The sequence below is a fragment of the Tasmannia lanceolata genome, unplaced genomic scaffold, assembly GCF_043159265.1.
Source record: "Tasmannia lanceolata isolate RefF3 unplaced genomic scaffold, GAP_Taslan_0.1 ptg000013l, whole genome shotgun sequence".
Lineage (NCBI taxonomy): Eukaryota > Viridiplantae > Streptophyta > Magnoliopsida > Canellales > Winteraceae > Tasmannia > Tasmannia lanceolata.
In genome coordinates this window covers 16,993,423-17,137,384 of record NW_027518690.1, presented here as the reverse complement: position 1 = coordinate 17,137,384, position 143,962 = coordinate 16,993,423, and the positions used below count along the sequence as shown (strand labels likewise).

The 143,962-nt window shown below is 39.4% G+C and overlaps 6 protein-coding genes across 8 annotated transcripts; 2 read left to right on the top strand and 4 right to left on the bottom strand.

Annotated features, from left to right (window-relative positions):
* Nucleotides 1-23,245: 23,245 nt before the first annotated feature.
* On the top strand, nt 23,246-52,041 carry LOC143890874 (protein MICRORCHIDIA 4-like). Its single transcript, XM_077395560.1, has 17 exons — nt 23,246-23,291; nt 25,816-25,908; nt 26,015-26,099; nt 29,639-29,714; nt 30,107-30,235; nt 32,279-32,377; nt 32,533-32,634; nt 36,315-36,476; nt 36,583-36,678; nt 37,694-37,745; nt 37,835-37,946; nt 38,045-38,118; nt 38,493-38,815; nt 39,489-39,589; nt 39,691-39,766; nt 51,508-51,630; nt 51,725-52,041. Exons 1-17 carry the CDS (start codon nt 23,246-23,248, stop codon nt 51,797-51,799), a joined length of 1,824 nt encoding a protein of 607 aa, XP_077251675.1. The 3' UTR covers nt 51,800-52,041.
* A 3,722-nt stretch (nt 52,042-55,763) lies between these two features.
* LOC143889906 (glutamate-1-semialdehyde 2,1-aminomutase, chloroplastic-like) lies at nt 55,764-63,513 on the top strand. The gene is made up of 3 exons (XM_077394303.1): nt 55,764-55,987; nt 59,564-59,737; nt 62,274-63,513. The coding sequence occupies exons 1-3, from the start codon at nt 55,811-55,813 to the stop codon at nt 63,339-63,341; spliced, it is 1,419 nt and encodes a 472-aa protein (XP_077250418.1). The 5' UTR covers nt 55,764-55,810; the 3' UTR covers nt 63,342-63,513.
* Nucleotides 63,514-64,168: 655 nt separating this feature from the next.
* LOC143891024 (uncharacterized) lies at nt 64,169-65,291 on the bottom strand. The gene is made up of 2 exons (XM_077395682.1): nt 65,129-65,291; nt 64,169-64,845 (listed from the first exon to the last, which is right to left on the bottom strand). The coding sequence occupies exons 1-2, from the start codon at nt 65,289-65,291 to the stop codon at nt 64,169-64,171; spliced, it is 840 nt and encodes a 279-aa protein (XP_077251797.1).
* Nucleotides 65,292-68,308: 3,017 nt separating this feature from the next.
* Nucleotides 68,309-74,440, bottom strand: LOC143889903 (GRAS family protein RAM1-like). Of its 2 annotated transcripts, none has more exons than XM_077394298.1 (3): nt 74,312-74,440; nt 70,360-71,218; nt 68,309-69,544 (listed from the first exon to the last, which is right to left on the bottom strand). In XM_077394298.1, the coding sequence occupies exons 1-3, from the start codon at nt 74,374-74,376 to the stop codon at nt 68,423-68,425; spliced, it is 2,046 nt and encodes a 681-aa protein (XP_077250413.1). In that variant the 5' UTR covers nt 74,377-74,440; the 3' UTR covers nt 68,309-68,422. The 2 variants fall into 2 exon arrangements, with proteins under 2 accessions (XP_077250413.1, XP_077250414.1); XM_077394299.1 differs by having other exon boundaries at nt 68,309-69,538.
* On the bottom strand, nt 74,432-81,772 carry MUB4 (membrane-anchored ubiquitin-fold protein 4 precursor). Its single transcript, XM_077394302.1, has 3 exons — nt 80,919-81,772; nt 76,758-76,928; nt 74,432-74,836 (listed from the first exon to the last, which is right to left on the bottom strand). The coding sequence occupies exons 1-3, from the start codon at nt 81,046-81,048 to the stop codon at nt 74,781-74,783; spliced, it is 357 nt and encodes a 118-aa protein (XP_077250417.1). The 5' UTR covers nt 81,049-81,772; the 3' UTR covers nt 74,432-74,780.
* Nucleotides 81,773-84,221: 2,449 nt separating this feature from the next.
* On the bottom strand, nt 84,222-142,311 carry LOC143889904 (ENTH/VHS family protein). Of its 2 annotated transcripts, XM_077394300.1 has the most exons (9): nt 142,102-142,311; nt 126,115-126,232; nt 118,588-118,835; nt 109,762-109,881; nt 109,501-109,657; nt 109,357-109,395; nt 96,885-97,018; nt 96,463-96,498; nt 84,222-85,380 (listed from the first exon to the last, which is right to left on the bottom strand). In XM_077394300.1, exons 2-9 carry the CDS (start codon nt 126,188-126,190, stop codon nt 84,556-84,558), a joined length of 1,635 nt encoding a protein of 544 aa, XP_077250415.1. In that variant the 5' UTR covers nt 126,191-126,232; nt 142,102-142,311; the 3' UTR covers nt 84,222-84,555. The 2 variants fall into 2 exon arrangements, with proteins under 2 accessions (XP_077250415.1, XP_077250416.1); XM_077394301.1 differs by lacking the exon at nt 109,357-109,395.
* Nucleotides 142,312-143,962: the final 1,651 nt, after the last annotated feature.

The following is a 143,962-nucleotide window of genomic DNA, read 5'->3' as shown; positions in this document are numbered from 1 at the left end:
CTCGTGCTCGCTTTTGAAAGCTTTTGATCTCCAATATTTATATGGGAAAAGTCACCAACTTTCAAAACGATACTTTCATATAGACCTGGCAAACGGGTGGGCCCGGCCGGGTCAACCCGTGGGTGATGAGGGTGCGGGTCACACGGGTTGGGTCAGGAAATGACCCGCATTTTTGCGGGTCAGAATTTACGTGACCTGCGCGGCCCGCGGGTCACCCGCAAATTCAAACAGTGGTTAAATTCAAATGATTTTTTTAATTTAGGAAAATTTTTAAACTTAAAAGTAGGGTATGGCCGGCACCGTGGGATGATCCAAACCGTCCATTAGATGGCCCACAGCCTAATTAGGATGTGCCCCAAAAATCATTTCAATAGGTTGATCCCAACCCTCCGATCTATAGAAATTCCAGAAGCTCCAACAGGAACTCCAACAGAAAATAAATTCCAATGGAGCAGAGCAAAATCTCGGAAGAAAAAAGAAAAAAGAAAATGTAAAATCTCTGTTTCCAATATGTCTAGATCTTTTGGAAATAAGAATGTATTGATGGAAAAGAATAATATCCTGAATTCTGCTCTCTGCAACACTTTACTCTCCAATTTGTCATGCAAAAGACAATTTAAAACCTCGATTTTCATTCCACCAAGATTTCTAAGAAATTAATGGAGTTTGATGATGATGAAGATCTTAAATGCCACACTTTTCATAAATCTCTTAATATAACTTTAACAGAGGATCTTACACCTTTTTCAGATTCAAAAGTAGAAAGATAACAAGATAATCGAACATAAACGCTATTCTAACATAAACAGAGGAAAAAATCGAATCTCTATTGAGAGGATTTTCATTTTAAAAAAATAAAGAAGCAAAAATATCGAAGACAAAGAGAGAGTACCTGTGCTTCGGCAGAGAGGCTGAGAGAGGGCGATGACTCGGCCGTAACTCGTGAGGGAGTGAGTTTGGGAATGGGGTGGCGTCCCCTTCTCTGTCTTTGAGTTTGGGAAAATAACGAAGGAAGAAAGAAACCCAAATAAGTGGTTAAGTTAGGGCATAAAAGACAAAAAAAAAGTTTGAGTCTTTTTTAGGGTTTTTAAAGAAAAATTTAAAACTAAAAAAAGCATAAAACCCGCGGGTTGACCCAGCCCAACCCATGTTTTTGCGGGTTGGGTGGCCCGCGGGTCACTAAAACCCGGACCCGTGCCCGCAAATTTGCGGGTGGGTCGGGTCGACCCGCTGGCACGGGTCGGTTTTGCCAGGTCTCAGGTGTACCCATAATGAAGAAAATTCAGACAAATTGCACCCAAAATGCAATTGGGTTGCACACCTCAATGGTCTCTAGAGCTTATAAACTGATTATCTTTGTTCATACATGACATCTCATTGCATCCTGGATGGATGAGAAAAGACTGCTAATGGCTCTCTTTTGCAGTCTTGGGGTTTTGAACAACTATCATTCATCGAAGGAAAAGCTATTCTGATTTCCTATACTCAATTGTGAGGGCGATGCTTGAGCCATCATAACCAATGACCTTACCTGATTGAGACTCTACCTTAACCACCTTTTGGCCGGACCGGACTATCACTTGATGAGCCCATATTAGATCTCTGTTTGGACACTGAAAACTCAAAAACAGAACCCATGGAAGATGGAGATGTTGATAGATGCACCACTTTCAAAACTCTGTATTCATGTGTAGTGCTCAAACCCATGTGTTGCAGTTCTATCTTTTATCCCCTCATTATTAAGATCCAAATGCACTTTAAGCAAAAGTAATATTGGAAAAGAAGGGGTAATCGTTTTAAAGCTGAAGTAGAGAAGCCAGAGTCTTCGGCCTAGTTACATGGACAAGATGCTATAACAGAAGCTTAGGTCTTTCTCTTCTTCTTTCCTTGTGTTTTAAAAAATATAAGGACTTAGTTGGGTCATGAGTTGAACAATATCCTTTTATTATTGGTTTTAACTTTTTAGTTTGAATAAACCTCTTCGTCTGCATTTTCTTTTGTCAGACGTCTCCTTGGAAGTCGGTGTGAAATTTGTTTAGATCTAATATAAATCCTTAGACCAGCAAATGAATTGGTGTTGAAACAGAGATTTGATTCTACAACCGAGTTTAAATTTTTGATAATTTTTAATCATATTTAAAGTTTATTTAGATCTGTTAGACCAGATTTGGTGACCAACCCGTGTTGAAGTGCATTAGAAATGGATTCTTTAACAGCCCATGTGTTGCAGTTCTATCTTTCATGAAACTGGTATGTGCAGCTAGTCAAAATGGAAACTTAGTTTTGGTCACCACATGCATTTTTAAACGAGAATACTATTTCTGAGCTCGAGCTCAAATAGCTTATCTGAGCTCGAGAGCATCAAAAACTCATGTGGGGCCACATTTTTTGGATGATCCAAAGCATTCATTTGAAAGGCCCTTAAATAGATAGGGTGTGTAAAAAAAATCAGGTCCATATGATCATCCTAACCCATTGAAAAATGGAGGGAAAATTGGGCAGATACTGTTTCTCCAGAAATCCGCGCATTTTTTCCCTCCACAAATGGAAGGGTTAGGATGATCCAATGGAGTTGATTTGTGGACAACCTAACCATGACAGGGGCTTCCAAATAAATGCTTTGGATCCCGGAAACAATATTCTATTTTTAAATACCAGTTTCATGAAATTTGGAAGCTTTAAAGTTCTTTCCCGCTTAATATCAATGTCCATCAATGCAATTCCAAATATCCCTCATGTTGCAAAAATTTACAATTAAAAACCTTCTAGTTTTTCTTTTCTCCATCTACACCCTCATTTGATATATGAATTTTTTTCATGGCTATTTGTTAGTATTGAACTTTCAAAATCAATTTGAAAAACTTCCTTTTGCAAACAATAATTATAAAATACATAATACATGTTAAAAATATTTGAGAAAATATTTTTATCAAATCCTACTAGGCTCACATTCGATGTCCAAATACCTTTTATAAATCCCCAATTTGATTTTTCTCTCCTTCTGGAGTGGAGCATCCCTTATAGGGTACCCCTATGGCCTAAGTGCCTCATATATGACCCAAGGTTTCTATTACAATCCTCAATTGGACCAATTAGATTATCAAAGTCATACATTTAAACGTAAATCAAGTGGGCCCCTTCAGGTTTAGGGTCCAATTGCATATGCAGACTAAATAAAGTGGTTTTTTCTATTGCATGTTCCATTTCTGTGAGTCTGTGACTCTGTTCAATTTGTGAACTTTCGCTCGCACGAATGCTTAGGGTCTCCATAGAGATATGTCACTCTATAATTCATAGGTTTTTAAGGATTTGAAATACCACATCTCCTGTGAAAGACTCCTTTCTCAAGCATGATGCTCCTTCAATTTACCTGAGGAATTTAATTATAGTAAATCCCACAAATCTTGATAAAATCCCACAAATCATGTAAAATTCCTTAGGTAAATGATAAAATCCCACAAATCATTCCTTGAAAAGGGGTGCATATAATGATATGGTAACCGATTTGGGGACCTAGAGTGGAACCGAACAAATAGCTTCTTAATACTTCGGAAATCTTTTCCTTGATTTTTGGCTTTTTTTCCATGAAAAGGGCAAAACTACCCTCCCATGCCATGTGGCATGTGGGGATTTGTTAGGTTATATTGTCGGTTGCACTCTCGGTCTCCATAGCAGCACTCTTTATAGAAACCTCAAGGTCTTTTAACTTCAACCCCTACTGCAAAACCGAGTACAAAATTCTGGGTATTAGAGCTTTGCATATTCATATCTTCAACAGAGGAGATGCCACCCTAAATCCCTAGCCTTCCCATCAGAGATCCTCAATAGATACCAACACTTAAGATGCTTCCACGGCGAATAAAAACAAGATAAAACAAGTAACTTTGAGTTGGATAGGATCTTTTAACCTCGATCATAAACCGGATAAATTTTGGTTAAGATGATTACGAAAGGCTCAAACATGAAATTTGATGTTGTCCAATTTAACGATAATAGCAATTTTAGCATATGGCAATAAAGAGTTCAAGACTTGGTTGGTTCAACAAGGATTATCAAGGCATTGTTAGTAAAAAGCAAGTTGGAAAAAAAAAAATGAAAGATGAAGACTGGGATGAACTTGAAATGAAAGCAATAAGTGCTATTTGTCTGTCTCGTAGAATTGCCAATGGGGACATCAAAATACGAGAATTGCCAATGGGGCATACACTTTTGAAAAATTGTTAGAGAGGGACGAAATGGGGTTATCAAGTCTCTAAAAGGGGGTTATCAACCCTCTAAATGGGGGGTTATCAAACTCTCAAAAGGGGTTATCAACCCTCTCTAACAATTTTTCAAAAGTGTGTCCTCCGTTAGCAATTCTCGTATTTTGAAGTCCCCCATTGGCAATTTTTCCATCTTTGAAAAACTGTTTCTTAATAGACAATTGTATGGAAAGGTACACAAAGCATGATATTGCCACCTCACAAGTCATGTGCCTTGCCTACATTGTAGTAAAGCTCTTAACCTTGGGGCTTGGGGCAAGTAGGCATGCAAAGGTTCACAAAGAAACCATGCTAATTTTATGTTAATCAAACCTTGGGGTGTAAGGAGATACATGACGCAGGAGCATCCCCTGACGCTTCACATCAGCCACGGATTGCTTAGTAGTCTGACTAATGAAAGAAACTAGCTAATCCTAGACTAATGATCAATCTAGGGCTATGTGAAGTGTCCAGGGATGCTCCTTCAGCACTACACCACTAGGCAATGATTGAAGTTAAGGTCATCTTCCCTATTGATGTCTCTTGATGTAATGTGTAGGGGAAATCTTAGCCAATAGATAAGAGAGGCCCTTGAATACTTGGTAGAGAGATTGCCACCTCACTTTGGACAAGAATATCTTTTAATAAGTACTCTTTAAAATTTGACAATTTTCATCCTCAAGAACACATACTAACACACTTCTATTTCCACAATCTTCACTCCCTCCTCTTACACATATCCTCTGGGGTCCGTTTGGACGCCTAAAGCAGAACAGAAAAGAATATAAAAGGGAAATATTGACATGACAGGCATGGAAAGGGAAAGGAAATATTTCCCATTCTAATCACTGTCTGGTAGTTCCAGAAGTAGCAGAGAAGAGGAAAACCCAATTTTCTGGGCATTTACGAAAGGAAAGGGTTATTGTGGAAGGAAAATCTAGGAAGTTTATAGAGAATTTTATGTTTTAAGTGTTCAAAATCTCGACAGCAAAAGCAAAGGGTTCTAAAAATTTGCCATTTGCAGATAATTGTAAATACGAGAGAATGGAGAATTTTCCATTTTGGCACTGGACGTGCACTATAAGAATATGGGAGATTGGAAAATCTCTCCATACGGCAACGAGCATTGAAATAGAAACCAGCCTTTTAGTTGTATTCACCAAAGTTAGAACTATTCCTTCTTTGTATTTACCATAGGCTTTTTCCTAACCTGGCTAGTGGATGATTGCTATTCTGCTAATGCCTTATATAGCTATGCCCGTAAATATATCTCCCATACCTTATACGGTAATGAGGAGCTTTCTTCTTTTGCAAAATATCCTTTGTGTTTTCTTGGTATCAGAGCTCACGGTTTGAGGTTTTCGTCTTGCTCGGAGACTTTAACCCTCTAAATTGCCTTGCCACCTTCATCTCCAATTCATGACTTTGGCTGGTTTGTCTTCCACGTTTGACTCAATGAATAGCTCCTCGTATTCTTCTTCTCTTCAATCGTTTGGCAATGTCCGCCAGTTCTTTCTATTAAGCTTGATGGACCAAATTATCTATTATGGCGGTCACAATTCCTTCCATTGCTCCATTGCTCCTGGGTCATCTCTCCCTTTCTCCTCGAGCCTTAGTGATGCAAGTGGCCGTGGAAGCGCCGTTGGATTCGTCGGAAATGATTGGAAGTGGAAAATCTCGATTCTTGCAAGAGAATGCAAGAACACTTTCAGATCTGATATCAATCTTGCATTAAACAAGATGAAAGAAAGGAAAAACGATAAAAGATTAGAAGAGCCTGATCTCAATCTCCATTTCCATGGAAAAAAACAAAAGATAGAAGATAAGATCTCTTTCTCTAATTTCTCCCAAGCAATCTCTAATTCAAATATCAAGAACCAACCTAAATGAGGGGGAATATGGCCTTTTATAGGCAGCCCATACATGTAAAAAGACTAACCTACCTTACTAGAACTAAAATGACTAAAGAGGACATCTAAACATCAAAATAAACAAACTACCCCTACATGCAAGTAATGTAGCAGACAAGAAAAACTACACTAAACCTCCCAAATGAGCGAGCAAGGGCTGATGTAGAAGTCCTAGGGGACTTACTCATACCGTCCCTATTAGGAGCCTGCCACTCTCTTCTCTTTCCCCTACTGCTCCATAGTCAATACTCCACCCTCGTCTTCCTTTGATCCTTCTCACCTAGTTGCTGACCTTGGCGGTCTACCATGTCTCCCATCTTCCCAATCGGTTGCTATGCACACTCACCATATGATCACTCGGTCGATGGATGACACTCATCGACCTAAGGTTCTTTGTGGTACTAGGCATCATCTTGTACTAGTAACAAGGGCAGATCTTAAAACTGAACCCACGTGCTTCAAACAAGCTTCTAAATCCCCGACATGGCTGTTGATATGGCCGATGAGTTTAATGCTTTGCTCCATAATGGTATTTGGGGAACTTGTTCCACCAAATCCCTTGAAAAATAATTTAGGCTGAAAATGGGGTATCTGATGAAATGAAGGGTTATGGGTCTATTGAACGCTATAAGGCCCGACTGTTAGCAAAAGGCTTTCATAAGCAAGCAGGGATTGACTACGATGAGGCGTTTAGCCCAATGGTCAGACCAACAACTATACGAATTATCTTTTTACTTGCGCTGACCTATGGATAGGGCCCCTTTATCAATTGCACGTTTCACAATGCATTCCTCAATGGTCTTCACTCCAATGAAGTGTGCATGGACCAACCTCCTGGTTTTAAAGGTGCTCATCATCCTCTACATGTATTTAGCCTTCGCAACGCGATTTATGGGCTCAAACAGGTTTCTCGTGGATGGTTCACATGCCTCAGCTCTTTTCTCTACCAACATGGTTTTGTTGGTTCTCGTTCCGACACCTCCCTCTTCATTTACAGGCGTCCAAGTGTGATTTTGATCCTTATAGTCTATGTTGATGACATTATTCTCACCTGCAACAAAGAAACTACCATCTCTCACTTGGTCACACAACTTCACGACGAATTTTCTATCAAGGACCTTCGGCCACCCTGATTTTTCTTTGGTAGTGAGGTCATTCCCACTTGGTCTATTACTCTCTTAGCGCAAGCATATTATATACCTTCTTGTTCACGCAAAGATGGATGGGGCCATGCCATGCGCCAGTCCTATGGCCTCCTCTCTCAGCCTCTCTCACTTCACCGGCACTACCTTGTAGGATGCTTGTGAATACCGTAGTACAGTTGGAGCCTTGCAGTACTTATCGCTTACCAGACCAAATATTTCCTCCGCATTCAACAAAGTTTGCCAATTTCTACATCCGCCTTGGAAAATAGAAAAGCAGAGCAAAAGAGAGTTTCAACAACAGCTCTCGATTTAAAAGAGATTTTAGCCGATACAAACAAGAAAAAATGAACAAGAAATTTCTTGATATAAAGAAAGAATATCAGAGCAGAAAGAAACAAGAAAAAATGAACACCCCTCTTTGTTATTTTTCTTTCTTGTCGACGTAATCGAGTCTAATCATTGGGCAGCAGTTAATGGATCTTACGGTATCTAAAGGGAACTATCAACCTTGGTCTTAACCTTCAACGTCCACCCTCATTGTCCCTAAGGCTCTGTTCACTTGTTTTTCCGGAAAAGGAAAAGAAAAGGTTTCCCGGGAATCTGACGTGGCATTAAGAAAAGAAATCCAGGGAAACTGTACAAGAAAAGGTTTCCTGCGCTTGTTCACTTGCGCAGGAACTGTGCAGGAAAAGGTTTCCCGAGAAACTGCTTGCCCACTTTTTTCACTAGTTTTCCTGGGAAAGCAAATCCGACCAAAATAAAGGGAAAAGGAATCTCACACTTGTGAGAAAAGACTCATTTCCACATCATTTTCCCCAATTTTCATGTCAGATGTGACATTTTCCACCTAGGCTCCTTCAAAATCCCATGAAGACAAGTGAACATGCGAATTTTAGCTTTCTCGGGAAAAAGGGGGTGTTTTCCCGGGATTTGGTCTCCCAGGAACGCGAGTAATCAGAGCCTGAGTGCCTACTCTGATGCCGATTGGGTGGGATGACCTGATGATTGGAAATCCACTGGACGGTTCTGTGTATTTCTTGGTCTGAACCTTATTTCGTGGAGTTCCAAGGAGCAAGCTATGATTACACGATCCAGTACTGAATCAGAAAACAAAGGCCTCGCCAACACCACTATCGAGCTTGCCTGCTTCAATCTCTTCATTCTAAATTGTGAATTTCATTACCTTGAGCACCTATTCTTTGGTGCGACAACATTGGCGCTATTTATCTTAGGGCTAACCCTATCTTTCATGCACGAACCAAATATATTGAGATTGATTTTCATTTTGTTCGTGAACGGGTTGCCCAACAGTTACTACGCATGTGTTTTTTGCCAAGCTCTGAACGAGCAGATTGCCAACATTCTTACCGAGCCTCTAGGTTCCAAGAAATTTCTATCTTTACTGAAAAACTGACATTGAACCATCTGCCAGTCAATTTGCAGGAGAATGTTTCTTCTACGGGTAAAGATCTGCCCGAATTCTATTTGCACATATAGGACAAATGATCACAGTGCCACTTCTTTTTGTTCCGACTTCTTTTTTTCAATTCAATTTTTTTTAATAATAATTTGCGGGGAAAAGTTAAAGATGGAAATCCATGAGATTCCCAATCAATCCAAATGGCACGTGTAAATACGAGAGATAGGAGAATCCTTCCATTTTGGCACTGAACATGCACTCTTAAAATATGGGAGATTGGAAAATCTCTCCATATGGCTATTAGCATTGAATTGGCTGCCTAACTTTTATCTGTATTTACCAAACTTAGAACTTTTCCTTCTTTGTACTTAACAGAGTTATGATTTTTCCTTAATTGGCTGATTGGCTAATGGGTGATTGCTAATGCCTTATATAGCTCTGTCCCTAAAATATATCTCCCATGCTTTGATACGATATTGAGGAGCTATCTTCTTTTGCAAAATATCCTTTTTGCGTTTTCAGGTGGAAGATCAAAGACAGCGAAAGATGAGGGATCATCCAACTTGAAGAAAGAAAGTTGATATTTAGAACAGATTGTATTTGTGGTAAGGAGGTATAATGTATTGATTTTTCATACTGTAATATTTCTCTACTTTATATTATAAAAATTTCGATTTTATTTTTTCTTCTTCCTTCGTCTCTTCAATCCCTTTTTTGTAGCATCTTTTAGCATCATTTGAGTAAGTCAAGCAGTAGTTGCTACCGAAACGGTGGGCATGTAGCTAGATTTGGCTACTTCCCTAGTTTGTACTCTTACTGTCTATTTCTCTCTAAAATTAGGGATTTGCTAGGGACCGTCGCAGAAGGCATTTCAAGGATGGGCTTTTGCATGTGAGAGCGAGCCGCCACACAGGCTCAGATTTTGACTTATTCATTTAATTCATTTAAGGTGGCGGCTCTCACTTGCAACATCAGATCCACAAAATGAAAAGGCCTTCTGCGATGGTTCCTAGTAAATCCCCTAAAATTATTAGTTTTTGATAGGTTAAAATTAGGGAAATGATATCAACACTGCTATGTTTTTATAAGATGCACGACCATCTTGTCGCGTATTTAAAGGGCTGCCAGTAGAATATTACAGTTCTCAAAAAAACATTTGAAGGGCTGCCTGTAGAATATTACACTTCTCAAAAAACTTTTATAAGCCCACTATACGCTAAACGATAAGATGCTTCTGCGCATCTTATAAAAATAGTGGAGTGCTGAAATCATTTCCCTAAAATTATTTGCGAGGTTTTTGCAACATCATGTTTTGATATCATAGATATCTATCTATTATATATTTGTAGGCTGCTGATATTTGCAATAGTATGTTTTGATAATGCGACAGAGTCATCTTGTCTTTTCCTTTTTAATGGGCTGCTGAGAGCTCTTTTGGGAATTGTAATAGCTTTTCCCAGCCTGTTTAGTAATAAAAGACTTTTATCAAAACATTGGGGTGGGAATATCACTAGCTTATCTGTAATATACGGTAAAGGTGTGTTTGGATTGCCCAATTTGGAAATCAGAATAGGTATCTTGATCCTTGTACGGATTCTCCTCCAATGCCCGTTTCCAGGTTCTTGAGGCATTCGCGATACTTGAATTTTGATGGAGAATCCTTGATGGTCTCTGTTGCAGCCCTCGCACCTGCATGTTGAAATTCTCTGATTGAAATAGGGTGTAATATGTTCCTTTTGGGTGTGTGGTAAATGATCTTGAGTTAGATATGATAGATGACGCCTCTAATTTCTTCATCCTCTCTGTGTAGGGGTATGAATCCACTTTGGGTTGATCCACCTATGTTACACGACTAAATGGGTCACACTGGGTGAAATAAATCTGTTTAGAATATTTGTTATTTTTAGATATGCTCTTTAGTTGTTTAGTAGGACTCTTAGATATTAGGACTCTTAGATATAAGGACTCTTAGAATAACTCGTATGCAGCCTTTCATGAGGAATGAAGAAATTTATCCCATAACTCGTGTCTTTGTGCACAAAAGAGGATTGATCATTCCCTCGAAGTGGATCAAGAAGCTGATCTCCCCTATAAGAAGATCAAATCCGTTGCGAACCAAATCGGGTTCGTAACAACCTATGCCTCGGTCACGATCCATTCAAATCCCTTATCAGTCAGATGGTGTTCTTCGGCTTGTATTTCCTGTGTCTCGGTCAAAATCTATTTCAAATCCCACTATTCAAATCGGAGTGCCCATAGAAGTGTCCTAATAGGTCCTACTTACAGTCTACACAAGGGCAAGGGCAAGCCTTAACGGCAATGACACAGTGGATTAGGGACCTAAAGTCATTGGTTAGAGAAGGAAGAGAAGGGGTCATTGGTTAGAGAAGGAAGAGGAGAGGGTGACTCAAGACTTGAGAGTGATGAATGACAAAATACCAAAGAATAGGCCTGTAGCCCCTGAATTTTTGTTTCCAGTCGTATGGTCCAAACTTGACGGGATACTTGTATATACATTTTGATCTTGGGGATTCTTATATATACATTTTGATCTAGGGGGTTTCTAGTAGTTTTCCCTTATCTTTGTGATGTTATTATGTTGTAAAAGAAAGTTGTCTTTTTTATTGTTGCTTATCTCCCCCAATTTCAGAAAGCACTCAAATAAGAAAATTTCCAAAATTGAGACACTCAGCTACAATGTATCTATGACTGCAAAAGGGCTGATGTACTTCACATTTGAAGGAATGAAGTGACCTTTAGAAATTAATTTCCAAAACTGAAAATTTCTTGGTAAACTACAAACCTACTAGATCTATTGGAGACATGTGGGCAGGTTACCATTTCAGCTTCTTGTCATTCTAGCAAAGTTATTGTTACATTCCTACCGTTGCAGCCTTGTTTCCATTTTGGAATGCTTGGCCAATTCCCTGGGATTAGATTGAAATCAAATCTTGGCAAGATCCTTGTATCTTCCTCTTTATATATATACTTTATGTATATTTGTAATCTTCATGAATGAAAGATTAAACATTAGCTCTCACCGTGGAAGTAGGCAACTTGCGGAACCACGTAAAACATTGCGTCTCTTTTGATCTTTTGGGTTATTTCATGGTATGAGAGCATGATCCATAGCCGCTATAGCATTTGCTCCACTCTCCATCTTCTACCTCCCAGTCGTGCTTTTGTAGAGTCGAAATTTCAACAAACTCCTCAGTAAAGTGGAACCGAACCGAACCAGGCCTTTCGGTTGGGTTCGGTTCAGTTTTTCTCATTGGTTCGGTCACGGTTAAGACTTTTACCGAACAGATCCCATCGGTTCGGTTGACGGTTTTTGAATTTTAATCCGAAAATGAATTGAACTGAACCGACGGGAAACTATAGACACCCCATTTTGGCCACCCAATGTATACGCCCATTTTTGGCCGCCCCCCTTAACTCAAAATTACACCTCCTTTCTTTTGTATTCTTATTAGAGGGCATTTTTGCCATTTTGGGTAGTCTAGGGGTAATTCTGTCATTGTAGTCACCCTAAGGGTATCAACCCTAGATATAAATGCAACATAAAAGCCTCATTTGAGGGAGGATTTTTTTTTTTTGAGCTAGGGTTAGAGATGGAAGGTACAAATTGCAAGATAAACTTATTTTGTATAGCTAAACCTTTTTTTTATAGATAAACTTATTTAACTACTGGATTTGGATCAGTATTAAAGCTGAACAAAAAACCGGATAAACCGTGAACCGAACCAGTCAAAATTTGTTCGGTTTGGTTCAGTTATACCCCCCATCGGTTCGGTTACGATTTGGATTTTCTCCAAACCGATGGGATCGGTTTGGTTCAGTTATACCCCCCAAACCGATGGGATCGGTTTGGTTCAAAAAACCTCCCTAAACCGAATCGGACCTAACCGTGTGCAGCCATAGCACAATCATCCAAAGTGAGACATATTCTCTCTTGTAAAACCATTTCAAAGTGGGTTTCTGCAACTTATTCAAAGCCAACTTTTTTGTTGCTTATCTCTTGATATCTACCAACCATTTCAGCTTTTGGTTTGGCTTATCCCATTTTACCTTTTGGTTGCTTATCCCGCAAGACACCCAATTAATACCAAATCCTAATATCTATCATTTCAAAGCAGCTTTTTTGTTGCTTATCCCACACGGCCAACTGAGTCACTTCTTTGATTTGGCTTCCACTACCTTTGTTAGTTTTATTCCAATCACAATCCATTTGATTTGGCTTCCGCTAGCTTTTGTTAGTTTTCTTAATTGACCTGAGAAATTTCTCACTACTCTGAAACTCATGTGGGATGAATTAGCCATATATTGCCCTTTTACCACTGATATTGCGAATTTAAAAAGGTGGGATGAACAAGAGAGTTTTTCAGTTATTGCGGGCTTTTAAAACGTGAGTATGAGCAGGTTAGGAGTAAAATCATTCTCTCCTCAGTTTGTTTAATGTGTGTGCCACTTTAATGAGGGAAGAAACTAGAAAAAAATTATGACAGTTGGAACAAAGTGTTCCAACTCGTGAAATTTGAAACAAGTGAAAAGTCTGGCTTTGTTTCGACTAAGGTAAACTCTGAGAATAGCAAAAGGTCTAAAAATAATATGGCTGAAAAGGAAAAATATGTTGGAACTTCTGGTCACGAGAGAGGTCAAGGCGTCGCCCCTCTTAAGTTGTAATCATTGTGGGAAAACTTAGCACACTATATGGGTTAAGACAATCTCCCTGGGCTTGGTATGCTAAGTTGAGTGATGCTCTGTTTAAGGCAGGATTTAAAAGAAACATAACAAATTCTTCCTTGTATACAAAAAAGAAATTTGAAAGGGATAATTATTGTATTAATCAATATCGATGATATTATTATTACAGGAAATGAAGAAGACGAGATTTCAAACTTAAAAGCTTACTTTAACAAAAGATTTGATATTAAGGATTTAGGGAGACTAAAATATTTCTTAGGAATTGAAGCCGTATATTCAAAAAAGGGAATTTTCTTGTCGACTTACTAAAAGAAACTAGAAAATTGGGAGCAAAACCGTGTGAAACTCTACTTGAAATAAACAACAAAATGAATCCTTCTAATGGAAAAATTCTTGAAGATGTTGAGAGATATTAGTGACTGGTTGGAAGATTGATATATATCTACTATTACTCGGCCTGATATAAGTCATGTTGTGGGCGCTGTTAGTCAACATATGCATGGTCCTAGAATAAATCATTTAGAAGTTGTTGAAAGAATTCTAAGATACTTTAAAGGGTTCTCCCGGTAGATGAATTTAGATAGAAGATAATTCCCATGTAGATATTATGGGATATACATATGCAAATTGGGCTGGAAGCCAATTTGATAGAAGATCTACAACTGGCTATCGTATGATGGTAGGTGGTAATCTCGCCACTTGGAAAAAGTAAAAAGCAGTTTGTGGTTGTCAGATCCAGTGCTAATGTTGAGTATATTGCTACGGCAGCTGAAACCGGTGAAATTGTCTGGATAAAGTCTCTTCTTGAAGACATAGATTTTTATACTAAAGAATTAATTAAAATATTTTCTGATAATCGTGCTACTATTCGTAGTGCCGTTGATCTCATTTTTCATGAATGAACCAAACATATAGAATTCGATTTTCATTTTGTACGCGAGAAAGTTAAAGAGAGAATCATTAACACTCCTTATACTCGAATTGAAGACCAGCTTAGAGACATATTCACAAAAGCAGTTTCAAAGACAAGGTTCTAGCATTTTTTTTTTCAAGTTGGGCTCCATTGACATCTTCGCACCATCTTGAGGGACAATGTTGGAGACATGTTGGCAAGTTACTATTTAAGCTTCTTGCCATTCTAGCAAAGTTGCCGTTGCATTCCTACCGTTGTATTACGTGCTTAATTGGTCGTAACACAAATAAACAAAAATAAGATAGGTAAGAAGGGAGGAGAGAGGTTGATTCGACGCAACCAGACCTCCTAGCGGCTCAATTCGAGAGGAGCCATGACTCACTTAAAAACAAAGTCTCCTTTGTTTCCTATAAAATATCTCTTCTCTCCATTTACAGTGTAATACAAGTATTTAAATACAAGTACAAAGGTAGCACACAACATTAACCACTTCCCCAATAACAAGACACATCATCACTAACTAACATCCACTACCCTAAAACACATAACCCACAGCCACTTAATAATTGCATTCTAACTAACCCCATATACACCACTAGCAAGCACATATCATTCCACCCCCCTTAGAAACAACCCTATCCTCAAAGGTTGATTTGTTGGAGAAAGATTGTATTCCACCGGGGTCCCAAATTCTACTGGACACACTTTGGTTGAAAAACACAATCAACTTTGGTCATTAATATTCATAAAAAATAATGAACATGATCTTTCGAACCTCGCATTCCAAATTTGCTGCTATCAAAGTTGGAACGAAATATGATTTTTCATCTTCGTCGCCATCATTTTTTGCATTTTCCTCTACATGAACATCAGCTCTCTCAAGATTCAACTTTTCTTTATCTTTACGCATTTATTTGATCGCTTTGCTGATTTTTTCCAAGCCTTCTGCAAATTGCTGGAGTTCTTCCATTATTTTCAATACGAGAACTTTGATTTGCCGAAAAATCATTACGAATGGATTCCCAAAACTCCAAAGACGCAGCCATGGCTCAAGAGCGTCGGCTCTGATACCACTTGTTATGTGCATGGTTTTCAATTTGGCCGAAGTCCGAAATTTCGAATTGAAATTTTGGCTTTTACTAAATTTCGGCCGTTCGGTCATTTCGGTCGAAATTTTGAGAACTCAATTTTTTTATATAATATGGTATTTTTCCAAAATTTTAGCCGAAATTTTGTAATAGGTAAAATATTATTTTTTATTGTGTATCGGAATTTGGATGAAATTTCGGTTTCGGCGAGGGCCTAAATACATATGGAAACTAAAATTTAAAACCCTGGTTATGTGCCTAATTGGCCGTAACACAAGTAAGCAAAAATAAAATAAAAAATAGGGGGGAAGAGAGAGGTTGATTTGAGGCAACCAGGTCTCCTAACGGCTCAATTCGAGAGGAGCCATGACTCTCCTAAAAACAAAGTCTCCTTTGTTTGCTGTAAAATTTCTCTTCTCTCTATTTACATTGTCATACAAGTACAAAGGTAGCACACAATATTAACCACTTCCCCACTAACAAGACACATCATCACCAACTAACATCCACTACCCTAGAACACATAACCTACAATCACTTAATAACTACATTCTAACTAACCCCATATACACCACTAACAAGCACATATCACATTGCCATTTTGGGATGATTAGCTTATTCTCTGCGATTACATTGAAATCAAATCTTGGCAAGATCCTCGTATCTTCCTCTTTGTCTATACTTCATGCATCTCCGTAATCTCCGTAAACACGTCTTTTGATCTTTTTAGTTATTTCAAGATCTTTGATTTTTTCCATGGAATTTTTTTCACTCATAAGGGTTGAGATGGTGGCCCCACCCCATCAAAACACGCCTGTAAAATTAACGGGCCCACAATTTACACCTATGTTTTATTGGGTAGGCCCACCATGTATACCCAAATCCATGCATAGGTTGGGCCCCACCATTCGCTCGTTTTCCTTCCTTCTTCCAGCCCCTTATATTGTATTTATGACAACCTTTTACCGTACTCCGACAAAAAAGATGCTGCGAAGGTAAAAGGTTAGGGTTCCCGTATCTACACAAAAGTTTGTTTCTAAAAGTAAGGCACCCGAATCGACACAAAAAGTTAAATCGAAGTAAAAAGAGACGGCGCGGGGCGCACGTGCAGCCTAAGTCGCTTTCTTTCTATAAATAAAGATCTAACATTGTTAGGACAATCATAAATTCGCACCCTCTGTAGGATACTTCACACCCCTGGTATAGACCTTTTAGTAACTTGCGCTGTCAATACAATCCAACAATCCCACGCAAACTTCGAAACGAAAATAGTAAGACATCTCCCCCTATAAATTCGTATTCAGTTCCCTCTCTCTTTCTCTCTCTCTTCCTATTCACTATTCACTCCCCCCTCTCTCTCTCGCCCTCTCTCGCCATGGATGTCGTTTTGAAGCAAGAAATCTCAGACATGGAAAACCAGCGTTTTGAGTTTCTGAAACGGGATTCGATTATCGAACTCGATAGCAGCAGCGACAGTGACAGCGATTCAGATGATGAAGAACGCTATCTTGCTTCCGTTGTCAAAAGAGAGAGGGTTTTTGAGGGAGAGAATAGTGGTATTGTCTCGAATAAGAAACCGAAACACGAAAAATTGGGCGTGGTCTTGCCTTTTGGATTCCTCGATCCCTTACCGCCTGAAGAGGCCTTGCCTATGCTGGCGCCGATTTCGCAGTATCCAGCGAGTAATGTGGTGCCGATAATTCGAAGTTGCAAGCAATTCTGGAAGGCTGGAGAATACGAAGCGTCTCTTGCTTGGCAGCCGACATCGTCTTCGGGTAATCTATTACTTTCTTTGTTTTTATTCCTTTTTCGTCATGTTTGTGATGGTGTTTTAGAATCTTTTTGTTTTGTTTTGGGTTTTGATGATCTTGATTTATTATGGTGAATCTTTGAGTGGGGGTTTCTTGTTATGGGGAAATCTTTTTGTACTATAGATGTCTTTTTGGTAGATTTTTAATCGAACTTAAGTGGAAATCGATTGCTACCGCCGGTTATGATGATAAGATTGAAACGGTTGACAATGCGCGTATGTTGAACATACCCCCGACGAGCATTAATAGTCTTTGGATTTATACAAGTTTTATGCTTAGATCAATGGAATCACCGGCTTGTTCTTGGTAGATCAGGGACCTCCTAGAGAGAAAACCCTAAAAGCCTGGCTTTTTCCTCTTTATATGGTTAGGAATTAGGGTTAGTTTCCCTATTGCGCTAAACTCTTGCTAATTTAGGACTCTTAATGAGATTTATCTTTAGTAGCCCAAATCCATTATTAGAAAATGTCTAAATATTCCTTAATAACTAGTCAAGTCAATGGGGGTCACCCTAAAGGAAACATGTTTCCAATAGCCTCTCACTCGGTTCATCTTGACAAGCTTAGGTTTTTGAATAGACTCTTGGGTTTTAGTCTCTTTAAACTTGACGTATGGCAGTACATTTCGAAAACTAACTCTCAATCTAGCTTAGCGGATCAAATGTGAAGCCGGAGCCGAAGCGTACGGCCTCCGAAAACTCTAGAATCCACTAGAGAAGAAGAAGAAGAAGAAGAAGAAGAAGAAGGAGAAAGAACAGAGACAAAGAGAGATCTTGTAATTCAATATTGGCCAAAATTGCCTCCCACGTTCCAAGATTACATTTAATGTTATTGAAATAAGAAACTACCAAAAATATGTGAACTAATCCTACTGAGTTGGGAAACAAATTCTACTAATATAGAAAGCAACAAAAAGGCGACAATAAAAAGGCAATTACTAATTCAAAGGCAATTACTAGCAATGAAGGTTGCTATCTTGGGCACTGATATTCTGCCAATAATCCAACATGAATGCAACTTTCTATTTCATGTCTTGACGTGCAAAGATTGCTACGAAAAGGCTGACTTTCTATTTCACATTCTCACGTGCTACGTCAGGCCCCTCCACTTGGCAAAACCTCGCCCTCGAGTTAAGCGATGAATTGGTTAGTTCATCCAATGGATGATACTCAAACACATCGACAATGTTAAAAGTCGGAGAGATGGCCATGCCTTTTGGAAGATCAACAACATAAGCTTTGCCATTAATCTTTTTAACAATCTGATAAGGCCCGTACTTCTTGCTCTTCAATTTGTTGTAAGTGCCAACTGGAAATCTCTCCTTGCGCAGATACACCATCACTAAATCGCCTCCTTGAAACACTTTTGCTTGTCTATGCTTATTCGCTGCTTCCTTGTACTTTGCATTTGATTAGACTCTTCCACTCTCTTTCGCACCTTCATCTGGATCTCTTGGATCCTTTCTATCCAAATTACCAAAATACCCTATTGGCCTAAATTGGACCGATTTGGCCCTGTTTGTTGCTGCACAAATTTATTATTGTTTTTCCATTAGATTATTGCTGATTTCTCATCAAAATAAGGTTTAATTCATAGGTTTTTGGAACTGCTTTAATTATTTTACCTAGTCTCGCGCGACAGATCTGTAATTTTGGGATTTAGGGCTGGTGGTTTGTAGGGTATGATCCGAAAGATGAAAAGAAAACCAATTTCAAGCCTAGTGTCACGGGCCAAATATTTTAGCAACAGAATAACCCGTGCGGCGCCCCAACATGCACAAATGCTAGGGCAAGCCTTCAATCGTGCAAGGCTTTAAAGGCCCTACACGCCAACACCCCTTGATGCTTCGAATGTGCACACAAACTCTAAGCTGTTCAACAGGCTACTTGGCTCAGATCTTGACATGCGCTTCTAGATACCCACACTCATGATCAGCCTGCATCACGAGTACATCGAACATAAGGCCTTGGGGCCTAATGCAAAGTCCATCGAGTACGAGGCATGACGATGCCACGCACCAATCCGCCAAGCGCTGGGGCTTGGTCATCCAAGGAGCAAGATGCCCCATGGACTGATCCGCAAGGTGTACACCTCGCGAGGGCAACCGAAGTCGCCCCGGCACGAACCGATGGAAGACCTAGAGAATGGCCTACCCACCGGACGTACCGCGGTGCTGAAGGGCAAACAGTATACGTAGCCCCCAGCACCGGTCCGTACGCGCAATGCATGTGGGAACCCAACCCAACATACACTGTCTTTGGCCCCCATCCTCGACCAAAGAAACTAGAGCATCCCTATGGATAGCTCGCAGTCCGCACCCAAAGCTCCCTTAGGGCATGCCTACGAGTTGAAGTATGATTTCCTACTGTGTGCAACAGATGCACAAGTAAGTCCTCTTGCAACCCATGAGCAAGCCACCAAGGCTCCTGCCCACACCTGCTGGGCCTAACGGGGGAGGAGTCAGCAAGTCACGGGGTCAACTCCTCCTATAGAGTTTGGCCAACCAACCAGCTTAGCGGCGAGTGGCGACCAAAGGTGCTATAAACAACGCATTTCCAAGACGCAACGAGACAAGACGGGATGGATTTTAATACCGGTTGTGTCCTGAACTGTTTCCCCGTGACACTAGGGTTCAGTTTTGATGGCCGTTGCACCATCAATTTCCAAGAAAACGTGTTCTAGGGTTGAAAAGGGTGCAAATTTTCAATTGGCTGCAAAAGGGGTTTAAAGCTATGGATCTTGGATGCTTTGGCTGAGGTATAGTCCCAAATAAAGTCCTTCAAAGTTTCAAGATGAGATCTTAAACGATGTAGGAGATGTTTGGATTTTGGGTTTTTGTATTTTAGGGTTCAAGAACACAAAAAAATTGAAGAACTAATGACTTACTTGTTTATGGCTTATTTGAGAGAAGAATAGAAGTGAGAAGATAAGAGGGGATTGAGAAGAATGGCTCCAGGTCACCAAGGAGAGAGAAGAGAAGAAGAAGTCCAAGCCACAATAGCTCTCATAAAAAAAATGTCAATTCAATATTCAAAAGTCCTTTACATTGCTTTCATAAGATGTATTTATAAGAAAAGAAACCCTAGAAGATAACTTAAAACCTAAGCAACTAATCTCAACCATTCATCTAATCAAAAGTAAACTAAATAAAGTTAAAAACTTGCCTAAAATAGTAATCCCGTAATAGACCTATACCACTTCCTAAAAGCACTCATAACTTGCTCAAATCACATCCAAAACATGTGATCTAGCCTTTCTAATAATACAAAAAACACACAAAAAGGATGAGATTTGATGCCTAAAAAGTAGGCTACAAATAAAATGACGAAAATAGAAGATAAATAATAAAAAAAGACCCCCATGTCTATGGCCCATGCTAGAGTCTCCACCATCAGTCTCGTCCACGTCTGCGCTTGTAAACCTTGAATTCACGCCCATTGTTGATGTCCCCATCATTAGGTTTTTGAATAGACTCTTGGGTTTTAGGCACTTTAAACTTGACGTATGTTAGTACATTTCAACAACTAGCTCTCAATCCAAATTCCTTAAAGAGTTTACCTTAATTCATATAAAGAGTTTCAAGTGCATGAATCATGGCGGTAACTTCCCTAAGACGAGTATTTCCGTATCACAATGCTACTGATTTTTTTTGTTAAACACTTTATTTAGTGCTATACTTTCTAAATAGTCTAGGGAATGCCTATTCTGGTCCAAATTCATTTTATCCTCATGGACAAACCTTATCTTTCATTGTAATTTTATGTATATACCTAAGTTGAAAGATAAAGAGTGGCAATAGTAGGAATCATCAAATCGTAGGTGCTACCGTGCTACTTAAATAAAATAATGGCGTCTCTGTATCACAATTAGACATTAATGGGCCATTTGGATACATGGATTTTAGAATCTTGGATTTTCTCAAAATCTTGGATGGCAGACAAGGGAAGAAGGAGACCGTCCCATCGAAATGATGTCATGTTTAGAATTGTCAAGAAGTACTCTCATAAGGTTGTTCCCTTTTAACACTTTCAATCACTTTTTGTGAGAACTTGGTTTCGTGAGAAGCATTTATATGAAGAACACAATTGCTAACCAAACATACTTGAGGAGGGGACATTCTGGTGCTTGACCAAAAAGTCCTTGAAAAACTGAAGGATTAACAAAATAGATGGTGAATGAATGAAGGAAAATTATTAATCCAATAAACATTTGTAGAAAAAGGTTTTGGAGAGCATGAGCTTTTAAAATACCTCTTAGAGTCAATACTTTTTGTTGGACGTTGTGCCATGACAGTATCCTAACTTCCGATCATCTCAATCATAGAAAAACTCACGGTTAACCTTTATGCCCTTTGCCTTGCTAATGTTGAGTCCACCAATCATCTCATGCTTTATTCCAGCTTCACTCACATAATTTAGTACTTCATTTTGGGTCCTTTTAGAGTTAGTTGGGTTCTCACTTAGCATATCAGGGACCATGTCGAGTCGTGGGCTTTTGCGCCCGTGTTTTCCTGAGGTAGGATCATAGTCACAAATATCTACGATATTTTCAAAAGTACTGCGATATTTTATCTGGAAAGAAAGGAACATGAGAGTTTTCAAAGGAGTCTCTAAAGGTGTGTGCGGCATTCAAAGGCAGATTTTCTCTTTGGTCACTGAATAGGCTACAAATCTTCCTTCATAGGAATATCGGTCTCTTATCTTTTATAGGTCCTAATAGAAAATACGGCTGAGTAGATGTATCAAGGAGGGACTTTGTCCCAGGTAGGACCCTACTCATGGGAAGTTGAAGCTGAACTTCGATTGCTCTAGTCTTGGCACCCGAGGTTTGGTAGGATTGGGGTCGTTTCAAGAGTGCGTACAAAAAAGGTGCTTTGGCCTCTCTTGGGGCATATTGACGAGGACTCTAGCGAGGCAGGGGTTCATGCTCTCCTTCGCAGGATATGGCTTGTGGACGTAGTTAAATCATATCATCATTGACGTGATTCCCTCAATGTGGTCAGATGAGTGTGAGACGGAGTTAATTAACTTATGAGATTAGCAGATTCTTTGTTGTGAATCAATTTTGACAGTATCTTCATGATCCAAGAGAGGAACATCTCAGGTAGCCAACCAGATCATGTGATACATTAGAGGTACATTGGACCATGGATTACTTTACAAAGCACAAAAGGACAAGATAGTTAGAATGTGCTGCTGTTTCGATGTTGACTATCACTTTATTCGTGAGAATGTTGAGGATAGTGATGTTCATCCAAGCTATGTTACGAGTTTAAGACCAAGCTGTCGACGTATTCACAAAGGGGCTCACTCCAGTCCACCATCACTATTTTGTGGACAAACTGAATGCGTTCCATGGAACAGTTAAGCCGTGGAGTATTAGAGGTGGTCAAAATCCATCCTAGGGTTATTTTGGTCATTGTATTGTGATTATGAGACAGTAATGAAGTATCTATCCTTATTATCTCTTCTCTAACCTTTCTCTCATTATCTCAAAGTATCTATTATTTACACAACATCCATTTTTTACTCATACTTTTGACATTTAAGAATGGGTTGTTCAATATGCAAACTTATGTGGGACCTCTTCTTTTCTCATTTCTGCAGCTAGCATGGATCATGTCAGAGTCCACCCAAAGTTCCTACATTCAAATGCAACCAGCCACAAGTGGGCTCTTGGAGGTATGTTTGCCTCATGTTATCATTGTAAACCTTGTTCATCTCTCTCTCTCTCTCTCTCTCTCTATATATATATATATATATATAATTTTCTAAAAGGATTATCACTAAACTTAATATTTTTGGATTTAATTTTAATAGCTGCCATTTGAGCTGTTCACTGTAATTCATGGCATTTTTCTTTTGCAGCTTTTGCAGAGCTTTTGGACAATTCTTTGGATGAGGTACTTGCAATTTTTTACTTCTCGAATCTGGCCAGATACATATTCTTGTTTTTGTATCTTATAAATGCTTGCTTTTCAGGTCATCAATGGAGCTACATATGTTAACATAGACATGTTGGAAAATAAGAAGGACAAGAACAAAATGCTATTGATTGAAGGTATTTTTTTCGAAACAAGTTACTGATTGAAGTTACGGATATTTGTTTATTGTCAATTTTATTTTGTTAGTCGTAGTCTTAGGTATCAAGTCTATTATATTTCGTCTAGAATTGCCAGAACGGTGGAATGGAGAATGGAATAGAATTGGAATTAATCTTCCCGCCCTGCATTCCGGTCCATTTCGATCATTCCGGATGAAACACGGCAAAATAGGCTGTTCCAGATGGAACTGTGCGAAAACTTACACATACCAGAAACACGAATTTTTGTGGCATTTTTTTTTTTGGGTTTTGCATTTTTGTCCTCTTTTAGCGACCATTTTGTTTTCATTTGAAGGCTGTTTGATGTCTTTTAACCCTCCAGAACGAATGAGTGAGGTAAATCCACATCAAAACCCGTTTTTAATCTTCTGCAAACCTATGATTCAGCCGACACTTCGAATTTATTACCGACACACGTGTCCTGCCGTGTCCGACACGACACGCTTGTCCACCCGTGTCGACACTCATTTGGACACTTTTAAATGTACTGCTATAAGTGTTAGACTTAATTTGGCTGTGTGGACACGTTTTTGTGCTGTGTCAAGTGTGACATTCTATTTTATTATTGCATATTGTGGTTACCTCCTCTATTATTAAATCTTCTTTTATTATAAACTCTTGTTAGCTCTTCTTTAACTAATATTTGCCGTCGTATCATATATATACTTTCTATTTTAGGCGTGTCCCCGTTTCTAAATTTTGGGGGTTCGCCGTGTCCAACACTCCGTGTTCGTGTTGACACGCGACACCTGTGTCCGTGTCCACAAATCATAGTGCAAAACCCATTTCTTCCCTAAAACTTTACCCCTTTCTATATGTTTTCCACGGTTTGATCTGTTTAATCAATCAGTCCTACCATCTGACATGATGGTGCAACCTATCTTCTTCCACTCTTTCTTATAGTCTTCTACCATTGACTCTATGTTTTCTACTTACTGCTCCTGTCGGGTAGCTGCTACATCCTCACTCCAACGGTTCTGCCCATAGGGGTGATAATAGGGATGCGGTGTTCCTCTGACGGTTTTGCCGATCTGGTAGTTGCTATGTCCTCGCCTTGTCGCCCCTATCAATTTATTTTACTTATATGATTAGATGTTCTGATTATTCGTTTGAATAATTCTTTCAAATATTATTGAAAAATGGAGTTCATAAATTACAGTAAGGGAAGTGATATATCTGCCCCTTTTGATTACTAGGGACACCCAGCTCCAGCGTACGTGGCAATCAGGCCCATTGAATTCTTCTGACGTCAAGTACATCAGCCCCACTTTAGTCATTGATACACTGGCTCTGGGTGTCCCTGGTAATCAAAAGGGGCGGATATATCACTTCCCTTACATAATATGTACTATAAAATATACTTGGCAGTCAAATATTATTAAATAATAGAGTTCATAAATTAATTGTGTATGGTATAGCCATGTAATAGAGTTCATAAATCACAGTAATTGTCTATAGTATAACCATGTAATATGTACCATATAATATTCTTAGCGTTATAGATATCTGTATTCTTGACATATGGAGGACAACATTCCCAAGAGGTGTCAAATAATCTTTCCTATAAGTAGCTTCTTGTTCCTGAGTGGGATATACGTGTGCTATCTGCCTAAGTCTGCTCTTCAATTGCGAGCTTGTGGTTTCAGAGAAGGTTTATAATATTGAACGGATGAAACCAGCTTCTGAGTTCTATATGGCAGATTGCCAAGATTGGTTGGGTTGTTCAAGAACTACATTATGTCTTTGAGACCACATGATTCATTATATGTCGAATAAAACTACATTATGCTGCTAACAAGAAGATTCAAGGTTGGAATGGTGTGGAGTGAAGCGCTAATTAGCGATTTAATAATAACACAAGATGAAAGGAAGTCCTATAGCATATACAGGTCAAGCTTTGTGTTGGCAGTCACAATGGAAGTGGTGGTGTTTTGGATATTTCTCAAAGTCACATCTAGAGAGTTCTTGGCTGATCTATAGGTTGATGATGACTCATTGCTTACTAACAGATTACTTGGGAAGGATGTATATCCACCTTTGAAACTTTATCATCAAGTTCAGAAAACATGGATATTCTTCTATCTACTGAAGAGGAAACTCAAAAGCCGATAAGTTGTCCAATTTTAGCTTTCTTCTGTTATGGAATCCTAAACACTGGGATCATATGCTGTTCTTCTTGTTTTGTCTTCTTTGTTGTTCGTTCTTTCTTTTGTAACGTTGGGCTTGGTTAGTAAATTAATTTCACCTATTCAATATAAAGAGAACTGCCTTATACATTAGTTCTTGTAGGTTCTCTTGAATTCATCTTATGTTCATTTTCATTTGAGGAAAGGATGCGGTCTGAATGCAACCTCCGACTGTGTTGTTCCAATATTTTGCTATTCAAATTGCTAGTAATTCTGGGTTCTAAATGCTGTCAACATAATGTTTGTTCAGTTCTCTATGCTTTCTAAAATACAATTATTGATTTTGGTATTTGCAGATAATGGTGGTGGAATGGATCCAGACAAAATGCGAAAATGCATGTCTCTTGGATATTCTGCGAAAAGCAAAATAGCAAACACTATTGGACAATGTGAGCCCTCACTCTCTTCCCAGGAAAAGATTTATCAACATGTACTTAAGATCATTCAAAAATTGCATTTTCTTTGTCTTTAATTTTAATTCTTATTCTGTTCCAGATGGAAATGGGTTTAAAACGAGCACCATGAGACTTGGAGCAGATGTGATTGTGTTCTCTCGTTGTCGTGGAAAAGATGGAAAAAGGTTTGCATTTTGTTTGCATACAATATGCAGTCACATCTTATATATTTGGTCTCTAGCATTACCTATGATGGTGTTTTTACAGTTCAGAAATTAAATAGTAAGGTCAGCCATGATTTAACTTCAAATGGTTGCATGCATTACGTTATGCATTTTTGTAAGGCGAGAGTGATGTCCACTTGTATTTGGAACTTATGATTATGTTTCCTTTGCTTGATTTGTTATAATTTTATTAGGGATGGGGGGAAGGGTAATTATCTTGTTTTGTACTTTAGGTTTGACCACTAGATTCCAGAAGACTAGTGACAAGATTCCTTTGGTTGGTTTGTGATCTCATATTTTTTGTGTTATTTCTTACCCCTCCATGATTAGGGGTGCAGCTCGGGTCGGGTTGGATCGGGTTGAGGCCAACCCTAACCCAACCCAAGATAGCATTCCCTCAACCATAACCCAACCCAACCCGAGCCTCCGGTTGAGGATGGTCAACCCTAATCCAACCCGCCTCTAAATCTCTCAACCCTAACCCAACCCATCTAACCCTAAATCGGGTTGTGTTGAGTCGGGTTGGTTCGGGTTCACCTTGGTTCAAATAGAAAAATACAATAACCCCAAGAAAATCAAGATAAAATTAGCGGACGGAGGTCGGGTTCGGGTCGGGTCAGGTTGCCAAGGCCTCAACCCTAACCCAACCCGAAATTAAATTGGGTTGGCTTTTCCCAACCCTAACCCAACCCAACCCAACCCGAGCCAAAGTCGGGTTGAACCTGTCGAGTTCAGGTTGAGCCCGGCCCAAGTTGCACCCCTATCCTCTTTTGTTAAAATCTTACGATTTACGATTTGAATCTTACGATTCAAATCGATTCGTGGGTTGAACAATTCAAATCGGACGAAGAATCCTTTTTCGTAAAAATCTTACGATTCAAGTACGATTCGACTTTGAATGGTGTGAGTTTTACGGTTTTTACGATTCTGTCTGTTTTGGATTTTAAGAACTGATTGTGATTTCAAAATGCTTTGTTTATTGCTGGCATTTCTTTGTATAATGATTATTTTAGATTTGAGTATGTGCTTTGTTTGCTGTTGTGATTGTTAAAGTATAAAAGATAAATACTGCCTTCCTCCAACAGCTTAAGCTTTTGGAGAAGTTGGTAAGTTAACATGGTATCAGAGCCCTAGGGTTTCTGATCCCTAGGGAAACTCCGTAGCCTCCATCTTCTTCGCCCCCCCGAAAACCCTAACCCAATCCTCCATCATCTTCCTCCCTAATCCTAACCCTCATCCCCCACGCCCACGCCTCTCTCTTGTTGGGACCCGGGTAGAACTCGCCCTCAAAAGCTAGCTGTTAAGGGGAGGGAACCCATTCCCTTATAAGCCCATCCACATCGTTACACTTATCCGATGTGGGACTATTTTCCTTTCACGTGGAACCCCGCAAAAATCTCCCCCTCCACGTGGAAGCATCATGGACAATCTTGCCCTCCACGCGGCAGGAACGTGGGAACTACAAGATCTTCCCCGAGGGATTTTTCCGTCCTCGGAGGCATACCGGGGTTACCACATGCCCAGCTCTGATACCACTTATTGCCTCAAGCCACTAGAGCATGTTGGAGATTGGTATCAAAGCCAAAGGTCTCGAGTTCAAAGCGCCCGGATAGCAAAAATCCACACGTGCGGGGGGGTGGGGGAGGGAGAGGGGTAGAGGTGTTAAAGTATAAAAGATAAATACTGCCTTTCTCCAACAGCTTAAGCTTTTGGAGAAGTTGGTAAGTTAACGGTGATAAATTATATAATGACTTATTATATGATAATATAGTTTGTGCTTTGTTTAGTAATTTATTGTGCGGTGAATATGGTTTGTGCTTCAGATTACTAATCATGGAATTCTATATTTAATTTAACAGTTTCAAATGGAAAATAGATAATTACTCATTTTATTCTTATTTTTTACCTTTTTATATTTTTGTATATTTTTTCTCCTTTTTATATATAAATCTGAAAAAATCTTACGATTTATTATCTGATTTACGATTCGATAATATTCGAACCCTGTTACGATTTACGATTCAATTCCGATTTTCAGAATCTTGCCCCTATCCATGATACGAGACAAGAATGAAAAGATAGAAATATTTCCATGAGGTTAAGGGAATAGAGATAAATGGAAAGATAATGATACTTTTTCTAATAAGAAATAGTTGCTAAAGAAGAGAAAATAGTTCTGAAAAGAAGATTACATTTTATGGATGAGGAAGAAGGATATATGTTTTTTATGGGACAAGATAAATTCGTGTGAAAGTGAAAGTATATGATTTCATTATGTACAAATGATGATTATAGTGACATGCACAAAAAGAAGCAAATGCTGAAATCCCTTATTGAAAGGTGTGTTTGACTACTTTCTAGCATACATTACAAAAACCAAATTCCCTAACCTAGGAGAAACTATTAAGACTTGGAGATACATAGACTAATCCAAAGAAATGGCATCAAATTTATGCAGACCAAGTGCACTGTACAAAAATATGCTCCTGGATTCCTCTCTGAAACCATAGAACATACACCATTTCGCAAATTCTCTTCTTTTATAGTTGGTTCCCACTAATACTTTACCATGTATTTTCAACCAACCTACCACTCGAGAAGCAATAGAATCCAATATAATAGGAAAGCTTTGCCCAAATGACAAAGATGAGGTCACAGAGGCAGCCTTACATTTGTTTGTTGTTTGCATCCTTGTTACTGTGACCAGCTTGGTCGTTCATTGTTTCCCCCATTCTCGTCTTTATTAAAATTGTGATTCACCTTTCAGAGAAAAAATAACATTATATGATCTCAAGAAACATCATAGTAAAATAACTTTGTCTAAAACATTGTGTTGACATGTTCAAAACTTTGTGTTGGAAGCCCAACATTATTTGTGGCTTGTGTATTGCTAGTGAATAATTCAATTTTTAAAGTTTGAAATAACTTCCTATCATATGCTCTTTTGGAGATTGGTTGAATGCTCCTTACCTGTTTTTTACTAATGGAAGGAAGTCTCGAATTTTAGTTCCTTCGGTCATTTATCTCTATTTTCAACTGTTAGACAACTTGTCTCCAGCTTATCTGATCTTTTGCTGATGGTTGAACAAAAACCTTTATCAGAAAAAGGAACAGATTGTTGTAAGCATTTTGATTATCAATGGGTTTTTGTGGTTCTTATGTCTTTGTCCATCGTTGTGGGGTTATATTTTTACATCTAGAATCCATGCTTGTTTAGAGGGCGAGCCTTGGCGAAACGGTAAGGTTGCTCCATTGTGACCTGGTGGTCACAGGTTCGAGTCACGGAAACAGCCTCTCTGCAAAGCAGGGGTAAGGCTGCGTACATCTAGCACTCCCCAGACCCCGCAATGGCGGGAGCCTCGTGCACTGGGCCGCCCTTTTTTAATCTGTGCTTGTTTAATTGTTGGAAATCTTTAGTTGTTTCTTGCATTTTCCCTTAATATGTTCTACATTGCTTTCCTATTGAAACTAACTGATAATTTCTGGAATTTGGCATTTAGCTCCACACAGAGCATTGGATTGCTGTCCTACACATTTTTGAGGAGCACTGGCAAGGAAGATATTGTAGTCCCCATGGTAAAAACATTTGCAAATTATCGTATGTCTTGAATGTCTAAATTTTTCCCAACTCTATGGAAAAAACATTCTTTTCCACCAGAGGCATCGCATGCTGCATGATCTTTATGTTGAATTGAAGTAATTTGACAAAACAATCTGCACTTCATTTTTTTTCTTGACCATAAAATGCTTGTGGATATTATCACTAAGGAGTCTTTTATCTAGTGGTATCACCACAGGAAATTTTGTATAGTTGGTCCATTTCTATGAAAAACCCTTCTTCTCTGCAACCAAATTTTGTATAGTTGGTCCATGGATTGCTTGTTATGGTCTTGCTCTATTTCTTACAACCCTATTTGTGAAGAGGCTTATGTTTCCGTTCATGGTTGTCCTTGCATTGAAATGCTAAGCTTGACTATGTGAAAGAAGGAAAAGCTTGGAACAAGTTGATTCGATCATCTCCTATTGATTGGAATAGAAATGTAGAAACCGTAGTGCAGTGGTCTCCTTATTCAAGTGAAGCAGATCTTCTTCAACAGGTAATTTTACTTCTATTTTCCTTGAAAAAGTTTCTTTTGTCCCAATATAGATTTGATATGCTAAAGATATTTTTTCGATTTTCTTTTCCATGTCTTTAATTTTTATTTTCCCTCTCTATTGAAATTTGAGCGATGATTGGGTTCCCTCCATTTAGGGTTCCCTCCATTTAAACTTCAGTTTGCTTCGGTGATACATTTTCTTAGGTTTATCTATATAGTAACTATGATAAGGATGTGCCATGGTAGTTTTGTTTGTGTTATTTTACCCAAGAATTACATAACTACTATTAATTACAAGTTAAACACTGACATCAATTTTCAATGAGGCCTTATATCTATGCGAAGTGTTGTACCTTATATTGATTATGCATGTACTAGACAGTTTGAGTAATTTTTCTATGGAAAAGTTGTATTCTGCGTAACATGGAGGATTTGCTAGATGTGGTTTATCTTGATCAAGTAGGGGTGCAACTCGGGTTGGGTTCAACCTGAAAAAAAGTCGGGTCGGGTCTGGTTGGGTGTTTTTCCGGTCGGGTTTGGGGTGGGTTTTCCTAACCCGGGTTGAGTTCGGGTCGGGTTCAAGTTAAAGGCTTGGGCAACCTGACCCGAGTGAAACCCGACATTTTTTTTTATCATTTTTTTAGTATTTAGTAAGCTTAAAAACTTGGGTTGGTTTGGATTGGAACTCGGGTCGGGTCGGGTTATGGATGGAAAAAAGGGTTCCTTGGGTTGGGTCGGGTTGGAACTCGGGTCGGGTCGGGTTCGGGTTGAGTAAATGGTTCCTCCGGTTGGGTTCGGGTTGGCCTCAACCCGACCCGAGTTGCACCCCTATGATCAAGTGAATAACATTTTTATGGAATGATTTTTTTCTTGAACCATTTGTTTATTTAGCATTGGGTACAAATATCATTCTGCATGATTATGCGAGAGAGCATTTCGAGCTTGTTGGCACAAGTCATTACAATTATGCAGATGCAACTGCAATTTGGCTCTTGCCATGCTTTTTATGAAGCATGACCCAGCCTGTGCATTTTCTTGTTCCTATATACATGCAAAAGGCGCGTGACACCTTTTTTTGTAGTCTGAAATATTATTGAGCTTCGCATATTTTTGTGTTTGGGACTTTAAGATGCTTAGAAAGCAAGAACATTGTATTCAATGTGTATCTCACTTTTGGATCCCTCTTTTTCGTCATTTGATCATATGGGTGCACTCGATTCCCTTTTTTCTACTGTTACACATGTTAACCGAGGATTCAAACATGATTATGCGAGAGAGCATTTCGAGCTTGTTGGCACAAGTCATTACTATTATGCAGATGCAACTGCAATTTGGCTCTTGCCATGCTTTTTATGAAGCATGACCCACCCTGTGCATTTTCTTGTTCCTATATACATTCAAAAGGCTCATGACACTTTTTTTTGTAGTCTGAAATATTATTGAGCCTCGCATATTTTTGTGTTTGGGACTTTAAGATGCTTAGAAAGCAAGAACATTGTATTCAATGTGTATCTCACTTTTGGATCCCTCTTTTTCATCATTTGATCATACGGGTGCACTCGATTCCTTTTTTTCTACCGTTACACATGTTAACCGAGGATTCAAACATAGGTTTTGGAAACCCGCAACGCCCCCCCCCCCCCCCCCCCCCCCACACACACACACACCACCACCACCCCCACCACCACCAAAAGAAGAAGAAGAAAATTCATGATTGCCATGCACCAAAATCATCCGAGAAAAAATAGGTTTAGGACTTTTGATTTCGTTTAGTTTCTAAGTCATGACCACAATCTGATGAAAAGTTAGCTCATTCAAATGTAAATTGCCTGTATAAACTTTTGTAAAAGACAACCCTGAATTTGGTGCTTGGGTTGTGGTGAAAAATTTGATTCAATGCATTGGCTTTTAATTGTTATTAACAGGAGTTTGGCAATGCTACATGACCACCCTCTTTTGTTGTTTGCACAATTGTTGTCTTCTAACAGAAACCGATGCTTTATTTCTTATTTATTTATTTACTTGAATATTCTATTTTTGCAGTTCAATTCATTGGAAGCTCAGGGTACACGGATAATCATTTACAATCTTTGGGAGGATGACCAAGGACAAATGGAACTTGATTTTGGTGCTGATCAAAATGTAAGTCTTTAATATACCTTATCCATTGGTAATGTTATGACCAAGGTTTCACTAGACTTTTTCTGGTGAACTGCATTGTTCGGTGACACATTTGCTTTTTCACTTGGTTGATGATTTGTTTGACTGTAATTAGTGACAACATTTTTGTATGGCAGGACATTCAAATTAGAGGCGTCAACCGGGATGCGAAGAAAATACAAATGGCAAAACAGTTCCCTAACTCTAGGCATTTCTTGACATATCAACATTCTTTGAGGGTATTTTATGTCATTCTCCAATTCTATTTGATAGATGATTTTAGATGGCCTTGTCAAACATGGTAGCCTTCTTTTATTGACATATCAAAACAGTCCCTTATTGTTTATTGTAGTCTTTTGCTACTAAACATGCCTTTTACTTGTTAATTGTGTCATCTTCCTTTTGCTTGAGCTTGTAAAACTATTCTTGTAAAACTATTTACAACCATGGATATTTTTCTCTTGAGGTCTAAGTATAATCTTTCATATGTTGTCTAACATTGTAGCCTTTTTTTATTGACATATCAAAACAGTCCCCTATTGTTTATTATAGTCTTTTGCTACTAAACATGCCTTGTACTTGTTAATGGTGTCATCTTCCTTTTGCTTGAGCTTGCAAAACTATTTACAACCATGTATAATTTTCTCTTGAGGTCTAAGTACAACCTTTCATGTGTCATGTAAAGCACTGATTTCATTTTCCTTAGCTTCTGCCCATTTGTCATGTCTTTTAGCTTCCTCAAACCATGGATTCAAATTTCAGTTCCGGTCGCCGAAACCAAAGTTTCGGCAAAATCCCGAAATGTCGGCTGAAATCATGTAAAAAAATTAAAAAAACAGCATTTCCGGGCGATTGTGTCCTTATCATTGGTCGGTTCTTTTTAGGCGACGATGTTCATGCCGTCGACCTAGTCTCCAGATGATGGTGTCCCATCTTTGGTTAGTTATCTTCTCCCTCCTTTTCTTCCTATCTTCAAGTGACGATGTTCATGCCGTCGACCTTGTCACCATATGGTGGTTTCTCCAGTATTGGTTGGTTATCTTCTCCTTTTCTTCTTCTCTCTAGGTGACGGTTTCCCCATTGACCTTGTCTCCGATGGTTTCCCCATCGGTGGTTATTTTCTCTTGGCATTGTACTTCTTAGTCAGTGTTCTCGCTCGTGGTGCTTCGTCGTTGCTCATGTGCGCACCTTTGGTGTGCCTATTTTGCTCGTGGATCGTTGCCATTTCCCTGCCGAGGTGTCACCGTTCGATCCTTCGTGGTTTGCAGATGTATTTGCCGGGCTCTCATTCAGGGGGAGGCCCTGTTTTTTATCGCTCTCGCTATCATGCTATTTCAGGGGGAGCTGCTCTTTTTTTATGGTCGTTGATCTCGATGCTGTTCATGGTGGTCGTTGCCTTTTGTTTATGCTTTTCATTATGTATTTACCACATCAACTTGATGAGTGTTATACCAAGCTGGATGTGTATACGAGATTATGTATTTTTTGTTATTTTTAGTTGTTGTTGTAGTTTTCTTTGTACCAAGCTAGAGTTCCATGGCATAATACACTCCAGCTTGAGGGGGAGTGTTGAATAACATGTAAGGGTAGTTTAGGTATTACTTGTATTCTTAGGGGTATAGTAGTCATTGTACATTGGATGCCCTATTTGGGCCTATATATACATCGTATACATGAGGAGCTCCCTTAGGGGATACTTTCTGTCTCTCTACTCCTCTTCTTCTTCCTCTCTTTTAACCCTACCCTAACCTCATTTCTAACACCCTTCATTGAAGGACACACGACATGGGATTAGAATGTTCTTGGATGAGAGGAAATATCAACAGTAGCCACAATATTTGTCACTATATTTGACAATATACACATCAGAACCTTTGGAGATAACTTCTTGGGTTAGGGTTAGGGATAGAAAATAAAAGAAAAGAGGGAAAGAGAAGAAGTATGCTGTTCTTGTTGAAGCACTACTCCGGAATTAGACCCTAGGCTCTGATACCGTGTCCTATGAAGTCTAATCTCCATAGAAGAAGGAAAAGAAGAGAAGAAGAGAAGTGAGGGAGAAAGCGAAAGTCTAAAGAGACTACTCACATAATGTCATATACATACACACACACACACACACACACACACACACCCCACACACACATATATATATATATATATATATATATATATATATATATATATATATATATATATATATATATATATATATATATTCATGACACTATTAGGGTTACATAACAATGATGGAAATGCCCTCAAGGTATAATATATATCCCTCTCAGAAATAAATGCATTTTCATTTCCATCATGACCAAAACACATGCTGAAATCAAAACCTGAAACCATATTCACTGGCGGCAAGGGAAAGAAATTAATCAATATATGCTTAAGGATGGTTACTTATTCTGTGGACCCCAATTGTGTTTTCTTGATTGATACATTCGAAAGTTAATAGTTAAAGATTTACACGAAGGTGGCCTCAATGGGCACTTCAGCATAGAGAGAAGACAATTGCACTTGTTGAGAAGAAATACTTTTATTAACTTCTGCAGTGAGATGTCGAGCGAATTTTTAAGCATTGTCATACTTGTGAGTTGTTGAAGGGCCAATCACAGAATATTGGACTCACACACCACTCCCAATTTCGATTATTCCATGGGACCCTACCGGCATGAATTTCATTTTAGGCCTTCCCCAGACTCATTGAGGCTGTGAATATGCCTTTGTAGTAGTTGACCATTTCTTGAGATGGTCCACTTTATCCCATGCACAAAAATTGTTGATGCTTCCATGGTTGCTGATCTCTATTTTAGGAAATAGTGCGATTACAGAAATTAAATAAGTCCATTGTGTTTGACAGGATGTTGAATTTATGAGTCACTTCTAGCCGATGCCTAGGCAGAACATATAAATCCACTCCATGTAGAAGTTGAAAAACTTATCGATGCCAATAATGCCAAGTGCTAGGAGAGTGCTTAATTGCGAAGAAGGGCTAAGATGTATGAAGTGGGTGATCAAGTTGTTATGGTGTATTTGAAAGTCAGAATTCCAAAAGGTAAATATCACAACCTGGACGCAAAGAAATTTGTGCCTTCACAACATTACAAAACGTGGGGCCAATTGCCTATTTGGTGGAGTTCTGCCAGAACTCAACATATACGACTAACGAGGACATGATGAAGAGGGTATAATGGATGGGCAGATTCATGGATGATCAATTTCCTAAAAGGCCAGCAGAATAGATTGAAAGTATACTTTAAAGCCCGTACTTACACAAAATGGAGTTATAGAGAAATCCCTTAGGAAGTGTAAGGCCAAACCAACCACCGAAAATACATGGATGATAAAGACTGGATTCCAGCATCCTTTCCATTTGTATGTGGAAGTTGACTCGTCAGAACCAAGTTATCTGTCAGTGTTGGCCTCAAAGCTTCGTCTTTTTTATTCCTTTTTCCGTTAGGATTAGGTTGGGTCAGGTATTAATATCTATTTTATTCTTTTTTGGGTTATTTAGTAGTATAAAGGTACTTTGGGGATTTTATTAATGAAAACATTAGAGGATGGACCATTAGGAGAGGGCGTAGGGCGTTTGTAGACAGTCTGACCGGAGATTTGAAGTTGCTGTTTGTGGAAACCTCTGGTAGGGTTTTCTAATGCACACCTCATAGATTTACTGATGGTGATAACTTCTATGTTGATGATATTCTAGATAATACGCTGTCTGTTTCAGTTAAATTGGCTGAATTTCTCCATTTCCAGTTTAATTTTGTGATGGTCTCTGGTCTGTCAATTAGCAACACTCTTTGTTAAAAAAATTTAACCTATCTTATGTGCACATTTGATTGTTTGATCTCTGTCATAGTGGATGTTCAGCATTTCGATTTTGAATGTTAACATTTCATCTCAATATATGCAGAGTTACGCATCAATTCTCTATCTCAGACTTCCGCATGGGTTCAGAATGATTTTACTTGGCAAAGATATTGAGCACCACAACATAGTACATGATATGATGCTTAATCAAGAAATTACATACCGACCACAACCAAATGGTGATGGGGTTCCAAAGGATCCAAATGTAATACACTAATACTTTCCAAACTTACCATTTTTATTGAAATACGGGTTTCCCGTCTAAATTATTGATGCCTGATACTTTTGTTGCATATTATTGTGGCTATTAGATGGTTGCTGTGGTGACAATTGGGTTTGTAAAGGATGCGGAAGATCATATTGATATTCAAGGATTCAACGTTTATCACAAGAATCGACTTATTAAGGTTTGTTCAGTTGTTTTCTTATTAGTTAAAATTAATCAGCTGAACCAGAATGCAAGATATTTCTCTTTAACTTCTCATTTCCTTGAGGTGATCTGTTGCTTGTGATGGGCTCCCTTTTGTTGCAGTGTGGGCCATTGTGGTCTTTTAACAACTCAAGTGATTGATTACAAATGACTTAAATGCTCCTATGACTTAATATTTTCGTAATAAGCATGTGAGCCCCATTTTAAGCACCTACAACTTAAAGAAACAAAGTGATTATTTTAATTGTAAAGGAAACCAAGTGATATTGGTGGGAAATGACCGTGGTATCCCTCCTATAACTTGAAGGACTTAAAAGACATCTAAAGGATACTTAAAAAAAAATTATAATACGGACACTAGGATGGTCCCCATCATCATGTCTAACTTAACTAAAACCTCGTGACACCCACATCTTGAGCCAAGCGATACAAGGCCATAAATCCTTCTTAAGTCCCTACCTAGACCTGAGGCACATCCCTTATACACCCCAATCCGCTAAACCCTCCGACTTGGCTGCTCAAAATGCATTCTAAAAGTGTCATGTCATTTTGCAGTTTATGCTTTGAAAGCATGTATTCATTTCCCAACACTCTTGATGTTGAATATTGAATGCTCAGTGGATCTTCTTCATTTCTTCATATACAACTATTTATGTCTACTTTGGGACCCTATTAATTTTGACCATGCTCCTGATATTCTATATCAACTATACTTACCCACATTTTGGCAGTGTTGTGGCTGTTGTTTTCATTTTGCTGAAGCGGTTAGGTTGTTCTCCTTTGTTTGTCTTTGCCGTTTTGTTGGGTGGCCTTTGGCTCCCTTTTGATAGTTTGTTTGCCCTTCTTCTGATGTGCGAGGGGCTTGCTTTTCTGTTTTCTTGTAGTATCTTTATTGATCTTTCTTAATATATCTGGTCGGGGTCCGCCTAACCCCAGCTTACCTATTTCAAAAAAAACTATACTTACCCACAGTTTTTTCCCCATTGTATCAGCCATTTTGGAGGATTTGGAATGCTGCAGGAAGTGATGGGCGCGGGGTAATTGGTAGGGATTTTATATTGGCTATCTCGCTATCATTGATTAGAGGGCAGGTGACACTAAGGTCCTTTTTAATGCATGTTTTTTTGTGACAGGTGTATTAGAGGCTAATTTTGTTGAACCAGCTCATGATAAACAGGGTTTTGAACGCACAACAGTGCTTGCAAGACTTGAGGCAAGATTGGTTCAGATTCAGAAAACATACTGGTTTGTTCTTGTCATTCTTTTTGTCTTAGGTCTGACCCCAAACAGCAAAATCATAGATTTTAATTTTTGAAGTGAATTCTAACCATTATTTCATTCAGGAGAACCAACTGCCATAAGATTGGTTATGCTCCTCGACATCCCAAGAAGTTAATAAATCAGTCTTCCATTAAAGGTATCTTTCTTTACGGGGTATTTTTAAACAAGGATTCAAATTTTGGTTTCGGTTTCGGCCTCAGCCGAAAATGGAAATTCGGTGGCAATTTCGGTTTCCGTGGAAATTTCGGTGAAAATCTTATAATTTTGACCGAATTTTTTAAATTTCAGTTTCGGTTTTAAATTTCGGTCCCGGCTGAAATCCGAAATTTCTGTATTTTGGCCGAAATTTAAAACCCTGTTTTTAAAATCTTTTGTGAAGAGGAAATGATGGGAAATATCTTCATAATCTGCTTAAGTAGTCTTACTGTGTGTAGATGACGTTTACTTATTTCATCGAATTATTGCTTTTTATGCCTCCTTCTGTGAGGTTGATCTCTACTCCTATTACAGAGACTTCACCCGAGGTTCCCGAGACATTGTCAAGTAATTTGAGGAATTTCACTTCCACAAGCTGTGTGACTCCTCTTGCCAGCAGGTCACAAGATACAACCCATACTCCTCTTGTGGGGAGAGATCTCTTGGGTGTCGGATCTTCTAAAATCGGGGATGTGAAACATGTGAGTGGACATGTCTCCACTGGGGCAGAAAATGGAAAGACAGTATCAAAGTTTGGAAAGGAAAAAAGCTGTTCCCCACAATCAATGTTACATGCGAGTTCATCTGAAGATGATGAGAGTGGCCATGAAAATCATTGTTGCCCTCTTGAGAGACAGGTAAATGAATGTGGTGGCTAATTTTTCCAGCAAAAAAATGGGCTATTTTTCGTTGAATAAGTATCCTGTGATTTATGTAGATATTTCATTTTATCAATGTATTACATAACTAGATTTTTTTTTTTTCATTTTTCTCATGTTTCCATCACACATTTTGGGTGCTTTTTTTTTGTGTGTGTGTGTGTGTGTGTGTGTTGGGGGGGAGTGTGTGTATAATGAGCTCTTTTTTTCTTATAATGAAACTTAATACCAAAATAATGAGCTCTTTTTTTTACTTCATGTCCCATGCACATCAAAGGACATTAAAGTCTTTTAGGTGATTTGTTTGACCGATTATAGACATATGAAGCGAGAGAAAATTAATAACATATGATGGAGGGACAGTAGGAATTTCCAACATTTTCCATTAAGTTCGTATTGTTCATCAATTCACATCAACTATCTAAATTAAGCCTTTATTCAATATGTTTATATGCCCAACCAATATAAACAAACCCGTTTCTCAATTATGTCTTTGGTCTCTCCTTGGGTCAAATGGCGTATACTGTATAGAGTTGATGTTTTCAAATGTGCAGGCTGAGTGGCTGTGTCTGTCCTTAGGCACACTATTAGTGCCAATGTTTATTTTGTGGTGCGAGAATGTTCGTCACATACCATGTGTTTAAACTTGCAGGCAGCTAATAGTACATATAATGGAAGTGGATCTAGCCTTGGGAACTCTGATCCATATGCTCTGAAGCGGTTGGAAGAAGAAAATCTCGAACTAAATGAAAGGTGGTTATGCAGTCTTTTTTAACCTTAAGTATTGATTTGGATTATTTGGTTGCTTAAATATTTTGGTCGCATCCTGGTTATGAAATGTTCTATTTTTACAGATTACAGAAATCAGCGGAATCAATGGTCATGGCTGTTGACTGTGAAAGAGATAGAAACAAATCGCTAAATGCTATAGTAAGTGTGATATTATTCTCTTTCTATCATTACATCCTAATCTTTCATCATATTCCTTGCATTATTTTAAGAAGCAACGAATAATGTAGGTTAGTTGGTAGTTGACTTCCATATCTTCAATATCTTTCCTACACACATTTGCTGATTTCTTTGATTTTAGCTTTCTTAGATTAGTTGATAGTCATTTTTATTATTCGTTGCCTCATAAGAGCATACTTTGTTTGAATTCTTTGCTTAGTGCAAAATGACGAGACACATTCATGATGTTTGCTTTCTTTATTTTGTGGCCATTATGTTGACATGAATAAATTTTATCAGGCATGTTGAAATACAACAAACTACATGGTTCATATACTTTTTACTGATCTTAGATTGAAGATTTCATCTGAAATATCTAGACATAATCTCTAATTGTTGATTTGATGTGATAAGAAATAGGGGAAAGAGGGGAAAAAAGAAGAAGAGGAAGTGAATTAGGATGGGAACAACTTCTATGATTCAACCATGGAAACATGATTAAACGATTGAGATTTTAAGATTATCCATGAGTAAATTTAATTATGCAAACAATCTACACATATGCATGCAAATAGTAAGAATTCCAAGAAGTCACAATTCTCACAAATAAGAAATTTCAATAACCCCACTAAATGCATTCCAATCCCATGTACGAAATCTCATAGGGTCTCACAATAGCAATATGCCTATGCTGAAGGTTCTAGACCTAAATGAGGCTTTTGAGTAGGTTTTGAGTTGAACAGACACAAGTCGAGCAATTGTCGAAGGATACTGGGATGGTGTAGACTATGGGGTTAGGATATATGGGTGAAAGGAATGAGTAAATATTAAGGGGCTTGGGTCCTACAATAGGTGATTAGGTTAGGGAGAAATTCCTACAAGGTTTATGATAGGTTTGGATGGGTGCAAATATATGCCGGAATGTTGTCGAAGGGTGCAGGGGAGGGGTAAAATAAATTTTGGACAACATGAAAGTGGCACAAAGCATGAATGGATTGGGATGATGTTTTTAGGGTTGGTGTAACGCCCCGGTCACCGTGTAGATATTGTCCGGTTCTAGGTCGCAGCCCTCCCCGGTTTTGTTTTTCAGCAGAAAATGCGTCTACACAGGGAAGGTGGGGGTCTACACATATAGCCAAGGAACTTTCTCTCCCCACTTCCGATGTGGGAGTATTATAATCCACCCCCCCCTTAAAGGCCCAACGTCCTCGCTAGCATACTGTACTAGAGGAGATACGAGTCATACGGCTTTGATACCCAATCTCGGCATTAGGTCGCTACCAATGAAAAGACAGACAAACACAACTCAAGGGGGTGGCCCAAGGTAAAAATTGAGGGGGTGAATATACTATTCTCTTTAAGTCTTTGCCTTACCCCCTTTTTTGTTTCAATTTTATCTTGTTTTGCAGGTTTTGAAGGTGGTCTGCAGCATGTGAAATGGTGAAGAGGTTGTGTCCAGTACAAGAGGGGTTTTGGACTTGTGGATTTAATGAACTCTCCGAATAATATATTTTTTTGGGTTTTGGCTAGTGTGTTCATCAGTAAAAAAACAAATTGGCTTTGTTTGTGTAACAAGTGCAAAGCTCCATTAAATTAAGTTCTCTTGAATCTGATGGAGTCAAATTTTACAGAGCAAAGCTCTATTGACGCATCACTGTAACTTTTAAGTAATTCTTTTTTTACATGGGTCTCATGGTGTACAAATTGGGGTTTCTGGCATTATGTTAGGGTAGATTGAGTTGCAAGCTTTCATGGGAGTTTTTGTGAAATCAAAAGTAGAGGAATTAGTGTATTATTGTTTGTGTTATTTAGGTTTTTGATGGGTTGTAATTAGGGCTTAAATCTTAAATCAAAATCAAGAAAAATTGAAGTTGAAGATACTTGGAATCTAGATTGAAAAGGAACCCTACATCCTCTTCTCTTCTTACTCTTATTACTCTTCCATCATCAAACAAGATAAATTTACGTGCTCCTGCCTGCTAAGTGCATCTGCCACAACATTCGCTTTCCCCAGATGATAGCTCAATGTAAAGTCATAATCTTTAAGGAATTCGAGGCATCTCCTCTGACGCATATTAACTATTTCTGATCAAAAAGATATTTGAGACTCTTATGATCTGTGAAAACCTCAAACTTCACCCCATATAGATAGTGCCACCAGATCCTCAAAGCAAAAGTACTGCTGCCAACTCTAAGTGATGAGTGGGATAATTCATTTCATGCCTCTTCAATTGCCTCGATCCATAAGCAATGACTTTCTCTGACTGCATGAGAACACATCCCAATCCACTAAAAGATGCATCGTTGTACACAACAAAATCCTCTTCCTCAGAAGGAAGTACTAGAATTGGAGCAGAAGTTAATCGCTTCTTTAATTTCTGGAAGCTGCTCTCACATTCCTCAGTCCAAATAAATTTTGCATTCTTCCTTGTCAACTTAGTCAATGGTCCTGCCAGAATAGAAAAACCCTCGACGAATTTTCGATAGCATCCAGCCAATCCCAAGAAACTCCTTATCTCTGTCGCATTTGTCGGTTGCTTCCACAAAGTAACCGCTTCAATTTTAGATAGATCCACTGAAATTCCTTCCTTAGACACCCCGTGACCCAAGAATGTCACACGCTCTATCCAAAATTCACACTTGGAAAGTTTCACGTACAGCTAATTTTGCCTCAAAGTTTCCAATGCTAATTTCAAATACTCTGCATGCTCCGCTCTTGACTTAGAGTAAATGAGGATGTCATCAATAAACACCACAATGAACTGGTCCAAAAACGACTTGAAGACTTTATTCATCACATCCATAAATATAGCCGGAGCATTCGTCAACCCAAAAGCCATCACCACGAACTCATAATGTCCATACCGAGTTCGAAATGTTGTCTTGGAAATATCCTTGTCCCTGATACGCAAGTGATGATATCCAGGCCTTTGATCAATTTTCGAGAAATGGCAGGCTCCTTGCAACTGATCAAAAAGATCGTGAATCCAAGGAAGTGGATAACGATTCTTAATAGTTACCTTATTTAACTGCCTGTAGTCGATACACAACTCAAGGCTACCGTCTTTTTTCTTCACGAACAATACAGGAGCTCCCCATGGTGACAAACTTGGTCTAATAAATCCCCTATCAAGCAACTCAGATAATTGGTCCTTCAATTCCTTCATCTCAGCCGGGGCCATCCTGTAGGGTGCTTTAGCAATAGATTTGGACCCTGGCTCAAGGTCGATAGTGAAATAGCTCTCTGTGGGGAGGTAACTTCGTCAAGTCCTCAGGAAAAACATCTAAGAACTCGCTCACCACAGGAATATCTGCTGCGGATAGTTCTCCTCCGTCATCCTCTTTCACATATGCCAAGTATCCTTCACAACATTTTTCTAATAATTTCTGAGCCTTTAATGCAACTATAATTTTGATTTTCCTAGGACGCTTCACCCCTTCAAAAATAAACTCTTCTTCCCCAGGAATAGAAAATCTCACCAATTTATGAAAACAATCTACATTGGCATAATAGGAAGCTAACCAATCCATGCCAAGTATGACTTTAAAATCATTCATGTCCAACAATATTAGATCTCCCAAAAGCTCTCAGTCACCTATCTTAATAATACACCCCTTGCAAACAAGTTTAGTGACGACTACATCTCCTATAGGCGTAGAAATTTTCAAAGGATTTAATAATGGTACAGGAGTCAAATCCAACTCCTGAACAAAAGCAGGTGTTATAGAAGATAAATTATAACCGGAATCAATAAGAATATGTGCTGAACAATTATTAATAAGAAGGACCTTCTACACTGCATCTAAAGCCTCGGCGTCTTGCTGATTGAGTGCGAACACTCGGTTGACTGGCCCCTAAGGGGCATTTTTCCCTTGGTTCTGAGGGTGATCCTGATTTCCTCTCCACTGATTTCGCTATTTTTGTTGAACTGGTACTCTAGGTGGAGCGGGCTGTCTCTGCTGCTGCTGCTACTTCACTGGTCCTTGAGCGCTTCGATACATAGGCTTAGGGCAGTTTTGAGCCTTATTATTTGGGTCTCCACAGTTAAAACAGACATTCATCGTCTTCCAGCACTGCCCTGAATGAAATTTGCCATAGAGAGTACATGACACCCTTTACTTGAACGTTGTCGTCAGTCCTTGCCTTCTTTGGAAGAGGTGCTTGGTTCTTATTTCCTATTGGAGGAATCCGCGCCGCCTGAATTAGTTTCTCACTGCGCTCTGCCACCTCGGCCTTTGCACAAGCCGCCGCTAAAGTCTTTGGTTCAAAATTGATGAGGTTCGCCATAATGGCAGGGCGAATACCATCAATAAACTTGCTGACTCTGTCCTCCTCTGAATGCGCATAGCCAGGTGCATACTCCAACAACTCCTGAATCTGGCTCCATACTGAGCCACTAACATTGTCCCCTGTTTCAACAATGCAAACTGCGATGCTAGCTCCGTCTTGACATTGTTTGGAAAGTACTGAGCATTAAATCTTGTCTTGAATTGCGCTCACATCTCATCCCTGGCTTCTGGGTAATTCCGCTCAACATTTCTCTACTAAGTCCCAGCCCGATCCTTCAACAAGAAGGTGGCAGGGCATATTTTCTGAGCGTTAGTACACGCCATTACCGCAAAGATGCCCTCTACCTCTACAATCCAACGATCCGCCAGCATAGGATCACCTACCCCCATGAACTCCATAGGGTAATAGTCTTTGAAGTGCCTGTTAAGCTGAGAGGGGTCAGCTGCAGCCCTTGGCTCCTGTTGAGCGGCAAGTGACGCTGCTATCTTCTGGAGTGCGGCCTGATTTGTAGCTTGGGTCTGTTGTTGTGCTGTGAGAAGCTGTGCAATCCTGTGCAAGGGGTCCTGACCTTGGGCATCGCCCCGATTTCTCTCCTCTGATACTGCTGCATCTATAACGTGAATAAATACAACATTAGGGACTTATTTAAAATTAGGAGGAGTCTTTCTTTTTATTTATCATGTAATGTTTTAATCAGGTGGATTGGTGAATTTTATTTACAATTTGCCTTACAATCAATGCTGGTGTGTGTTTTCCTTTAAGTGCATGTTTGAGTGTTTTAAGGGAGGTGCATGGTCTTTATTTAAGTTTTGTCCAACTACCCCATTCCTAAGACGTAACCAAGACTCATGCACCAGGTTCCTCACTGACTAAACATGGGTTCTCTGATACCAAATTTGTAACGCCCCGGCCACCGTGTAGATATTGTCCGGTTCTAGGCTGCAGCCCTCCCTGGTTTTGTTTTTCTGCAGAAAACGCGTCTACACTAGAAAGGTGGGGGTCTACACATATAGCCAAGAAACTTTCTCTCTCCGCTTCCGATGTGGGACTATTATAATGACCCCTTGCAGATGATTGCACCTCTTCTAGCAGCACAACAACAGACCCCAAGCTATAAATTAGGCTGCACTCCAGAACATAGCAGCGTCACTTGCCGCTTGACAAAAGCCAAGGGCTGCAGCTGACCCCTCTCAGCTTCACAGGCAGTTTAAATATTATCACCCTCATGAGTTCATGGGGGTACGTGATCCTATGCTGGCGGATCGTTGGATTGTAGAGGTAGAGAGCATCTTTGCGGTAATGGCGTGTACTAACACTCAGAAAATACGCCTTGCCACCTTCTTGTTGGAAGGATCAGGCTGGGACTTGGTGGAGAAATATTGAGCAGAATTACCCAGAAGCCAAGGATGACACGTGGGCGCAGTTCAAGACAAGATTTAATTCTGAGTACTTTCCAAACCATGTCAAGAGGGAGTTAGCATTGCAGTTTGTATCGTTGAAATAGGGGATTTTGTCAGTGGCTCAGCATGGAGCTAGATTCAGGGAGTTGCTAGAGTATGCACCCGGCTATGCACATTCAGAGGAGGACAGAGTCAGTAAGTTTATTAATGGCGAACCTCATCAATTTTGAACTAGGGACTTTAACGGTGACTCGTGTAAAGGCCGAGGTGGCAGAGCGTAGTGAGAGACTAATTCAAGCGGCCCGGATTCCTCCAACAGAAATAAGGACCAAGCACCTCCTCCAAAGAAGGCAAGGACTGACGAAAATGTTCAAGTAAGGGCGTCATGTACTCTATGTGGCAAATTTCATTTAGGGCAGTGCTGGAAGACGATGAATGTCTGTTTTAACTGTGGAGACCAAATTATAAGGCGCAAAAATGTCCTAAGCCTATGTATCAAAGCGCTCAAGGACTAGCGAAGCAGTAGCAACAGAGGCAGCGCGCTCCACCAGACTACTAGTTTAGCAACAGCAGCAAAATCAGTGGAGAGGAAATCAGCATTGCCCTCAGAACTAAGGGAAAATGCCCCTCATGAGCTAGTCAACCGATTGTTACCACTCAATCAGCAGGACGTCGAGGCTTCGGATGCAGTGATAGAAAGTTGGCTTCTTATTAATAATTGTTCAACACATATTCTTATTGATTTTGGTTCTTCTTTATCTTTTATAACACCTGCTTTTGTTCTGGAGTTGGATTTGACTCCGATACCATTATTAAATCCTTTGAAAATTTCTACGTCTATAGGAGATGTAGTCGTCACTAAACTTGTTTGCAGGGGGTGTATTATTAAGATAGGTGACAAGGAGATTTTGGAAGATCTAATATTGTTGGACATGAATGATTTTAAAGTCATACTTGGCATGGATTGGTTAGCTTCCTAACATGCCAATGTAGATTGTTTTCATAAATTGGTGAGAGTTTCTATTCTTGGGGAAGAAGAGTTTATTTTTGAAGGGGTGAAGCATCCTAGGAAAATCAAAATGATAGTTGCATTAAGGCTCAGAAATTATTAGACAAAGGTTGTGAAGGATACTTGGCATATGTGAAGGAGGATGACATAGGCGAACTATCCGCAACTGATATTCCTGTGGTGAGCGAGTTCTTGGATGTTTTTCCTGAGGACTTGACGGAGTTACCTCCCCACAGAGAGGTTGATTTCACTATCGACCTTGAGTGAGGGACCAAACCTATTGCTAAAGCACCCTATAGGATGCCCGCGGCTGAGATGAAGGAATTGAAAGACTTGAGTTGTTTGATAACGGATTTATTAGACCGCGTTCATCACCATGGGGAGCTCCTGTGTTGTTTGTGAAGAAAAAAGACGGTAGCCTTCTGTTGTGTATCTACTACTGGCAGTTAAATAAGGTTACTATCAAGAATCGTTATCCACTTCCTCGGATTGACGATCTTTTTGATCAGTTGCAAGGAGCCTGCCATTTCTCGAAAATTGATCTAAGGTCTGGATATCATCAGTTGCGTATCAAGGACGAGGATATTTCTAAGACAATATTTTGGACTCGGTATGGACATTATGAATTCGTGGTGATGGCTTTTGGGTTGACGAATGCTCCGGCTATATTTATGGATGTGATGAATAGAGTCTTCAAGCCGTTTTTGGACCAGCTTATTGTGGTGTTTATTGATGAAATACTCATTTACTCTAAGTCAAGAGAGGAGCATGCAGAGCATTTGAAACTAGCATTGGAAACTTTGAGGCAAAATTAGTTGTATGTGAAATTTTATAATGTGAATTTTGGTTAGAGTGCGTGACATTCTTGGGTCACGTGGTGTCTAAGGAAGGAATTTCAATGGATCCATCTAAAATTGAAGCGGTTACTTTGTGGAAGCAACTGACAAATGCGACAGAAATAAGGAGTTTCTTGGGATTGGCTGGATACTATCGAAAATTCATCGAGGGTTTTTCTATTCTGGCTGGACCATTGACTAAGTTGACAAGGAAGAATGCAAAATTTATTTGGACTGAGGAATGTGAGAGCAACTTCTAGGAATTAAAGTAGCGGTTGACTTCTGCTCCAATTCTAGTACTTCCTTCTGAGGAAGGGGATTTTGTTGTGTATAGCGATGCATCTTTTAGTGGATTGGGATGTGTTCTCATGCAGTCAGGAAAATTCATTGCTTATGGATCGAGGCAATTGAAGAGGCGTTAAGTGAATTATCCCACTCATGACTTATAGCTGGCAGTAGTAGTTTTTGCTATGAGGATCTGACGACACTATCTATGTGGGGTGAAGTTTGAGGTTTTCACAGATCATATGAGCCTCAAATATCTTTTTGATCAGAAAGAATTGAATATGCGTCAGAGGAGATGGTTCGAATTCCTTAAAGATTATGACTTTACATTGAGCTATCATCCGGGGAAAGCGAATGTTGTGGTAGATGCACTTAGCAGGCAGGAGCACATAAATTTATCTTGTTTGATGATGGAAGAGTAAGAAGAGTAAGAAGAGAAGAGGATCTAGGGTTACTTTTCAATCTAGATTCCAAGTAAGTTTCTTCAACTTCAATTTTTCTTGATTTTGGTTTAAGATTTAAGCCCTAATTACAGCCCATCAAAAACCTTAGTAACACAAACAATAATACCCTAATTCCTATACTTTTGATTTCACAAAAACTCCCGAAAGCTTGCAACTCAATCTACTCTATGAGACCCATGTAAAAAAAAAAATTTAATTAAAAGTTACAGTGAAGCTTAAATAGAACTTTGCTCTGTAAAATTTGACTCCATCAGATTCAAGAGAACTGAATTTAATAGAGCTTTGCACTTGTTACACAAACAAAGCCAATTTGTTTTTTTACTGATGAACACACTAGCCAAAACCCAAAAAAAAAAAATTATTCGGAGAGTTCATTAAATCCACAAGTCCAAAACCCCTCTTGTACTGGACACAACCTCTTCACCATTTCACATGCTGCAGACCACCTTCAAAACCTGCAAAACAAGATAAAATTGAAACAAAAAAAGGGGGTAAGGCAAAGACTTAAAGAGAATAGTATATTCACCCCGTCAATTTTTACCTTGGGCCACCCCCTTGAGTTGTGTTTGTCTGTCTTTTCATTGGTAGTGAACCTTGGGTCGTTACAGTTAGAGAGTTTTTTTTTCCTATGGTTATTCTAGGGTTTTTGAGTAGGAGGTAGGTGAAAAAAAAAAGAACAAAATAGCAAGATAGGTTTAGGATTTTGGTAAGATGGGTTAGGGGAGAAAAACTAAAAGAGAAGAGAGAAAATAGTAAATCAATAGATGACAAGTAATAAAAGTATGCTACTTATCTCAAGGCTTAACACCATGAGTTTCTTTGGCATCTCACTAAAGAAGAAGAAGAAGATGATGAAACCCTTTTCCTCCAAGAAGCTTTCCATATGTCCTAGCAAAATGAAAGTAGTGTCTGTCCTCCTTTTACAAAACGAACATAAATTATTTATATCAAACCAAATAGAAAACCCTAAGGACCAAACCACCCTTCCCTTTTCTAATGACTTAAAGACATGCTCCCACTTAAAATCCCATAATACATGTGTGGGGCCAATTTAAAACAACCATAACTCACATAAGTTTAGTTATTTTGATGCAAAAAGACCCTATTACCCCCCTATAACTAAAAGAGACTTATAAGATACTCTTTTAACACCCTAAAACTAAAAAAAAAACTTAAAAAAAAACGAAGACTCAAAAGGGCTCGCATGATATATGAATCATCTATGAAAATGTATTTGGACCAGTCGGGCATTTAAAATGTGTCTGCAACTTCCGTGAATCATCTGGGCCGTCGGATCGTCGATTTGAAACATCTGGATCAAAGAACCTGGTCGTCCATGCAGATCGAAGTCAACTCCCTGTCCCTATGGCTACTCTGTCACTGGTATACTCAAAATCCTGAGTCTGGATCCCCCTCAGGAAAGAGAAGAAGAATAGAAGAAGAGAAAGAGAAGAGAAGAGGAGAAAGAGGGGAAGAAAGGAGAAAGAGTGGATGAAGAAGAGGAGAAATAGGAGAGAATTTGTATTCTCAATTCATTAATTCATCAAAATTCTAAAATCTCTAATACATGTGGCCTATATATGGGTATTGAAAATAAAATTCCAGGAAAACAAAATAAATGCCCTATCTCTAAATAACATGGAAAATAAAATCCCTAAAACTAAATACCATGGAAATAAAAATCCTAGAAACTAAATAATATTAAAATAAATACCTAAAAGTCCTAATGGGCAAATATACCTATTTTTGGGTCTACAATATGTATCAGGTGTGCAGGGCTGGAATAGCCGTGATAAGAGCAATAAGAGGATTGGTTTTTTTTTTTTTTTTTTTTTTGTGGGGTTTGGTTCTTTGGTGTACCTTTTGAGAAAGGTTCTAACATGCACCTACTTTTATTAAGTTGGGTACTAAAATACACCAACTTAAGTGAATGATTCAAAGATAAAAGAATGTGGGGCATGTTTTAGAGTTTAATAGCACTTAAAGTGGGTTGTTAACATGCAACTAACTTTATGTAGGCTTAAGTTAGCGAAAGTGAAGAAAAGAAAGGGTCAAAAGAAGTGGTGAGGTTTCAAGATTTCATGGGGATGGTGAAACCCTTTAAAAATATGATTTACAATGGGTTTAGTAAGAGGAAAATGAAAATGAGTAAAAATAAGACGAATAAAGAAGGGGAAAGGAAAACAATCTTTTGGAATGTAGGAGAAGATGTGAGGAAGGAATAGATCACAAATCTGTTTGGAACATGAAATAAAATGAAAGAATACCTTGTTCAAGAAGATGAATGAAGAACTGCCTTTGGACATTGGTTTTGTTATAAAGCTTAAAATTGACAATTATCTGTTATGTCTCAGTTCTAAAGCTTTGAAAATAAGTGTATGCTATGCATTAAATAAGGCAAGTTATTCGGATACAGAAGGACAATAACGGTAAGTAACGGTAACAACCTTGTTTAAGACTAAAGTAACTGCAAATATATACAGTATCAGGTCTTGGCTGATAAGACTGAATTTGGGGCGGTAAATGTATAGTGAACAGTATCACATCTGGTTAATGTTAAAGTATAAAAGATTAAATAACGCCTTCTCCAACAGCTTAAGCTTTTGGAGTAATTGGTTGTTTCACAGATATCATAGCAAAGGTCCTGAGTTCTAACCTCCTTGATATTAAAAATCCACATGTAATGGCCAACCCAAAAGAGGGGCCACATGTGCCGCGTGTAGGCCAACCCTAAAAAGAGGGGCCACATGCGAGAGGGAGTTTTAAAGTATAAAAGATTAAATAATGCCTTCTCCAACAGCTTAAGCTTTTGGACTAATTGATTGTTTCACAGTTAATATTTAAAAATTTATGCTTGGATAGATATATACAATAACAATGATCAGCATTAGTTCTTAACGGATAAAGACTGGATTTGGGGTCGTAAAACATATATTTTGCAGAAAGTACACCTCATTCTATGTTGCATGAGTTCAGGTACGATTGTTGTAGGTAGAGTATCGACTTTGGAAACTCCAAGAAAAAAGATGTGTGGAATTGGCAATATATTTTAATCAATTCTAAAAATTTAATACCTTCATTTAATAATACGGTTATAACGGGTAATCGATTGGGAATTTTAGTATGTTATATAATGTAAAAAACTTTCTATTAGGATGTATAAAACTCAAACCTGTGATAACTGTAAATATGAGATTAGTAGTTTCAGAAGAATAAAAAAAAGATAACAGATATTGCACCGAATACAGAGTCCAATACCAGTACTTAACCTATTCAGAAGAATCCATGTAACATAGACCCCATCATACTAATTAATTGATTTTTGTACCGCCTACTTTTGAGAATTTTATTTGAAATTTCCTTGTTTAGAAGGCATTATTCATGAGATAATCATGTATAGTAACATTCATCCCTGTGATTCTCATTTTAAATAATCAGGTCCATGATTTGGAGCGAAAGATTGAGGAGGCAAACAAAGAACAAGAAGCTCTGATCGATATATTTTCAGAAGAGAGGAATCGGCGAGACGAAGAAGAAGAGAATTTGAGAAAGAGGTTGAAGGTGCTGTCCATGTTTAACTCCTTTATTCTAATCTATTCTGATTTTAACATATAAGAATGTATGGAGTCTGATTAGAAGATGTTATTTCCTGAAGGGGGCTTATGCTACCATACAAGAGCTGCAGGAGAAGTTGAGATTTAGCTGCAATAGCGTCAAACCGGAACGTTAGATCATGGCTCCTGATCATCAGGGTGAATGCATTTTCCTTTTAGCCAACCTCGTCTTTTATTCATTCTAAAACCATGATCTGGAGCAAGCAATGACAGGTCTATCATGGAAATCTCATCCTTTTTATATCTTCCATCTCTTCTCCCTCTCATTTGAAATCAACTGTTTACATTTGAAAAAAATGGAGGGTCTGAAGTGATGTATAGCCAACTGGTTATTCATTTATAGTATTTTTAACTTACTCAAAGCTCTGTACAGTTTAAGCATTACAAAACAAAGCTAATAAAGTTGAATATGTTGAAAGTATTACAGTGGCCACTTTCTAGAGGTTTTACCGATCTAACATCTCTGTGGAATATTGATTTGAATTTTGGCCATGAGTCTGGTCAAATGCCATTGAGAACACCTTGATGGGATGATCTAGGGCCTTGATCTATCATGCCTCATTTAAGGTTATTCCAAGAAAAACCAAAGCCATCTTTGGTTACCATTCTCGAATGGAGGAACTAAAGAATGGGAATCGTTTTTTTAACCAAATGCCACTAGGCCACCCCATTCTCTGGAATCAGTACCGAGAATGTTAACCGAAAGCGGCCTAAGCTGTTGATTTTTGTAGTCATTTATCTTAACACACTATATATCTGTTAGAGATGGGACCACGACCATGTTGGTTCCATTTTTGGGTCTTTGTTAGAGCTGTTAATTCATGTTTATGATCAAATTAGTAGGGCAATGATATTTTCACCCCTCTGCAGTACGCATTCGCCCCCTTTTAACGTGATTTGACGTCAAAAAGCGTTATAGTTGCCCACTGTTCATGTTATAAGGGTGCGAATGTGTACTGCAGAGGCGTGAAAATATCATCTCCCAATTAGTAAGTTTTGGGTCCTACAAGGGACATTATGAGCCAATTATTCCAAGAGCTCAAGTCATTGGAGATGGCATTATTTAATCTTTTCTACTTTAACACTCCCCCTCCCGTGTGGCCCGTCTTTGACCTACATGTGGCACATGTGGCCTCTCTTTTGAGTTGGCCATTACATGTGGAATTTTTTAATGTCAAAGAGTTTTCAGCCTGAGACCTTTGCTCTGAGGCAACCAATTACTCCCGGAAGCTTAAGCCATTGGAGATGGCATTATTTAATCTTTTCTACTTTAACAGCCATGGGTCACCAAAATGAGTTTCTTTCATTATAAAAAGGGAAATGATTTCGGTGCTCCAATGTTTTGATAAACATGCGCTCACTTGTTTGTGGCGTAGTATTTTTGCACTAAACTTGTGCTAGCAAAATGAGAATTTTCTATTAATTCTGGATGATTTACATTAATCAAGCTGTGCTTATATAGAGGACTTAGTTGATAAACATAGAATCAAATCTGATAATGGTGGAAAGAGATTATTCAAATCCAATCTAGTTTTCTAATACCCCATCTAACCAACTTGCCCAAATCTACCTCCGAGATGATTCAACAGTGAGATCTTAATCCAATCCAACCATTGGATCTCACATATTCTAACATGTGCCTACTTTTTATTTAGGGCAAAATAAGATGTTATTTTGGTAAAATTTTCTTATTCAAATGGAGTGTATGAAAAAGCTTTGGAGCAACATCCACGCAGCTACTTTTCTGTACATTGAAATGTTTGCATAAAGAGATTTCGAAGGAGTGGTGTAAATAGTCAACACGTAGGAAACAAGCATTGGATTTACCTGGAACTTACCTAGGAGAATAGTGGTACTGTAGTGTTTGGTTATCAACTTCTAGTTGTAGGGGGTGTCATTACCAATCGAGAGAGAGAAATAGAGAAAGCACCATTATGAAGAAATTCAACAAAATTTCACTTTTTTTTTGTTGATTTTCGCTTGAATTTCATACGGAGGGAACAAGGGTGACACGTTAGCAAATATGCAATGATTAACTAGGAAACAATCTCCGGGAGTCTTCAGATATTTCAATACTATATCGGCAACCAAACAAGGAATTTTGCTGATGTAGCACCCAAATGCCAAGCATAATCCCTAAGCCTCCCCTGACTTTTGTGCAGCTAAACACATGCTTTCTAGCATCTATACCAAAGTCTACTCACTTGTTTTCTTTATACGAAAAATATTTAAATGGAGAGCTCTTGGCTTCTTCTAATTTTCCACACATGCTTTCTACCAAAGTAAAAGAAGACTTTCTTTCTCCTTCAAGTCGTCCAAACCTCCTTTCCCACCAACTCTATTTTGTATAATAAAATGGGATGACCACCACTTGGAAAGCCTTTCATTTTTCTAGTTTTCAAAAATTAGTAGCCCGTGGTTGTAGTGATCTGGGCCATCGATCTCGTGGGCCACCACCGGATTCTACCTAGATGTTCATTCCACGATCATTAAAAAAATTCCTCAATCAACGTTTATAAATGTCATTTGTCTTCTTGTTTTTCTTTATTGTTTGTTTTTTCATCCATGGTATTGGCCAAAGCAGGCCCACCTTTGATCCAGAATTAAGATCATTAATTCAGTATAATCAAACATTCTAGATGGTCTCATGGCGGTCTGCACTATCAACGGTCCCAATCTTAAAAAGAAGCTGTTGAACATGAACACTAAAAAACTAAATTTAGGGGGTTTAGTCATGAGGGATTTATGTGACTTTGGATGTTTTTTCCTTAGTTAGGCATTTGTTTCAAGCCTAATTTTTAGAGTAACTCCAGAATGTGTTGTTAGCTGTGAGTTCTTAAAAAAACAAGGATTTTATGTGGATTGAAATGTAAAACAAGTATATTTGAGATTAGTGAGCCCTAAGTTCACTTGAAACAAGTGAGAGTCCTAACTCATCTCGACTCTCCACTCACAAGGCCGTCTTGCTATTTTTTAACCCATGATTTATCTAGGAATCCAGGGCGACACCTTAAATTTTACTAACGAGGGGAAAAAAATACTTACAAGAGGACATAGAACCTTGACTCTAACCCAACAAGATACACGAAGAGGAGAAATAAGGCCGTCTCACTCCTCCCTTTCCTTCAATGTCTCAATTCATTTCCTCCTAAACTGGGTACTTAATGTGCAGCAAGACTCAGAGAAGAGTGGAATAAGAAGTCAATAGGGAGGAGATGAGCATTGGATTTGCCTTGAATTACCTCAGGGAATGGTGGTACAGTAGTGTTTAGTTGTGCGGCATAGACTTGGAGAGTGGGGGAATAAGTAGGGGCGCGCACAGAGAGAGAGAGAGAGAGAGAGAGAGAGAGAGAGAGAGAGAGAGAGAGAGAGAGAGAGAGAGAGCAAAGTTCTACCTTTGCTTTTAGGGGGGGGTAATATTTGGTTTGAAAGCTATAAAGAGAGGACAAGAATTCTATCTCAGCGGTCAAAGCTCGTTTGGTTGCAAAAAAGCTCGGTAGCTGTCGAAATTTAGTTTGGATTTGGCATGTCATTCCATATTTGGTTGCCAAAATAGCATCGGACTCCCTTGGATGTCTCCCATATAATAATTACTTGTCTGATGACATGGATTCTTTGTCCCCTCTTAAGTAAATTCTTCAAAAAACAAACAAATTTTAGTTGAATTTTCTAGGGAATGATACTCTCTCTCTTTCTCTCTCTTCCCACTATCTTTCCTCTATCCCTATATTGGTAATGACACCCCTACTTATTGATTTATTTTAAAAATGTCAACCAAACAAGGAATGACAACTGAAATTCCTTCGAAATCCAGACGGAGGTCTGGATTTAGGGCAACCAAACACAGTGGCAACCCAAATCCAACAAACTATTCCGATCCTATGATTGAAATTACCCAATCAAATAGAACTTTCCAATTATACCATTTTCATGGCGGTACCCTCCTGATGAACGGCCAGATCATGCCACTATTATTATAGGTGGGCCCGATCAGTGCATCTTACAGAAGTCTCATGCAATATCATCTCACACTATCACCCACAAACAGTTTCCTTCTATTTCAATTTGAGAACATTGCTCTCTTTAGTCTTATCTTCTCAGAGGGGAAAAAAACAAACAGAGAAGCCATGGCTGCGTTCTCAGGGATTGGCCTCTCTTTGAATTCAAAGCCCTCTCTTCTCTGCCCATCTTCGAATCCTTCTAAATCTCGGCCTCATTTTTCACCCCAAATAAAGATGACAGTGTCTGTTGAGAAGAAGAAATTCACCCTTCAAAAATCCGAAGAAATCTTTAATGCTGCAAAGGTACAAATCCCCTAACAAATTTCTCTTTTTTAGTTATTTGATTGAGCAATTTCTTTGTTGGGTTTGTATTTTATAGTCTACTGTGAAGTTGGTTTGTTTCTAAGAAGGGGGAAATGCAATTTTAGTTCCTGTTTTTTGATAATAATCGCTTTGATTTGACTAAATATTAACGTAATTTAGATGGGTTTATTGGGAGATTTAGATTGAAGTAAGAACAAATAAAAACAAACCCTATCAAGAAACAGTTGTTAGAGAATTTATACTGGGTATGTTATCTGAGAACTAGTAGCTATTTTGTGACCTTTGGCATTGTATAGGAATTGAATTTTGCTGTGCATAGAAATCAATTGAAGATTTGGCTAAAATGATGCTTTTTTTGTTAAAAAAATAAATAGTAGAGAAGGTTTGTAAATTATATTTTTACCCAAATGAATTGGTCGAACTTCTCAAGGCGAGATGATTTATTTGGAGCACTGATTCAAAATGCGGATATGGGTCAAAACAGTAGAGAAGGTTTGTAAATTATATTTTTACCCAAATGAATTGGTCGAACTTCTCAAGGCGAGATGATTTATTTGGAGCACTGATTCAAAATGCGGATATGGGTCAAAACATGGCCAAAGCAAATCCTAGTCGACTGGGCATGATGCTGTCGAGTACTCAGTTGACACAGCTAAGTACTCGATTGACATGGTCATAACTCGGGAGAACCAAAGGTGTTTTGATTGACTTAATAGGGCAAAACACGGACTTGACAAAGACACGGCCAATATAATAGGGAGTCGACTCTGGGGAGTTTAGAATGACACTGGGGAGTTTTGATTTTGAAACTATGATATCAGGGTTATGGACTAGTAAATTGGGAGGAATGTACGTCTCTTGAGTACGAAATGGGTGTGGCTATTATATTGATCTGTTTGACAGGACATTGATATGGCTATTATACTTAAAATTGAAGTGTCAAACATGAATGCGACACTTCGTAACATAATGGTTATCTTCATAAAGATTTAAATTGTTCTAATGCGCAAAATTGTATGGGTTAAAGCTCGTGCATGGGCAAGCATAGGTTCCTCAATATGCCTGATGAAATATGCCGTAATTCTGTAGAAGAATTAGACAAACATGCACTAGAATTGACAGTAATTTTGTACTTCGTAGTTAGCATGGTTTTCAAGTTTAATATAAAATGGCATTATCTTACGATGGAAATTCACTTACTGCTTTGATCGTGAAGTGGGTATGGATTCTAGTTACTTAGTTTATATACGTTGTGTCAGACAAGTGCTGCTTTGATCGTGAAGTGGGTATGGATTCTAGCTACTTAGTTTATATACGTTGTGTCAGACAAGTGCTATAAGCATTAGTGGATTTCTGGCAAGAAGAATGTGTTGCTTCTGTCTTCAAGTGAATTTTGGTTCTCAAATATTACTAAATTTTGCTGTGAAATTCTCAAATATTAGTAAATTTTGGTTCCTTTAACTGATTGATATTTGAAGTGTTGGATTGTAAGTATGCAAGAGTTGAAGGAAACAATGAGTACTACTATTTTTTCTTTCAAACATTTTTGTCTTTTTTCTTCAATAAAACTTTTCTCTTGTGCAACAACTGAGTACTAACAAGTAGAAGCATCTCATACTGCTTTACTTAATGCATTGAGAGAGGAAATATAGAAAGGAAATAGCTACTTTGCACTAGCCTCTGCTTATTCTGAAATTTTACATGCATGAGTTTGTATGCTTGTAGCATTGTTCTAAAATCACACTTGCCTATCAAGAACAAGGAAAAAACAATTTTGGTGACCTTGTGAATGGAGTGTTGAAATTGAAGACGACCACCACGACCAGTTTGCATTCAGCATTTTGCAGTGATCATAACCTTGCCAGGTCAATCAATGACTCGTCCAAGCCAACTCGGTTTTAGCTCTCAATCAAAAATTGTTTTACTTCCCTGAATCAATAAAAACTCACATTGTCAAACGCTAACTCGCTCCAAGTAAGCCCAATTCTGCCATTGGCCACTTGTCGACCGGATTTGTTTTTAACGTAGGCATTTTATATATTCCAAGTAATCTGCATCTTCTGTAATTCTGATTTGGATGGGATGTAACTAGGCTTTCTAATGTAAGAAATAACCTGCTCTGATAGCACATATGACAGAGGGTAGCAAATACGTTATACTAATGTAGTGAAACCAAAAGTAGAATAGTAACATACCAAGAGTAGAGCTCATAGAGTGGAGATAACAATAGAGTATAACTACTATGTAGTATGTGCTGATTTTCAATGACAAACGCAGCAAAAAGGGATGACCAAAGCTAAAATTTATAATTTATTAGAATGTGACCTAAAATATTGTTTTACACTATATAAATGGACAATTTTCAGTTATAAAACACCTCCCTTTCTAAACATAAAGGCCGTAGACCTTTCCTATGCACTTTCTTGCTTCACAATATATTCATAACGGGCCTTAAATGAGCTAATATTTTATAAAAACAAAAATAGAAAGTTTCTATAAAAAACTAACCCACACCTCCTTTAAAAATAAAATTTCTATACTAGACTGTTTCGAAATATACACCGGTACTAATTCAAACTTCCTACTTCAGCATAAAGCTTCTTGACTCTTGAGAAACATACAATTTCACAGTCCCACCTATTTCCAAAATAGTGACTTCAGAAACCGAACAAAAATGTTTTTAAAATTTGAACAGAAGTCATGACAATTCATGAAGATTTTTTTTTTCAAAGCTCATCTTTCTCCAATTTCCAGTTTAAAGGACCACAGGATTTGCTCTGCACCACTTTCTATTTTAAATTTCTGGAAAGGTATACCCACTCTATGGCCATGCAAAATAGTAACTTGTAGACAAGCACCTGTACCAATTTACACAGGTTTGATGTTTGTCCCTTAGAAGCAGGAATCTTCCCTCAGGGTGCCGCTCCCACCTCGAAACCTCGATTTGGCGCTCCTTAGGAAGAAGCTTCCAGGGAGCACGACCCCAAAGAGACGGGAACCGCTCTCATGACGCTCTCAGCCTGCTTCTATTATTCTATAAGTCCCACTATCACCAACTTCCTTACATCAAACTCCTCAAACTCTTCAAAGTACTTCATTGGGGCAAGCACAAAGGCTTGTGCATCTTCAGAAGGCACAAGGAACGAGTGCACGCAAATGAAGATCGTGAAAATGGTTAGAAATTAGCTTTTAGATGTACTTAAATCTTGAAAGATACATATGAAGATGGTTATAAACTATTATTTTTTGATGTAGTTGAATTTTGAAAGATATATAAAGAAAATATTACATACACGCTCCCAAACTTAGACTCTTCTAGACCCCACGCTTCCCCGCCCCCGCAACCGCTTCATGCTTCTAAGGTTTTGTCCTTCATCCGTTTAAATGCCAACACTGACAGCTCTATGTTTTTTCCTATCCAAATACTCATGTGGAAATAGGTCCATTGTAACTCCGTAAAAGCTACATGTTGCCATTTTACAACTAACTTTTGCTTGAAATTTATGTTTGAGTTTCTGTTCTCTCATATAACTCATGGAAGAAATGTGGTGCTAGGAATTGATGCCTGGAGGCGTAAATTCACCCGTCCGTGCATTTACAGCAGTTGGAGGGCAGCCCATTGTGTTTGATTCTGTGAAGGGTTCTCATGCATGGGATGTAGATGGAAATGAATACATCGACTATGTTGGTTCGTGGGGCCCAGCAATCATTGGTCATGCAGACGACAAGGTGCTATTTCTTCTCCCCAAATTGCAATTTCTTCCCTAACTATAGCTTTGGCATCAAAATGTGCATGTTCAGATCTTGCTTTTTATGACATGTTGGTATACCCAGTCCATTGAATGTTGATTATAATTATGAACATATGCTAGGTTTTGTTCTTATATATTTTGGATGGCTGATATTGACATCCATAAATTTTGGCACTTTCGTCCATGTCAGTCTATCCTATTTGATATGCTTGTATTTTTTACATGTTGGACGAATTGACATGGGTGGAAGGTCTAATTTTATGGGTGGGAATCAGGGTTTTTTTTCTATGTATATGCTATAGGGACAAAAAACTTCAACAATAATGTCATGTGAGGTGCACATGCCTCAGACACATGTCAACGTGCCAATGAGGATGAAAAACTTCATATGTTTTCTTGGTATAATTAATATTTGTAGTTCTACATATTTCTATATATATTATGATTTTTTGAACAGATATTTATATAATAATAATAGGGAGATGATTAGTGCCAATGAAGTACAGGTATTATTCATTCACTTGCGTTTATAATCGCTCTAATGATATCTCTCGATATTATCATACAACAGTACTGCTATGTCAGCATGTTGTGTTTACTCAAGGTACTGTGTCTAAAACCTTATTGCGCATGCTTGACACTGAAGGATGCAACTCTGTCTATGTTAAATAGGTTACATGTAGTTTAAAATCCTTAAATTTTCCCATAATACATGACTAAATTCATCTTACACCTAGATAACCTTTTTTTTTCTGGAACAGTTCCATGAATTATAAAAAGAAATAGAGCCTACAACTCAGCAGCTAGACCAGCTAGCTAACCAACAACAAGGCTAAGATAAAAAGGACCCGACAACTAGGGCCAACTACAACTCGGGCATCTCATCCCCGAAATCAGCTAATATATATGCTATGGAGTTCCCTTCATGATGGATATAAGAAATAGAGACTTCTGAGCACTCAGATAAGTGCTTTTCCACATCACCAAAGACTTTTCTCATCCGCCAAGGAGGACTCTCATTCTTTAGCCATCAAGTTCATATTAGTGAGTCCCCTCTGAACAACTTGAACCTTCACAAAAGATTTATTTGCACCCAAGCTTGCATGACCTCCACCTCAATTACCTGACTTTCACCACAAGGACCTGAAAAAGTCAACATATTCCCATTAGCATATGATATTGTCCCACCCAATGTGCTGAACTTTTTCAACCAGCAAGCATTGAAACCTGATATAGAACTGATAGGGAAGGGACTCTTAAGTATTTGAGTGAATAATAATCCAATACCAGTTCAAAAAAAATAAAAATAATCCAATACCAGTTCTTATAGTTCTTGGTACCAAACATAATGTAGAATTAGAAGAGAGAGTATACTGTACTCTTTTGGATATGCCAAAATGCACCCAAATGTGGTCGATCTAGGGTTTATATGAATTTTCTGATAGTAGGTTCAGATCTGACTATCTTTATTCCTCAAAATCTTTACTCAAAATTACTCTTATCAATCAAGTTGAAATAACTCCAATCCGACCATTGGATCTTGAGATCAATCCAGTCTATAAATTTGATGGTTGAGAACACCGTACCCTGATAAGTCAGGGTTTTTTTTTTAAAAATTTTCTATTCCATTTACAAGGGAATCAGAATAGGATGTCAATTACGATTACTGATTCCGGCAATCCAGACAGAGTCTTGAGGTTTTGGTTTTAATATGTGTTTCCATGGGGATAAAAAAGGGCAGATTTTGGTCATTTCGTGTCGGTTTCGGTGGAAATTTAAAAACATGGTTTCAACTAGTAGTGGTGTAATATAAAAGTGAATATTAATTCGCAAGAAATTTTTATATTGTAGAGAGAGAAGCAATGTTCTCCATGAAAATGATGGAAAGCTGAAAGCTGCGTTGAGATCAGGAGCTGAAGTGAGTAGGACAATTTCTCAGACAGAGGTTAAAGTGTAATAAGGATTTTGGGATCTGGCATTGAAGGAATTAGATTCGTGTTTCAACCATGGAAAATAAGCCAGCATAGATTAACTGTTACTGGCACACATCTAGACTTAGACAATGATGGAAACTTTCATACCAATCATGAAAATGTCGTAGGACACCTTAAACATAATAATAATATCTTCATGGTTTGGTTCAATTTATTCATTTAGAACATTTTCCTCTAATGGGCATTGTTATTGACCTTTCAATAGTTGTTGTTTTATGACTTTTATAGTTTGCAGGACTGCAATTTCTGCTCAAATGAATTTATTCTGTTTAAAAGCCTCGCATACTCTTGCAAAAGAATGACCTACAATGTGCAATTTTTCCAGAAGATATTAAAAAAAAAAAGTTGGTACAGTACATGGGCGTAGTACGCTGTGTTTTCCGATTAACTAATTTTTAGGCCACAATCCTATTCCGAACTTAACTAGAGACCTTTGTCTGTGGAGATATGATTTTAATTCCACTGAGTAAGAACCAAAATACCACTGAGGTCATGTTCTTACTAAGCTCTTATATGCAGGTGCATGCGGCCTTGAGTGAAACCCTAAAAAAGGGCACAAGCTTTGGAGCTCCGTGTTTTCTGGAGAATGTACTCGCGGAGATGGTGATCTCAGCCGTGCCAAGCATTGAGATGGTCCGGTTTGTTAACTCCGGCACTGAAGCTTGCATGGGCGTGCTCCGCCTTGCACGTGCTTTCACCCATCGACCAAAGATCATCAAATTTGAGGGCTGTTACCACGGACATGCCGACCCCTTCCTTGTCAAAGCCGGCAGTGGAGTTGCTACCCTCGGTCTTCCAGACTCCCCTGGCGTCCCCAAAGCTGCCACTGCCGACACCTTAACCTCCCCCTATAATGACATACAAACTGTTGAGAAACTCTTTGCGACCCACAAAGGTGAGATCGCCGCCGTGATTCTCGAACCCGCTGTTGGAAATGCTGGATTCATTGCTCCCAAACCCGGCTTCCTAAATTTCCTTCGTCAAATCACAAAAGAAAATGGTACTCTCCTCATTTTCGACGAAGTTATGACCGGGTTTCGTCTGGCTTACGGTGGAGCCCAAGAGTATTTTGGTGTAACTCCTGATCTATCAACACTTGGGAAAATCATTGGTGGGGGTTTGCCCGTGGGTGCGTATGGTGGGAAGAGGGAGATTATGGAGACGGTGGCACCAGCGGGGCCCATGTATCAGGCGGGAACTTTGAGCGGGAATCCATTGGCAATGACGGCTGGGATACACACACTTAAGCGGTTGCAGGAGCCTGGGAGTTATGAATACTTAGATAAGGTCACCAAAGAGCTAGTTCGCGGGATTTTGGATGTTGGGAAGATGGCTGGGCATGAGGTGTCAGGTGGATATATTAGCGGAATGTTCGGGTTCTTTTTCACAGAAGGGCCTGTTTACAGTTTTGAAGATGCGAAGAAGAGTGATACTGCCAAGTTTGGGAGGTTCCATAGGGGGATGTTGGAGGAAGGAGTGTACTTGGCTCCATCACAGTTTGAGGCCGGATTTACGAGCTTGGCACATACTTCTGAAGATATCGAACGGACTATAGCGGCTGCGGAGAAAGTTTTCCGACAGATATAGGTAATTTATCTCTGTTATTTTCCCCCTTTTTTGGGGTAGCTGATATTTATGTGATTGAGAGTTGTATTGTGTGAGATTATCCTAGGTGGAATTGTATGCTTTTGGTAGGTTTCCTTTTTGTAATTTAGATGAAAAGCTTGAATTAATTTCAGTCCACCCTCTTTTCGCCTTCCCCATTTGTCTCTATCGATTTCATTTCTGAAGGGTTTGTTTTAGAACAGAAGGGAAAATGATTAGACTTTTCTGCCGTTGATTGTTCCAGACTTGATAAGACTTGACAAAGCTCAATCCAACATATGCACAATGATTGGATTCAACCTAACTTACAGACCATTAAAGAGAAAATTGGTATTGTTTTTATAGCTGCTATTTGGGTAATTCACTTTGTTGTTAGAAGAATTGAAGTAGTTCATCTGAGGGGTCATCATTAATTAAACAAATCTCTAATTAGGAGTAACCGAAGACCAAAAACGCATAAATCATGTGCTCCCTTGTCATATGGGGAACGGAATACCAATAAGAATCACTGCTAGATTCTCGAAGTTTATTTATCCGGATGAAATGGCAGGACATGATTTTTGCTGAATTGCTAATTGTCATTTTAGTACTTTTCATAACCAAATTACCCTTTTATATATTCCAGATTATTAGGTTTCCCTTGGATTTCAAGAGATGCAGTACAATGTAAACAAATTCCACAAACAGTAACACCATTTCAACTCAAATGAAACATATCAGAATTTTCCACCTATAGTGTTGAATATTAGAGCAAGCTTCTGTGACAATAATGTAACTAACCTAGGGGGAAAAACCAAGGAAAACTATCATCATGGTTGCTTGTTCTGTGGTTTATTAGGAGGGGATGGAGGGAGAAAAGGAAACCAAGATCTTGGGTTTCTTAGAGAGAAAACAGGGGGAGGAGGAGATGGTGTAAAGAGAGATGGGGTTGGTGGAAGGGGTGGGAAAGTTGAGAATGGGAAAGGAAAAGCAGGTGGTGGGTTTGGGAAAGGCATTGGAGGAAGTTTAAAAGGAGGAAAGGGCAATGAAGGAAAAGGCGGCAAAGGTGAGAGATGGGGCAAAGGAAAAGAAGGCAAAGGTGGGAAAGGAAGATCTAATGGTGGATAATATGGCAGAAAGAACTCTGAGGAATTTAAAGAGCTTGGCACTGCCCCTTTGTAAGGTCCACAGATGCCAATATATCTCTTGGGTGGCCTGTAATTTAATGCATTTAAGCTATAAATGCAAAGGTTGTCTTGTTTGGATTTGATTGCCATATCTTCTGTTGAGTTCAGTCCAGGAACATTGCAGAAAGAAGATGAACTCCCAAGCAAGCTTGCTTGGCAAAAGGACCCAACCTCATGACCTTCCCTACATTCAAATCCATCAAGAAATGGAACTTCAAATGTATAAACTCCATATTTGTCTGTAGTTCTGTTGGCTGTGAAGGATACTGGCTTTGTTGTTGAGTTTGCTCTGAATTTGCACTCTACATGTACTTCAACACCTGCTCAAATATAAAAACAATGATCCAATAACTCTTTTTACAAGCACAAGGTATCATGAAATTGGAAAGGGAAGTGATATCAGCACAACCACATTTTGATATTTTCACAAACTATCTTGTCTTTCAGTATTTAAAGAGCTCTCGAAGGGTTATTACATTTCCCAAAAGGCTCTCACAAGCCTATTAAAGAAGCAAAGACAGCTGGGTTTGTGCAAATATCAAAATATGGTTGTGTTGATAACATTTCCCAATTGGAAATTGGGTCTTGGGTTTTTGGGTTTACCTGGTAAGAAGTAACTTTGTTTAGAGAAGGAGTTTTTGGAGCAGGTGTCACAGAAAACAGTACCCATCACAGTGATGTTAGAGATGGGTTTTGGTTCATCTACAAGTGAGAATGATTTAGTAAAGAAAGCTGTAATAAGAGCAATGAAAATCCTTAAATCCATGGTACACTTGGGGAGGAGAGAAGCTTTCTAGACAAGGTTCTCCAGTACTACTCTATACCTGATCTTTGGAGCTCATTTTATAGTTAGAGAAATCTGATTTTTCTCTTAATCAAACAGCCCGTGCGTAGTTACTATGGTGCAAAAAAAAAAAGGGTGATCAGAGGGGATGAGAAGTTTGTTTCATAAAAAAAAAAGGACATGTGAAGAATCCTTCTGGCAGAATGTGGATTGGAGTGCTGGATTTAGAGAGATTCACGGGTGTGATTATTGATTCGGAGGCTTTTCAAGTTCCTAGACAACAACACAAGCTATGGTTACAAATTATCCAATTTGAAATGAAAATTGGAATTTTTGAACTTTTGTTTGGGATCTATCCATATTGTTGACTCTCCAATTGAAATATTAGCTTTTCGAACAAACATCCCATGCAAACCATATAGATCAGGGGATTTGTATCAGTGCGACCATGTTTTGATAATGAGTCGAAGTCTCCTTATTTTATATGTTCTAACCTTTGGCAGCTGGTTAAAACATATAAGACAAGGTAACTTCCTCTTATTATCAAAATATGGTTGCGCCCATGTAGCCTAAATCTTTAGCCTTTGTTATGGAACCCTACCGGGAGATGAGACAGATCCATAAAACTGATATTTCCAGATTAAAAATGAACTACAAATATTATATGATCAATGTTACTCTGAATGCACCCTGATACCATTGTGCACAATCCTTGCTTATAAAAACAATCAGATCAGAACTGATCAAAGGATCAGAAGTCAGTTGATCAAGATAAAAAAAAATATGATCTCTTTGCTCGATCTACTCCTTGCCCTCATCCAAAAATATGGTGTTCAGATCTTATTCAAGTTTCCCAACAATGAAAAGATGTATGACAATGAGACTTCTTCCATTGTAGGAAAAGGGTGAATTTGTCCTAAGAAGTAGTTTGAGTGGTAGAAGGCTAACCCGTACGGGTTTTGCTCCCCATTAACAATGAAAGGAGGTTCTGTCCAAGCACCTATAATGGAGCTTAGGCCTAGCAAAATTTCAATCAGAGGTCCTACATTGGTCGCTTGACGGGGCGCTTCCTCAGCAGGCACGTAAAACCATCGCATTAGCTACTAACATGTTTCAACTGGTATTTTAAATAAATTTACATGTGTTTAATTTCCAATTAATCTCCACTTTCATTCAATGATATTACGAGGCAAGAAAATTGAAGGTTTGTGAAGATTTGTAAAAACTCGAGAACGATTGCGAAAGAAGGATGAAGGGACAACCATGGCAGAGGGCTTTCTTTGAGGATTTCTCTTTTGTATGGATTGAACCAGGTAGAGTTTATACAACTTTAACGTACCTAATGGTGGGGTTTACCTAATGAGGCCCCCATCCAAAGTCACCAACTGATGTGGCAATATCATGGGCACCATATTTAATCATGCTAATGCATATGGTAAAACATGATAATTTTCTTATAATAATGTGTACATGTAATACACATAAAATAATGTGTTATGTGTATGTGTATGTGCAAGAGTGCCGAGATTTTGCCCTATGATGAGGGTTTTTTGCTTGTTTGTTGCGGGTATCCAACTCAAATCCTTCCCAAACCAAAGGTTGAATCAGTCTTTTTCAATGAAATTGTTTATGTGCTTAGATGGGTCCCACTAGAGTGAAATAAATTAGTTTATTTATAACATATCAGGTGAAGAGACTGATCTTCCCTCTAAGAAGATCAATCACATTGCGAACTGATTAGTGTTCGTGATAGAAATTCAATTTCATTAGCTGGTGGAAAGCTTTAGTGTTCAGGAGGGAAGAAAGCAATAAAGCTCACAAGCAGTAACATCTGATTTTACTTTCTTCACTTGAATTCCAAAAGAGGTAAGTCCCAACCGATTATCTAGATTCAGCCCCATTTATTTTTTGTAATAAACAAAAGGGAATGATATCAGCACTTCAGTGTTTTGATATCACGCTCAACTGGCTTGTCTTTTAGTATTTAAAAGGGCTGTCAAAAGGTTATTACATTTCCAAATACTAAAAGACAAGCAAGGAGAGCATGGATATCAAAACATTGGAGTGTTATCATTTCCCTAAACAAATCAACAAGCCCTGTGGTAAGACTTTTTAACAGACTTTGATATGGACTTGGTATAGTTACTGTCCTCTCAGTTGGCGAGGCCTTTGTTCTCAATCGATGCTTGACTCTCAATCGGCAAGGCCTTTCCTCTCAAGCACCGAGGACTTGCTACAAGGCAAGGGATTCAGTAGTTCTCCTTCCCTGAGTATAAAGTAATAGGGAAGGGGCCCCTATAAAAATAAAGCAAGACTGATATCATAACCAAAAGGGGAAGGCTCCCTTTCAGCTATGCTGCCCCTTGGCTCCTGACAACAGAAATTAGTCATTCCTCCTCTCTAACGACCTAACCATCGAAAAGGGATAAACCACACAGTCCTACAAAATTTTGCCTTGCTAATCCCTTAATCCCGCTTAGTGGTCCATATACAACTGTAATCGGTACATGTAAGCTATCACCAAGTGAGGATGGGCCATGGTCGAAAAATCTCACAAATTTTAATTGTCTTAACCATTGAGAGGACGTCTAAAAATAGACAACTAAATAAGTATGACAGATGATTGGTACAAAATTTTGAGAGTGGAGTAGCAGAGAACAGTCCCACCAAATGAGCAGTTCCAATCATTCTGCACATGCCACATGCCCAGTCATGACTGAGGAGGACTACATGGTAGTCCAAGGAGTACCTCCATTTCCCCTTTCAAGAAGGGCCTCAGTTCTACTTCCACATTTTAACAAATTTCTATACCATTCCTCTTCAAGTCCTTTAATAAAGGTCAAATAAACTGATTTTAATTTCATAAATTAGGCAGGAAGAGAATACATTCAATTGAGAGGTGGGATACCCACTAAAAATTTTATGATTAATTTCATTAGTTAATTTAATTAATATAGTCCACTCTAGAAACTAGGGTAAATTACCAATTTTCTACAAATTTCCATTTTCTCTCTCTTTTTATTTTTTGCATGGGTGTAACTATAAGATCTCCCTACGAAAGAAACAAGAAGAAGAAGAACAATGCGTACAAAGGATCGAGAAGAAGAAGAAGTTCAGCAACGCCATGCAGAAGCTGCAATAATAGCTCTATCTTGCCAGCCCAAGAGCAAGCAACCCCTATCCTCGGTTAGCCTATACCCATCACATGGATACAAGCCAAGCAAGATCTTGGACTGAGTCACTGCATTTGCACTCAAAGCCACACTCTTGAACCCCTTCCCTTCCATGATCTTCCTCCATTTCTCGAGCCTCTCGTGTCTCTCCACCCTCTCCGGCCCCTCGCACGCCACAATGTTTCGAATCTCAGGCGCAAAGATATACTGCTCGACCTTAGCCCTCTCAGGCGAATCCGCCGGGAAAGTTGCATCCAACGAGTCGAATATGGCCGAGTAATAGTGCAATGCTTCCAAAAATCGGCCCAAGAAGTAGGGCCCATTATGGCTCGCTTCTTGCTCGACTAGGGTGACTATGTTCGGCGCCTGGTCTCGAATCATCCCTATAAGATTGCCCAAATAATTACTAGAGATGCGGTGGAGGCGGTTGACAGAGTTCACAGCGAGTGCCTCCCCCACCCTCCTGTGAAACATGTGGGGTTGGAGGTCCTCGAGCCGCTCTCCTATTGGGTGGAACTCAAATGGGACGTGTAGGGAGTGGGCCAGCTCCGTCAGGCGCCGACCCGTCTCCCTGACGGATTCCGGCGGGGACCCTACTCCGGTAATTCGGAGAAAGGGGGCCCCGCCGGGCCTGGCTGCCAGGGCCTGCATGAATACAGGCCACTGGTAGCCCTGGAGGATGTCTAGGTCAATGACATGGACACGCTCCTCAGCTTCGAAGGCCTCGAAGATGGTCTGGTTTGCGGTGAAGTGGGCAAATTTTATATAAGGGCAGGCTTGGTAAATAATTTGGTAGATTTTGAGGTTTTCTATTGAAGTTGGGGGATAGCAAGTGAAGGGCTTTGGAGTGGAAGTATTGGGGGAGGTGGTGAGGGTGGCGGTGAGTCGGGCGGTGAGGGCCTCCGTGAAGCAAGAGGCTACACGCTGCATGGAGTCTCCGAGTGGCGTGACTACACGGTTGAGATGGTGGAGGAATCGCCTCGCTAACATGTAATCGTCTTTCGCCACCGCTTCTGCGCAAGCCAAGAGGAGGTGGACTAGTTGAAGGCCACAGTCCTGTTCCTGTGAAAGAAAACAATGGAAACCAACATTAGAAGAATGAAATTGTGTTTAATTTTACAAATTGGGAACCCACAGCTCGACTGGATGATATACTTTTGTTGAAGTATAAATGATTAGATAACGCCAACTCTAACAGATTAAGCTTTTAGGGTAATTGGTTGTTTCACATGGTACCAGAGCTATTGCCACATGTGAGGGGGAATGTTTACGCCAACTCTAACAGCCTAAGCTTTAGAGTAATTGGTTGTTTCACGTGGTATTAAAGCTTTTGCCTAGCGGTGGGTCCTGGGTTCAAACCCAACAACTCCTTGATATAAAAAATCCATGTGTACGGCTAAGCCAAAAAAGAAGGATCACACGAGGAGGGTTGAAGTATAAATGATTAGATTACGCCAACTCTAACAGCTTAAGCTTTTAGAGTAATTTGTTGTTTAACAACCTTCTCTTGATCTTAGTTTAACAACAAATAAGGTTTAATTATTGTTGAGGAGTAATTGGTTGTTTCACATGGTATCAGAGCTATTGCCTCATGGGCCTTACAGCAGGTCCAGGGTTCAAAACCCAACAACTTCTTGATATTAAAAATCCACCTGCACGCCCAACCCAAAGAGAGCCACAGGTGAGGGGGAGTGTTGAAGTATAGATGATTAAATAACACCACCTCTAACAGCTTAAGCTTTTGGAGTAATTGGTTGTTTCACAATTATGTTTTTTTTTTTTTCCAAAAAAAAATGACTTGGAGTTCCCCCCCAGTAAGCTTCCCTCCATTTATAGTTTAAATGAGATTAGATAGATAGAGATATAGAGACAGAGACCTGATCAGACCCAGAAGAGACATGCCCCAACAATCCATGATCAAGGTTCTGTTGTTCTTGTAGTTGTTGTGGTGGTGATGGTGGTGGTCGTTGTGGTGGTGGTGCAGTGGCAAAGGAATGCATCCCATAGACGTCCCTCTCTTGGGTCATCGGCAAACCAGCCGGCATGGTGTCATTGATCGGCTCGCAGAACCCGGAGTTCAGCGGTGGGAGACAATCCAACACACCCGGAAGCACTGTCGACATGTCGAAGCTCTCCGGCGAGCATCCCAAACCAGACATCTTCATCATTGGATACGCCCCAAAACACTCTCTCTGATAGTCATCCAAAAACCCATCCACAGATGGTAGTAGAAAGTTTTCAGGTTGAATAAATTCAGAAGAATTAAACACCTTATGAAAGGGAGTCTGTTGCTTCCCTTTGTTGCCAGTGCTGAAATTACGCGTAGGCGAAGAACTGCCAAGGAGACTCTGCCCATGCATTGATTGAACATAACTGTAGTTGGAATTGTAACTTGAATGCAATGGCGATCTCTTCGGCGAAGACATAGTGAACTCCCTTTTTGGTGAACAGATCATATAATCCCTCTTAGGCGAAGAGATCATGAAATCAGCACTTGAATCTATCTGATCAACCAATAGTGACTCCCAAATTGAACTATCCGGTGATTGAACCTCGGCCCCGATATCAAATTTGAGGCTTTGGAAGGACAAAGTTAATGGGTTTTTATTGTTCTGATCGAATTCAGAGGCTGCAATGTTTGATTCCGTCGGTGAAGCGGATTGCGGCTTTGAGCATGAAATATCACTCTTTGGAGTGCCCATGCTACCACACATAGAGTTTATCATCTTCTTGTTTCTTAGAAATGCAAGAAATCTCAATTAGAGCCAAAACCCAAATGAAATTTGCTCACAGTGTTTAAAAATGCAGATGAGAACGCGACCAAAGAAAATCTTAGTCGACTCGGCACGACTCAAAGTACTTGGTTGATGCGGTCACAACTCAGGAGAGTCAAAGTAGTTATTATTGACTCTATAGGGCAAAATGAAAAACACGGTGTCAAAATGGGGAACGCGGCCAAGGTAAAAGGGAGTCGACTCTGAGGAGTCGACTAATGAGGCAAGGGAGTTTTAAAACTATGGCTCACACTCTCACAGCAAAGCTTGTTATCTCATTCTCATCATTCTTTGCCCCCTTCACTCTTCAAAGGTGGCATGCTAAAAAAGAGAGACCTCTCTTTTCTTCTCTTCTCATTGAAGGGTTTTGTCCCTTTGTACATCTTGGTTTGAGGTGGAAGGAGATTATTCAATCATTCTCATCCACTTTATCAAGATCTTCAAAGTAGAGCAGTTTTCTAAGTAACTAGTTTGTCAGTTTGGGTCCTTGAATCAACACTTTTTCTACTACTTCCCATGGCTTAGAGATTGTAAATGAGACAAGAATTCATGCTGGTGGGCCCCATTCCCTTGGGCCGGCCCAATGTAGAGAAAATAACAAGGAAGTTGGAGGGGCCTTTTTTTTAATAATATTGGAAGAGGGGAAGAGAAAAAGGGTGAGTGAAAAGGAAGGATGGTGAAAGTTGAGAGACAAGAGAAGAGGCTTTGGCAATGCCGTCGGTAGTGGCGTCGGTGGCGCCGCCTGGGCCTTGTATTTGCCAAAGGAATTGAGTGTTTGGACCTCTTCTGCTTTTTATGCTTCCTCTTAGTCGGCATCTGGTCTCATGACATATGTATATGTGAGAGCACGTGTGGCTCTCACGTGCTACCACCATCTCTTTCCTCACAAGAATGATGAATACCCAAAAGCCCATATGAGAGAAAGAGGGATGTTTTAGTTGGTCCTCCTTTGGTTGACCTTGATCGTCCATCTCCATCTGGTAGCCTTTTGTAGGGTCCCTAATGGCCATGGATTTAAATTCCGGTTTCGGTCCCACTTTCGATCTTCGCCAAAACTGAAATTTCCAGTAATAAATTTTTTTTTTTTTGGTAATTTCAGCCGAAATCTTGTAAATTTTTTTTTTAAAATAGCATTTCAACGAAATTGCACCGAAATTTCTAAAATTTAGGTCATTTCGGTATCGGTCAAAATTTAAAACCATGATAATGGCTGCCCAAACTCAAGGCAATTGGGTAATCATAGGGGCCATTTGGATACTAGGATTTTACAATCCTGGGCTTTATAGCTCAAACCTGGATTTTACATTTTCAGGATTGTAAAATCCAAGTTTTGTAAAATCAAGGGATTCTACAATCCTAGATTATAAAATCCATGTATCCAAATAATCCCCCCGAGGCGAATGATATTTTCACCCCCTTTTTATAGTATTTTCACCCCTTGTTTGCCTCCTCTTGAAAGTTGATGCATTCTCACCCTGCTTTCTCTTTTCAGGGAAATAGTTTAGATTTTAGACAAAAGACACACAAAAGACGGTGGGAATAATGTAAAATTAGGTTGAAATATCATTTTCCAAATTAATCCAAAAATCCAATAATGAGTATTTTTGGTCATTGAATGTGCAGCATTGCAGACACTTAGGTCATGTTTGGCAACCATGATTTTTTTTTCATGGAATATTATCTTACCAGGGTTGAGAGAGGGGGAGAGAATTGGTATGGGAATGAGTGAAGAGATGGTGCAAAGAGGCTGAAAAATAAGGAAAACAAAAACTCTAGTTTTTCCTTTCCCTGTTTTCCGGTCACTAATCATCCTCTCCTCACTCACTCATGCCCTCTCAACTCTCTATGTCCCTCTCCCACCACTTGAACTAATATTTTGAGAAGAAAAGTTTCATGGGTGCCAAACATGGCTTCAGGGTATCTTTGGACACAGCTAATCTTATGCTTTATGATCACCATTTTTTGAAAGGTTGACATCTCACCGTTGGATTCAGTGCTATATGTCTATAATAAGAGAATATCCTAATCTTAATTTTCTAATCTAGTAGGTAAGATCTCAACCTAAGTGCGATCTCACATATTCTAAGTTTCTAACACAAGAAAAGACATCAAATCTGTGCTATACAATTGGGATGTTTGAATGGACGAAGTATAACCGTGTCGAACGCACCTCATATTCCAATACTTTAGGACTCTATATGGGATATGCTAGCGTCCATTGCAAAAGGCATTTCGCAGATGGCCTGTTGCATGTGAGAGCAGCCACACATGCATTTTGTCTGCATTTACAAACGGCATTTCGCAGATGGCGTGTTGCATGTGAGAGCAGCCACACATGCATTTTGTCTGCATTTACAAACCATCCGCGAAATTGCCTTTTGCAATGGACGCTGGCAAATCCCTAACTTTATATTTACGTATGTTTTGAGTTTGATCCATCCTAATAGTAAGCTCGAAATAAAACTTTATACTTAACCTATTAAATTTTTTAGTATATTATTTTTAAAACAATATTATTATATAAAAAATTAAAATTTGAGAATTGATAATGGCCCGTTTGGATGCCGAGAAGATTTTGATTTTGATTTATCACATTTGTAGCCCTTTTTGCATTGTAATTTGGATCGGATCAAATTCTTGGATTTCTAATTCAGCAGCTGACAGTGAAAAAAATCAGATTTCTAAATTTGCTATGGAAATAAAAATTGGAAATCCACAGATCTGGCAGTTTTCTTCACCCTCTTTGCTAATCAACCTCTCCCCTCCACTAGGAACTACCCCCTCTCTTCTCTCTCTCTCTCTCTCTCTCTCTCTCTCCCTCTACATGAGCTGCCGGATCTATTCAATTTCTATTCAAAACTCAATTCCAAATCCAAATACAAAATGGGAGGTATTCAAATGGGCCCTAAATTTTTTGACAAATCCACGATTCTTTCTTTCTGGAGTTTGCTAAATCTGACACTAGATATTCCTATCAGATTATTCTGACACTCGTACCCGTACTAATGCAAAATAAATGCAACCGGACCAAAAGTATGACAAGTTCCAGTCAAACCTGTTGTTTCGGCAGAAACACTCCACAAGCAAACGCCGCAAAAAATTCAAAAAGATGAACTCCATGGAAAGCTGCGAGGCAATGGAAAGATACAGGCTTCCTAGAGAACACAGTTTCCTCTGTTTCAAATAATACAGGCTTCTTATTCATCTGAAATCTCAAATTCACCTGTGTTTTAGATGGGATTGCTTAGAAGACTGCTCCCAACATGGTAACAATTAGAGCACAACAACTTAGATTTATATATAATAACAGCGGGCACAAATACACGCACCATCACGAGCATGAGCGTCCCTTTGGCAAACACAAAGTGCTAGAACCTTTGGTTAAAGGCAAAAGGGTCCCAACAGAGAGACGGTTTTATCATTTGTAGTCTTTCCAACAGCTGCATTGGCTAGAACAGGCGAGATATTCTGAACTTGCCATAACAAGTGTGGCGAGAATACCAGATCTCAAATTCTGACTCTATCTATAATATGGAGCATGAACAGCCACTCTTCTTCGGCATCTTATCGACCTTCTTTTCTGCATAATAGACAAACACATTATGGGCCGCTTTCAGTGACAAGCTACAATCTTTTACACACAAGTTATATAAACCCTAGCAAGCAGTTGAGATAGGGCTGTTTGGATACGTGGATTTTAGAATCCTGGTTTTAGTTTGAAAGCAGTGTAAATTCTGGATCTTACAATCCATTATTCTGGATTTTAAGTAAGAAATCCAGGTTTTTAAAATCTCTCTCCCATCCTAAGGTTTCTAAAACCTGGAAACAGGGACGATCTCCAACTCTCTCGCTCGACCAAAAGAAGGGCGAGAAATCAGAAAATAACAGACAGTCTCCTCCTCCTATCCATGGTTTTAAATTTCGGACCGAAATTTCGAGCTTTGGTCGGAACTGACACCGAAACGTAATATACCTGAAATGGTATTTTATTTCGTTTGAAATTTCGGAATTTCTGTTGAAATTTCATCCGAAATTCCCAAAATTTCACCCAAAAACCTGTTTTTTTAAAAAAAAAAAAAAAATTTCCAAAATTTCGGCCTAAATTTGGTATCGAATAAAATAATGTTATTATTGTTTCGCCGGATTTCGGCCGAAATTTCGAAATTGCGGTCAAAATTTCAATTTCGGTGGGGGTCCGAAACCAATACCGAAATCGAAATTTAAAACCATGCTCCTCTTGTCTCCCATCCAGGATTTTGAGGAAATCCACAATTCTAAAATCCGCGTAACCAAACAGCCCATAAAATTTCAGAAACGAAAGCTCGTATGCTTGATTAACAAAATTCTACACAGGAAGAAACAGAAAAGAAAATTAGGCACTCATTTGGCTTCCCAATCTCGACCATGCATACAATAGAAGCTGAGGATTTATGAAATCCTCAATGGCATTTAAATTTCTGGAATAATGTATATAATTGCTGAAGAGCGGAATTGATAATTGCTGAAGAGCGGAATTGCATAGGTACGTTGAAGTTGGCGAAAGAGCAATAATAATGTATGATACCCGAAAGATAAATAGATTGGAAAGTGAGATGTGGCGACTAAGGAACATGAGCTTGAATGAGAATTTTTATACAAATAAAGAAACAATAAGATCAAAACAAGCTTCTATATAAATTCCTCATCACCATAGCGTGCCATAAGTAACATTAAGGACATTTCTTGGACACCATGAAAAAATATTCCATATAATAGTAGTGGGGCCAGTTGTGAGAGATGCAGAGAGGGAGAGACTTAAGAGAGAGGGAGTGAGGGGCATACGAAAAACAGGGGAAAAAACAATTTGGGGTACTGTATTTAGGGATTTCTCATGCTCTCTCCATGCTCTCTCCATGCTCTCTCCATGCTCTCTCCATGCTCCCTCCACCACTGCCCTCTCAAATTCCACCTCCCCGCTCTCAGCTCCTCTTTCGCAAGTGGGCCAACAAATATTCCATGGAATAATTATTCATGGTTGCTAAACATGCCCTAAATAAAAATCAAGTGAATCACTGAACATTGATAAGGCAATGGAAAAACCTCAGTACTTAAATTTATTTTGAGTGACTAAATGAATGGGTTGCAAAAAGAGAACACAAATCCAAGTGGGTTTTGAGTGGAAATGGGTAATATCAATGGTTTTTTTCCTTCCCAAAGGGAGAGGGTTTGAGGTTTGAATGAGAAAAAGATGCAGAAATGGGTGTTTTGGTATAGTGAATTTTATTTGTCATTCAATAGAGCCATTCATTCTGAATAGCCGAACCTATCTCGCACGCTCTGAGACTAACTAGTCGTTAAATTTCATTGATTATGCATTACTAAATATTACTAGACATGCAGAGGGACACATTTCATGCCATTGAACTCCTCGTTCAAAGGCATTCAGAAAAAACTCAAAAGCTAGTCATCTGGAAGAAATTGAATATTCATACACTACAGCTTGAAGTCAAGATGCAACATACCTGTTTTCGTTTTCGCCAAAGATGGTTGTACAACAACATGCATGGTGATAACTCCTCCTGGAAGCTCCCCAAAAGGTGCTCTACACTGACCAACGGTTTTGTTGTTCTCCAAAATTTTGCCCGCACTAATCAGCTTCACATCATTTGCCACCTTCGGTACAATTTTTTTATCTATTACCAAAACAAATGTTTATGTATGTTAACAAAATTGACATGGAACGGCATGACAAAAAGACACATTGTCAAATGAAAAGAAAGCAATTAAGTTAATAATAAACCACAATCACCAAGTATGCTTTCCTCCAAATTATGTTAAATAATACGACACTTTCCTGAGAAAGTGCTAATACTAGAATGAGAGAACCAAAGAATTCAATAAACGCAAACTTTAGCGGAAAAAACAGAGAAACTATAAATGCTTACCGAAACAAAATGAGCCATACTGTCTATTAAAGGCAAATCTCAAAGTACTCAGAAGAACAAAAACGTTCAAGAAGCGCAAAGGAGTTGGAATTTTAACAACATTTAGGCAAATACCAGTTCACGTGAAATGGTTATGGTATCAATTAGCTCAATGATTAATATTGTCAATATATTTCCTAATTCAAAGCATAGTTAATGGTGCTATACCTTGTAAACCATTTGCTAGTACCAATAAAGATTAAATATGATTCAAATTGTATTATTTAAGATTTGTGCTAAACCTTGTAGGCCATACGCTAGCCTAAAGTTTGAAATAGCATATAATATTCAGATTATGAACAGGTGATTGGTTGAATTCTAAGAGCAGGATATAGCTATGAAAATGAGCCGGGATCTGCACTTTTCCAAAGACTAAGAAGGGTTCTAGTGGTAGGAAATACGCTGAAACTTGAGAGCAAGAGATGACTATTGAACTAGAATAGCTTTTTTCTGCTTCAACCATTGTAAATATTGAATGTCAAAATCAGAAGCATCTTATGAACTTAATAAATCAGTACTCCACGTAGAATAAAAGATGCCTTCATCCCAAGTGATGTAAATGGAAATCTCCAACCCCCCATGGGAACTCAGGCTGAAGTCCAGAGGCACTCATAGATAAGAATGTCTTTTAGCAATTCACTCTTAGTATACTATCTTGCTGAGGCATTATTGTAGTTTTTTATGGCCAAAGTGTTTTCCAAAAAAATTACCAAAATATGCTTAACACTATTGCTTGGACGAAAAATGATTAGTGAAACACGATACAGCATAATGCTGAAAGCCACACACAAGGTGTAAAATATGATAAACAAAGGGGAAATTTATAGACCAACATGGAAGGTATTATTTGGTGTCCATCTATGATTTGTGGACACGTACATGAGTGTCGGACACGGCAAACCTCCAAAATTTAGAAACAGGGACATGGCTAAAAAAGAAAATATATATAATCATAATTTGTCGATACTGATGCGTGTGTCAAGTTTCAACATGGATATGAGTTGTCTGACATGGCAACATCTAAAAATCTAGAAATGATGACATGTACATACATAAAACTATTGATTATTACACAAATACATGTCCAACACGCCGACATTGACTCAAACACTCCTAGAGTCCTAGTCATGGTTTTAAATTCGACTGAAATTCGAAATTTCGGTTTGAAATTTCGGACCGAGACCGAAACTGAAATCAAACATACCCGAAATGGTACTTTATTTCGACCAGTCGAAAATTTGTTTTTCCCAAAATTTCATTTTAGGAAATTTGACCAAAAATCTCGTTTTTTAAATTATTCTTATTTTCCCAAAATTTCGGTAATTTTGGCCAAAATTTTGTAATAAATAAAATATTATTTTTAATATGCCGTTGGATTTCGGCTGAAATTTCAAAATTTCGACCAAAATTTTGGTTTCGGTAAGCTCCGAAACGGAAATTTAAAACCATGCTCCTAGCAATACATTTAAAAGTGTCCAAAGGGGTGTGGACACGCATGTCGTGTCGAACATGACAGGACACGTGTGTCAACAATTTCAGTGTCGGCTAAATCATAGGTGTCCACAAGTAACTGCATGTAGCCACAGTGCCACCCTTGATATTTCATTAAATAACAGCCGACTTTATAAGAAGATGTCGTTGAATCAAACATCAAGGGTGGCAACTATGTTGTGTACGTGCAGCTATGCCTACACCATATAATTTCACTACATGCGTATCTATAACCAGTGCAATAAAAATAGAGGTGTTTCCAAATTTAAATTTTAGTACAGCCCTTCTCTAGTGTATTTTCCACCTAAAAACCTTCAAAAAGATTGATATAAGCTCAAGCATGAGTTGTTAAGTAGAGGTGTCCAGAAGTAACTGCAAGTAACCACAGTCCCACCCTTGATATTTCATTAAATAACAGCCGACTTTATAAGAATCAAACATCAAGGGTGGCAACTATGTCGTACACCCATTACGTGCAGCTACGCACTACACCATATAATTTCACTACCGGCGTATCTATAACCAGTGCAATAAAAATAGAGGTGTTTCCTAATTTAAATTTTAGTACAGCCCTTCTCTAAGATATTTTCCATCTAAAAACCATTAGAAAAGATTGATATAAGCTCAAGCATGAGTTGTTAAGTAGACCAAAACAACAGCTCATTCTCGTATCATGAAAACACATAGTTTTAAAACTAAACACCCACTCCCCCACCCATACAGCTATACCCCCTACGAGGAGAAAGAAATAGAGAACATGAGAAGTACAGCTGAGGACTCTTCACACCAAACTCAACAATGGAAAATAATACACCTGAAGACGCTTCACACCATGCAGCAGAAAACACTAATCAAGCACCCCAATTCCCATAACGCCAACCCATTGATGATTGATCACCATGTAGCCTACTCCCACTAAAACACGATACCAGCTCTGTTTGTGTTCTCACCCAGATACAAAGACTAAAGAATTATCTTGAAGGAACAGCCCTGACAACTGGCATCTAATATGAAAAGTGCCTTATATCTCCTAAAACTTTGAACCAGATATCATCCTGACACACACTTAAATTCTTTTACAACCTTTATCAGTATATAATTGACATTTCCAGGCCCCTCAATGAAATATGCAATTCCTCTTGGCATATTTCAGAGCAAGAGTTTGGGCTACAGTGCTACACTTCCATCTTAGAAATAACGCCGCATTTTACCATGATTTCATTATTGCACTCCCTAGTCATTAAAATGCAGGTTGTACTCACAAATATTTTAAACACAGTGTTTAAAAACCCAGACACAAACTAGTAATTGGATGTTTGAGTTTGACTTGATCAAATCCAAAAAACAAAAATGAAAAATCTTAAAATATAATGAGATGAAATGAAAATATAACATGAAGATTTTCAGCAAAAACAGAGAAGAAATTGGTGGGAAGTTAGATTTGTTTAAGAGAGTAAAAGCAAATTAGAGTTTAGGGATGGGGAACAGAGGAGAATGTTAGGGTTTTAGGAATCAGAGGGCGCCTAGGTAAACGCAGCCAAAATAAGCAACTCGAGTTGCAGCTTCTAAATTTTGTCAAAATAAGTGTCTTAGGACCTTATGATAATAAGCCAAGTTTAGCAGTCATCAGACAAACAAAGTTGGCAGTCCACCCCAACCCCCACCTCCACATGCCAGAACCAATTGTCCAGTGGAACCCCCCAGGGATGGGCCACTCTCCAAAAATCTCAACATCAGGACAATTCTGGCCATCTAAATCTGCAAATGTTTGGCAGTCCATGTTTGACACAAACACTATATAATTCAATTTTCCCATAAAGCCTTTTTCCTTTCCAATACCAGTTTCCAATATTCTCCTATGGTTGGAGCATGATTGAACTATTAAACAACGAATTCTGTTTGGAAAGGGAGGTCATTAAACTGAAATAAAATGCTAAACACATGACTCTCTTCCTCTAGGTCTAAACAACCATCCTTTCATCAGAGACCATGAAACCTGAAAACACAAGTGTCTCTCGACAGTGAGGAAGACAATCAACGAATACATCACAGTTAATTACATGAAATTTAATCATCTACACAGCACAATAAAACCAATCCATCTTCCAAAAAGTGATCAAATTCACGTCAATAGCAGCAACAATATCAGCACAAAGCAAGAAGTAAACACTACGGATATTAAAAAAGAAGAAAAACAGAATTCCTAACCTCGTGGCCATTCGGTGATTATCCTCTCCTTAAGCATTGCAACAGTAGAAGCAGAAGAATACTGGATCGGACCAATATCCGATCCATCATAGAGACGGAACTTAAGCTCGATAAGATCCTCTTCTGGCATTGGATCTATCCCTAAAAATTCCAAATTCCCAATCCAATAAACAACCGCACGAAATCTTCAAACAAATTTCCGTCTATCACTTCTAATTCACCTACTTAGGGTTTCATTCCCCATCAGAAACCCTTTCTTACACAGAATTCGACAAATTTCTGCCGATCACTTCCAATTCACCAACTTAGGGTTTCATTCACCAGCAGAAACCCTAACTTACACAGAATTCGACAAATTTCTGCCTATCACTTCAAATTTCACCTCCTTAGGGTTTCATTCACCATCATAAACTCTTAATTACACAGAATTCGACAAATCTCTTCCAGATCACTTCCAATTCACCTACTTAGGGTTTCATTCACCAGTAGAAACCCTAACTTACACAGAATTCGAAAAATCCAGTGTCTCTTACGAATTCAACCACGGAGAATAGATGTAAAACAAATCAATTCAATAGGAATTGGAGAAAAATATCAGATTACAAACTTATAATACCTTCAAAATCGGATCAAACCGAGCTGTATAGATTTGAGATCAACGAGATTTTCCCGTGCCTTGAGAAGGAGGCCGTGGAAGTTAGAAGATCGTAGGGATTAGAAAATGAAGCTAAGGGAATCGAGAAACGAGAGATCTGCGAAACCCTAGAACCGATCGTGACCCCATTCTTTTTCTTTTTCTTTTCTTTCGATGGGGAAGTGAGATTAGGGGTTCGAATCTCACTGTGGAATTTAAAAAGAAGCAATGTTATATATAGATATATATATGTATATATATATCCTCCCTTTTCTTACCGTGGACACCCCCTCGAACTAGCGTAACAAGTAGGGGCGGCCCAGAGAAGAAAAGGCCTAGATATCTACCATACACGTGGCGGTTTGTACGATGATCAGGCATAGCAAGATATCTGGGTCCACACGAGACATAGGCACTGAATAATCAAACCTGACTAGGCCAAATTTTTGCAAATGTATTGACCGAAAGTCTACAAGGTGGGGTCCAGTTGGGTGAGGTTTGGAATTAGTTAGGCAAATCAGCTGAATGACTACATCAACCGCGCACGTGCTTATGGAAATTGGAAAGTAATCAAGGAAGTGGGGCCCCTATGAACAGGTCTCCAGACCTTAATAGGTGCCATTGATTAGGCAACTCTTGATTTTCTCTCTTGGGGGATAGAGTTTCAAAGTTAAAATCCAATTGTTCCCAACCCTTTCATGAAAATGACTTCTAAAAGACATTTACCTCGATAAAAAAAAAAAAGAAAAAAATATATAGAAAGAGTGCTAAACATACGGGCGCCCTTGCAAATTTGAGCTGAAAGGGCGGAAGGGCTCAAATTTGCAAGGGTGCCTGTGAGTTTAGAATCCCTCAAATAAAAAACATTGGGGAATTTTAAAATAAAATAAAATAACCATCATGAAAATGACCAAAATACCCATATTTTATGAAGAAGAAAGAAAAACCAAAATGGAAAAAAAATCCTAAAAAATATATTAAAATACTCAAAATCTTTACCTCAGAGAAAAAGACCAAAATACCCTTATCCCATGGAAAGTGGGAAAAAATGAAGAAAATACCCTAAAATTTTCCCAAGCATAAAAAACAATTAAAATGCATGGCATGAGAAATGCTCAAAATCCTATGAATTCAATGACAAATTTTGCTCCTTTTCTTCACAGAACCACCCTCTTGTAGTCTAAAAATTATAAAGATAAGAAAAATCCTAGAAAAGTGTCATGTGTCGACATGGTATGAAGAGGTTTTGGCTATATGGAATGAACTTGCTCGACGAATTGTCATGATTTTCCGGCACATAGGGGTCAAGCTACTGATGTTGGCACTACCACATTCTAACCATGGTTTTAAATTTTTTACCGAAATTGGGATACCCAAATGTTACATTATTTCAACCGAAATTTCAAAATCTCATCCGAAATTTAAGGAAATTTATCCAAAAATCTCTATTTTTTTATTATTTAATTATTTTATATGGCAATTACGCGTAAAATCCAGTACTTTTTTAAGAGTACGGTGGGCCCACTTCAAAGGATGACCCAAACCCGTTTTTTTATTGGGCCACAACGCGGTACATCGTAGACAGGGGCGGTTTGGATGTAGAGAATTTTTTTTTCCTTAATTTTTACAAAGAAAATGAGTTTTTCAGTGTTTGGTATTTATTTTCCATGGATTTTGTCCAAATTTGAAAGTTGCCTTGTTTTTTTTTTTTTAAAGGAAAGTGTACGAATCTTATTTTCCATGTAATCTTTTTCATAGGAAATATTATTTTCCTTGATTTTCTTCTCCCTAGATCCAAACACCCCCTACTTCATTTTTCAAAAGAGTTGGAGGAATTAGGCCACTTTTCTTATTTAGAATTTATTATAAGAAAGACCAATGTGTAGCCCTTTTTAATTATTATAATGGGAAAAATTTCCCTTATATTTTAGGAAAAAATTAGGGAAATGTTATCAGCCCTACTGTATTTTGATGAGGGCACTCATCACTTTATTAAAAGTACGGTATGGACGGCGCCATAGGCTGATCCAAACCGTCCATTAGATGGGCCACAGCCTAAATAGGTTGTGCCCCAAAAATTATTTCAATGAAATTATTTTCAGGGTAGCCAAACAGGTTACCTTGTGATTGGATGATACCCAATGGACATTGTTACACAGAGGACAATACCTTCAAAATTGCAATCCATCCTCAAAAAGTCCTAAACATATGATTAGAGACAACTGTTTGCTTTGGATTTTAAGAAGTGATTTTGAGTCCAAAACTGATTATTTTTTATTGAATGCAGCTTGTCTGGACAATGTCTTGTGGGCAGAAAACCCCTTTTCTATGTGTGAGAACTGAGAAGGGCTTCTAAAACTGATTACTGGACTCAGAATTACGCTTAGGCCCGGTTTGTTTTGGATTTAGAGATCCGATTGACATTTAGGCTCAGTTTGTTTTGGATTTAGAGAACCGTTGTGTCCAAATTCCAATAATCAGTTTTGGACTCGCAATCGATTCTCAAAATCCAAAACAAACAGAACTTGTTGCTGGCTCAAAACAGTGTTTTGAGAATAACAAAAAACATATAAATCAGATATGTTAAAGCTTTTAAATGAAGATAGCTTGAAATTTGTCTCTAATCAGAAAAATTTATACAGGAAAGGAGACCTTTTAAACAAAATAAATGTGAAAAGAAAATTTGTTTAGTTTTAATAAATTAAAATTTCAATTTTTTCTTAGAAAAATGTGAATACCAGTAAAATTTCACTGGTTTAACTATAATCAAGAGAGCAAAAAAATGTTGTGAAGTCAAAGTCACTTAATGGTGGGTAACCCTCCTCAAACAGATTATAAGAGGGGTGGTGGTTTTAACTCATATACAGTTATGTACTGGTTATCTGAGATTTCAATCTCCTCTAGTAAACAGTTAGCCCACCATCCTCTCTGCAACACTACCCAAAAAAATTTCCATCTCCTGAGTAAAATTCTCTAGCTTCAAGCCAACAAGATGTGAAAAAATTAGGACCGGGAAGTGGGCGGCGTCGCTGGTAAGGGAGGCTTGTTATAGAAACCGCTGTCCGGGGCTTGATTCTGATAAGGATATGGGGAAGGATAACACGAGATTCCTGAAAGCTGTGTCCCAACCATTGGATAACCAGGCAAAGGAGGCTGTCCTTGTGGTGCTGTACCATACCCGTATGGTACGCTCGTCATTGACCCGGCAGTTTGCATGAACTGAGGTGGCAGTGAGGGGGGCGGCATAGGAGGAAGAGGGGGTGGTGTTTGCATATTTGACATGGGTGATGAAGATGGGTGAGGTGAGGGCTGATTCAGAGTCATCTGTTGAGAGAAAGTGGTGAGTTTTTGTACTGAGCCAGGATGTGGAAAAGGCGGTAATGGCGGAGGATTCTGAGACGGACTGTAAGATGATTGTCCATTCTCGAGTTTAGGCCTCTTCTCGGAAGGAAATTTGATGGCAGATCCGTTTAATGGGTTGCCGATGACACCTTCGGAAGCAAGAGAGGATAGGACGTAACTGAGCATTTGAGCCGAGGAAGTTGATGCCGCGAGCTTTGCTGCCACTTCAGCGGCCGTGGTTTTCCGCCGTTCGTCAATGGTGTGGAGAGAGTTGTCTGTGAAAGAAGGCCCCGGTTGGATATACATGACTGGAGCTGATTTTTCTTTTTCTCCACCTCCAATTGGAGCTTCTGGGATGAAACTGGGGGGCACGTCGGAGAAGGTGGTCACTTTGTTTGACCTTTGCTCGGTTACCAAATGCCCGCCGTTGAAGCTTAGTAACTGTTGGCAGATGCTTCCTGAACGGTCAGACTGAGATTGAGCAACCTGAAATTGTAGTTATATTAAATTATAATAAACTGCGAGTTGAGATAATAACTTTGAAAAACAAATTTATTTTGTTTTGGTTGGAAAACAAATTATAACTTGCAGATGAATCATGTGAACAAAAGGTATCCATATAATTTGAGAAATGACAAACATATCCCTGCTTTGGTGCATTTTGGTGATATTATGAGTGCTGTTTGGGACAGTCTTGACACAAGCGTGTCTTCATATCATTTCGAATAAATATGGGGCATTAATGGCCGAAATATTGGTAGGGAATAAAGTAAAATTTCAGAAAAAAAGAACTATTTGTTTCACATTGCCAAGCATAAACAGTACAGTTATCAAATGAGCATAATCAATTCCAAAACACCTTCAGATCAAGTGTTTTGCATTGCTTTGGATATTGAATACGACTGGTTTGAGGTTTTTTATTTTCTTTATTTATATGTTTTCTTTCAGATTTTTTAGATCTTGGGTTAGTTCAGATATGTCCTAGATCCATCAAGCCAGCCAGACCATTTCCTCTCGTTCACAACCAACAAATCCTCAGGCAGTTCACATGAATCTATGAAAACATAGGAACGAGTAAGAGTGTGTGTTGTTATCCTCTTTTGCTGATATTCAATCACGGTGGCCAGCTTCATAACATCTGCAGCAGTTCCCAGAAATTGATTAGCTAGAAAGCACCATATTGGCAATCTAAGTGCACTGATAAACTGTTGGCTCAATTGCTCTTCCATTTCCTACAAGTCACTTCATGAAAATTTTTGATAGAAATTCTTCAAAATAATCAAGCTGGTGGATTTCCTTCAAATTGTGATATTTGGAGTACAACTTATGAGAATAACGAATGTGAAGAATATTTTCTTGTAGTCTCTTCTCCATCTTCCACTCCATAATAACTTTTGTATTCTTCGTCAGTACTCAAACAGTTTGGATCTGCTTCTATCATGCAATTGTGCCGGACTTCAGTTTGAGGCATGAGTTTTCACCTTCTTGTCTTCTCGCACTTCCAAATACTAGAAAGGTTTCTCTATGGCATTAAGCCAATTGAACAATTTCTCTTGATATTGCTATCCATCTAACTAATGCAATTCACATTCGTTTTTTTTTCTTTGAAGAGCCCAATCATTGAGTCGTATCAAACTCCGGCAATTCATCCCTCCTACAATCAGTCCAATCATTGAGTCTCCCGTGATCTACGGCTTGATTGTTAAGTTGGAGTAACATTGATACTTTCCTTCACAAAGATCTGGGGCTCCTTGATTACGATTTAGAGTAATCAAGAGGTTGATTTACCTCCATAGGTGCTTGTTTTCCTCTCATCTAAGACTAACTTGAGCAGCATATTCATTCGGATTTAAACCCATTGTGACTGAGATTTACCAAAATCACAAAATTCTTCGACAACTCCAGCGTATTACTTTATGCAGCTCCTTAGCAACGAAATAAAAGGCGATAGGGATAAAACAAGGATGAGCAGAAAATAAAAACTCGAAACTCAAACTAGAGCAACTAAAGCACAACAAGACTTGTATTGATCCTTCAAATCCCAGCCAACAGTAATGTACAGAAAATCTGTACATTCTCCCTACATCTAACCCTTAAAATCCTAAACTTCCCCAACACAAGTAGAATTCTTTTTCCTACCGTGCATCAATCCAGTAAAATATGAAAACCCAGATAATTTTATCCTACAGCCTCCATAGCTCACTAAAATAGGGACTTCTCTGCACACAGTCCACTCATAGAAATTCACTAGTTTAAGACGTAGTAAAAAATCTTTATAACTTTCTCTGGTATCTCTCCTGTATAGGGAAGGGGCTCTCTCCTTCCCAGACTCAAAACTCTCACATTTCTTCATGCTTCCTATCCGTATCAACCTCCACTAATCCTTTTTTCTCCTTCAAAAGCTCCCTAATTGGAAACTGACTCCAACTTTCATGCAATCCGCCAAACACATGAGCCAAAGGGCCCATTAGAAACCCCTTCAACAATTTCCAAAATTCAAATAAAAATTCCCAGTATTATCTATCGAGAAAAACAATCTTTCTTTTCTTTCTTTTTGTGAATCAAGAGGTGTTGAGCCACGTGCTAAAGTCAGCATGACATCAAGATAACATCACACCATCATCATCACAAATGGGTAATTTTTGCACCTTACTCTTCACCATTCTTATTGTTGGATATATATGTGTGTTTCTATGTATGTATGCCATAAGGGCATAGTAGTCTTTTCCTCTTTCCCATCTTATATATACTTGAGTGAAGGGGAGAGACCCTAACTCATTCTATTCTCTCATTTTGGTTCTTCTCCAACATGGTATCAAAGCCTTAGGGTTTTTGTGCCCTAGGGACCAAATTGGAGATTCTTCTTCTTCTTCTTCTTCCTCTTCTCCACTCTCTCCACCCAACCCTATGAGCTAAACCCATTTCCCATTCTTCTTCCTCTTCTTCTCTCTTCTTCCTTTCTTCTTCTTCTTCTTCTCACCCCCCCCGCACCCCACTGCTGCCCCCCCCCCGGTTGCCCCCTCTCTCTTTCTTCTTCTTCTTCTACCTCCTCCACTCCGCCCCCCACCTGCTGTCCATCTTTCTCCACTCCCTCTTTTCTCTAAACCCTAAACCCTATTCATTACCTTATCTAACTCCAACCCCATACCCCTCCAACACTCAATCCCTCTCTTTCCCTTCTTATCTATGACCTAAATCCCCACCTTCTTTCTATCCCTCGTCTTCGCGGTTCCGCATGACTCGGTATTGGCCCGAGCCTTTTTCCTCTTTGATGCTACATGTGACTTGTCTTTCTATGCCTCTTTTCATTCTCTTTTGTCGTTGGAGCCGCGCTCGTCTGATGGAGTCGCCCTTGTGACTTCTCTTTGTCGAAGTATTTTATCTCCTTTCAGGCCGTCGTGAGCATTTTCTCTTCCAATGTATCCATCGAATACTTCGGATCCTCCTCTCTCACCCTCCCTTACTAACAGTGTGACTGATCCTCCCGGGGCTTCTTCTCCTTTGAGCTACCATCCCACAATGTACTCTCCCTCTGTTGAGCAGTCCTTTCCCCAGATGACTTCGGAGCGCCTTGATGGTGTGGTTATGCCAATCCGAGGACGAGTGCGGCGAGGGACGCGAGGTCCCCACAACAATCCTCAAAGATCTCCACAATGTGAAGGAGAGCTCTGCCAAGGAACTCTCGAAACTGATGCCACTCTCACAGCATAGCATGAGTGGCGATATAAAAAGAAAGAGATATGTCTTGATCCGGAGCCGGGGCTCGAAACCGAGACATACCTAAAATAAACTCAGAGTCGCCATCCATGGACAAGCCATGGAACCAAAACAAATGCTCTGTTTGCAATGGATAACCAGAGATACAAAAGGTCCGTGCCTGGTGACGAATAGAGAAGGTCCGAAGAGCGCCCCCAATTCGCCCGAGTGCGAACACTTGGTCTCTTATGCCATTTATTATTAACCTCGAAGAGTATTGGGCAAAAATCATGTGAAATGGGAACAAAATATCCCCGGGAAGACGTCTATCTAATCATGCATGACCAGGGGATAAAATAATAAACACACACAAAATAAGATAAAAGATGTGTCACCTAATGACAGCTAGGTTATGAGTGACATGCCTAAAGGGTGTCTAAGTTCTGATGTGCAAACACATGCAAGCTATAGCTAAAGGTATAGGATCAGCACAAGAAGGTAAGAGAACACATCAAAACATATAATAACAACACAATAAATCCTAAGACTCTAAAACATTAGAAACTTAAAGCATAAAAAATAGTTGATTTGCTGTAAGTGTCTGTTAGGTAGAGAGTTCGTTTCGAACTACGTTGGCTTGATCCTCTTCCGAGGTACGTAGTGCAGCTTGGGATTTACATCCCAAGTCCAGCCAAACTTTTTTGTAAATAAATGTTTTAAACCTTCTTCAAAAACCTTTAAAATCTTGTTTTCAAAAGATCTTCCTCTAGAGTTAGGAGTTTCTCCTAGATAGAGAGTTTTAGAGTTAGGGTTTTTCTTTTGATAGGTTGTTTGATTGTTTGTTTGCTGTGTGCTTGTTTTAGAGTTAGGGGTCTGTCCTAGAGTTATAGGAGCGCCTCCGTCCGGTCAGTCGGCGATCCTCATCGCCGAGTGATGACTAGAGTAGGATACGCTAGTCCACCTTTGGTTTTCCTTAGGAAATACAGCCTAGTTACACACAGGTTGTAGGAACTACCTGCATTAGCCTAGGGCTAATCTGCATTTAGTTAGGGCATATAGGGTGTCCTAAAATTCACAATTCACTGGAATTTAAATAATCGTACAATAAACTTTAATAATTGGTCCGGTCTTTTAGATCGAGTTTAGGATAGAGGGCTAGGTGTCTTAGGCATCATAGCTTAGAATAGGCGCGAAGAACTACGTTGCCTTGATTCTCGTGGAGGCGGGGATACGTAGGCTTCTTTGGATGAATACCAGACCATCCGAGGACTCGGGCTAATAATTTAGAGTCTTAGGATTTATTATGTTGTTATTATATGTTTTGATGTCTTTTCTTACTTTCTCGTACTGATCCTATACCTTTTGCTGTAGCTTGCATGTGTTTGCACATCAGAACTTAGACACCCATTAGGTTTGTCACTCATAACCTAGCTATGCTTAGGTGGCACATCTTTCATTTTATTTTATATGTGTTTATTATCTTTATCCTCAGGAAATGCATGCTTAGGTAGACGATTCTTGAGGATTGTTCCCATTTCAGATGATTTTTACCCAAACTTCTTTGGAGTTAATAATAAATGGCATAAGAGACCAAGTGCTTGCACTCGGACGAATCGGGGGTGCTCTCAGACCTTCCCCATTCGTAACCAGGCACGAACCCATATATATTTCTGGTTATCCATTGCACAGAGGATTTGATTTTAGGGTTCCATGGCATATCCATGGATGGCGACTCTGAGTTTATTTCAGGTATGTCTCGGTTTCGAACCTCGGTTCCGGATCGAGACATATCTCTTTCTTTTATATCGCCACTCGTGCTATGCTATGAGGGTGGCATCCGTTTTGAGAGTTCCTTGGTAGAGCTCTCCTTCACACGTGGATGATCCAGAGGATGGTGTGGGGACCCGTTCCCTCGCCGCCTATCTTCGGATCGGGGTCCACATATGGCTCCAATTATCTTAACTGGAGGAGGGCTGTTGAGACCTATCTTCTCACTCGCGGCAGAGTGTCTCTCATTGAGCAAGGTCCTCCACGCTCCTCAGATCCATCCTATGACCGGTGGCATCAAGATGATACGATGGTTCGCACGTTACTATGGCAGAGCATGGCTTCTCGTATTTCTCGGCCGATGATGGACTTGGCGACTGCCAAGGACATTTGGGAGCATGCTGCTCTCATGTTCTCTGGGGTTGATAACCTCACTCGCATCTGTGCAACCTACTCTGAGTGTATTCGTCTTGAACGTCGCGACTTATCCCTCTCCGACCATTACAGCTGGTTTATCTCTTTATGCCAGCAGCTTGATGTATTTATGCCCCTCACTTCAGATCTGACGGTTCTAGCTCGTTAGCGGGATCAGCTTAGGGCTATACACTACCTTGAGTCCTTGGGCTCAGACTTCTTACCATTCCGTCAGCAGATGATTGGCTCAGGGGCCATCCCCTCTCTCCCAGAGATTTACTCCCGTGCTCAGCAGTGTGCCCCGGGAGGCTCCTCCACTATGCTTCCTTCAGAGGGTTCCGCTCTTACTTCTTATGATACTGTGACTTATTCCGGTCGTGGCACTGGTTCTTTTGGTCGTGGCACTGGCTCCTTTGGCCGTGGTCGTGGTTGTGTGATGGGTGGTGGCCGTGGTACATGTGGTCTTGGTAGGCCATATTGCACTCACTGTCAGAGGGATGGTCACCGTGTTCATACTTGCTTCATGCTTCATCCAGAGCTCCGTCATTCCTGCGCTGCCCACCTCTCTGCGGCGTCCCCTACTGATGGCACATTCCAGTCTTCTGCTTCATATCTTCCAGACGAGCCTTTTGAGTTCACCAGAGCTGATTATGAGGAGCCTCAGCGTCTCCGCCTTAGCAGCCACCCTCCATCCGCCGGGGTTGCCCAGTCAGGTAGTGCACATGCTTCCCTTCTCACTAGCTCCAGCTCCTGGATCAACCATGTGACGGGTAACTCTCAATCCCTTACATCATTTCAGTCCTTTCCTTCTCATTCTCGTTTTGTCACTCTGGCTGATGGCACCAAAGTCCCCATTTCTGGTACTGGTTCTCTGTCACCCCATGAGTTTCTAACTCTATCATCTGTCTTGTGTGTTCCCACCTCTCATTTTAATTTGTTATCAGTCAGCCAGCTTACTAAATCTTTGCATTGCTCTGTCTCATTTTTCCCTTCATATTGTGTTTTTCAGGATCTCTCGACTGGGAAGACGATTGGAACGGGTCGTGAGCTGGGCGGCCTCTATCACCTCCAGTGCCATCCCTCTCCCACCATTTTGCGCAGTTCTATTGATGCCTATCAATGGCATTGTCGTTTTGGTCATCCATCTCTTCAACGCCTCAGGCAGACCTCCATTGTCTCCTCTAACCTTCAGCCATTTCAGTGCGAGTCGTGTGAACTCGGAAAATACCATCGTGTGTCGTTCCCTTCTAGGCCCAATAGTAGAGTTTTGAGACCTTTTGGGTTGGTTCATTCTGATGTATGGGGTCCCTCGAGGACCAAGTCATTTTTTGGATATACATACTTTATTGTCTTTGTAGATGATTTTAGTCGAATGACATGGGTTTACTTACTTAAAAATCGTTCTAAAGTGTTTACTGCTTTCCGCACCTTTTATGCTGAAATTAGTACTCAATATAATTGCCCCTTAAGTGTTTACGAACAGAAAATGCTAGAGAGTATTTTTCCTCTTCGAGTGAGTTTCAGGACTTCTTAGCCACTCATGGCATCCTACACCAATCCTCATGTGCATACACCTCTCAACAAATGGTGTTGCTGAGAGGAAGTTGCGCTACCTTCTGGACATGACACGTACTCTTCTTGTTCAGATGCATGTTCCTAAGGTATATTGGAGTGATACCATTCTTACGTCATGCTTCCTCGCAAACCGTCTTCCTTCGTCAGCCTTAAGCAATCAATCCCCATTTTTGGTCCTTCACCCTTACGGTGAACCATTTCCTCTTACCCCTCGCGTGTTTGGCTGTGTGTGTTTTGTCCACAAGCTGGGCCCAAGTGTGGACAAACTAGACCCCCGGGCTGAACGGTATGTATTTCTGGGTTACACCGGTACCCAGAAAGGATACAGGTGTTACAGTCCTAGCCTTCGTCGGTGCTTTGTTTCTGCCGATGTTACCTTCTTCGAGTCTGTTCCGTATTTTGCGAGTCCGCCTCCTCCACAGGTCCCTTAGGTTCCTCTTCCTCTCCTAGTGCTTCCCGATGTGGTACCTTCTCTTCATGCCCCCACGTAGGCTCCTCCGTCTCCACCTCCTCCTCCGCAGGTTCCCAGTCCCTTTAGGATCTACCAGCGCAGATCCCGTCCTCCGCTGTCTCCAGCTCTGCCTGCGCCAATCTCGTCCTAACCAGAGATCACAACACTTACTTCACAGGTATTGCCGCCTTCTGGCCCTCCACTAGATTCTCCCATTGCATCTCGTACACGCTCACGTACTACTGCTCACCCTCTATCGTCTTATGTTTCTTATGACCGTTTCTCACCTGCATTTCGTGGCTTTGTAGCTTCGTTGTCTTCTCTCTCCTTACCTAAGTCTTTGCAGGAAGCACTGGCACACCCTGGCTGGCGGGCTGCTATGGACGATGAGATGAGCGCCCTTTAGGCGAATCAGACTTGGGCTCTTGTTCCCTCTCCTCCTGGAGTTCACCCAGTTGGATGCCGATTGATCTATGCCATCAAATATCTTCCTGACGGCACAGTTGAGCGCCTCAAAGCGCACTTGGTTGCTAAAGGATACACTCAGACTTATGGGATTGATTATACTGACACCTTTTCCCCTGTTGCCAAAATACCCTCTGTGGGTGTCCTTATCTCATTGGCAGGCAACTATGGGTGGCCTCTTCACCAACTTGATGTCAAAATTGCTTTTCTCTATGGCACTTTGGTTGAGGAGGTGTATATGGAGCAACCTCCAGGGTATGTGCTCAGGGGGAGTTGACCACCTCTGTCTGCCGTCTTCACAAGTCCCTATATGGCCTCAAACAATCCCCTCGTGCTTGGTTTGGCAAGTTAGTGATTCTCTCATAGGATATGGTATGAAGTAATGTGAGGTGGACCACTCTGTCTTTAACCTCAAATCTGTTGCTAGATATGTCATTCTCATAGTCTATGTAGATGACATTATCATTACAGGGAGTGACTCTTGTGGCATTCAACTACTGAAGAGTTTTCTTCAGAAGCAGTTCTCTACGAAGGATCTTGGTCGTCTTCGATACTTCTTAGGGATTGAGGTATTGTACTCTGGTACAAATGTTTCCCTATCTCGGCGAAAATATGTGTTGGACCTTCTGGATGAGACTAGATCCTTGGGGATCAAACCTGGTAGTACTCCCATGGAACCAAATAATAAGCTCATTCCAGAAGAGGGAGACTTATTAGAGGATCCTGGCAAATATAGAAGACTTGTTAGAAAGCTCATATATCTTACTGTCACTCGTCATGATATTTCCTATTCTGTCGGCGTGGTCAGCCAATTCATGAGTGACCCTCGTACCTCTCACTGGGCAGCTGTAGTGCATATCCTTCGTTACTTGAAAAGTGCTCCAGGGAAATGGCTACTTTTCAAGAAACATAGTCACATGCAGATCGAAGCCTTTTGTGATGCTGATTGGGCTGGCTCACCAGCTGACAGACGATCCACTATTGGATACTGCACCTTTGTTGGGGGAAACATTGTGTCATAGCGTCGCAAAAAACAAAATGTTGTATCTAAGTCAAGTGCTGAAGCAGAATACAGGGCTATGTCTCACACTTGTAGTGAGCTCATTTGGCTACGTTCTCTACTATATGAGATTGGGTTTCCTCCATCTTCTCCGGCAGAGTTGCATTGTGACAACAAGGCGGCTATCTATATTGCAAACAATCATGTATTTCATGAGCGCACCAAGCATATTGAGGTGGATTGCCACTTCATTAGACACAGGATCCAGCAGGGCGTCTTACGCACTATTTTCACTCGATCGGCCGACCAACTAGCGGACACCTTCACCAAACCATTGAGCAAAGCTAAATTTATTGATATTTGTAACAAGCTAGGAATGTGTAATATATACATTCCAGCTTGAGGGGGAGTGTTGGATATCTATGTGTGTTTCTATCTATGTATGCCATAAGGGCATAGTAGTCTTTTCCTTTTTTCCATCTTATATATACTTGAGTGAAGGGGAGAGACCCTAACTCATTCTATTCACTTGAGTGAAGGGGAGAGACCCTAACTCATTCTATTCTCTCATTTTGGTTCTTCTCCAACACTTATAATGTTTCGTTGCTCTGTCGACCCATTGAAATAATATTTGCTAATTGCACCACTTCCATAAGAAAATTAGCATACACATAAAATCTGGAGTTCCAAACTTCTATTCCAACCCAATTACTAACTTTATAACACTTTCCCAGCCCAAAACAACCTCATGAACCACAATCTTAGCTAAATAAGGAAACTTCTCTAACAGAGAAATTATATGGTGCAAGGCCTTACAACAATAAGGTCTTTGTACGGTGGAGATACCATCCTTGATATTTGATCCAAAAGCAGCTTCTCAAAAAGTGAGCTGCTGTTGGATCAAATATCAAGGGAGGCACCCCTACCGTATAGTGGTAAGGACTTACACCATATAAAAACTCTCTCTAACAAGTTAACCTTCTTTTCTAATACAAACATGCTAAAACTCCATCTCTGAACTTTTAAAAAACAGAAAAATTCACCATAAATCTAGAAACATAAAATGATCAATTCCCAGAAATTTCCAATCAAACTGACTCTTGTGGGTCCGTCCGCAGACTTCAGCATGAAGTCGTGATGATGTAATCAGCTCAGCCTATTTTTGCCCCCTTTTGCAAACTCTTCTTGTTTGTTGCCTTTAGCTAAAGTGCTCTTGTGACTGTAGGAACTTGCAGTGACCATTTTGATACGAGTCAAGGGAAATGTGAGACTTGGACTGGACACTTTATACGTGTGAGATTTGGACTGGACACTTTATGCTCCATAATTGTTTCCCCAATCCAAATTCAATAAAAATTTGACAAGTCAACAAAAACTCAATGAGACTTTTGAGTGCATATCGAGATATTCTTGGATTCTTACACTACCAAGTAAATTAAAACTCAATGTGAAATTCTGAATCATGTAAACGTTGAAGACTAGATGGAACCAAGGTTTTCAATTTTGGTTTCGGAGGTAATTTCGGTCCTATCCGAAACCGAACTTTTAGCTGAAATCCCGAAACTTCAGCTGAAATTTGATAACGGTCGCTCAAAATGTCGTTTTTTGGGCCGAAATTTCGGCTGAAATTCTGTAAAGGACTAAAAAATTAATATTTTATCTTAAATTTCGCCGAAATTTGGTACATTTAAGGAATTTTGGTTTCGGAACGTTTCGGTTTCTGTGTTGACAGAAATCCGAAATTTCGGATTTCGGATTTCGGATTTCGGTCTAAATTTAAAACCTTGGATGGAACAATAGCATGTTCTAATTCACATAGGAAAAATAAACTCACATAAAAGGGTCATTAAATGTAAAAAACCACTTCAAAATCACAATCCGCATTATTGTTCCAAGTAAAGAATTTTGCTTTTACCATATTTACAATATATGTCAAAAAGAGCAAACTAGCTAGCTCCCTGCCCCTCCCCCACACGTGCATACAAGAGTGCAGATGCACACTTGGTTACGCATAGATTTTTTTCAATAAGTGCAGATCTGGTATCATTGTCACATACAAGTGCATATAATACACAGATTTTTCCATGCGATTGAATCTATATGGATTTTCTTATGAACTTTCTAAACATTTAATGTAGAGCATTTGAAACTGCATTCAACCTCTTACAAAATCAGGTCGGTTAAAGTTTAACATGGTTACCTGAAGTTGATTGCGTAGTTTTTCCAGCTCGAGTTCCTGAACACCAAATCCCATCAGTTCTCATCGAATCAGAAAACAGAATAAATATAAAACACAAATGACTGTTGAGCACCATTGTAATTCAGGCCATGTTTAGATTGCAAGAAAAAAATATCTGGAGGAAAACATTTTCTCTGGAAAGTTTTTCTGGTCACAATTTTGAGTGAAAGAATATCATAATGGTTAATTTAGAGGAATATTATAATAAATTAAAGTTCCCTCCAAGTAAAAATTGAATAAGGTTGGTTCAGTTAATCTGTTTTCCTGTGTAAACAAGTAATAAATTTTACAAAAAATTTTCCTCAAACTTTTCAAGAAAATTATTGCAATCCAAACAGGGCCTTAATGATAGTCTAAGATATGGAATTTGCTATCCAGCCAACCTCCTCCTGAAGTGCCTCTTTTAAATGGGATACAAGATTTGCTCTTGATGATTCAGCAGAACGCAACTGTTCGATGCATTTTCTTAGCACCCCGCTGTGCTCCTGCAACTCCTCCACAAAATCGTTGAAATGAGCTGCTCATCAGAAATGGAAAAGCATTAGAAAAAATCCAAAACAGGAATAAATAAAAATTAAGTATCAAAGAAAAGTTTATGGCAAGCCAAATAAAGCTTATGATAGGTTCATCTGGGAGAAGTATAGAACTGCACCCATATGTATTACACCACAAACATCAAAGTATTGAAAACTTCTACAAATAAAAGTATTTAAGTCTCCTGGTCTTAAATGTGCACAATAATTAAACATCTCTCCCTCAAAATAAATTTTGAAGTCAAACCCATGTTACGGATAGGGAAACCAAGTACGGAGAAAAGTAATAAACTTAAAGTAATCCAAGGCCAAATTGAGAAATAGGCTGTTTACATGATGGAAACTAAAAGAGTAAATGAGGGACTTTGGGCGTGCTTTATTTCCAAAGAATCATGGCCCCAAAGGTTGGAGGTGAGCTGCAACCATATTTAGAACGCGATGTCTATCCTGGTCCTTGCAAAGGAATATGCCAGTCATGGAATAGATTTTGACAAGCTACTTGTTTCTAGATCATGAACTTGAGATTATGGGAATATTATGAGATAAGAGGAACTGATTATGTCTGCAGATTGTGGGTTGTAACTTATAACCATCAAGTATAAGTGAATGAGAATGCATTAGAGTACATGTGTCGTGACAAAATGATGCCAGACGAAGGATTCTCAAATTGACTCGCTTTTGACCATATCGACTCAAATAAAAGCCATTTGATATGCATGGGTCAATAAACATCTCACTAAATCAATCATTGACCCATTGATTCTCCTCATTTTGCGTTACAAGTTCTTGATTGATTTACAGGTTTCCAACATTGGTTTTTGGTCTAATGTATTTCTCATTTTTACTATCTTATAAATCACACACACATATATGTATATATTAAAATATTTGAATCTCTCCTCTCTATCCCTGTGCTTAGTAGAAGGAATTTTCCACATGGGTGCCGCTCCTGCTCTAGAAACGTGATTCGGCACTCACTAGGAAGGAGCGAGCAAGGGACGCGATCCCGAAGAGACGGAAACCAATCCCATGACGCTCCTATTACTGCATCAATCCCACCATCACCAACTTCCTTTGTGTTAGCTCCAACTCTTCAAAGTACTTTATCGGAGCAAACACGGGCGTTTTCAGATGGCACGAAGAAAGAGGGCAGGAAAATGAAGATGGTTAGAAATTACTACTTTTTGATGTACTTAAAATTTGAAATATATATATATATATATATGAGAAAAGTGTTCTTGCGCAGCTGCTCAGATAGCTTATCTGAGCAGCTGCTTCAAAAACTCATGTGGCCCCACATTTTTGGGGTGATTCAAAGCATTCATTTGGAAGGCCCTTCCATGGATAGGGTGTGTACCAAAAATGAGCCTTTTAGGATCATCCTAACCCTGCCATTTGTGGAGGGGAAAAATGGTCAGAAACAGTGTCTGTCCATTTTCCCCTCCACCTTTGATTGGGATAGGATGATCCTATAGGGCTGATTTTTGGTACACACCCTATCCATGGAAGGGCCTTTCAAATGAATGCTTTGGATCACCCCAAAAATATGGGCCACATGAGTTTTTGAAGCAGCTGCTCAGATAAGCTATCCGAGCAACTGCACATGAACACTATTCTCATATATATATATATATATATATATATATATATATATATATATATATATATATATATATGAGAATAGTGTTCCTGCGCAGCTGCTCGGATAGCTTATATATATATATATATATATATATATATATATATATATATATATATATATATATGAGAAAACGGTTCCTACACATGTGTAGAGAGTTCTCTACACACTAGCTTAAAATACAGTGGGGGCCCACATTGTTTGGGTGATCCAAGCCATCCATTTTAAAGGCCCTCACATAGATAGGGTGTCTACAAAAAATCAGATCCATAGGATCATCCCAGCCCTACGATTTGTGGAGGTAAAATGGATGTCTTTAAGCCTTCACAAATTAGTCCATTTTTTGCCTCCACAGTTCGAATAGTTAGGATGATCCTATGGATCTGATTTTTTGTTGACACCCTATCTATGTGAGAGCCTTAAATATGAATGGTTTGGATCACCCAAATAATGTGGCGCCCACTGTATTTTAAGCTAGTGTGTAGATAACTTATCTACACGTGTGTAGGAACCGTTTTCTCTCTCTCTCTCTCTCTCTCTCTCTCTCTCTCTCTTTATATATATATATATATATATATATATATATATATATATATATATATATGAAGATTGTTATAAACTACTATTTTTTGATGTACTTGAATTTTGAAAGACATAAAGAAAATATTACACAAATGCTCCCATAATATTGTCAACCTTAGACTCTTCTAGACCACATCCTCACCTTCTTCGTGCTTCTATGTCCCCGTGTATTTGATTGTGTAACTTAAGCCCTAGTAGAAACAAGTTCACCAATAAAATATCTTCCTAGGTTATTTTGGAACCAAGGTACAATTGTTTTGCTCATATGCAACCCGTGTCATGTGCCTACAATGTGACTTTTGTGTACGCTATTTCTCTTTAGATGCAAAATCCTTGTTGATCTTCACTGCCCTCAAAGGGAGCACAGTGCTGTTGTAGAGGTGAGTATTGTGGATGTTGAGGATGGGGGCTTGATAATGCCGAGTTTTCCTGACAATGTGGTTGTTCCAAAAATGGAAAACTTACCCATTGAAGTAGAGGGATAATCGACAAGGAGTTCAAACGATATGGTAATGAAGTAATGCATTTTCCAAGCATTCAAGTAGTCCCAATTCCCCTCTCATGCTAATTTCGCCATATGTTCCCTCTCATGATTGAGATTTGCCTATTGTGTTGAGAAAGTGTCCTCACACATTGCATCCTATTAACGACTTGGCTTGAGCACAAAGTGATACTTGTTGGCCGATGTACATGTAACTTCCCTTCCCTCTACTTATATTTTTCAACCAAAAAAAAAAAGAGTTGAAACTCAGGGCTTCCACCACATATTCCTCTTTACTGTTTATTATTTCTCACTTAGAGTGGCAAGCAAGGTTTTAAATTTTGGCTTTGGTTAGAAATTTTGGCATAAATCCTATAAAACCTTATAAAACTGTGGAAACATATGGAAACATATACAAATGAAAGAATTATAAGATGAAACTAGATGAAACTTCAAGAAATATTAGGATAAGCACAAACACACACTTAAAAAACATCACATAGGCAAGACAGTCATCCATAATGGTTTAATTACATTGAACGTGTAGTGGCAAGCACATGCCTGATAATTCAGTGCATACCACATTTTACCTGTAATTCATATAAATATGCATATATAATAGATACACCACATTTCACCTGCAATTTATATAAAAATAATTATGCAAACTGATATATTATACTAGTGTTTAAAAACGTGGATGCAACACATAACGCGGCGGAAGAAAAACCTAGTTGACTCGGCATGACACAGTCGAGTACTGGTTGACGCAGTCATAATTCGAGAGAGTCAAAGGAGTTTTTATTGACTCTATGGGGCAAAACGCGGAACACGGACTCGGGGAAGAACCAATAGAAGTGGCCATAATACCCAATATCCAAGTAAAGCCACTAAGAACACCACCAAAGAAGATGTCCCAGTGCAAAAAACCTCTCTCAAGTAGCCACAAGAACCCATTCACAACAACAGGCAGCCAACAACAAACATGCCAGAGACACTTCAAACAACTAATCCATAAAAAGAGGGCAATTGGGGGTGTCAGGCCTTCAAACCATATAGACTGAAGAAAAACGCCATTCCAATGTGATCGAAGCACCAAACAAGCCCTATATTCAGATATCTAAGGACCATACAGAAAAAATCAAATGATCACAACATTAAATCCTCAAACAAGCATAAGATTCATCATCAGCGGACAAGATCTCAGGTCTCACAAGACCCTACTAACACCAGCACCGACGTTGCTAACGTCATCCTTAGTGTCAGGTGGCGGCGGGATGCCCTAGCAACAGCGGGCCACAGCGACGGCGGACAGTGGGTGACACCCTAGCGGCGACAGATCTGACTCCTCATTTTTTGATTTGCTTTGTGTATAAAGAAAAGGAAGAGAAGATGGTGGTGGGTATTATTAGCCTGATGCTTTGATACCATGTTAACAATGGAGCAGAGAAAGAGAGATAGAATATGACGGTTGAAAAGAGAGTCAATAATCTGACCTCTCACAAATGTGTGTGTGTGTGTTGGGGGGGGGGGGGGGGGGGGGGGAGATTTGCTAGGGTCCATCGCCATGTGAATGGAGACAACAGCTTTTGTCTCCATTCACATGGTGGCTGGTATGACATGCGGCAGACCAGCCGTGAAATGCCTTTTGCGATGGACGCTAGCAATCCCCTATATATGTATATATATTAGGATTGTACAAGGAGAAAGACTAAAATACCCCTAAATGACTATATTATTACTGAACGCAACACGGAACGCGGCTGCGGCGGAACGCGGCTGCGGCGGAACGCGGCTGCGGCGCAACGCGGAACGGCTCTAAGGTAAAAGGAAGTAGACGCGGATGCAGGGGAGTTTTAGAACTATAATTATACCACTAAAACACTTAGTTTTGGTTTCAATATGTGTTTCGGTGGGGATCAAAACAGAAACATTTCAGTCTTGTTATTTTCGATGGAAATTTAAAACCTTGGAGGGAAAACACTTCTAAACTATGAAACCACGTGTTGGGAGCTGATACGTGGAAGGAGCATAGTCCCTGCTTGTCGAATTGTGATTGCACCCCTCTTGAGAACAACCCTACATACATTGTGAATATGGATATTATTAATAGCACGCTCACACATATATGCTAATGTACAGTAGGCAGTACACATTACATGCTCTAAACAATGATTGTAATTTATTTACTATACTATTTTGTGATATCTAAATCATGAATGGAACACTCAAATATATAATTAGAACATTTAATGGCAAACGACTAAAATAAGTTTATAATAGCTAAATATAAATATGATATAAAATTATAATAAATAGATAGGTATACAATCCACAATTATTTACATTTTATATCTCTGTTCATCAATGTCCTTGAATGGAATAGCTATACGATCCACAATTATTTACCTTTAAGTCTCAATTCATCAATGTCCTTCAATGGAATAAGGTACACAGCATTTCTTTATGCTTCTAAGCATGCATATTCCTAGAAATTGTATAATTTTATTAACATCTGTTAAAGTATAAAAGATTAAATAATGCCATCTCCAACGGCTTAGGCTTTTGTAGTGATTGGTAGTTTAACATGGTATCAGAGCAAAGGTCTTAGGTTCAAACCTTCTTGATATTAAAAAAAATCTACATGTAATGGCCAACCCAAAAGAGGGGCCACATATGCCACTGTTCACAACAAATTTCACATACATGAAAAAGAGTCACACACATAAAATAAATTGGGATCAAATTTTCCTCTTGTGAAAAGAGGGTTTATTAATTTTGGTTGGGATCGTACACTTCCGGCTCTATTGGCCGTTAATTACATTTCTTGAAGAAGAAAACACCTCTGACTATCCATCAAGAGGTTCCTTAACTAAATACAACTTTGATTAATTATTCGCTAGAAAAATCTGATTTTTTTGGTTAACAGATCCTTTCTAGTGGAATTTCTTTGTCCTGGTAACTTTCTTCAATTCCCCAAACTTTCTTCATCTTTCTTTTGGGGAGCCGTCATCTTTATCATCCTTCTCTTGGAGGAGAAATGTCTTCTCCTTTTAGGGATTCTCTAGTAAGAGATCCTAAAGGGACCTTTAGAGAGTCTCTGGAAAGAGATTCTAAAGGGATTTTCTTCTTTCTCCCGAAGGAGAAAGGTCTTCTTTCTTCTGGGAGAACCGCCGACTTTATCTTTTGGGGGAAACCGTCTTTATCTTTTGGGGGGAAACCGCCGTCTTTATCCTTTTTCTCTAAGAAGAGAAAGGTCTTCTCCCTTTAGGGAGTCTCTGGAAAGAGATCCTAAAAGGACCTTTAGAGAGAGATTCTCTAAAGGGATTTTCTTCTCTCCCAAAGGAGAAAGGTCTTCTTTCTTCTGGGGGAACCGCCGTCTTTATCTCTTGGTGGAAACCGCCGTCTTTATCATCTTTCTTTCGGAAGAGAAGGGTCTTCTCCCTTTATGCTCTGTTTGGTTACTTATTTTTGAGAAAAATATGGGGGAATGATCTTCTCCTAATTTGCCGAAGGTTGTTTGGTCGCCATTTTAGCAATTTTGAGGTCTTTGACCACCGGGGTTGTCGGGAGCCGGTCGGGTGATGTGGCACCCTCTAAATTCGCTCCCCAAGTTTTACCAAAACGTAGAAATTTGAGGAGAAAATCTCGGGGAGATAGAGTTGAGAAGAGGTGTGGGAGATCTCCCACAAATCTTAAGCAACCAAACAACCTTCCCTACATCCTCTCCTAATCTCCCCGTTGACTGATCTTCTTTTGATCTCCTTTTGATCTCCCATTGACTTCTTCTTCTCCTAATCTCCCACCCATCCACAAGCAACCACACAGAGCATTAGGGAGTCTCTGGAAAGAGATCCTAAAGGGACCTTTAGAGAGAGATTCTCCAAAGGGATTTTATTCTTTCTCCCGAAGGAGAAAGGTCTTCTTTCTTATTAGGGAACCACCGTCTTTATCTCTTGGGGGAAACCGCCGTCTTCATCATCTTTCTCTCAGAAGAGAAAGGTCTTCTCCCTTTAGGGAGTCTCTAGAAAGAGATCCTAAAGGGACCTTTAGAAAGAGATTCTCTAAAGGAATTTTCTTCTTTCTCCCGAAGGAGAAAGGTCTTCTTCTTAGTCTCCTTTCTGGAACCTTTTGGGAGAAACCTGTAAAGAGAAAAAAAAAAAGAAAATACTGTTAGCCAGTAATCTAACCTTTTTTTTTTCTTCTCCTTCTTTTCTTCACATCACTTTTCTTTCGCAAAGATCCGATCCCTTTTCTCAAAGATCTTGAGTCTATTTATAGAACTCTCTTGAAGCAGTTAGCAACTGCCACCTCATCCCATTTTTTTCTCAACTTCATGATCTCCACTTCCTCTTTTTGGAGCCGTTGTGGGTGCCACCTCATCCCTTATCTAGGATTCCACGATCACCTCTCTTTTTGCGAGGAGTTATGTAACTCCCTTTTTTTGAAAAGTGGGCGACTCACTTCTTATGAGAGTCATTTTTATTTCCTAAATTTTTGGGATTTAAACCCGTTTTTTTATTATTTATCCCTCTTTACTTTAGGGATAAGGTGATACGTAACCACCCCTTTTTCTCTCTTCTTATTTTAATAAGGGATTTACTATTTTACCCTTGTTTTAAAATTTTGAGTCCAACAGCCACGTGCAGGTCAACCCTAAAAAGAGGGGCCACACTTGAGGGGTAGTGTTAAAGTATAAAAGATTAAATAAAGCCATCTCCAACGGCTTAGGCTTTTGGAGTAATTGGTAGTTTAACAATATCATCAATACATAATTTAATAAATGAATACTATAAAATGTGCACCTCAAAACATAAATGACATGAGCATCCTGTTAGATTACTCAGATTAGAGGAATGGGTACACCTCGTATTTTCTTTATATGAATCCAATTTTAATTTCAACTTTTTTATGATTTTTTCCATAGAATAATAAAGAAAGAGAAAGGATGAAGAGAAGAAGAAAGAGAGCAAGGAGATGAATAAGATGGAGAAGGGAGAGTTGTCGTGGCTAGAGGTTTGACGTAAGTCAAACCCCACGTCTCACAATATATTGTAACTAGAAAAGAGGAAAACCCCATACTACAAGAATGCCACCAATAAGTTAAACAGAAAGAAAAGGATTAATAAACCCCTATACTTATAAACAATAATAAATGAACTTTAACACTCCCTGTCAAACCAGATCATAAATGTCACCACAACAGAAATTTGGTAAATATATTTGTCAACTGATCTTTTGACTTGGCATGAGGAGTAGATATATGTCTACCATTAAATTTTACCCGAATCAAATGGAAATTTACTTCAATATGATCTTTCATGAAACACTGAATTACTCACTATGTGGGTAGCAGCTGGATTGTCTAATCTCCTCAATTTTAAAAGTTAAAACCCATCTCATGCAAAAGTGCCTTCAACCACATTAGCTCGCATGTAGTGTGAGCCATTGCATAGTAGTCTCCCTATCCACTACACCTGACAACAACACTCTGCTTACTTTTCCATGTCAGTAAATTTCCACCAACAAAGATATGATAGCTTGTAGTTGATCGTCTTTCAGAAACTTCCCCCATCAGTATCAAGATAACTTTCAATAATCAAGTAGCTAAAATAATTCCTTCACTTGGAGCACCTTTTAGATACTGTACGGGGTCTTACCGGCCATTTTCTCTAGGATAAGACCAAAAGTTTTGCTCAAGACATGTAATGCTAGTCAAAGTTGAACAAGATGCTAGTACGTGCCAATTGAGCAACAAGCAAGCACATATGATAGGATTATATACAAACTCTTCCAATCCATCACTATGCCAACATCTTAGTATGTGTTTCACCGACGATTTCCAAAGATTTTTGAGGTTAATAAGTTTCCAAGACGGCACACTTCATATTGTGCAAGGACGTTGTTTATCCAACTAATGTGGCTGATTTATTATTCAAAGTGGTTACCCAACAACATGGCATGCCAAAGACCACTATGTGATCGACTTGTAAAGTTGGCTAGTTCTGAGAAATTCATGGAATTCACGGAATTATGAGGAAAGAAGACATTAAGAGAGGAAAAGAAGGAGAGAAAGAAAAGGGAGGAAGAGAGGGAGAAGAAGGAAAAGGCAAGGAGAATCACTTCTCCCTGATCGTTGTCATCTTCAAGGTCAAGCATCTTCAAATTCCCACTTCTCAGGTTTGATAAGGCAGGTGATAGCTAGACTCGAATGATATCTTTTCTCAGTGAAAGTGATGGGGATATAATTATATTCAGATATTTTTTATCTGTTTTACTTCGAATATTCATTGTTTACATTTGGAAAATATCAAATCATATTTGTTTCAAAATGATGAAATGTGTTTCACTCTGGAAAATGAAATGAAATGTTGGATTTCATATGCACGAAAAGTTTGAACGAAAATGAGAAATGAAAGAAATGGAAGAGGTAAATGTGTGATAGTCTCTCTCGTGTGACGTGTTTGTACCTTTGAGCTGTCGACTTACCCAAAAGCGGAAGCGGGCCAAGTCTAAAGCGGACAATACGAGGGTGAGACGAATCGGTATAGGAAACTTCAGAAATAGAAACAGTTGGAGACTATTGGGCTTTAAATGGTTTGTTTTACTATCTGGTTAAATTGTTTCTATAAAAAATCCTATTAGTATTAGTTTTAAATTCACATTATGTTCTATACAAGATATTGCATGTTTTTATAGAACTGTCTCTTATTATTGATTTCAACTACTTGTCGAAGCTTCTATATACTTGCTCTCCTAACCCCCATTTTCCCACCAGGATTTGAAAATTTAGATGCGGGAGTATTTGTCAATGAGGAACCTTAGTTATGAGAAGTGTGAAAGCAACTTGAGGAAATGATGAACCTAGTCAATCTCTTCTGATGTAAAAAGGTTTTAAATATGTCATACTTGGGATTTTTTTGTAAATTCAGGATGTACCTTAACCTTCCGCTTCGTAATTACAAGAATAAATATTTTTTGTTGCCCGTAGCGATCCGTGCAGTAAAAATCCGGGTCGTTACACTTTGGCCTTCCCCAGCTCGTTGGGAGATCTTATTATAAGTTGGCATATTAGGCAATTGGGAAGAAGGGTAAAAACCTCTAACTCATCTCTCCTGCTATCATGTGGGGCCTTTGGAAAGAGAGTACCGCTAAATTTTTTGAAGAGGACTCTCGTATTGGTGCAGTAATTTAAAGAATTAGTCTATCATCTTATGGGTCATTGCCTGTAAGCCTTGTGAATATTTTCCGTGAGTGATAGTTTTAGAAAAAAGGAAGGAAATTGCATGGGACAAATATCTTAAGGTCAAGAAAGTAGCTAATTGGATTACTCCTCCATTTAACTATGTGAAACTCATCTTTGATGGGAGTTACAATCTGGGCCCTTCTAATTGGTGGAGTGAATGCTCAGGGATGACACCACCAGATCCATTATGTTCTCATTCTCGGCCGATATCAGTGTTTCTAAAATTCCAACGAAGCAAAGACTCAAGAGTGGTATCTCTTGGAGGGTCTTAGGCTCACTCTTGAGTCTTCACCACCGTGGAAGACTCATTTGGGTGGAAGGTGACTTGGTGAATACAATATTAGCGATGCCAATTCCAAGATGGACAATTATTTTACTCATACCCATCATCTCGTCAATACTGTAGTTGATGACCTCACCCGGAGCAGTTCTAATAGGAAAGGCTTATGTTATAAATACCTCTCCCTTAGATTAAGGGTATTCCTTATTATGTGCTTTAGTGTTGTGTAGTAGGAGGAGGCAATCTCAGCCTTGCCCACTCCTTTTGTTTTTGCTCATATTGTCTAATAAAGTTATCCTTCTAAAAAAATAATAGTAGCATAACATTTAGCACTAAATTACATAATTTTTGTATGGTTGGTGAGCTTCTACGATTTCAAGCTACTCAACATACATGATCGTTCCTAATTTTCTAACTACAAGTTAATATTAAAGTAAATAAGCCCTCATTTCCACAACCATTTAGAAGTGTTCTGTTATCTAGAAATTACATAAGTTAAGCTTCTAGTCAAAGAGCTAGGTTCACTTTAGTTGGACGGAGAATTCACGGTTTAAGTCTCTTAGGAGTGTGTGGGTAGGGAAAAAGAAAAAGCTTCTGCAAAGCTTTGGTTTCAATTGCAAAAAAAGTCCCTCAAAGGCCATCTTTGGCAATTACACAATTTTGACTCTACAAGGGCTATTATTAGAGTTATAACAAATTTTAATTTTTATGGTATGAAGACATGTGATCTGTTCTAGCATGAATATATTACACGTAGAACACATCCTATAACATGTTTGTGAGTGTGCGTCACAACTGAAATGCAGTTATTATAAAATATGGCTAGATTCATTATATATCTCTTATCATGTCGATACAGAAGAACCACACAAACTGCACCACTCTCCACATAAGATGATTCACATAGATAATGTGAAAAATGAACAAACAAGGCATAGTATCCAGAAAGATAAATAAATAATAACAATCTATATGCATCCAATGAAGAATATGGCATGCCGAATCACTTAGCCCATAACTAAGATAAGATTTTGTCAGTTTTTATAAAAAACATATCTAAATATTTTCATATCATAATCATGGGGAAAGCATTTGATGCTGGAATACTTTTTTCTTACCCGTGTTGTATGTGCATTTGATCCAGACCATCCATCTGAGGAGCCCATCATGAATGGGGGTCATAATCCAAAAGCCACACCAATTGGGTGATCCTAAACATCCTAAGAAGACTTCTATCCATTGAATGTGGGACACAGGTCAACTGTTTTCAACTGTCCATTTGCAGTCCTTTGGGCTGTTACTCAATTTCTGTGGTTTTTGGGCTATGGCCCATCCATGATGGGGTTCACCAGATGAGTTGTCTGGATCACTTGTTTTGGAATCTGGATTAAACACTTAAACATGTAAAGAACAAAACAAAAGAAATCATTAACATCAGATAATTTCTATTAGTTATTTATCTTCATTAATTTTGAACAGTTCAACTCACACCCAGTCCTTTTCCTTATCAGCTTCAAGGTTACAAACCAAGATAGAGGAGTTATCATGTAACATAACCGCCTCAACGTGAGACAGAATGGAAGTCATTTTCTTGTCGATAATTCACGGAACAACAGATTCTCATAATGTCTTCTTTCCTCAAGGAGTTCTGAGAAATATTATGTCAGTTTACGGTCTTGCTATTGTTATTACTGAAATATATACGTTTAGCATTCAGAAATATAGTAAAAAGGTAAGACCAATAAATCTTAGAATTAATCAACTATAATATAAAACAAATATGAGATAATCAAATAATAACACATTCATCAATCTAACCTAGTTCCCTTCCGTCCCCAATATACAACGAGAAAGGGAGACCAATATGATACAATGAATATAGTATTGGAATAAGAGATTGTTTAGGGCTTTACGTTTATGGGTGAGGATATGGCAACAAATATTAGTTAAAGAAGAGCTAAAAGAAAAGTTTATAATCAAAGAAGACCTAATAATAAAATAGTTAGACACAATATTCAATAATAAATGTCATAGATGAAACGGTACAAAAATGTGTCCATATGCCCACATTAAGTCTAACACTTCTAGCAATACCTTTAAAAGTGTCCAAAGGAGTGTCGACACGTGTGGACACTGCAAGACACGTGTGTCGGCAATAAATTCAAATTGTCGACTAAATCATAGGGTAAAACAAACAGCCATCCATGCGCTCAAAACACTGAAACCACACAAATGTACCTGCGTTATAATCACCACTAATCTCCTTCTCCACTTTCTCAACACAGCTGATACCAGTTCTGCATTTGCTTAATACTGAATCTTCATCCAAAGGGTCATCGTAAACAGCCTCATAACTTGAAATGATCTTTTCCAGTATGCCTCCAATAGATTGTTTCTGATTAATATCAAATTTTGTGAAAAGAAATATGTAAATCCTCACTTGAAGCAGCACACGAAGAAGCACCCACACACGCATAAATACAAAGATATGAATTTTACCAGTTTGAAGTCAGATTTTTTCCCATTTCTGCTGCTGTTCTCCGGGGTCCTTCCCATAAGCTCTTCCTTAAGAATTTGCCCCCTTGAACCAAATACTTTTCTCTCATCCCATATATCAACCTGGGTACCAACACGTGGTAAATGCAATTACAAAATAGAAATGAGAATATATTGACAACATAAGTAACTGAAATTTTATGATAAAAGAAAATACAGTAGGAATGTCTCCACATGCAAGAACAAATATAGGAAGTAACAATCATGAATGTTTAGATAGTGTCTCGTTAAACATCACCAAGGACTACTAGGTTTCATAGACCAAGTTTTTGTACTCAAGTATGTATAGATAGAAAGCATCTTTCAGGTACTATGGTGTTGTTCAAACATAAATCTGAAACATAGGATCATTATTATTTTTTAAAATCATTATACTTAATTTTATTAATTTTATACTCAAATCAACTCCATGACACCAGTCTAATTTAAGATAGGAGAGTATATGTTGAATAAAATTGACCGTCCAAAATAAAGTGTCTTGTCAATAAAAAAAACTACATGACTTGGCTTCAGCAAAAAATTTAGCAATTTTTTGGGCAGCAAGTGTAAAAACACATCATTAGATAGACCTGGCATATGACAAAACCAACCTCTAACTCAAAAGAAGATGATCAATGACGGGGAGGCTGAATGCTCAGGCTGATGATGCCCTTCTACTAAATTTTTTGCTAGCCCAAAAACCAGAACAATAATACATATCAAAATAGTTTGTTCTGGTAAGTCCAGACCAGCATGACCAGAACGGTCCATTTTACCCAGACCATAGTTGTCGGAAACTCCTTGGGCGGGTTGGAAACCTGTTTCCCCTAAAACGTGGGAAACGCGTTTCCGAAACATTTCCGAAACATGAAAAAAAAATTGGAGAAATCTTTACGAAATGCATGGGAAACATACGAGAAGCTTATGTAAATTACATGTGAAACACGTGATAAACGTATGCAACACTCGTAGAAAACAGTGGCAGTAATATCAACCGAAGGAGCCGACACAGAGTCACCAAGAGTACACTGCTGGGCACGTAAGTAAACCTCCTGAAGAGAGGGCATCGTGCCAGATCCAAATATCTACTGACGGAGATGCATGTACTCAGGACCCAAAGTCTCGAGAAACTGAACGACACGTATCTGATCATGCTGCTGCGCGGCCGTAGTCAAATCAGTGGTAAGAGGCATAAGAACATCTAACTACTGGCAATGGGAAACAAACTGATTGTAGTAGGTCGAGAGAGGAGTGTTTCTGCGGCGAAAGTTCATCCACTGAGAATATGTGGAACAGATTCGAGAGAGGTTGCCTTTCCTGGAGAAGGTAGTAGCAATATGATCCCAAACCTGGTGAGCAATGGGAAGGTATATCATGGTCCCGGAAATCTCAGGGGACATACTCTGCCAAAAAAGAGTACGGATAAGGGCATCATCCTGCTCCCACTTATCATAAGTGAGATCACTAGAAGGAGGGGGTCACGACGAAAAATAGAAATCTTCCCCCTGGCAATGAGATAGGTCTGCACAGCCACTTTCCAATTCAGGTAATTGGAACCATCAAGCCTGACTGTGGTCATGGGAGGAAAGAACCATCCATCGAAGAAGATGAAGGGTTATAAGAGGAGGATGAGCAAGCCGTAGGAACAGTAGCCACAGGGGGGCGCCCGAGAGAGGGATCCTCAATAACGGGGCTATCCATGAGTACATAATCAAAGAGAGAATCAACTAACGAGAAGAAACGATGCCGAGGCGGAGAGCAGAGAAATCAATAATGGAGATCGCGGCTCCGAAGTGAGACAAATGATAAATAGGCATGAAAGAAACCCTTGCTGACATGATGAAGACACACAGATCTAGGGATATAAGATCATAGCCATGAAAAGAAGACGAAAGTAGGTAAAAGAGATTTAAGCCATTAAGAGAAGAAAGACAAAGAGAAAGTGAGGCTGCAGGAGCAGATTTCTAGGGTATAGAAACGGTTTTTTAGGGTACTGTAGCAGGTACTGTAGCAGTACTGTAGTGGTACTGCAGCGGTTACTGTAGCGGTATTGCAGCGGTTACTGTAGCAGGGAGGGGAGGCGGTGGGGCAGGTTACTGTAGTAGGGAGTGGAGGAGTTAGGGGAAAGGGAAGAGGGGCAGTGGGAGGAGGAGGAGAAGGGAGAAAAGAAGAGGGAGGGTGAGGGGCTGCTATGGGGGTCCCTAGGGAATCAAAACCCTAGGGCTCTGATACCATGTTGAGGAAGAGAATGAGAGAAAGAAATTGTGAGTTAGGGAGTCTCCCCCTCAGTTATGTATTTATATATAATGAGAAATGTACAAAAGACGGATATGCCCATAGGCATATACATACACTAACAGTGGTATTCAAGTAGTCGTTTCAGGGTTTATTCAGGGAAAGGGTCAGATTTTGGTCGAATAAATGGTGTGGAGATTTTTCACTAATGGATTTATTTCCTGATATTTTTAACATTTCCCATAAAAGGGAAGCTTGGGTCAAGGACTTTATGGTGTGTGGGGATAATGATGTTGCTTGGAATCTTCATCTCAAAAGACAGTTCTTTGACAGGAAATTAGATCGGTTTTCTGAACTGTTGGAGATTTTGGAGGCCCAGTATGTCAATTGTTTCGGGTCTGATAAGATGGTTTGGATCTAGTGCACTTCTGGAGAGTTTAGTGTCAAATCATTCTATATGCATCTTTCTCCTGGCTTGGGGTCTGCTAGAGGCCAAAGTTAGGACCATTCCTGCTCCTCCCAGGGTGTGTGTTTTTGGTTGGATGGCAGTGTTGGACAAGAATCATACGGTCAACCAACTGAGAAGTCGCAACATGTTAATAGTGGATCATTGTACTCTTTGCTTAGAGGCTGGTGAGACTGTGGAGCATCTCCTCTTGCACTGCAAGACCGCGCGTGAAGTTTGGAGCTAAATACTTCTTAAGGTTTGGATTGAGCTAGGTTTTCCCTGAAAAGATGCCGGATTTTATTAGTACTTGGTCTTTCTCTCCTTGGAGGAAAAAAGGTAAGATCCTTTGGAACTTGTTGTTGTTGGCTACAATTTGGACTCTCTGGAAGGAAAGAAATGCTAGACTCTTCAAGGGCTTGAGTAGAAATGCACATCATATATACATTTGGGTTACTGCTTTAACCATTTCTTGGGCTAGATCTCTCCCCAAGTTCAGATTCATTTTGGCATATGATCTTTGGCAAGGGTGGAGGGAGATTTGCTCTAGCGGAGAGTGCCGCTAAGGAAAGACTCCATCGGAGTCCTCCTCATGGTTTTCTTAAATTCAATTTTGATGGTTCAAGCCTGGGTAAACCAAGCCCCTCTGGGATTGGTACCCTCCTTAGAGATGAGGACGGGGTGGCAATTGGGTCCGATCGGTTATGCAGATTCTAATGAGGCAGAGATCAGAGCGTTGGGGTCTCATAATTTATCTAAGGTCGTTATTGAGGGTGACTCTTCAAATGCTATCAGATGGCTAAAGGATAGCAAACTGTTCCCTTGGAGATTAGCCTGTTGGATCGATGGAATTAGGGATCTTATTGGTAGATCTAAGGTTTTCTTTATCCATGTTAGAAGGTCCGTGAATGTAGAATTGGATAAACTCGCTAGGGATGGAGTAGCGAGGCAAGATCTAGGTTATTTTGATTTTCTTCATCCCTAAGAGGCTTTTGTTTGTATTTGCTTTTTCCTTCTTTTTTTTCTGTTTTTTGTTGTCTATCTCGGCCGGCCTTGTTTCTGCTTTCTTCATCAATGATATCTTAGCCATTCAAAAAAAATTGCACTTTGGTTGTCACAATACAACTTTGCATGTCCTCTTAAAAGAATATGTATCTCTTGAAGTAATTGTCATACTCTTATCCAAATCATCCCTACAACAGTAGAATCCATAACTATATTCTGGTTAAGCACCAGACCTTACAAGTTACAACTGTGTTGCTCCTTACTACTCCATGAAATTAGACAATCATTCACTAGGATACAATACCCAATAACCGATCTCCTAATGTTTGGGTCTCTTGCCCAGTCACCATCTAAAAACCCAACCAGCTTTCTACTTCTTTCCTCTTGGGGCTTTCTTGAGTCCAGAAATGCTTTCTTAAGCCTATATATATTCATATATGCATCTCTAATTGATTCATGAAAACCTTTTGGCTGTTTCATGTAAACTTCTTCCCTTAGATATCCACACAAAACTGTATTTTTCAAATTCATCTGATTAAGATTCCATCCAAATGTTAGCTAATGCCATGACCAATCTCATTGTAATTGTCTTGACTACATAGCTGAAAGTTTTCATGATTCATCTTCCAATATCCCTTACACTTTACCATCCTTACCCAACTTGCAACTATAAAGTTATCCAATGATAACTTACATAAGATAGATAATTCTTCCATTAGCATGAGAGACACAACCCCCAATGCCTGTAGATCGGATTGTGTAATTTTCTGCACTCAAAGCCATGTTATTGTAATCAAAATTAGGTTTAATCCATCCAATAGGAGGAGAAACTCAAACATCAATGGAGCCAGATAGATATATCGTCATTGATATCAGAATCAGAAATGTTTTCGAAAATTGGGTCACAGATAGCCCATTCAGATACTTCAATAACTATCCAATATAAATGTGGCCATCCCTATCTTTCTACACTAGCTATAAAGTAGACGGGAATAGAATGTTCAACAAGCATTTGAGTTTCTTGTTTCACATAGGCCTACACCAACATAGCCAAAGGGGACGAATATTGGCCATACCCACTAAACAAGGATTCATCCTAAATACGCCGAAAAAATAAATCAATAGTTGAAACCCAATGACAAGGAATACATATGTGATATGGAGTTTCCCTCTGGGCTCCAAAAAAACAACAAGCCAACATCTCGCAAATGTTTCTTTTGCCAAGTCAGTTTCCAGCGAGAATTTCGCCATGCATTACACACCATGGAAAAGTGATGCAATAGATTTCCAAGTGTTAGAGAACTGTTGGGAGGCGGATTAGGATGAAGCAACAAGTAATATGATTTTATCAAGAACTCCCCCGTCTTGTTCATAAGAGAGATTAACTCATCTGAGAATCCACCTTAAGAAACTATATCGAGGACAATCTATGAGCCAATTTGAGTAACTCCCAATGAGGGTCACAGACCAATCAAGATAGTTAGCCACTGTATCACGGGGTTGGTAGCTCTAATGAAGAGAGATGGGTATAGGAGCAAGTAGGGTCTCACTACACCTTCGAACCAACCACAATAGCATTTAAGACCCATTTCCAACATGAGACGTAATCTTATTAGAGAATCTATTAAACTCTTACTTCAATGCATTCCAGGTTGGAAAGCCATCCAAAACCCATTCATCAAACCTTATGCAACAGCGAACTAACCAAAATAGCGTTTGAGACCCATTTCCAACATGAGACTTAATCTTATTAGAGAATCTATTAAACTCTTAATTCCATGCATTGCATGTTGGAGAGCCATTTAAAACACATGCATCCAACCTTATGCAACTGTTTTACAATTGGCATTTCAAAACAATAACTTTGGACCATAATACCTCTTTACAACCAAAGAACCCCTCCTTTTCGATTTGAACTGGCATGGCTTCAAGAACCAAAAAAGGAAGACAAGTTGAAGGGTTGGAGGATTTAGGAGATGGGTCGGCTGATGTGATGTAAGTTTTTTTTTTTTTTTTTTTTTTTTTTTTTTGATGTAAGGTTAGGAAAAAAAAACTTAAATGCATGAAGATGATGATGAAAAACTAGAATCAGGAAAAACCCTAGCACCGGAACCGAAGGTTAGGCAATATCCTCAATCTTAGGCTTTGGTGTAAGAGAATAGCGTGGAGTCAGCATGCGTAGAGGAAAAGAGCGGCCTAAAGAAGTATAATCGGATGGTGGTGCATGAAGAAATCTCTTGGAGACAGAGGTCCAGATCTAAATAATGCCTTAGAGGAGACATATATACGGTGAATTTCCACGACATTGAGATCGCCATCAAGAGAGAGAACCGTATTCGGTGTTTAGAGATTGAAGAGGAAAGAAGTGAAGACAAGGAGACTATCATTGATGGGATGGTCAAATTTTACAAAAGGATACTCAAAGGAGGAAGAGAACCTCCCCATTCCCGAAGGAATTGAATTCGACCAGCAAGGCAACTCCCAGTATGCATTCAAACATAGACTTTCCAAAGCCTGATATGTCCTAATTAAAGTTTCCTAAATACATTTTCAAGATTTATGTCAATTGAAATCTTCCAAAGTTCCTCTTGACCTCACGTCGCTTTCCCTCCGTTACTATCTTCATAATGATCCCATGTAAATATGGCATCTCTCATGGACCAATTGGGAGTCAAGATATCTAAACCAAAATCTCTGATATCCCATACTGGGGGAGGCTTGAAGTTAGAGACTCTTAATAAGTAATAACATTTCGCCATGAATGCGAAGGCAGTCTCCTCAAATAGTACAAATATCAGAGGAGGCAAGGCAGACCACTTGCTTTTCTAGATTGCAAAGAGGTGGAGGGTCATGAGTGGCATAAATGATAAATCAAGTTCCCATGTGTTGGCACTTGTTCACGGTATCTAAGCAAAACATCAACTCAACTCAACTCAACAAAGCCTTTGTCCCAAACTAGTTGGGGTCGGCTGAATGAATCCTTTAGAAAAATTTCATGAAGAAGGTGAAAGGAATCTACCCGGCTCTAAGCAAAACATCATAAATCAAAAATATATACCCAGTAATTAGGGTTACTTTTGACATTTCTGCAGCCTGGTGGTCAAATATGTTATAATTATTGCTAGAACATGGAGGACAAGTTTCGGGCTCCGTCCACGTCAACCTTAACCTCTGACTTCATTTACGATGTGGGTTAAAAAATTAAGACATAAACAGGTTCAGATCTCAATGAACTTGGTGTACCTACAAGTATTGAGAACACTCGAAAACGCCTCTGTGCAGTGACTCCTGTTTATCTAACTGAAGGAAAGGCAACCTCTCGGAGTCAGTTCCGCGGCTTCAGCAGCCCATCCCTATTCGGTAGCCATTCTCCGGCACCGACATTCAAAACTGGGGGTGCCCTCAAGTCTATTATTCCGTGCATAGTAACCTGGTATAATCATGAAACCCCTAAAGAGGTACCAACTAAAAGGACTGCCTAAACATAAACAAACCTAGAGAAAGAGGCAAACTCACAAGATATGGTGAGTGGTGATGCCGTTTGATATCGCTCACGTATGAAAAATCAAGATCTCTAGCATAAAAACTCTAGATTGCGGCATTGGTGCATAGGTACCTACCCTAGAAAAATCCGCAAGAAAAAGGTAATAGATAGTCAAGACACTATTATGGTCCCAATCAAAAACAAATTTTGGTCTCATTACCTTCAAGATTTCATGGGTTTTCTAAATTACAAGCTTAGGGGATGCTTTGCTTATTTGGGTAAGTTGAGGTTTTCTGAGATCAGAATCAAGGTCGAGATTTGTTCTGAGTTTAGAGTTGGGAACTACTTTATACTGTTTTTTATACAATTGATAGGGTTAATGGCTTCTTATCTTCTTTCTTTGGGTGTGATACTTAAGAATTCCTTGTGAGGTAAGTCTACCAGTTTGCATGGCAAATTCATGAGAGATTCTGGTATCCTACTAACATGGATAGCATAGCTAAATTAATATGAAAGCCTTTTTGCAGATGGTGTAACTACTAGAATAAGTAATATAATAGAGGAAAATAGCGTCAGCTTTTATCAAGTAAAATTTAAACAACCATGCCTGTACACATATTTAGCAATACACTTTGACAAAAGTCCAACAAACAAAGAAACACGTAGCCAAAATTTAGGCGGATTACCTTTGAAAGGAAAACAGTGTTTACATCAGGATAGTGTTAGAACTAAGAATTCCTTGTGAGGTGATTCTACCAATTTACATGGTGTGATGCTGTGTAATTGGATGGTGTAATATTGTCCTTTACTTGATCTATTTGTAAGTTTCATTATTTCTGCAATATCACTATAGTCAGTCTTGGGAGATTAGTATAAGAGTGATTCATACTAATCAATTAATCTACAGGAAATCTGTGTGCTTTTGTTTCATTATTTGATTACTCAAAAGTTGCTGGAAAATTTTCTTCTCTCTCTTTTTTTTTAACTTTTACTTCATACCAGTGATGAAATGTTCATGATTTTTATGAGAGCTTATTGTCGAATATTATGTGGCGTTGAGTGGGAGGAAATTGACCCTCTAGGACTGGTTTCAAACGAAACAGATTATCCAACCATCAATCACCTTGCAAAAAGAAATAGCAAGGAAATCTATAAAATCACTGTTCACCTGCCTACCATATCCGTAGCACCTGTGTAAGCTGATCAGTATTGCGGACCGAGACAACCTCTCCCCCCCCCCCCCACACACACACACAGAGACACCTCCCCTCTCCCCAAAATGGATGGACCAAAGCCAAAAAATTACACCCACAGAGCAGTTCTAACCATCTGACCGAAGGAGTTGAATGTGGGTCATTACTTATTTTTATCTTTTAATCATCCATTTGTAGCCAACCGGTCGAATGCTTAGTATTGTCTGAATGGTGCAACTTTGCGCATTGACACTTCCACAGTTAGGCACTTAGGCCCTTCAATTGGCAGGTCTCTGGAGCAATGGGCACAAGCCACGCAATACAGCACGATATGCACACATAATATAATATAATATAATATATATATATATATATATATGGACACACAACCAAACCTAAAGCAATAACTTAGTCTTAACATTACATACCAATCGCATTGCAACATTTCTGCTAAACTCATCCCCCTTCTCAAGTACATCACTGAGAGCCTCTGGAAGAACCTTCCAGAATTCCCAAACAAATTCTGAACCCTTTCGCCTGCTGTTCTGCAAAATATCATTTGCAAGATATAGAAAAGACACTCGCTTCTCTCGTTGCGAACAATAAAACTGTCTATCCCATGTTTCCACAACTTGCTTTGCTCTCTTCCTGTGGAAGATACACCAATGTGATAAAGCTTGCTTGTGTTAAGGATAGCAACCCAAGGTCATTAGACATGTTAAGAATATGAAACAGGAAAGATATTTAAATGAAATCAAATGCATGACCCATGTAATCCACGAAATTTTTATCTGTAAAGCTCAAATAGATACAGAAGTACATCGAGTATTAATTTCCAGAGCATGCAAGATATAAACAGGAAAATGGGCATGCATAATTTGATAGGTGACTTAGCCAATAAATAAAATTATCAGTGATGACTATATTTTGCCAAATAATATTTATGTTACGAGAAGATACAATATTTTTGAAGTTTATACATATTAGTCTTTTTTAAAATTACAGCAACTATAAGAATTTTACATCACCGAAAAGGCATCCATCTGTGAATATATGTTGCTGTGCGCCCCACATGGAGCTACCAATTCAACAACTGTGTTAGGGACTTAAAGATATCTTTATGAAAAAAAAAAGACAATGAAGAGGTTCATATAAGTGCCTAGTGATTGCTTAGGAAATGCCAAGAAGCATCTCTCAAATGCGCAATTTTTCTTTGTCTATAGCTAGCTGAATATGCTATGGATCAATAACCTACGGAAAAAAGTTCAAAATTTCCTTTTGGTACTTCATTTCTTTGACTTTATAATACTTTATAATGTTCTATCAGGGCAATTTTGTTATAAGTACGGTAGTCAGTTCGTTCAAATGATCCCCTCCCTCAAATTTTGTTTTTCTGCCAATTTTCATCTTATCATCTATATCCCATAGTGTACTGATTTCTCTAATTAAAGGTCATATTATGAAGAGTTACAAATCCGGGTGAGAAATCGTAGAGATGACCATAGTTACCATAAACTTCCTAGTTGGATGGGAAGCTCGCTTCCCCATAAACTCGCTTCGGAAGCTAAGTTCTTCTCGCTTGCTTCCCAGACACTAGCTACGTGTTTCCTCTTAATTAAGAGTATGCTTCCTATTTAACTTGTTAGATATATGTTATCATTCTGTAAGGAGCTCTCTTTATATCACTTTTCTCCTACTCCATCTTATCTCCAACATCGTATCAGAGCCCTCGGGTTTTGATCCCCCTAGGGACCACCATCGACCCCCCGCCCGCCCCCCCAAATTCCGTATCCTTTTCTCCTGACACCATCCCTCCCCAGCCCCATATCCACCCCCTCTCTGCCCCCCCCCCCCCGCGCTCCCCAACTCCCCTTCAGTAACAGCCCACCCCCTACTGTTCGTAACCCCCTCCTCTCTCTCTCTCTCTCTCTCTCTCTCTCTCTCTCTCTCTCTCTCCTTATTCCTTTCGCTCTATCTCTATTCCATTAAAACACTAATTTTACAAACCCTAATTCATTTGTTTCCTCTCTCTTTTCCTGCCCTTCAACCCTAATCCCCTTCTCTTTTCCTCATGTTTTAAATATCTTAAGTACTTTTCTCTTCTCTACACGGCTCCGACTTCCTATCTTTTTCTTTATGTCTTAGAGGCTATCTCATGCCCTCTTCCCTTGTTGTCTTCTTTTCGGAGCCGCGGTCTCCATCATTGATCTTTTCGACCTCCATTCTCGGAGTCGCTCCTTATTGTCAGTAGGCATCTTCCTTTCGATTTTCTACCCATGGATTCCCCCAACATTGAGGATCCCTCTCTCGGGCAGCCTTATGTGCCTACTGGCCCTCCATCTCGCACACCCCCCTCGCCGTATAGCCCCTCTTCCTCAGTGGACGATTCATCCCCGCCCATGACCACAGTCAAGCTTGATGGGTCCAATTACCTAAATTGGAAAGTGGCTGTGGAGACTTACCTCATTGCTAGGGGGAAGGTGCCTCTTATTCATCGTGACCCTCCTGCTACCACTGACCCTACTTATGAGAAGTGGGAATACGATGATGCCCTTATCCGTACTCTCCTCTGGTAGAGTATGACCACTCAGATTGTGGGGACCATGATGCACCTTCCGACTTCCCGACAGATCTGGGATCATACTGTAGTTACCTACTCTGGGGCGGGCAACATCGCCCGCATCTGCACCACCTATTCGCAGTGGATGAATCTTCGACGTGGTGACACCTTCCTTTCGACCTATGATACTCAGTTTGTTTCCCATTGCTAGTAGCTAGTTGCTCTAATGCCTCTCACCACTGATCTGACTACGGCCACCCAGCAGCGTGATCAGGTTCGTGCTGTTCACTTCCTCGAGAATTTGGGCCTTGGGTTCCTACACCTTCGCCAGTTGGCTCCAGCACTATGCCTTCCCTTCATGAGGTTTATTTATGTGCCCAGCAGTGTCTTCTTGGTGATTATGTGCTGGCTCCCTCAGTTGATAACACTGCGACAATAGCGTATGGAGTGGGTGATTGTGCTACTTGTGGTGGAGGCACCTCTGGTCGTGGTCGTGGTTGTGGTCGTGATTCTGGTCGTGGTGGTGGCCGTGATCTTCATGCAAGATGTGGCGGCCGCCCACGTCCCTATTGCTCTCACTGTCGCCGAGAGGGACATTATCTTGAGACATGCTATGCTCTTTACCCTGAGCTTCGCCCTTCATCTGAGCCTCATTTTGGCCGCTCTGCACATCTTTCAGCACCGGATACTTCAGAGTCCTTGGCGACTTCCTCTCAGTTCAGCCCAGCCCCTATTGCTGATGGGGTCTTTATGTCTTGTGCCGACTATGATGAGTTGCAGCGCCTCAGGTTGACCAGCTACCCCCCGAGTGCCGGTTTCACTCAGCTAGGTAGCTCCTCTACATCTCTTCTTACTAGCTCCAGCTCCTAGATCGTTGATTCTAGAGCCTCCGATAATATGACATGTACTTCTTCCTCAGTTCATTTCGCCCTCTTTATTCTCAGTCTATTACCCTTACTGATGAGAACTCAACTCCTATCTCTGGTGTCGGGAATATTTCCCCTCGCCCTGGCCTCACATTGTCATGTCTTATGTGTTCCCAAATCCCCTTTTAACTTGCTTTCAGTCAATCAGCTTACTAAACATCTTAACTGCTCTGTCTCACTTTATCCCTCTTATTGCTTATTTCAGGATCTCTTGACTTGGAATACGATTGGCTCGGGCCGTGAGGTGGATGGGCTTTATCGTCTGGACTGTGACACTCGCCGTGCCATTTTGCACAGCTCCATAGACGCCTATCAGTGGCACTATCGTCTTGGTCATCTTTGTCTTGAGCGTTTACGACGACCTCTATTGTCTCCACCTGTTCAGACTTTTCAGTGTGAGGCCTGTGAACTTGGAAAACACCATCGTGTGTCTTTTCCTTCTAGGCCTGTTAGTCGGGCCTCGCACCCTTTTGATTTAGTGCATTCTGATGTATGGGGTCCCGCACGGACTACATCTATTTTTGGACACCGTTATTTTGTTATCTTTATGGATAATTATTCTCGCATGACTTGGCTTTATTTACTTAAGGATCGTTCATAAGTTTTCTCTATATTTGGTACTTTTCATGCAGAAGTTACTAATCAGTTTAATTGTATGCTGAAATGTTTGCGAACTGATAATGCACGAGAGTATTTCTCTAAATCACATGGTTTTGATGAGTTTCTTTTTACTCGTAGTATTCTACATCAATCTACATGTGCTCACACCTCTCAACAAAATGGTATAGCTAAAAGGAAGATGAGATCCTTGCTGTATGGAGCCCGCACTCTTCCTATCCAAATGCGGGTTCCCAAGAGTTATTGGGGTGATGCCGATTTTACTGCCAACTACCTTGCCAATCGACTTCCTTCCTCGGTCCTTGGAGGTTCTTCACCATTTGCTATTTTATGTCCTCATCATGACCCTTTTCCTCTCACTCCTCGGATCTTTGGTTGTGTTCTTTGTTCACAATCTTGGTCCAGGTCTAGGTAAGTTGGATCCTAGATCTGAACAATGTATCTTCACGGGTTACTCACGGACCCAGAAAAGTTATCGTTTCTACAGCTCCCGCTTACGTCGATCCTTTGTCTCTCTTGATGTCACCTTCTTTGAGACTGAGTCCTACTCCCTTAATCCTCAGGATGCTACCCACCTCTCTCCTCATTCAAACATTCCTCTACCTAGTCATGTTCTTCCAGACACTGTAGCCATTCCCTCTCCATCTCCTCCCTTACCGATGCCCGGGATTGTCCCTGCTTGCGATCCTCCTTCTCCCCTACAGGTACCTACACCTCCACCACCAGCAACTACGAAGACCTATCAGCGCCGATTGAAACCGGCAGCTCATCCCTCTCTAGCAGCGCCATCATCAGCTTAGCAGGAGATCTCTCATTCCATTTCAGAGGTACCTGTCGACTCTCCTATTGCTTCGTACTCGTTCTCATAGTACTGCTCATCCTATCTCTTCTATTATTTCATATGATTCTCTCACCCCTATTTTTCATAGTTTTGTTTCTTCCTTGTCCTCTGTTTCTTTGCCACAGTCCTTGCCTGCAGCACTTGATCATCCAAGGTGGTGGGCCACTAGGATCACGAGATGGAGGCCCTTCAAGACAATCAAACTTGGGATTTAGTACCTCTTCCTCCCGGTGCTCGTCCTGTTGGTTGTCGTTGGGTTTACACAGTCAAATACTTACCCGATGGGTCAGTTGATTGCCTTAAGGCGCGATTGGTTGCCAAAGGCTACACTCAAACCTTTGGCGTGGACTATGGTGAGACATTTTCTCTAAATGCCAAGATTCCCTTTGTTCGAGTTCTCCTGTCTCTTGTTGTTAACCACAGGTGGCCTTTACATCAGTTGGATGTCAAGAACGCCTTCCCACATGGTGACCTCACGGAGGACGTGTACATGGAGCAACCTCTTGGGTATGTTGCTCAGGGGGAGATGTCCTCCTCCGTCTGTCGATTAAAGAAATCCCTCTACAGCCTCAAGCAATCTCCTAGAGCATGGTTTGGGAGATTCAGTGATGCTATCATGTGCTTTAGCATGAAGCAATGTGCAGCTGATCACTCTGTCTTCAGCCACCAGACTGCAACTGGTTGTGTGCTATTGATATTCTATATTGATATACTCTACCAAAGATTTGGGCCGTCTTCGATACCTCCTTGGCATTGAGGTAGTGTATTCCACCAGGGGGATCTCCCTATTACAGAGGAAATACGTATTGGACTTACTTCAGGAGACGGGTTATCTTGGAGTGAAACCTGCCTCAGTTCCATGGACCCAAATGTGAGACTACTTCCTGAAGAAGGAGAGACTCGTTAGATAACCCTGGCAGGTACAGGAGGTTGGTTGGTAAACATATATATCTCACAGTCACTCGCCCAGACATCTCCTTTGTTGTTGGTGTTGTAAGCCAACATATGAGCTCCCCTCGTACTTCACATTAGGCAGTAGTGGTTCATATTCTTTGGTACTTGAAAAGTGCTCCAGAGAGAGGTTTGTTGATTAAGAAGTATGGGCATCAGAAGATAGAAGGGTACACAGATGCAGATTGGGCAGGATCTCCAGCTGACAAGAGATCTACCACAAGATATTGCATGTTTGTCGGAGGTAATCTTGTGTCATGGTGAAGTAAGAAGTGGGATGTTATATCTAAATCTAGTGCAGAAGCCGAATATAGAGCCATGGCCCACACAAGTAGAGAACTCATTTGGTTACGCTCCCTTTTGCAGAGATCGGCTTTCCTCCATCATCTCCTTCTCAGCTATATTGTGACAACAAGGCTGCGATTCACATTGCCACAAATCCTGTCTTCCATGAGAGGACCAAACACATTGAGGTCGATTGCCACTTTATCAGACATAGGATTCAAAGGGGGAGATTTGCACAGTGTTCACTAGATCTGTGGACCAGTTAGCTGATATGTTGACGAAACCATTAAACAAAGCAAAACTAAGTGACATTTATAGCAAGCTAGGAATGTTTGACATTTACATTCCAGCTTGAGGGGGAGTGTTAGATATATGTTATATCATGTACATGCCTAAGGGAATAATAGTCATTCTGTAATGTGCTCTCTTTATATAAATACATGAGTGAAGGGGAGTCTCCTCTCAACTCACTTTTCTCCTTCTCCATCTTATCTCCAACATAATTGATTATTTATTCCTAAAAGAATAATTTCTTCTTTTGATAATGATGAAGTACCAAATTAAAAAAGAGAACACCTTAAACTCATCTTAGGTTTCAAGCAAAAATTATGTGGATGTTTTCCCAAAAACTTAACATTAAATATACATGAATAAAACATGTGAAACTCTAAGGCGATCAAAGAAAAAAACATGTGAAACTGTAACTTCCTAAAATTTGTAATGATAATTAGTCGCGAAGTTTTCTTTTCTATTTGTAATCTTTATCTATATTAACCCTTCCTCCCTAACCTACTACAATCCTACTCTTGATGTACTTCACTTCCAACGAGGATTCTTAAATTCTTCATGTTGACTTTCAATGATGCTTCCCACACATTTTCTCTTTACTTTCTTTAGAGCATTTTCCTTCCCGCATTTACTCTCTTATAAACCTCTCGCTTCCCAGTTTCGCTCCCTGCATTGTTTGTCGTTCTCGCTTCTCACTCTGGCAACTATGGGGATAATTGTCTTTCGGATTTGGCCTCCTTAATGTAGACCCACTGCATGGTATGTAGTCTTACTGATTTGATTCTACTTTCCAATGATAGAAGGATAATTACAACGGCTGCTTGCGATAATGTAAGCATTAAGTGCCAAATTATGACTTACGAACTGACAACTTCTGAATTGCTTCTTATCAAACTTATTAAACACATAATTTGTATGCTCTAACTTAACGACAAATTTGCATTTTTCTTACCAAATTGAATTCACAAGCAACTTTGGCATAGCATCAATTGTCAAAGAGTTATATAAACCAACGAAAGGAAAATTTAATTAAAGAGATTGCTGGAAGTGACAAAAAGAAGTGGGAAGAAATATGATCATTAAAAACCAAAAAAAGTGGGATGAAATACGATCGCTAACAACTTTGGCAAAGCATCAGTTGTCAATGAGTTGTATGAACCAATGAAAGAAAAATATAAATAAAGAGATTGATGGAACTGGAAGTGGCCAAAAAAGTGGGATGAAATATTATTTCACATCTTTTTTCAACTGTAACTAATTAACCATATTATATGTGCAGAAAAAAAATAACACAAGAAGGGGTCCCAAGTGAAAGTCGAATCAGTCTTCAATTCTTCATCGATCATCCCACCACAGTGCCGGCCCCACTAAATAAAATTGAAAATTGCCAGCCAAGTTGAGAACAATGAACATCCCTAGTGGAAATAAAATCGGTATCTAGTATCAACTTCTTAATAAATTGACAATGACATAGCTGAAAGGATACTCTCTATGCTCTGCTGTGTACTGTTGAGCTTGGCAAGTTTGTCAATCAAAATCTGTCCATTAAATGCACCATTCATTGCTACAACTATAAAATCTACCCAATTAATAAGATACAAAACCTGCAAGAAACAGAAAAGGAGGGTTAAGCGCCATTCATTGCCTAGTAAGAAATCAAGAAACATAAAGAAACAACTTTACGTAGAACATCAACCAGAACCAAACTCCACAGCATATATCTACCTAAATAGTATCTTAATCCTAATTAAGATTTTAACCACCAAAAATGTTTATTTTTGCTAAGAATTAATTTAGGCACGCATATCAAATTAGTTGAAACCTATGTCACTGCCTTGTTAAACCGCTTAAACCTAATGTAAATCGGTGTGTGTGTGTGTGTGTGTGTGTGTGTTTGTGATATGCGTGGAGTTTGATTGTACAATAATACAAGGCAAAAGCTTAAAATAATGGGTTTATACATGGCTGAAAGTAACTATCTAGCAGTACTACCCTTAATGACATATACACCATAACACCACGTAGATCTATTTATGTGTTATTTCTCTCTCTCTCTCTCTCTCTCTCTCTCTCTCTCTCTCTCTCTCTCTCTCTCTCTCTCTCTCTCTCAAGATGAAGTATGAACTACTCCTTTGAACATGTACTCCCCCCGCCTCCCCTCCCAATCACTGATTAGGTGTTTAAGTGTGAAATAGCGTTCAACGAGTAATGTGGGGAAACAAAAAAACACGGAGAAGACATCAAACATGTTTAAGAAGAAAATCCAAGTGAATCAAGTAAAATCATCCACAAAAATAGCAAAAAGATGTGATCCACAGAGAAGCAATAAGGGTAGGACTCCGCACATCAAAATAATTAACTCAAAAAATTACTCTTTATTTTATTAAATACAAAAAAGATAGTTCGCGATGCTTCCAAAGTTTAAAAGCTATGACAATCTTTCTTCTCAGGAGCTTTACTACAGGAATAAAGGATTGTGATGATTGTTAAAGTATAAAAGATTAAATACTGCCCTTCTCCAACAACTTAAGCTTTTGGAGAAGTCGGTAAGTTTCTAACATGGTATCAGAGCCAAAGGTCTCAAGTTTAAAGATCCCCGATGTCAAAAAAAAAATCCACATGCAATAGTCGCCCCAAGGTGGGACCACATGTGCCACGTGTTTGCCAAGTGGGCCACACGTGAGGGGGAGTGTTAAAGTATAAAAGATTAAATAATGCCCTTATCCAACATATTAAGCTTTTGGAGAAGTCGGTAAGTTTCTAACAATGATAAAGACTAAAGGACGAGACTAGTTGCTATGCTTGCCCTTATCCAACATGCTGCTTCTTGGTGGCCCAACATTCTGAGCCGTACAGCATGGCTAGCCTCACAGCTGTCTTATAAAACTTTCCCTTCAACTTGGTAGGGATTTTACGATCGCACAGAACTCCTGAGACAAGCTTCCACTTCAACCAACCTACTCTTATTCTATGGTTAACATCATTTTCAATCTCTCTTTCCTTGTGTAGAATTGAACCAAGATAGCGAAAGATATCCCTCTTAGATACCTTCTACCCAATCATATTTACTACATCCTCGTCCCGCCTCCTTACATTACTAAAGTTGCATTCCATATATTCTATCTTAGTCCTACTCAGTCTAAAACCTTTGGATTCCAAAGTAGTTCTCCAGAACTCTAACTTAGCATTTACTATTTACTCCTGTTTTGGTTTCGTCGATTAATACTATGTCATCTGCAAATAACATACACCACGGCACCTCCGTAAGCTCATCCATAACTAGCGTAAAAGGATAAGGGCTTAGAGCTTATCCTTGGTGCAGTCTATTGTAATTGGAAACTCACTAAACGTGTCATCCGTGGTTCTGACACTAGTTACTGCTCCATCGTACATATCCTTAATCACATCAACATATTTAGCAGGCACTTTTTTCCTTTCAATGACCCACTACGTAACACTCTTGGGAACCTTATCATACGCTTTCTCCAAATCAATGAAAACCATATGAAGGTCCTCTTTATTTTCTCTAAATCTCTCCATTAACCGCCTAATCAAGAAGATAGCTTCCATAGTTGATCGTCCGGACATAAAGCCAAACTAATTTTCTGACGCCTTAGTCTCTTTCTTAGTCTATTATGCTCAATTACCTTCTCTCAAAGCTTCATGGTGTGACTCATTAGCTTAATTCCCCGATAATTGGTGCAACTCTGAATGTCCCCTTTATTCTTACAAAGAGGTACTAATGTACTCTTCCTCCACTCAGCAGGCATCTTCTTAGTCTTCAAAATATTGTTAAATAATTTAGTTAACCAAACCAAACCCACATCACCCAAGCATCTCCAAGTCTCAATAGGTATATCGTCATGCCCCTAGCCATCTAATTTCATATTTTTCATAAAAGATATAAAAGATAAAAATATTTTAAAGTATAAAAGATATAAAAAATAAAATAACGCCATCTCCAACAGCTTAAGCTTTTGGAGTAATTGGTTGTTTCACAAAGTTCAAGCGAGAAAAAAGATCATGTGATTGATTATTGAAATCAATGCTAATACTTATCACCATGGTTTTAAATTTTGGTTTCGGTATGTATTTCGTCCCTCTCTGAAACTGGAATTTCGGCCGAAATGAAATTATGTACACAATAAAAAATAATATTTTATTCATTACAAAATTTCGGTAATTTCGGCCGAAATTTCGGAAAAATACCGTATAATTTTTTAAAAAAATTGAATTCTCGAAATTCGGAGGAAATGACCGAAATTTCGGCCAAAATTTGGTAAAACCCGAAATTTCGGATTTCGCCAAATTTCGATTTTGGGTCTCGACCAAAATCCGAAATTTCGGATTTCGACCGAAATTTAAAACCATGCTACTTATCACCATGGTTTTAAATTTCTGTTTCGGTATGTATTTCGGCCCTCACTGAAACCGGAATTTCGGCCGGAATCACGAAATTTCGGCCGGAATTTCGTGATAAGGTACACAATAAAAAATAATATTTTATTCATTACAAAATTTCGGTAATTTCGGCCGAAATTTAGGAAAAATACCATATTATTTTAAAAAAAATTGAATTCTCGAAATTCGGCCGAAATGACAGAAATTCCGAAATTTAGGCCAAAATTTGGTAAAACCTGAAATTTCGGATTTCACCAAATTTCGGTTTCGGTCTCAACCAAAATCCAAAATTTTGGATTTCAGCCGAAATTTAAAACCATCCGTATCACTCAAAAAATATATATAAGTGCTACTTGAATATGCATATGTTGAAGGCTTGGTACCATATATATGAGGTGTTAGAGATAGATTTTATAAAATCTATGACATGCAACTGAAATAGATAACAAAGGAAGTCATACATATTTTATGGGGACCATCTTTGGGCCCATAATCTAATTTTTAAGTGTCTATTAGGTGTTTTTTAAGTCCCTTAAATTATATGAGGGGCACCACTTTCTTTTACCATCAAAATCATTCAAGTTCTATAAATTACGAGTGTTTTAAATAGGCCCCACGCATGTATTACGAAAATTTTAAGTCTTTTAAGTCATTAAAGGGTAGTTTAGTCCAAAAGTGTGAGTGTTCTAAAGATTTGAAATAAGATTTGACCTTCGTATTATGTCGGTTTTCTATCCCTAAACTCTTCTTTCACTTTCTTTTCTCTTCCCTTGTCTCTTTCTTCAGTCTCTTTCTCCTTTTCCTCTTTCCTTCTTCACCATTTTCGTTAAGTTCATAAACTGCATCCCTTTCTTCTACCTTTATTACCCTTCTTTCTTAATCTTGATCTTTATTGATCTTGATCTTGATTATATATTCTTTTTTTTTCTCTTGGTTGTCATGGATTCATATCAATTTGGTACCATGCATGTGCATCTATGTCGCTCATAGGCCGAGCACATCAAATCTATGATCATGTCGTTTCAGGCCGTCAAATCAAGAAGCAGAAGACACGGAACGACGATCGAGCCTGAGAAACCTCTAGATCAACCATTAGACGACTGAGATCGACGATAGGGTCGAGGATATTGTTGATGAATATTATCACAAGGCCGATAATCCAAAGATCTTCAAGAGATCTAAGTGTCTCTCTCATCGAGATCGATCTTGGCCAAATGAAGTGTTTCTAGTGTAAACGCCCAAAGTGTTTCTAGTGTGGACACGCAAAGTGTTTCTAGTGTGGACACCCAAAGTGTTTTCCAATGTGAACACACAAGGTGTTTCTAATGTAAACACCCAAAGTGTTCTACGCAAAGTGTTTCAAGTGTGAAAGTTGGAAATAAGGAAACTAGTTCCAATGTGAACACCAAAGGGGTTTTAGTGTGAAAACATAAAGTGTGAAAGTTGGAAATAAAGTAACTAGTTCTAATGTGAACACCAAGTTATGTAAGACGTGTGTGTGAAATTTGAAAAATGTCTTATTTATCTGTAGGCTATTTATTATGTATGACTTGTCTGTGTGAAGCTGGAAAATAATTCATTATGTCTGTAGACTCATTTATTGTTGTAAAGAGGTTTCACCTCTATAAAATGACCATAAATCTCAATGAAGAGCATTCCACTTTGAGCTATAGTTTCTTTCTTTTGGAGAATAGTCTCTTCTTATCATGTTCTTTTGGGAAGAAGAAGTGCATAGGTTTTCTTAATGAAAACTTATCATTCTCTTTGAGTAGTTTTTTTCATCCATGTTGTATGCAGGTTACCTCTTGCTTTGATGCAAGTTTAACCATTGAAGCAGCTTCTTCTCTATTTCGTTATCCTACCCCCACCCAGTACCATCTCTAAGTTCACGCAAACCGCCACCCTTATTTACCATCTATCTCTTGAAAATCAACCAAAGCCTTTAGCTCCTTCGCCCTTTTCCAAACCAAAACCATCTACTATCCTTCTCACCACTACCATCTCTATACCTAGCCCTCACCAAATCTGAACCCTTCCAATACCCCCTTAAACCACCACTTGTTTCCATTATTAAACCCTCATCCTAGACTCACCAATACCATCACTTTCAATCCTAGTCTGCCGCTCATCATCTGGTATCAGAACCCAGGAAAACAAGAATTCAACCTTCTTGTAATCTTGGGAATACACGAAGCCCACTACAAGCCGTGTCTGATGATTCTATAATGTATGGCACGACGACTTGGAATACTAAACTTCTATGGCTATGACGCCCACACTTGTGTTTATTGGGTCAACGCCATCGAAGCTTGTCACGTACGTTATGGTCTACCCACCAGGAGACGATTCGGTACACCAGAGACACCATAGTTGGTGATGTTGAGTATAAGTGGAGATGAATGGAACAAGAGCGACACCAATGTGGAGATCCTCCTTTCAGCAAATGGGATGAGGTTAAGGGTGTCAATTTTGGCTCGGGCTCGGAAGCTCGCTCGAGCTCGGCTCGAGCTTGGCTCGAATCCTTAACGAGCCGAGCCGAGCCGGCTCGCCAGGCTCGTTAAGCTTAACGAGCCGAGCCCGATTTAGGCCAGGTTCGGCTCGGCTCGTTAAGGCTCGTTAAGAATTTAATATATTTAAATATATATATCATATATTAATATATACACTAAAAGGGTTGTCCAGGGAGTGAAAGGGGGAGGCAAAATATGTCACTTCATTTTTGGAACCCCATTTGTTATTTGGACCACCCCCCATAGTGTAAAAAAAGTAGTCAAATTACACTAGATAGGGCTGTCCAGGGAAGATAAGGGGTGTGAACTTAATATAACCCGAGCTAGGTAAGGCTCGCGAGCCTGGCCGAGCCGAGCTGAGCCCGAGCCTGGTTCGAGCCCGAGCCAGAGCCGAGCTTTTGAGCTTAACGAGCCGAGCCGAGCCTGGCCAGGCTCGGCTCGGCTCGGCTCGTTTACACCCCTAGATGAGGTACACGATAATTTCTTAAAGAGGCACATGACGAATAGCGACAGAGAAATTTTGAGAAAGCTTGTCAGACCTACTCCTATGTGCCTCCACGACGAGCACCGGAAGCTGCAAAGATTCAGAAGGCCAAAGCACATACGAAAAGAAAAGTTGCATGTCTTATCATTCAAGAGACATGGCATATGTATCGTGCTAGGAGTACATACAAAAGGTATGCCAATTCCGTCGTAACCATCCAAAGTTGGTTTCATCAAAAGGCTGCCCGACGAGATTATGTGTGCATCAAGAGTTCTGCCAAGGTAATCCAAAGCATCTGGAGAGCCGAGATCGTGTGAGCATCCAGATCTGCCAACGAAAGATCTTCATATCCGAAAGTTGAGCATCAAGTGGAAGAATTGATACATCAGTTATACGAGGAACGAGCATTGTGTCGGGGCATGGAGCGATCATTGCAATACCTTCAGGAGAAGTTCCAAGCCGTGACAAAATTCATATTTTGTGAGCACAAGTAAGAACATTATGAGCAGATTTATGAGATAAGAGAGGAGATTCGCCCTACCTCAAAGATCCCGCCCTTCATGCCCAGTGTACTGACGAATATTTTCTACCTCAGTTTCTCGATGATATAATATCAAATCAAATCAAGTTCCACAACCCACCCACATGCACATCTTTCAGGCCGATGGAAATATTTGGTACGATGGAAAGGACTTCAATTCGAAGTTGGAGCGAGACACACATTGGATTTTACCATCCCAATCAGTACTCCGTACACCAACATATATCTTGATCTAACTACGAGATACTATACCGAGGTTTCCGACATCTTCCCCGAGGGACATTCCCGCCCTCGGAGGCAAACCGGGGCTACCATGCTCTGAGCTCTGATACCACTGATGGATTTACAGAGAGTATTTTTCAATAATCATAAAAGGAAATGCAATGAAAATGGTAATGGAAATGGAGAAAGAGGGCTATGGAAATTTTCCAATTAGAAAACCTTTTGTGAGTTTTTTTTCAAGAAAGGAGGGTATGATGCGAGCGCATCTATGTCGTTCATAGGCCGAGCACGTCAAATATATGATCAGGCCATTTCAAACCGTCGGATCAAGAAACAGAAGGCACAGATAGACGATCGAGCCTGAGAAACCTCTAGAACAACAATTAGACGACTGAGATCGACGATTGGGACGAGGATATTGTTAATGAATATTATCACAAGGCCGATTATCCAAAGATCTTCAAGAGATCTAAGTGTCTCTCTGGTCAATGATCCTCGTTGATCTTGGCCAAATGAAGTGTTTCTAGGGTGAAAACCCAAAGCTTTTCTAGTGTGAACACCCAAAGTGTTTTCCAGTGTGAACACCCAAGGTGTTCTAGTGTGAAAACACAAACTGTTTCAAGTGTGAAAGATGGAAACAAGGAAACTAGTTCCAATGTGAACACCTAAGGTGTTCTAGCATGAAAACACAAAGTGTGAAAGTGTGAAAGTTGGAAATAAGGAAACTAATTCCAATGTGAACACCCAAAGTTAGGTAAGACTTGTGTTTGTGAAGGATAGAAAATGTCTCGTTTATCCGTAGGCTATTTATTATGTATGACTTGTGTGTGTGAAAGCTGAAAATATTTCTTTATGTCTGTAGGCTCATTTATTGTTGTAAAGAGGTTCCACCTCTATAAAATGACCATAAATCTCAATAAAGAGTATTCCACTTTGAGTTATAGTTTCTTTCTTTTGGAGAAGAGTCTCTTCTTATCTTGCTTTTTTGGGAAGAAGAAGAGCATAGGTTTTCTTAATAAAAACTTATCATTCTCTTTGAGTTTTTTCATCCCTGTTGTATGCAGGTTACCTCTTGCTTTGATGCAAGTTTAACCATTGAAGTATCCCCTTCTCTGCTTCGTATTGTACCTCCGCCTAACTACCATCTCTATGTTCACGCAAACCACCACCCTTATCTGCCATCTTCTACCTCTTGAAAATCAAACCAAAGCCTTTAGCTCCTTCGCCCTTTTCCATATTAAAACCATCTACTATCCTTCTCACCAGTATCATCTCCGTACCATCTTCAACCTCTTGAAAATCAAACCAAAGCCTTTAGCTCCTTCGCCCTTTTCCATACTAAAACCATCTACTATCCTTCTCACCACTATCATCTCCGTACCTAGCCCTCACCAAACCCGAACCCTTCCAATACCCCCTTAAACCACCACTTGTTTCCATTCTTAAACCCTCATCCTAGCCTCACCAATACCACCACTTTCAATCCTAGTTTGCCGCTCATCACAGAGCCAAGGTTCGAATGATTACTTGGGATAGCAAAGATATGACGGGAAGATTCCAACACATGGATCGTAATTAATACACTGTGAGGATTAGTGACATACCAGGATTCTATAGAGTTAATGAACGAGAATATCTTGATTTGATAGAAGTATTAGAGACGTATTTATGGTAGCATAATTTGGGTCATCCATTACGAGGAGGACCTTCCATTGGTCATACCTTAGCGGTGGTTAACATTGAAGAAGAAACAACACATAACAAGAAAACCAGTTGTTATATGTTGGTGTGACATGTGGATCTATTTTTGGAAAAGTTTGCTCCAAAGACTTTTCAAGAATGCAAAATACGAGCTCGAATGATTCCAGAGGAGAAAGCCAAAAAAGTCAAGGCATGTTTGATAAAATTATTTGCTTGCCTGTAGATCCAGAAAACTTGGTGAATGTACCTGGCCAAGCAAGTGTACAAGAAACAAGTTACTTTAGCCACCCAGATCCAGGCTTGTGTGCGAGGATTGATAGCGCAGAAAATGATTGACATCAAGCGGCAACGAAGAGGAGCACTCGTCATCCAACGATAATTTCGACAATACGTGGCTCGCATATATTACTTAAGGATTCAGAAAGCGACAATCATCCTTCAGAGTTGGTTCCAACAAAAGTTAGCTAGCACAGACTATATGGTGGTTAAAAGGGCAACAAACGATATTCAACAAGCCTAGAAGAGGCGAATGGTTCGGCACAGTCAGCAGAAGCTTTAGATCAAGACAATAAAATCGTTGATCATAATATTTGGATCTCTGCCAAATTTCCAGTGCTTAATCGAGAGAACATAAGCGAACCTATACACATCGAAGGAAACGGAAGAATCAGAGTTTTTTTGCTTAAGTTGTCACGGTACAAGGAGTACATCGAAGGTGGACTTCCGAATCATATTACTTCAAACCGACAACACAATTGTCCAAAACTTCTTGTGCTTCTTGTGCGTTAGAAATTTTTAGCCGCTGAAAGGGCCAACCGTTTGCAGATTGTGGGAGGATCAAAGCTGAAAAACCCCCACTCGTCATGCCCGTCATTATATTCGATGGGTTCAAATCTTTTCAAGCAGGAGAGTATGATGAGGACTATCCTTGAGCCCATATTCTAATTTTTTAAGTGTCTATTAGGTGTTTTTAAGTCCCTTAAGTTATAGGAGGGGTGCCACGGTCTTTTCCCGTCAAAATCACATAAATACTTTGAGTTATGAGCGTTTTAAATCACTTAACCGGGGCTTGCCGGAATCAGTGGGGTCATCCGTAACAACGAGGGTGCTGAGATCATGTCTTTCTCCAATCAGATTGGTATTTGTGACGCTAATGAAGCCAAGGTTAGAGCGCTATTATTCGGACTAAAATGGTACGCCGTCAACAATTTCGGACCACTCATTGTGGAAGAGGATTCGACGAACGCCATAGCATGGGCTTCGAATCGGAGGTCGGGACCATGGCAAATCTCCTTCGTGTTGGATTAAATCCGCGACCTGATTCGCATTACCCGTCCAAGATTATCTCATCGGTGCCATTCTGCTAATTCTAGGGCTGATGCTTTAGCCAAAGACGGGGCGCTCTTATCCGAAACTATTATGCTCCACGATGATCGAGGGGGCAGAGTGGGGGCATAATTTGACTCGGCCTATTTTTTCCGTTTGAACCATAGTTGCCGGAAACTCCTTGAGCGGGTGGGAAACCTATTTCCCCTAAAATGAGGGCAACACGTTTCGGAAACGTTTCCAAAATATGATACAAAATTGGAGAAATGTTTCTGAAACACATGGGAAATATATGGAAAACTTATGTAAGTAATGTATAAACACGTGATAAACGTATGCAACACTCGTAGAAAACACATATGAAATGTGTAGGAAACATGTGTGGAACTTACGAAAATCATTTTGGAAAAATCATATCATTTCCTAAGATGTTTCTCGTACGATTTTCTATTGTTTCTCGTTTCTCGTTTCTCGTTTCCCCTGTATTTTTTTCATGTGTTTCCCGTTTCCGTTTCACGTTTCGTTTCACGAATTCATTTCCCACCCTGGTAACTATGGTTTGAACTATTAAAGTTAGCCAGTAATCTATAATTTGCTATGGGGACAGCTTGTCCCTATTTCTTGTAAATTGCTCGATTATTGGAATAAAATCTTTATTAATTTTCAAGAAAAGGGCCCCACACATGTATTACGAAAATTTTAAGTCTTTTAAGTCTTTAGAGGGTATTACCATCCACAATTGTGAGGTTTTTGTGTAGGATTCTAGAAGTTTCTAGTTCTCTTTCTTTTCTTATACATATGTAGCAGAGCATTTTTCTTGGATGATATGCAATGATGGAATAAAAAAAGATTTTACCTTTGTATCAGTTTTCTATACCTAAACTCTTCTTTCGCTTTCTTTTTTATTCTCTTCTCTCTTTTTTCAGTCTCTCTTTCTCTTTTTCCCTTCTTTTTCCTTTCCTTCTTCACCCTTTTGGTTGGGTTTATAAACCACATCCCCTTTCTCCCCCTACCACCCTTCTTTCTTGATCTTGATCTTGATTATCTATTATTTCTTTCTTTTTTCTCTTAGGTTGTCACGGATTCACATCAATGTTCCACCAGACCGGTGTGATGAGAGCAAGGAGATGCTGAGGATAAATCAATCTGGTAAAGTCAAAACAAAACAAAGCAAAACAAGACGTTCAACACGAGTTTAATGTAGGGTAGCAACACGGGTCGGGTTTTCCAGAACCCTACCCAATTGGGAAACTATCTCCGGTCAGGTCAGGTTGAGTTTTTTATGGGAAAACCCAAGATTCATAGAACTGATCCTACCCAACATAGTTTCCCAGATCAGGTCAGCTTTTTACACCTGCACACAAGCACTCATTTTACCTTGGGAATGCATGGCATGAATGATGTGCCATTAAGCGATAGGGCAAGCGAGGATTCAACTAACTGTTTCAAGTTTGGAAATGCTTCTCCTATGAAAAGATCTTTGACGCAGCTAATGGTTTTCACTTTGGAGTTTGGGGAAATGATGGAGATCGAAGAAGGGAAAAGTTGAGGGGCATCGGCAATCGGGTCCACTGGGTAAGAGAGGAGTGTTAGGGTTTTAATTTTTTGAGTTTTAACGAAGAAGTGGGGAAAATATTTTATAGTATAAAGCTCAGGTAGGGTCGAGTCGGGTTTTGGGTTTTTTCTTTAAAGCAACGTATTTTTTATGGGTATGGGGTTCAACACAGAGGTTAAAAATGCATGGATCCAACCTCAGGATGCTTTAACATCCCTCGGCATGTTAGATTTGACGAGCATTCCTTTCCTTTTGCCAGATTGCCGTCTTCTCCATCATCTTCGTCGACAACCTTTACGACCCTTGCCTGGATGGTGCCTCCTTAATCTGTGATGCCATCGCTTCCATCGCCCACTGTGGGTCCTACCAGTCCTACACTCCCCAAATCTTCTTAGGGATTAGGGGTGCAACTTGGGTCGGGCTCAACCCGAACCCGGTGAGTTAAACCCGATTTTTCCCAGGTTGGGTTGAACATATCTCGGGTCGACTTCGGTTCGGGTTGGAAAAAAGCAACACGACGACCATTTGGGTCGGGTTAGGGTTGATGCCTTGGCAATCAGACCCGGTGCAAAACTCGCACTTCTAATGGCATTTTTAAATGAGAAAGCCGATGAATGCTTGACAGCTTGAGCACACCACCGACTCAAATTAATATTTTATTACTCTAATATTGCATTAACGACTTCTTGCATTGGGAAAAGCAACCAGTATTTTATCCTATTTGTATTCATTATTGTTTGTATTCATTAATTGCCTTGTGGGAGAAGTAACATGTCTTTTCTTCTCTCTGCAATAGTATCCTTTACTTAGAAAGAACCTTTCTTGTACGACTCCATCTCCTTCTCTATCTTTTTTTCATTCACCATGCTATTTCATTTCTTCTTCTTAGAAATATATAAACTACCCATTCAAAAAAATTTCAGGATTTCCTTTGGAACGGCAGTGCCTAATCTTCACCATCTACACAGGCTTCACAGCAGGATTAATGAAGAGGGGAAACAATGGCAGTTTCTGACACCATATGCGGGCACTTCATCCATCCTTACTTTATGTGGGAGTAGTGAACTCTCCGAGTAGAAGAAGCAGCCAGGGATCCTCATTTCTTCTTTTTTTCCTGTTTCTTATGTCGATTTCTTTTTTTTATCTTTAACTTGGGTCAGATTTGGGTTGATGAAAAATAAGGAGGGTTGGGTCGGGTTGGCCCTTTTCGGGTTGAGACTTAGGTTGGGTCGGGTTCGGGTTGGAGAAATGGCCCCTCGGGTTGGGGTCGGGTTGGCCTCAACCCAACCCAACCCGACCCAAGTTGCACCCCTATTAAGGATTCCTCGTCATATGCCCCTGTCAATTCTCAAGCTTCTCCGATGGAGCCCGATTTGTCTTCTCCCCCGATCACCAATAACCATCCTATGGTTACTAGACTAAAGGATCGTAATCGAAAACCAGAGGCCTTACTACTAAACATTGACTACCCCATTGCCCATCCTATGGTCACTACTCACTAGACTAAAGGATGGTAATCGAAAACAGAAGGTCTTACTACTAAACATTGACTACCCCCATTGCCTTCTTGCTATTGCCCCCTCTCTCACAGATCCTACCTGCTATAGTCAAGCATCTACTGAGGCTCACTGGCGAGGCGCAATGTCTTACAAGATTAATGCCCTACTTCGGAATCAAACATAGACTCTAGTCCCTCCTCTTAATGGCAATATCGCCAGTTACAACTTGGTTTTTAAGACCAAACTTCAAGCTAGTGGCTCTATTGAAAGACATAAGGCACGGCTTGTGGTGAAAAGGTTCCAACAATAGGAAGGAATCGACTTCACGGAAACCTTTAGTCCGGTTGTAAAACCTCTCACCATCCGACTTGTTATCGCACTAGCCTATCCCAACAATTGGACGCCTCGGCAATTAGATATCAAAAACACCTTCCTTTATGGCCATCTCAGAAAAGAAATCTATATGAGACAACCACAAGGTTTTGTTGACCCTACTCGGCCAACTCATGTATGCAAACTTCATAAAGCCATTTATGGTCTAAAACAAGCCTCACGTGCTTGGCTCAACCGCTTCAACTTTGCCTTGCGTGAACATGGCCTTGCAATAGCCATAATGACTTCTCACTATTCTTCCTACATGGCTAGGGGTGCAACTCGAGTCAGGTTGGGGCAAGTTGAGGCCAACCCAACCCGAGTCTCAACCTGAAAAGGACCAACCCGACCAAACCGCCTGATTTTTTCATCAACCCGAACCTGACCCGAGTTGAAGATTAAAAAAAAAAGAAATAGACAGAAGAAACAGGGGGAAAAAAAGAAATGAGGATCCTTGGCTGCTTCTTCTACTCTAAGAGTTCACTATTCCACATAAAGGCACTGTAGTTCCAAAGGAAATCCTGAAAAAAAACATTGGATGGTTGGTTTACATGTTTCTGAGAAGAAGAAATGAAATAGCATGGTGAACGAAAAAAATATTGGAGTTGGATAGAAAAGAAGATGGAGTCGTACAAGAAAGGTGCTTGCCAAAAGTAAAGAGTATTGTTGCAGAGAAAAGAAATGGCATGTTATTTCTTCCACAAGGCAAGTGATGAATACAAACAAAGGCAGGTAATGAATACAAACAAAGGCAAGTAATGAATACAAACAAAGGCTAAAGTATTGGTTGCTTTTTCCAATACAAGAAGTCGTTAACGCAATGTTAGAAAAATAAAATATTAGTTTGAGTCGGTGGTGTACTCAAGCTACCAAGCATTCATCGGCTTTCTTATCTAAAAATGCAATAAAGAGTGCGGGTTTTGCATCAGGTTGGGTTGCCAAGGCATCAACCCTAACCCGACCCGAAAGTTCATCAAGTTGCTTTTTTCCAACCCTAACCCAACCCAAACCGAGATATTTCAACCTAACCAAGGAAAAAATGGGTTGAACCCGCCAGGTTCTGGTTGAGCCTGACCCAAGTTGCACCCTTATGCATGGTGCGCAAGGTTCAAAATTTTTATTGGTTTATGTTGATGAGACCGTTCTCATTTATAGTGTTTCTCATGGTATTGAATCTCTCCAGTCTCTCTTGAAAAACTTTGACATGCATGATCTAGGCCCACTACATTTCTTTTTAAGGCACGGAAGTCATTCGATCTCCTCAAAGTGTCACTCTTACTAAGACCAAATATGCGATGTAACTCCTTCAAAGATTCTACACGCTTGGAGCCAAACCAGTTTATACTCCTACATTGTGTGCTACCAAGTTCTCCATGTTGGATGGTGATCCCCTTCCTGACACCACCAGATATCGTAGCCATGTTGGCACAATATAGTATCTTACATTAACAAGGCCAAACATCTCTTATGTGGCAAATCAAGTGTGTCAATCAGTGCACAAAGCACTTGTCGTTCATCTAAAAGATGGCAAAGGCATTGTTGATTGTGGCCTTCAACTCTGATCATCTCAAGATTTCTTAGGGCCTTCTCTGATGCTGATGGGCTGGGTGTCCCAATGATCGGTGTTTGACCAACGGTGGAAGTACTTTTCTTAGTCCCAATCTCATCTTGCAGTGCTCTAAGAAACAACCTACTGTGGACCGCTCTGGCACCAAAGCCAAATATCTAACTCTCGCAACTATTACCGCAGACATATGTTGGATTGTAGACCGCTCTATTAACGATGCCAAATATCGAGCTCTCGCAACTATTACCGTTGACATATGTTTGATTCAAGCTCTTCTTTCAGACCTTTGTGTCCCTTGCCACGCACACAGGAACCTTCATTGTGACAATGTTCGCACCATGTATATTATCGCCAATCCTGTTTTCATGTATGGACAAGGCATATTGAGGTCAACTACCACTTCGTTCGTGAAAGAGCCGTTTGTCGTGCCTAACAAATTCTTTACATTTCCAGTCATGATCAAATCGCCGACGGTCTTAACAAAAGGCTCACTATATGACGCTATGTCCGGTTCCGTGGCAAGCATAATGTGATTCCCACTATCAGTTTGAGGGAGGGTGTTAAATGAAGAAAGATTCCTAGATTTCCAGCGATTACCACTAGATTCATTCTACCAAGATATCCTCCTATAAAATAAGGAGATTGGATTGGGATTGGACTCTTTCCAATCTCCTCCCCTATCTACCTTATTTAGATTTCTTAACTTTAGGATAAATTGGATTTTCTGCTTGTAATCAGGACTCTATACATGGACAGCATCCTAACACATTGCAAACACATTCTTTATATAAACCAACCGACAGCAACCAAAGGTGCAACGAAGGGGTGCAACTTGGGTTTGAGCCTTTTTAAAAAAATGAATTGGAACCAACCCGAATCCGACCAATTTTATGGTAAAAGCTCAACCCGAATTCCCAAACACTCTCTCTCTCTCACACACACACACACACACAATCAACACTAATTATCCTGAAAGACAACAGTTTGAATTTCCTCTACTAGAATCAAACTATATTTCACCAATCAAACCTCTAACAAAAAAGCGCCCGACAGTGGAAGTAAATGCAAACTAAGAAACCATGAGAAAAGGGAGCGAAATTACGAACAGATAAACTTTCCAAAGAAAATAAAAGGAAAATTCTCCAGAACCATGTAAAAATCATTAAAAAAAAAAACACACTAAAACCCTTCATTCATTAATTCATCACAGCAAGAGCAGGACTATACAAACTATAATTCAAACAAATTCCTTTCAAACCATAAGCAGAAAGCTCGAGTGCACGAGAGAATCTGACCTGGTAACTCAAATGTATACGGATAGGGCGATAATATATCCCCTCTATCCATAAGTTTGCAGGCAATTTTTCACTGGGATTTTGGAAGGTGTTTAGGGTTCTGGGTTTCTTTATTTTTTTGTTTTTTTTTTTTCCCTTTTCAAGTTGAGTTTTTGAACGACTGAGGGCTAACAGTAGAAGGGCTTTAGAGAGAGAGAGAGGCCTCTTCAATAAATAAACTTCTTAAAAGCAAGAGAGCTTCTTATAATTTATTTTGAATGTGAGGGTCGATTGACCCATCCTTGTTTCTAGGGGAAAGATATATTCGCCCCTTTTTCCTCCTTGGGCCATCCCAGTCTAGTTACAAACGGTACTCACAATTACCCTATATGGGCTGGTCCAGGAAAGAAAGGTGGGTGAATATATCACTTCCTTTCCAAAACTTGGGACTATATTGGTGCGGTACTTCTCTCTTCCCTTCCTTAATCCTAAGCTCGAAAGTGGGAAGTGAGTGGTTTAGAAAATAATATGCGGAAATCAAAACACTAACGAAAATAAAGAGAAAATGTGCAGAAAACGTCATTGAACATGTAGTAAGCCTCATTGGAAGTGAATAAGAAGTAAATAGATATAGTAGGATTTGTAGTGGGTTAGGGAGGAAGGGTTAATATTAGTAATGATCACAAGTAGGAAAGAAGAGTTCGCGAGTAATTAATTTCAAGTTTTATTAATTTACAATTTCACATGTAAATCCCTAGGGGCTTGCCCACGGATTTACATAGAAAAATAGACTGAGAGGGAGGGGGGGGTTACAGAAAGAGATATACAAGGAGAGAGACACACACATACACACACACACACACAGAGAGAGAGAGAGAGAGAGAGAGAGAGAGAGAGCACACCTTTGGCAGAAGCACAAAAGGAAAAATCGCCGCTAAGAGAGCCTTCAACAGAGAACATAAGGGGAGAAGATACTGTTTTGAAAAAGAAAAGAAAAAGAAGAAGAATGTGTTAATTGGATTCCTATTTTGGAAATAACTTATTGGGCTAAATGCCTTAAATTGCAAGATTGCGATAGATATTCAGCGCATTCTCCGCTTTGTGATAAGCTTGAAATTAAAGAGGGGCAAGAGTGTAAATTTGGGTTGTGTAATACCTCTCGTAAATTTTCCTGGGGGTCAATTGCCCCATGTTGGAAATATTTGGGGTAAAAAAGATTAGAAAAACAATTTAAACAATATATCTCAAGTAGCAATGGTGAAGAAAATAAAATTACCGGCGACGATCTTGAATATAATCCGCAAATAGGTAGGCTAAGAATGAAACCAAATAAGTGAGAAATTGAAAAGAGTTTAGTGGTAGAGGCACATTACGAATTAACGCTACGCTTAAGACAGATTAACTGTTGGAAAGTTGCCTTATTTCCCACCCACCGTAGGTGTCTTGGGTGGGAAGGCAAGAGGCAAAGATAGAAACCCTCTTATTTGGGTTTCTTGGAAACAACTAAAAAGAGGAAGTGGCTTTCTTCTTTGGAGTGTGGAAAAATCAAAAGAGAAGGGAAGAGAGAGAGAGAGAGAGACAAAGCGAGAAGAAGAAGAATAGAGGGTTTTCTATCTGGGTTTTCTTCTTGGGGTATTCTCTTGGGTTTCTCTTGGGTTTCTCTTGGGGTTTTCTCTCGGGTTTTCTCTTGGGTACGATCTTAGGTTTGAGAAGCAACGAAAGGGTTGCGGGTTTGGGTTTGGGTTTGTGATTAATCCATTGTAATCCTTGTATATTTTTTTCTCATAGTGGAAGATCGTGTTTCTCGCCCGTGGAGCAGGCTTTCCCGAACCACGTAAAATCTTGTGGCTTGATTTACTTGTTTATTTTACTTTTTAGTTTA

Excerpts from the sequence above, each read along its gene's own strand:
- LOC143890874 (XM_077395560.1), top strand. The coding sequence starts at position 23,246 with ATGTTGGAAAATAAGAAGGACAAGAACAAAATGCTATTGATTGAAG. Across the intron at positions 38,816-39,488 it reads GTTGCCCTCTTGAGAGACAG|GCAGCTAATAGTACATATAA; the intron begins GTAAATGAATGT and ends TTAAACTTGCAG. Across the intron at positions 51,631-51,724 it reads ATTTGAGAAAGAGGTTGAAG|GGGGCTTATGCTACCATACA; the intron begins GTGCTGTCCATG and ends TATTTCCTGAAG.
- LOC143889906 (XM_077394303.1), top strand. The coding sequence starts at position 55,811 with ATGGCTGCGTTCTCAGGGATTGGCCTCTCTTTGAATTCAAAGCCCTCT. Across the intron at positions 55,988-59,563 it reads AAATCTTTAATGCTGCAAAG|GAATTGATGCCTGGAGGCGT; the intron begins GTACAAATCCCC and ends ATGTGGTGCTAG. Across the intron at positions 59,738-62,273 it reads TTGGTCATGCAGACGACAAG|GTGCATGCGGCCTTGAGTGA; the intron begins GTGCTATTTCTT and ends TCTTATATGCAG.
- LOC143891024 (XM_077395682.1), bottom strand. The coding sequence starts at position 65,291 with ATGGATTTAAGGATTTTCATTGCTCTTATTACAGCTTTCTTTACTAAA. Across the intron at positions 64,846-65,128 it reads ACAAAGTTACTTCTTACCAG|GTGTTGAAGTACATGTAGAG; the intron begins GTAAACCCAAAA and ends ATATTTGAGCAG.
- LOC143889903 (XM_077394298.1), bottom strand. The coding sequence starts at position 74,376 with ATGGAGTTCATCTTTTTGAATTTTTTGCGGCGTTTGCTTGTGGAGTGT. Across the intron at positions 71,219-74,311 it reads TGTTTCTGCCGAAACAACAG|AAACAAGAAGATGATAAACT; the intron begins GTTTGACTGGAA and ends TGCATTTCTAAG. Across the intron at positions 69,545-70,359 it reads TCTCTTCTGGGTCTGATCAG|GAACAGGACTGTGGCCTTCA; the intron begins GTCTCTGTCTCT and ends TTTCTTTCACAG.
- MUB4 (XM_077394302.1), bottom strand. The coding sequence starts at position 81,048 with ATGCCAGAAGAGGATCTTATCGAGCTTAAGTTCCGTCTCTATGATGGA. Across the intron at positions 76,929-80,918 it reads AATCACCGAATGGCCACGAG|ATAAAAAAATTGTACCGAAG; the intron begins GTTAGGAATTCT and ends TTTTGGTAATAG. Across the intron at positions 74,837-76,757 it reads TTTGGCGAAAACGAAAACAG|AAAAGAAGGTCGATAAGATG; the intron begins GTATGTTGCATC and ends TCTATTATGCAG.
- LOC143889904 (XM_077394300.1), bottom strand. The coding sequence starts at position 126,190 with ATGAATGGTGCATTTAATGGACAGATTTTGATTGACAAACTTGCCAAG. Across the intron at positions 118,836-126,114 it reads TACACAGCAGAGCATAGAGA|CTTTATCACATTGGTGTATC; the intron begins GTATCCTTTCAG and ends AACACAAGCAAG. Across the intron at positions 85,381-96,462 it reads AACTACGCAATCAACTTCAG|GTTGCTCAATCTCAGTCTGA; the intron begins GTAACCATGTTA and ends CTACAATTTCAG.